The 134,695-nt window shown below is 36.0% G+C and overlaps 3 protein-coding genes and 2 long non-coding RNA genes across 16 annotated transcripts in view; 3 read left to right on the forward strand and 2 right to left on the reverse strand.

Moving 5' to 3' along the window:
- Nucleotides 1–21,690: 21,690 nt before the first annotated feature.
- LOC121415137 (structural maintenance of chromosomes protein 6-like) lies at nucleotides 21,691–64,729 on the forward strand. 10 transcript variants are annotated; one of them, XM_041608264.1, is made up of 25 exons: nucleotides 21,691–21,964; nucleotides 26,311–26,460; nucleotides 26,832–27,039; nucleotides 33,942–34,056; nucleotides 35,290–35,395; nucleotides 35,740–35,938; nucleotides 36,368–36,448; nucleotides 40,903–41,004; nucleotides 42,244–42,357; nucleotides 43,944–44,096; nucleotides 44,882–44,970; nucleotides 45,692–45,856; nucleotides 47,401–47,582; nucleotides 49,067–49,245; nucleotides 49,419–49,529; nucleotides 50,624–50,823; nucleotides 51,615–51,774; nucleotides 53,132–53,347; nucleotides 55,703–55,837; nucleotides 57,058–57,128; nucleotides 57,764–57,863; nucleotides 59,342–59,500; nucleotides 60,572–60,733; nucleotides 62,073–62,170; nucleotides 63,634–64,729. In XM_041608264.1, the coding sequence occupies exons 3-25, from the start codon at nucleotides 26,896–26,898 to the stop codon at nucleotides 63,728–63,730; spliced, it is 3,138 nt and encodes a 1,045-aa protein (XP_041464198.1). In that variant the 5' UTR covers nucleotides 21,691–21,964; nucleotides 26,311–26,460; nucleotides 26,832–26,895; the 3' UTR covers nucleotides 63,731–64,729. The 10 variants fall into 10 exon arrangements, with proteins under 10 accessions (XP_041464198.1, XP_041464199.1, XP_041464197.1 ...); XM_041608265.1 differs by having other exon boundaries at nucleotides 26,311–26,419; XM_041608263.1 differs by lacking the exon at nucleotides 26,311–26,460.
- A 4,624-nt stretch (nucleotides 64,730–69,353) lies between these two features.
- Nucleotides 69,354–120,010, forward strand: LOC121415139. Of its 2 annotated transcripts, XM_041608270.1 has the most exons (13): nucleotides 69,354–69,446; nucleotides 70,541–70,594; nucleotides 75,764–75,859; nucleotides 82,896–83,023; nucleotides 90,386–90,462; nucleotides 94,999–95,052; nucleotides 105,971–106,115; nucleotides 109,733–109,848; nucleotides 112,366–112,522; nucleotides 116,548–116,730; nucleotides 117,195–117,461; nucleotides 117,881–117,987; nucleotides 118,391–120,010. In XM_041608270.1, exons 1-13 carry the CDS (start codon nucleotides 69,409–69,411, stop codon nucleotides 118,415–118,417), a joined length of 1,449 nt encoding a protein of 482 aa, XP_041464204.1. In that variant the 5' UTR covers nucleotides 69,354–69,408; the 3' UTR covers nucleotides 118,418–120,010. The 2 variants fall into 2 exon arrangements, with proteins under 2 accessions (XP_041464204.1, XP_041464205.1); XM_041608271.1 differs by lacking the exons at nucleotides 69,354–69,446; nucleotides 70,541–70,594 and adding an exon at nucleotides 71,648–71,702.
- Nucleotides 85,539–87,777, forward strand: LOC121415140. The gene is made up of 2 exons (XR_005969957.1): nucleotides 85,539–87,040; nucleotides 87,639–87,777. It is a non-coding gene; the product is annotated as an uncharacterized LOC121415140 (long non-coding RNA).
- Nucleotides 87,067–90,284, reverse strand: LOC121415141. Its single transcript, XR_005969958.1, has 2 exons — nucleotides 89,449–90,284; nucleotides 87,067–87,782 (listed from the first exon to the last, which is right to left on the reverse strand). It is a non-coding gene; the product is annotated as an uncharacterized LOC121415141 (long non-coding RNA).
- Nucleotides 120,011–131,263: 11,253 nt separating the features above from the next.
- Nucleotides 131,264–134,695, reverse strand: part of LOC121415142 (poly(A) RNA polymerase GLD2-like) — a 16,547-nt gene continuing 13,115 nt past the window's right edge. For both annotated transcript variants that reach the window (XM_041608273.1, XM_041608274.1), the window contains exon 14: nucleotides 131,264–134,695. This exon is cut by the window's right edge and continues 576 nt beyond it. The gene's annotated coding sequence lies outside the window, so the exon portion shown is untranslated.

The following is a 134,695-nucleotide window of genomic DNA, read 5'->3' on the forward strand; positions in this document are numbered from 1 at the left end:
TTTTCAAGCCTTTGGCTAGGGACATTTTTGTCCTGATTGCGACCATAATTGCATGAAATTTAGCACGCTTATAACACAATGTTATATGAAGTACCTTCTTTCTTCCCGTTCTTCATTTTTAATCCTCGGAAGCCCAGTCGTGTTATTATTTTCTCTTTTTTTTCTTTTCCCTTTTCTTCATTTTCCAAATGAACTCTTGGCTCATTCCATTCTACCTTCATTTCCCGCTTTTGTTTGCTATTTTTTCATCTTTTAATTTATCTCCCTTTCTTAATAATCATGCTAATGTATTATTAGTAGGCCTATTTCGGAATAATTTTGTTCTTTCTCGAATGTTCTTCTTTCGTTACTTTTCCCACTTCCCTTCCGTTTTCCATTTTTAATGGGTTTTTTTATTCTTTACACCTTTTCCCTTTTCCTCCTTTCCTCTTTCCTTCCCTTTTCCCTTTCTTTATCCCTCCTCTCCCTTTTCCTCCATTTCCTATTTCCCGTTTTTTTAAATTTTCCCAGGTGAAATCCGCCAGGGGGCAGGCTGCCCCCCGCCTGTTACGCCACTGAATAGTAGCAACCTCTAGACCTGCATCTTTTTTGTCGATATGTCATAGAAAGTACGACCTTTTTCAATAGTTTTGCTTGTAATTATGCAGATCATTGTTTAATCACGTACTCTGCATGTTGTTTCTTTGTTAGTTTGTTTATGAAAAAGTTGCAGAAAAAAAATTCTGTTTGAATTATTTTATTTTGGTATGATTGGTAAAAAATGTTCCCGTATACATCACTTCTTCAATACGACAGCGTGGAAAATGAAGTAGGCATTTTTATTTATTCAACTTGATATTCAATGATTTTATTATTGTGTCAGATATTCGGTAAAATTTAGCAATAAACATTTTTAAAAAGTACAATAATTATGCTACAAAACAGTAAAAGATACAAGGTATTAAAATCTTTAGCCAGAATATAGTTACTTCAAGGTCAAGTCCACCTCAGAAAAATGTTGATTTGAATCAATAGAGAAAAATCAGACAAGCACAATGCTGAAAATTTCATCAAAATCGGATGTAAAATAAGAAAGTTATGACATTTCAAAGTTTCGCTTATTTTCAACAAAATAGTTATATGAACGAGCCAGTTACACCCAAATGAGAGAGTCGATGATGTCACTCACTCACTATTTCTTTTGTTTCTTATTGTTTGAATTATACAATATTTCAATTTTTACGAATTTGACGATTAGGACCTCCTTGCCTGAAGCACGAAATGTTAAAATAATGGAATTCCACATGTTCAGGGAGGAATGAAACTTCATTTCACATGACAATGGCGAGAAAATAAAAATATTTCATATTTCGTATAATAGAATACAAAAGAAATAGTGAGTGACTGATGTCATCAACTCTTTCATTTGGATGTAACTGGCTCGTTCATATAACTATTTTGTTGAAAATAAGCGAAACTTTAAAATGCCATAACTTTCTTATTTTACATCCGATTTTGATGAGATTTTCAGTGTTATGCTTGTTGAATTTTTCTCTTTTTATTCAAATCAAGTTTTTGTTGGGGTGGACTGGTCCTTTAAGTTTGATACAAATCACAGGAACATACATTAACTATTTTGATATGAGCGCACACACACCGTCCAGAGACGCTCATGGCGCTAGTCCAGCAATAGTTCCTTTGGATATACAAACAACGACAAATATAAACTTTTATAGGCCTTTAAGGCCTGGTCACACCGCCCGAGTGTTGTTGGAGCGGTCGTGGAGCGGTAGGGAAAGAGGGCCGAATTTTGCTCTCAAAATTGGGGAAAAAATCGAAAACAAACAAACAACAATCGAAATCGAAAATGGTAAACGGTAGCGAGCAGTGATGATTTTTTTTTATCTCCGCTCCACGACCCCTCCAACAACTCTCGGGCGGTGTGACCATGCCTTTACCAGCTTAATATCATCAGGCATGGCAAACCCCGGGAAAAGTCACCAAAAGGGAATTTTCAGTTAAATGGCGTTATCTATCTCTACTAGAAAGAATGCAGTACGCGTCCCACAATGTGTTCACAGTTTGTGCCACAGTGTTTTCCACAGTGTGTTCACAGTGTGGAACACAATGTAAAATTTGAGTATTTCACCAGTGTGAATCACATATTCTAGTCGCGGTTACGTGAACACCCTATATGAACAGTCCTACTGTCGAGGTGTCCACAGTGTGAAAATATCACACTGTTCAAATTGAGCAGTTTAACAGTGTGAATAATATTTCACATAGTCCACTGTGTTAATTACACACTGTGATAACACTATGTGACTTTATGTCCTTTCCATCAGGGATAAAGAGGAGACTCAAAATGATAAATAACTCAACTACCGTTGGATGTTACCAATCCTCATTATAAAGAGAATCTTACTACCAAAGAATGTTTCTTGAACAGAGTGACTGAAGCACATTTACCCTCACTTACGCGCTGTTCAACTGTGACGAATAGAGGACTGGAACTCCAAGTTTTCCAAGAAGCCATGGTCCATCAAAGCTCCAAGGTAGTCAAATTTCTTATTTTTCAATTTATTGGACTTCAAAATAAAGTAAATACGTTGGTTTTCAGGTAAAACAAATTGAAACATAATTCATAAATATGGGTCAAACAGGTCATTTATCTTTCTTTGATTCATCCATTCTTATAGTGCATAGAAAAAATAAACTCTTCACAGAATACTTGAAATTGAAATTTGACCCAAAATTCTGATCAAAACTATGTCCTTCAATTGAAATTCACGCGATACCATCCATTTTTGTACAAATATTTGTTTGTTTCAATACATGTTAATGCAATTCAATTAAATGTTATTATCTTCAAGCAGGAAATCTTTACTCAGAATTACATGACATTTTTAAAGATAGATAGATAGATAGATAGATAGATGGATGGATGGATGGATGGATAGATAAATGGATTTTATTAAAAACATCACGTCTAGTAGTACAAAACTGAATTGAACTTGAACACGAATTACAAATAAAGATTAACATCACATATTAATAAATATACAAGTAACATTTGAAATCAAAATCAAGAGGTCACTTTCGAGGTTGTTCGAGTACCCAGGCACCCAAGGTGTGGTAACTGAACCTAATATATGTGTGTGTATTTGAGTTTTGTCAGACGTGTATCAATCAGATATGATTATTTACGTCTGGGACCGACCTTTAACGTCACCATCCGAAAGACGTGACCAGGGCTCGAACCTCTGCATCAATTTGTAACTTCCCCAAAGCTTGGATTACAGGCGCACGCCACAACGCCCAGTTGTTCATCCAAAATGCAATTTTTTGTTGCTTTTTTAGTTCTTATTTTCTTATCTCAGATCTTTATTTTTATCATGTACAATGTAACTTATGTCTGTTTAAATGGTTGTATTTTATTATTTTGTTTCATGATTTATAATTTATTGTTATATGTTTTTCAACTTTTTATGTACGGACTTGCTGAAAAACAGCCTTGCGGCTGAAAGCAGGTTTTTTTTTTATCCCGTATCTAAATAATAATTAAAAAAAAAATAAAAAAAAAATTACCTCGAACATACCCCGACAATACTTTACATGAATTGTTCTCATCCAATCGTGCATGTAATAATGCAGAAATGAAGCATCTGTTTAACATAATAATACTATCAAAATTCTACAAAAATAACAAAAGCAACCTTAAACATCGATTATATAGCATTACTTGTACAAAATTATTTATGAACCCTAATTGCACATAAATATCTTTAAAACAGATTAAAAAGAAGCTTAAGAAGGTATTACACAAAAAAGAGATGTAGAAATGACCAGTCGTTAATCCTTAATACATTGGGTCAAGTTGCATTATATTAGTATTCACAGAATTACAGCATTTACTGTCATCATCGCGTTAGTATTATTATTACAATTCTTATTACTATTAAGATTATTGTTATCAATATTGTTAGTATTATTATAACTGTTATTATTATTAGTAATATTATCATTATTTAAGAAATTACAAGATTGTTGTCAAAATGAATAGATTCTATTCATTCAAATTATAAGATTATATGCTCAATTTAGAATCAAATTCATATTCTAAAAACACGACTCATTAGCTATGTTTAATTTTGCTGTGCACAGCAAAAACTGTGGTGTTAACCGATGTACATAGAGGACCACACCAGTTATTTTACACCGGTGTTAAATTGATGGTGTTCTTTTTACACCTATATGTGTTATTACAACACCTTTGGTTGTTACATTTACACTCTTTGATGATATGTTCAATCTCTAGGGCGTAATTTTAAGACTTCAGGGTGTGGTCCTCTAACACCAATTGGTGTCAGTTTTAACACCACAGTTTTTACAGTGTGCTTTTGGCTCGAGGTCGGAAATCATGTCCTTTGACAAAAAAAGATTCTGAACTGTAAGTAACCAATTCAAATTCGAATTAATGCCCTGATAGGAGGATCAATGGCCCTGGAAGCGGAGGTACGGTGGGTGCACAGCAAAAACTGTGGTGTTAACCGATGTGACCACACCAGTAAATTGGTGGTGCTAGTTTTACACCTATAGGTGTTATAACAACTGTTGTTACATTTACACTCTTCGGTGATATGTTCAATCTCTAGGGTGTAATTTTAACACATCAGGGTGTAGTCCTCTATTAACACCAATAGGTGTCAGTTTTAACACCACAGTTTTAACAGTGTGCCGAAGCAACCCCAAGATTTCCCCCTGGGAGTGCTGCGTGTAATATTTTCCATAGGCAGCACCCCCATGAATTTTGGTGCCAGGAATAATGGCAGAGGTAAAATTGCACAAGTCTAAATGGAAAAAAAATGGAGATGTCAAATTCAATGGTTGCAACAAGATTCAGCACCGATGAATTAGTCGCCGATACGAATTAAACATGCCCACATTTAATCAAGTGGATTTCAATACAGTGAAAATGTGCATAATGGTGAATACAAAATAATGTTCAAGTTTTATCATTGTTGACGGAAAACTGGAGTTTGAAAGAACTTTTCTTTTGAGTGTCACAGGGAATAATGATACATTATTCCCATTCGTTTATGTCTCACAAAAAGACATATAGGCCTAGGTCAAAAGGAGCACGGGATTAGAATACAGAGTCGATTGAATTCAGAGTGGTTTTCAGACATGTAGACGGAGGTAAAAAAAAAAGGTGGGGCAACCCGGGGGGCACTTCCATTAATAGGCGAGCGGCCAGAAGCCAAAAAATGGCTTGTTTCTTTACTAATTCCCCGGCTGTATCAAATCAAAATCATACCTCATTTTAAAGAAAATATTCAGAATTTTTAGGAATCGAGCATGAAATTTCTCGCATCTTACCAGTCAGTCCGCTACGGCACGAAAAAAAATCACTTGTGCATGGTTCCAAACCAACAAACTTCAAATTGACACTAATAGAATTCAGACATCTGTTTTGATTTTCAAGCCCAGAAAGAACAAAAAATTGAGAAAATACAATAATATTGTATACCTATCAATGATTTTGAAATTCAGAAAGTGCAATATACCCCCAATACCGGCCCCAATATACCACGGGCGTAAATCCGCGACGTCATGCTATTCAAGTTGGCCCGGGGGGGGGGGTGGAACAATAAATCATCCCCCCTGAACAGTAGCTGTGACTCAAGGAGTTACGCCAGTGCAACATAAAATATTCCTTGTGTCACAATTGACGATAGCATGAGTTGGAAACAACATTTGAATAATATTTCTATGAAGATCTCTCAAACTTACATTCATTCTTTTGGTGAAAACCTCTTTTTATTGTGTGTATGTGTTTTTTATTATTTATTTATTTATTGTTTGTCAAATTCTTCCTGACTTAATTTCCTTGTCTTGTCTAATTTTCTTACAAACCAGTACTCCCCCTGAAGAATAAAAAAAATCGTTCTCAGGGCCCTGATGAAACATATAGAGATATCTCTATGTGATGAAACGAAAGTACAGTATTTGGATATAGGTCCATGGATATACGTACTGTATATTAATTACTAGTACAAGGTTATAAAAAGAGCTAAAACAAAGGGAGCGTTTTGTTTCAGGTTGGGAGGAGAGATAATGTACGAAAGGTGACAAAATGATAGACAAAATTAATGGGAAAGACTAGAACAGTAAATCGTGAGAGCGGTAAAAAGGGGAAATTTTTGCATTTACAAAAATAATGGAAAAGTGTGTAGATCTGTGTTTAGTAGGTCCGTGGTTTAACACACAATGTTCAAAAAAAAGGAATCAAATCATTAATCAACGATTCAACATGATCGTGATACAGCTGCACCGATCTGAAGCTGCACTGATCTGCACTGATCTGAGCTTTATTTTCTGTGGAGTTATATGAATTCGGAATATACTATTCTTTCAGCAAAAGCGAAAGTCTCATAGATATTGATCCAACAAGTCAGTGTCATTATATTTGAAAACGATACTCTGAGAAGCTTACGAACCAACTCTTTCGATTCGGACAGCGGATTGGTAAGCCTGTCAGCGAAATTCAAAGGCACATTTACAGTAAACTAACCAGTATACTAAAACCCAATGCTAACAGTACTTCTAATAATATTCAAACTATCCAAACAGGGATAATGGAAACGGAAGAAACAGATATGTCTTCGGGAGAAGAAGCATATTACCAAGCCGCAATTGGTAATGTAATGATGACCCCGAGTAGTAATAGAAAACAAGGTATATTCCAATCTCATCTCAATAAAAGAAATGATAGAGAGAGTTCTACTGAAGTTGAGAGTGAAATGGAGTGGCGAAAAGTGGAAAGAAAAAAGAGAAAAGCAAGTACAAGAACTATAAATGAAGACGACAAAAGAGTTAGGAAAGGAAGTTTCGAAAACAAAGAAGGGTCGTTTTCAAATCGTAAAAAACGGAATATTAGACATGTCAGAAGTGAGAATAAATCTATGATTGTAGAAATAAGAGATGTTGGTCAGAATTCATGCATAATGACAAAATAAGCCCAGCAAAACTCATTAAAGAAATCAACTCAAAGTATGGAGAGGTGAGTAAATAAAAGAATAGATGGTGAATTATCACCAACCCCTTCTGTTCTACTAGTATTCAAAGGACCAAATCTTCCACACCATGTCTCCTTTCTATACCAAAAATATGTAGTTGATGAGTTTGTCCCTTCTGTAACAAGATGCCACAAATGCCAGCAATTTGGGCACATCCAAAAAATTGTAAGGGTCATTTAAGATGTGTAAGATGTGGTGAGGCCCACACTTTTGAAATGTGCCCCAATAAAGATCACCCAAAATGCTTCAGCGGCCTATCAAGGATGTACCTTTTATAAGGAAGCAAAATATTCAATATGTCAGCCTGCAAAATAATTTAACTTATGCTCAAGCAACAAAAATATACCATCAAGAAAAAAGAGAAGAAAATCACTCGAAAGATCGTGAATCATCAAACAAGAATATTATCAAACCCCCCAAAGGAAAGAAAATCCCAGATCAACAGAATATTTTGGAAGCTGAAGTAGATCAAATACCAATGGTAAAGAGGTCGACCATAAAAACGGCGACCATATCCACACAAACAGAAACGGCGGAAAAGTCTATACAGACAGGGGTGCAAGAATTCACTTCTAAAGAGATTAATCATAGGCCTAATGAAGCAGAAGAATCTGGGCCTGTAATTCCCGCATCCACAGAAAATGCTAGAGTCGACTTTTTGGCATTCATCACTTTTATAGTTAACAACCTTGACAAAGAAACTTCACATTCAAACAGAATTAGATTAGTGGTTGAGGCAGCCAAGCGATGCTTAGACATCAACGAGGTGTCTCCAGAGATGATCCATGATCGTCTTCAGTAATAAAGACAGCTCAAATACAATCAACACGCGGCCTTTAAATATTTTACAATGGAATGCCCAAAGCATGAATGCTCACGGCCCTGACTTTTACAAAGAACTAATAGAAAATGTAGAATTAAACTCCATCCCTGCCTTGATATGTTTACAAGAAACATGGTTTACTGATTTTAATATATTAGCAATTCCAGATTTCATCCCAGTAATAAAAAATAGAGGCCAAGGAGGAAGAGGAGGAATTGCAATATATGTGCATAAAACAGTTACTTTCAAAGAAATCAATTTCCCTCAAATCAAGGAATATCAAAGAATTGACATTTTCACTTATGACAAGGTCATTTCATTAATCAATTATTATAATCCTTGTCAAAAGATAGAATTACGAGATTTAGAAGATTTGATTAAAAATTGTTCAAAAAACATAATAATTACAGGTGATTTTAATTCACACAACCCTCTGTGGGGTAGCATAAAGCGAGATGGTAATGGTACAGTAGTTGAAAACTTTATAATAAAAAATGATTTAGTTGTATTGAACGATGGGACATCTACAAGAATGGACATCCATACAGGGACAAGGTCTTGCCTAGACTTGACAATTGCTTCGAAGGAAATCGCCAGTAAACTAAAATGGAACGTGCTAGGTAATTTCGGGAGTGATCACAATGTCATCAAGTGCTCACTGCACGAAATAGAATTTGTAGATGATAATATCAATCCTCATGAAAAGAATTGGTCCTTCAAGCACGTAAACTGGGAAATATATCGGGAAAGATTGAAGCATAAATTTAGTAAAATAAAGATATTACATTTTTCACATGATCTGAATATTCAAGATATGTACAATTTGATTTTGCAGATTATTAACGAAGTGGCAGAAGAAACCCTTCGCAAAGCAGGCAGAAATCGAAAAGCCAAAAACCCAGTTCCTTGGTGGACACTAGAATACCAAGAAGCAATCAAAGAAATAAATAAATATAGAAATCGATTAAATAGACATTTTAGAAAGGAGGACTTGGAAATGTACAGGAAAAAGAAAGCATATGCTCAAAAAATAAAGAGACGAACACAAAAGGAATACTGGTTAAATTATTGTCAGTCTTTGAGGAGAACATCCAACTTAGGCAAAGTATGGGATATGGTAAAAGGACTACGAAATGTTTCTGTCTCCAAACATATATTTCCCAATTTATTAACAGGAAACAATACACCAATAGCTAATGCTCAAGAAAAGGCAGAATTTTTGTTTTGTAGTGATCTTTATTATTCATTCAAAAATAAATTTCGTACATACATAATCAAGAAAATATAGAACAAGATAATAATTGCAGCAGTGCAATACACAAATTAAATAACAGTGTAATAAACATAACAGGCAAATTGTTTCAGAACAGAGACATAATCCTAACTCATATAAAATATAACATTTTAACAAGTTATGTATGCAGCTAAAGCAAGTAATAAAACAAAGACGAAACTACGCGAATTAAAAGAATGAATATATATATATATGAGGTTCTCCCATCCCATGAGCCCCCCCCCCCCCCCTTAGACCCCATGCTGAACACACCAACAACAAACTAACACACCAACAACAAACTAGTAGACAGGAATTAGAAATAAGGAAAAAAAAAGAGAAAAAAAAGGAACCATTAACAAAAGGAAAAAAAAAAACAAGCATAAGACAGGAACAATTAGGAAAAAAAAGACGAACCAATAACAGACAAGACAGAGGTCAGTTTACAGTGACAGTGATCGATCGATTCCATGCACGGGCAGACGAGGGGCACCCCTCCCTTCCCCATCCTTTTTATTTTGGTTAATGTTTAAAACCTTCAAATATTCCCATTTTTTATAGTGTCGCGTTAACGTATTACGCTCTAGTGCAATCTTCTTTTCTTCTTCTTTGCTAATAAGTAACTTTTCCTTTATCTCTTCAGGAGTTGGTGGTTTACCCTTCCCTCTCCCTTGATATATTAAGTATTTGATTAGCAAAATGATATGATTAAGTAATTGTATGTTTTCGGTTGTTTCCTCGAGACCAATATGGATTTCCATCCAGCTTAGTTTTTTGAGAATTGGAAGGCTAAACAACTTACTACTCCGTTCCCACAAACCCCCTACTTTTTCACATTCAAAAAATAAATGCTTATATGTTTCTTCGTATTTGCTACAGAAAGAACATTTGTCACTTGCTATAAAATGAAACCTGTGTAAGTGATGATTCAGAAAGATGATATTGTATAACATTTTAAATTGAAATTCTCTCAATTTGTTATCCAACGTACTAAATCTAGGACGATAAAATGTTTTCTCAATTTCTTTATTTGACAGATTATATGATAATGCTAAGTTATGAAAACTAACTGGTTGTTCAGCAATTTGTTTTATACACTCTCTATATAGATTTTTGGAAGTAACCGAGTCGAATTGAATTTTTTTCTCATGAAAGACAAATTCAATATTCAAGCCGTCCACTGAAGTATTCCTACCTAATCTGTCTTTCCATTCTCTGGGGGTATGTGCAAATATTTCTTGAATAACTGATACTTCCTCCTCTTCCAATCCCATACATCTGAAATAATTGTCCGGCTTAAGTGCCCCCTTAACATCTGTAATGTGATGGAATTTAAAGATATTTTTAAGAAATAGATTTTCATGAAAAAAAGTTTTTCCTTTATTCTGAATACACTTATTATTAAAGAAAATTTCATTTCTTTTACTATTTGTATCGTTTTTAATAAAAATATTCATATCAGACCAAATACATAACATTTCTCGGTAATATTTTGGTAATTTAACATCGACCATATCAGGGGAAAAATTGCAGTAAAATATCAAAATACCACCAAATGTTCTCAGGAGAAATTTAAAATATCTTTTCCATTTCGCTCTCTGGTCACCAGTAACTAACCTTTTAATCCACATCACTCTTTGTACCATTATAAATAGTTTGAAATTGAGCATTTTTAGCCCACCTTGACTGTAATCCAGATATAAAGTGTTTCTTTTTATTTTGTCTTTCCCCCGCCATAAAAAGTCAAAACATGTATCGTCAATTTCTTTGAAAACCCAGTCTGGAACTGGAGATAGGGAGCTCACATAAGTCAATTTGGAAAACGCATACGTTTTAAGCAAATGAATTTTTCCTATCAAAGTGAGATCTCGTTGTTTCCACCAATTTAATAACTTTTTAATTTTGCTCAAAATTTCTTTGAAATTCATTTCTTCCGCCACATCAGGATTGAGTGAAAAGTAAATACCCAGTATTTTCACAATATCAACTCTTTTACCGAATGGAAAGCTGTTCCCTGATGGAACAGGAGGCCCTAGAGGCAAAATGAAAGTTTTATTTTTATTAATTTTCAGTCCGGATATTTTCTTGAACTTCTCAAGGATTATGTCTAATCTATCTATAGAATCTAAATCTTGCACGAATAATGTCATGTCATCAGCATAAAGAACCTGCTTAATTTCTGTATCACCAAAGCAAATACCCCTTACTGAATTATCGTTTCGAATAGAGTGAGTTAAACACTCTATACACAATATAAAAAGATATGGGGACAGGGGGTCCCCCTGCCTTAGCCCCCGCTCAACATCGAAATAACCAGTTGATCTCCCTCCATTGAAAACGCAGCACAGTGTGTTAGTATAAATTACTTTGACCCAATTCCTAAACATCGTTCCAAAACCGAATGAACAAAGTGCCTTTTGAAGAAAAGCGTGTGAAATTGAATCGAAAGCCTTTTCAAAATCGATTGCTAATAAATAACCCGGTTTATTAAAATGTGAGGTATGAAATATCATGTCATTAATTAATCTTACTGCTTCACCAATATTTCTGTCATTTAAATACCCTACCTGGTCAACTGAAACAATGTTACTAAGAATCGCTTTTATTCTTTTAGAAAGTATCTTAGTGAGAATTTTATAATCTACATTGAGAAGTGAAATGGGTCTGTAATTGCTAATGACTGTAGGGTCTTTATCCCCCTTGTGTATTAGTGTAATTACTGCTTGCCTCTGAGAGGGCGATAATTCTTTATGTATCAAACTATCATTAAGCGCGTTAATAACCAAATCTCCTACAACATGCCAAAATGTAATGTAAAACTCGACGCTCAGTCCATCATTCCCCGGAGATTTATTAAGTTGCATTTCTTTTAAGATTTCAATACAATCACCTTGGTTTATTTTTCCTTCACAGTGATTACTCTGATTTTTTGTCAGTTTGGGTAGGCTATTGGGAAAAAACGTATTATCGTCGCATAATCCCGCCTCAGATTTAGCGTATAATGATGAATAAAACTTTCGAATTTCATTCAAAATATTAATTTCATCACTAATTGTAGTTTCATTCACCTTAAGTTTTTTAATTACGCATTTTTTCCCATTAGAATCTGTCAATTGTTTAAAATATGCGGTTTCCCTTTCCCCACTTTCAAACCACGGCGCTCGAGATCTGATTTTTATACCTTCATTAACATAAGTATAAATTGCTTTTACTTCATTTCTTTTCCTGGTTAACATGTCAATTGAATCATTATTTTTATTACTTGGTCTTTGTTGCAGTTCTTCTTCTAATTTTACAATTTCCTTTTCCAACTTTGTAATCTTTTCTCTTCTATCTTTTGCCTTTTTCTTTGAGTACTTCCTAGTAAAACTTCGGATTTCCATTTTAACATAATCCCATAAAATTCTGCTGTCTATAATTTCTGTTAATAACATCTGTTTCAAACGAATAATTTCCTCCTTCATACTTTTAACATATTCTTCGTCCTTACATAAACTGTTATTAAATTTCCAATAACCAGTCTTAATCGTTGGTTTGACCATATGATTAAAATTAATATTGAGTTCTATTGCTGAGTGATCAGGTGATAATGAAGGTATTATTTTACAATTCAACACTTTCTCTTCTAAAATATCTGAAACCACCCAGTAATCTAATCGACTTTGCATATACGGATTTCCTTGATGATAGGTATATTGTTTCTTGGCATCATTTTTAACACGCCATATATCTAAGGCCTTATAATCAATAAGAAAATGTTCAAACATTGAACTAAGTTTAGATTGCTTCTTGTTTACATTTTTTCCATCATAATCTAAATAAATATCCCTAACCATATTGAAGTCACCTCCTATAATAAAAGGTTTATTTTGGAACTCCTTTCTTCCTAAAATCTTAATAATAGAATCCAAAAACTCAAGTTGCTCGTGCTCTTTACTACTTACAGGGAAATAAACATTTCCCAATATTACTTCCTGATTTTGCAAAGATCCAATAATAAAAATGTATCTACCTCCTGTATCTATGATTGTATGTTTTATTGAGATATCAAGCCCTTTATCTACTAAAATCATAACGCCTTTACCGTGGTTTGTACCGTGACTAAAAATACAAAAGCCATCCCACATGGAACTCCAATTACTAACAACATCTTGAGTGCTAAAAGTTTCCTGGAGAAAAATAATATGGCCTTTTTTATCCTTACACCATTTAAATATATTTTGCCTCTTATGACGTTCTCGGATTCCCTTAACATTTAAGGATATGAAATTGCAGATTAAAGGATTAAACACAGGGGTATGGAAAAGATAATAGATCGTGGGATGAGAAGAGGAAGAGCGCTGCACCCATGCCTGCCCAGCCTACATGTAAATCTGATCATGATCAAAATGCCACTGCCAACTGACCCTGAAAGGAAAAAGGGAACGAAAAACAAAGTGCACATAAAACTAACATCAACAAGCAAGACGATTAAGGGGGATCTTCCTTTAAAGGAAGTGTCTAAAACGAAAACCCTCTTACATGTCTTAGACATCTTCATGATGTCTCGCCACCCCCTCTCCCTAACTTAAAGGTCAAGTCCACCCCAGAAAAATGTTGATTCTAATCAACAGAGAAAAATCAGACAAGTACAGCGCTGAAGACCCCACCCAAATCGGATGCAAAATAAGAAAGCTATGACACCTCAAAGTTTCGCCCATTTTTCAACAAAATAGTTATATGAACGAGCCAGCCACATCCAAATGAGAGAGCCGATGACGTCACCCACCCACCATCTCCCCCGTCATCTATTGCTCGAACTATACAATACCTCAATCTTTACGAATCCGACGACCAGGACCCCCCCCCCCCCGCCTGAAGCACAAAATGCCAAAACAATGGAAATCCACGCGCCCAGGGAGGAACGAAACCCCACCCCACACGACAATGACGTGAAAATCAAACCATTTCACATCTCAAACAACAAAAAACAAAAGAAATAGCGAGTGAGTGACACCACCGACCCTCCCACCCGGACGCAACTGGCTCGCCCATACAACTACATAAGCAAAACTCTAAAATGTCACAACCCTCCCACCCCACACCCGACCCTGATGAAATCTCCAGCGCCGTGCCCGCTGAACCTCTCTCTTCTTTATCCAAATCAAGTCTTTGTTGGGGTGGACCTGTCCCTTAAGATTGATTTTGAAGGTAAGTCAGTAATGAGCAAAGGAGAATAAAGAGAGAAAAAAAAACAATGTGGACTACAATCACTACATTATGCTGAGGAAATTGCCTCTCGACTATATTCATGCCCTAAATACCGGCGACCCACATACTATGAAATGGATTAAAAGTTCAATGTTTATCCAATTGATTTGCACCTTACATTCTTTTGAAAACCTTCTCCTTTAAGACCGAAAAGGATAATACAAAAGGACCACTATTGAAACCTTAAACCTTTTCGAAATTTGCATCAAGATACATTCACTCTAATTCATTTTGATTTTAAAAGAGTATATAAGATCCCACCAACGATTCAATTAAGATTTTCCAAACCATGATCAGTAAGGTTATGTAAACATGGTTACCTATTATCTAATCAAATATACCACCGAATCTCTAAGCAGACATTGCATTTATCTGTTTTAAAAGAAAAGGTGTGGGAAGAGAAAAGGAATCTTCGTATACTTGTTTCGAATAAATTAACACAAGCTTGACGAGATTCTCCCCCACCTCATTTGCATTATGTTTTTAACAATCTATTGAATACACGTGAGACGTGCTATAACCCTCTTTACAAGACTTATTATTGTGTTTTGTCTCTGAAATATTTGCTTTTCATTCCTTTTCATTCTAATGTCTATTAAAATACCAGTGGATTCACTAATTCCCATTACAATCGAGTTAATGTGGCCACCCGACCATATATCATTATTTCTTATAATTATAATACCCTGTCGGATTATATTGAACATGCTGAATCTTTCGTCTTAAACATTTACAAAGAATAAAGGAAATTGCAGTCGTTCTTAAATAACATTAACAAGAATAAACAGTCGTGTAAAAGAACATACCAGAGGACTATTGTTTGAACTATACGACGCCTTTAAAGTATTAGCGTCTTATTAACATTCTTTCCAGACGTCCAGTCCAAAATTCTAAAATCTGAATAATGTTTCTTTAAGTAAGCACAAGTTGAATTTTCCAAATCAACAGAATGGAATTTACACATTTCACCGTCACTCTGACTATTGGATCTTTCTTTAAAATATGCATCTCATTCGCACAACATATCTGGCAGAAAAGGAAAGAGGGGGAGGGAGAAGAAAGAAAGGAGTCATACTGTAGCACTTGACATTAACAATTATATACTCCAGCGATTCCTCCTTCCATTCCTCTCCCCACCCTATCAAAATATTTTCTACCAATTACGTTGATTACATAGAATAATCAAACCTATACTCTGTAGTTAAAAGAACAAGATTCCTCGAATTGTATCATCTCTTTTTCCTATGACCTTTAGAATTCATTCTTTTGAACTGGGTGTGTCCATATTCATTTGAAACGTGTAAATGTGATAAGGTCATTGCATTGATATCAAACTACATGGTATTAACATACACATAGGTTATTGCTGTATCAGAGGCGTTTTTTCAAATAAACAAAATATGCAAATGACCCGCAACCTCTTATCAACTACAATCTATAATTGACCTATAGTTTCTTTTATTTATCAACGAATATAGTGTTAGAATTCCACAAGTCTGTCTTTAATTGATGATAAATACCATGCAGTTCGATATCAATGACTATACGCTGCAATTAAAAAAGAACAAGATTCCTCTTGAGTTGTTTCATCTCTTTTTTTTTCCTATGACCTATAGAATTCATTCTTTTGAACTATAGATGTGTCCATATTATATGCTTCATTTGAAACATGTGAATGTGATGAGGTCATTGATATCAAACTACATGATATTAACATAAACATAGGTTATTGCTGTATCAGAGGCGTTTCTTCAAATAAATAACAAAATATGCGAATCACCCGCAACCTCTTATCAACTACAATCTATGATTGACCTAGTTTCTTTTGTTATTTATCAACGAATGTAGTATTAGAATTCCACAAATCTGTCTTTAATTGCTGATAAATACTATGCAGTTCGATATCAATGACTTTACGCTGCAAAAAAAAGAACAAGAACAAGATTCCTCTTGAGTTGTTTCATCTCTTTTTTTTTCTATGACCTGTGTCCATATATACGCTTCATTTGAAACATGTGAATGTGATGAGGTCATTGATATCAAACTACATTGTGTTAACATACATATAGGTTATTGCTGTATCAGAGGCGCTTCTTCAAAAAAAAAAAAAAAAAATAACAAGATATGCAAATCACCCGCAACCTTATCAACTATGATTCTATAATTGACCTAGTTTGTTTTGTTATTTATCAACGAATGTATTATTAGAATTACACAAATCTGTCTTTAATTGCTGATACCTTACATGCAGTTGAGTGTCAACATAAATGACATAAGTCATATTCCATCAAAGTAGATAATCTGAAACAGAATTAATATATTTCATATTTTACACAAAAGTGTCGTCTCTCGTATCAGGTATGACCTGATAAGCGGAAAGACCCCCACAAATTTTGGGAATGAGTTTTTCTTCATTTCCCTCCTTTATTTTTTACATGTACTTCCTATTACTTTTTCATTTTACTCAAAATCACGAGTCAATATTTTATAAAAGTATCAAAAATCGAAATCGTCATCAATGGCATTTTCCATTCCTCTCATACTTTATTCCCACTACACACGTATTATTACGATCAAATAAACTTTAGATGAAGGTTTTCTATTCATTATTTTTCAACCTTAACCTAGTTTGAAATAAACAACAAAATTCCAATCAGTTACAATCTGTCGTCTTAAAAAAAAAGAAGGAAAAAAAAAAACCTTTATAAATCAATAACCTTTCCTATGTGTGTGTGTTTAAAATATAAGCTTAAGCTTCAGTTTGTTTGTAGGTTTAAATGAAGAAAAGGGGCTTCATCCAGCTTGAATAACCTGCCTTACATGCATGTATGACCTAAACTGATCTATTAATGATTATGTATGAAACAAAATGGATCATATATTAAATATTTTCTTCAACTCTTTTTAAAGGCATGACTTGATGAAAAAAAAAAAAAACACCACACCACATATACACAGAGGAATGTGTCTCCATGCTAATAAATAAACTTCTTGAAAGTCATTACATCGACCAATATCGATCAAGAAATTTAAACTTCAAATTCTTCTTCTCTGTCCATTCTTGTCCTCTAAATATGTTCGTTATTTTTCCGAATAACGTACAAACAACAAAATTCCATCCGATGTGGTATGATCAACTATAACTGACATGAACTTCAATTTTCCTATCATTTCTATCTATTTACAAGAACCAAAGAATGTGTCAAAATTATCCTCCAGGCTGTTTCTTGTTGTATTAAAAAAAACTACTTCTTATTTATATATATGTATATTTACGATTCTTTGACGTTTTCTCCTCCTCCGGCTCCTCCTGCCAGATATCCCTCATGTGCAGCGCCGCCGCTTTCCATTCCTTCGATGCCGTCTTGATCTTCGGTCGGACCCTCGTCACTCCTTGCCCATATCTTTCTCGATGTAAACGGTGCACTGTCACCTGCTTTCCCTCGTTGTATTCCTCCATTCCGCTCCAACCTAACTCCTGCCTGATCCCGATGTATCTGCAGGGAGGCGTTATTCATTCCTGCTCCACTCTGTTTCCCCCATATTCCGATGAGCTCATCTTGGTTCTCCCGTGGGATCCATTTTCCAGCGACGAAGAGTTTAGTCGGCTCTGCCCGTGAGAAATAAGCAAGCTTCCCTGCGTTCCGTGCCGCTTTCAAGGCCGGTGCCTGCGCTTTCCTTTCATCTCGAATTCGTTTGGGTAGATCTGGTGCAATGTACATCTTACTCCCCTTTAACAATTTGGCATTCTTTTCTATCGCTAACTTGTCTTCAAATCTAAGGAACCTTGCTTTGATGGGGCGTGGTCTGTGTATAGCTTGCACCCGATGAACTCGTTGATATTCAATTTCTTTAACAAAATCTTCTCTCAATTTCAGTTTCTCGACGAGAAATCTGTTCAAAGTTTCCTTCGTATTCTCGTCACCCTCTCCACTTTCTGGGATTCCCAAAAAGACTAGGTTCTCTCGCGATATGTAAGCGGAAAGTCTATCAATTTCAGCTTCAAGTTTTTTCGCCTTCATATCACTTTGCTCTTGTAGATTCCTCAGTTTCGCTTTCAAATCATCCATTTCGTTTGCTTGAAAATTTAGCGATGCCACCAATTCCTCCATTCTATGTTCAAGTCTTGTATTCTGTACAGTTATTTGGCGTTCCAACGATGACAACCTTTCACTAATTTTTCCAAAATAGTCGTCAAGATATGACTTCATTTCCGATGACACGCCCAAGTTGGCATCAGGGCTGGACGGGGTAGACGGGGTAGCCGACGGCCTAGGCCGCTTAGCTCCGGATTGTCTCGTCGATGCGTGTTTGCTCATGCTGAATGCCCGACATATACCTATGTAGATTAAGGGAGAGGGTACGCGGCACGTCCTTACTCGTTGATGGTCATAGCTAACAGAATTGATTGCTAAGACTTTTAAAACGATCGACAATCGATTAGACAATGACGAGATTATTAGAAGAAATTCATTTGAAAATTCGATACGAAATATGATCGAAGAAAGCTACTCCTTTGAAACACCTCTGAATGATGAATTCACATATAATGAATTAACAAGCGCTGATGGTATCAAGTCAATTATGATTCAACACCTACCAAAAATAGCTCTTCAGTTTATTTTAATTTTAATAAACAGTATTTGGAATTCCTCAATTCTACCCACAGATTGGCATTATTCTACCCAGATCCCCGTACTTAAACCAGGTAAAGATCCAACGAACCCTTCTTCATATCGACCAATTTCCTTGACATCAACTCTCTCCAAACTGATGGAAAGAATGGTTAAAAATAGACTTGTATGGTTCATGGAGCGATGCAGTATTCTGACACCAACTCAGGCTGGATTTAGAAAAAATAGAAGTTCTTTAGATCAGCTCCTTAGATTAGAAACGGACATACAGAAAGGATTGGCCAACAAGGAGTATGTTCTAGTTATTTTCATTGACCTTGAAAAGGCATACGACCTTTTATGGAGAAAGGGAATAGTATTTAAATGTCATCAAGCTGGTATAAAAGGAAAAATGTTACAATGGATAAATTCATTTTTACAAGATCGATATTGCAAGGTAAAAGTTGATGGTCAGTTATCTTCACAATTTGTTCTAGAAAATGGAACGCCCCAAGGCAGTGTTATTAGTCCAATTTTGTTCAATTTAATGTTGAATGATCTAAAACTGAAAGAAAAATCTGTAAAAATCTCTATGTATGCCGATGATATTGCCATATGGTGTTCAGGCAGAAATCTTGACTTTTTACAAAAGAAAATGCAGAAAGCTTTAAAAGAAATTGAACAATGGTGCTCAACCTGGAGTATGATTATATCTCCTCAAAAGTCTGCTGTTATGATTTTTACCAATAGGCAGCAAATAGAGGTAAATATTAAGGTTAAAGATAAATCTATACCACAATACAAAGAATATAAGTTTCTTGGCATTTGGTTTGATGTGAAACTCACCTGGAAAAAGCACATCGATTATATAAAACTCAAATGTTCAAAAAGAATCAATTTGTTACGGTGTATAGCAGGAACGAGTTGGGGAAATAATAAAATGATTTTTTATATAATATACAAAGGTCTTATTAGATCCATATTAGACTACGGATGTAATATGACTCGGTCAGTCTTTCTCTAAAACAAGAATTAGATTCAATCCAATATCAGTCACTGAAAATAATAACTGGTGCAGTATATAACCCTGCCCTTGAAGCACTGCAGGTTGAATGTGGTGAAAGACCTTTACAACTAAGAAGAGAACTGTCTGTTGATAAATACATGTTTTATCTTTTAACAAATAGAGATACTCATCATCCTATACTTTAGAAATTATTGAACCTTCTTGGTATATTGATCAATTTACTTGGAAATCAGGTCGTGGACCCTTTGTAGTTAGAGCATGTAAGCCTAATGAAGAAATCCAAATTGAACAACTAAGCCAAAGAATATTACGTGAACCTTTTTGGTCATATGAAATGCCAAATATATCTTACTATATCCATAATGTTATCAACAAACAACGTAACTTAGTACAAGATATGAAAAACTGTGTCTTAGAAAGGACACATACAAGATGGAAAGGTTACTTAAAGATCTACACTGATGGATCAAAACAAGAGGACAGGAGAACCGGCTCTGCTTTTTATATACCAGAACTGGATATTAAAAGATACTATAGATTAAATTCTGTAAGTATAATGAGAGCCGAATTAACAGCAATGGTAATGGCACTTGATTGGCTAGGAGATAACAGAGGTATGTCCGTGGTAACTTTTACAGATTCATTGTCAGCTCTTCAAGCACTCGAAAGCAATCGAATTCAAAACAATATTATTGTTGATATCTTGTATAAAATCAAAGTTTTACAATCATCAGATATTTATGTCAATTTTGAATGGATACCGTCTCATTGCGGTATTCACGCGCGGGAACGAAGTAGCAGACCTCAAGCAAAAAAAGGAGCATCAAAAGAAGAAGTTGAATTACACATTCCATATATCAAAGAGGAATGGAAAAACCACATGTCTTTGATTTATAAAGAAATCTGGTAGGCACAATGGGTATCCTCATCTAAGGAAGACATTTATTTAGCATCCAACCCAACGTGGCAGAAACAAATAGTTATCAAGGTCTCATTCGGTTTGAAGAGACTATATGATTCACCGGCTAAGACTTGGAAAATGTAAATTGAATTATTATCAGTATAAATGTAATCAACATGAAAATGGTTTATGTTCCCATTGTCAGGTTCCTGAGACAATAGAACATTTTTTTTACTACATTGTAATAAATATGAAAGAGAAAGAAGATCGGAAGCCTGAATTTAAACAAGCCAATATCGGACCTAGCAACATTACTGGGAAGAAATGCAGACTATAAAGTCATCCTGAATTATGTGAAAAAAAACAAAGAGAATCGAATAAGAATATACCACTGATCTCTCTCCATCTCTCTCTCTCTCTTTTCCTTTTGTTCTGATGATTATATTTAGTGATTGTAATTCTTACAGACTTAAATTGAGCTTTGACCGAGCTTATAACAGTTTGCATACTATGAAGTACAAAAACGCACAGTTTAATGGTGGAGGTAACTAATCTTAATTATATTGCACCTCGCTATATGACAGGACAGACTAGTCTAACGCCGAGGACATTGAAGCGGGAATTAAGCACGACCTGGCGCAGATAATCTACCAGATTGAAGAGCGCCAACTCAACTCCAACACCAACCAACCATCAACCTCATCCATCCAAACAATCAATGCAATTACTAGTAGTGAGGCATGTCCCTTCCCCGGAAGCGTTACCACCTGGCCACCCCTTTCAAAAATGCATGGTTGCGACCGGGGGGATTCCCCTTTTTTATGCACGCACATGTATGCATGATGCTGATGCTGCACTAGCTGGCGGCGACGTCTGGCCTGGCGCGCCAAGATCATCAGTAACATCATCATCGCCGGCCCAACATGCCCAATGAGGCCTCATTCCAAATTCGAAGGAAAACTTTTTGTGTAAGTTAACCTCTTAAAAGCAAATGTGTTTGAGCAACAGCAGGCTTTCTGGTAAGTCGAAGAAACTGTTACTGTGCACTAACTTATAATGAAATTCGTTTTGAAGATTAAACCTTGCCAAACTTCCCAAATCTCGATCTCGTTGGTAAATTTCCTTTCCTACTGCCTGGTCCGACACTGTCGCTGACTGCTGCCGAGGCTGTCGCAGCGCAGCGTGTCCTGTCCTGGCTATAAAAGCCACACTCGGTGCACGCGCTATGCGGAGCTACCAAGTCTCACGCATTGTGCGTGAGACTCACGCATTCAGGGTCCGTCTCACGATCTCACGCATAGCACCGATTTTTCTCACGCATTGGAATCCGACAGAAAAAATAGAGAAAAAGTAGCATTATTCGCTAGATTATACGACTGGCCAGCCGCCTTCGCGTCTAGCCCGGCACTCGAGACGAATCGAGAGTGCAGTCAGCATGGTCAGAGCACAGCTAGTACGTGATACGATGAATCGCGAGCGTGCATCGCATGGTTTTGTAGTATGGATCGATATCATGATGAAGCCCATATCTCATGCGCGCGCGCCTTTTGGCAACGTACGAGTGTAAGTACTGGCGGCGCGCGCGCAGAGACGCCGAGTCATGAAAATCTCAAGCATAACATTTTTTTGAACTTGGCATCTCTGTAGTAACGCCGCTTGGATCCGCGGCATGCAGCAAGACTTTCACCTCCATTAAAATTTCTTAAAATACAAGGCCTAACCAGCTAACGTTAGGGGCAAGTCCACTCACACATTGTACATCGCGCGCGTTACGTATGGGACATTTCAGAGGCTTTAATGACCTGAAAAATAGTGTTTAATGACTCTGATTAGATTGAATACCCTCATGATGTTAGACATCTAGGAGAAGAATAATCATGCAAAAAATGGTGACATATGACCTCGACCTTGACCTTTTAGAGAGAAAAGATGTGCCGTTACGTATGGGACGCAGAAAAAGACAATTTTTCAAACTTTTTTTTCAAGTTGAGAATTCTCTGAAAGTATTTCATTTGACAACTTGTAACTTAGTGTGATAGAAGTCACAATACTATAGTATATCTAAGGCAAGTTTCATGTCATATGCCAAATACTTCTAATTACAGACTCTAATTAAACAAATTAATGACATGTTACGTATGGGACATTTTGTCCCCATAAAGAACGTACACAATTTTCCCTATAATTCAAATAATTGAAATAATTTAAAATAAAGAAATAACAAAAGAGTGTCATTCTTTTACAATGTTCTATTGAGACATATTTGAAATGACTGAAAAGGAAATTGGTCATTTCAACATTTTTTTTTCTTGCTTTTCATGGCTTCATGAATTTCTTATGTATTTCTATTGTTTTTTATTTTTTTCATATTTTTCAATTTTCACAATTTTTTTGCTTCAATAGTTTTCATTAATCAGTATTCATAACAAATTAGTCTTTAAAAACCAAAGAAAAGGTAAATAATCACTTTTTAGAGCACTCTTGAGAATTGTTTTTCCCCGGGGGGGCCACTTACATTGGCGAGTGGATACCATGCGCGACCAAAAAAACACGTAAAAAGGATGTCTTTTTCACGATAGGGCACGTTACGTACGTAACGTGATAAGGGTGTCAAAAACACAATAATAATGAAAAAAGGGTATCTATTTCACTAGGAAAATTACGTGTTTAGGGTCTAATTTGAGGAGATGATAAAACAAAATTAAAATGTTTTATAAAGGATATCCTTTTTGCCCCAGCACTACGTGTTTAGAGTCCGATTTGCGCGAGGTGTAAAAGGTGGGGTCGTACTAAACCAAATAAGGTAAAGCCGACGACCGAAGAACCCGTAACAATAAAACATTCCTGTACTTGTTTAGGGGTTCATTTCAGGGAAGTTTGCCAAGAGTATCGTTTTGTTTCCAATACTTGTTAAGGGTAGGGTTTCACATGCCAATACTTGTTAAGGGGTGTATTTTCAGAATATGGAAATTACGTGTTTAGGGTGCTTTTCGATACCTCCTGGTCGCGCATGGTATCCACTTGTGAATGGAAGTGGCCCCCCCGGGTGTTTTTTCCATTCACTTTGTACACAAATCTCCCAATTGACATTATGTGTACCGTAAGTAACGGTGTATTAACCGCACCCGTGTATTAACCGCACCCCCAACTTTGGACTAAAAAAAAAAAAAAAAAAATACTTCTCACATTTACATGCATATTTGAGGTACGAAGAAACAAAAACTAAGTTTAAGATTTCAAAGTTAAGTATCCAAAGAGATTACCGGTATGCGGAAATCTGCTGTTCTTGATCAATTCATCTACAAATGTTAGAAAGAAAGAACGGTCCCGCCAATATTGGCCACTTACACACTCACTCACAGTCACAGTGTACACACACACAGAACTGCCATTTCATTGCAAACTACATACAGTAGCAGTCATGCCAATACATCTTATCAAATTATGATCCGTGTCTTTCCCAGCGTAGGAGGAAGAAACATTCACATTTCTTGCATCACAACCTCACAATCACTTTCAGAAATTTGATGTTTTAGCATGAATTTTGGATACGGGATTACAGGAAAGTTCAAGAAACAAAGAAATTGACATTTTTTTCCAGTTGTTTTTTACGGCTTCGTGCCGTCTCTCTCGATCTCGTGCGTGGTTTACATGGTATCTTATGAAGAGCAAACAGGAAGGAAAAAAACGAGCTGGCGCGAAACGGAACTTTTAATAGCGCCAGCTTAAGTCGCACTAACCATTACAACGCAATCTCTAAGCTCACTCAACTCCCGCTCAGCGGTGACAAAATTTTACCGAGTATGCTTGGCGTCCCTTTTAACTTAGCCAGGGAACTTCACTACTTTGAATTGGCATTGAATTGAGAATAAAGTCAAAATTAGTGTCATGAAGGTGGGTGCGTTTGTTTTTGACAATATCTAATTAAGATCGTAATAATTGCTTCCCATTACCCGCGGCTCATACCCCTGTAAACGACATTGCCTGGGCGGCTACGCCCGGCCACTCGATGTGTTGTGAACTGGCAGACATCGTACATGTACGGGAGGGGTTACGGCGGGCCGGCTCAAACCCGTCACCGTGTATAAACCGCACCCCCGACTTTTGCTTCTATCCCGCCGAGAAAAAGGTGCGGTTAATACACCGTTACTTACGGTAAATGTCCCATACGTAACATGTTGTCCCATCCGTAACAATTTTTTAATTAACTCTTAATTAAAAGTAAACTCTATTTTTGAAACTTTTTGTGGTATAACATTTTCATACTTAATAAATAAGAACTTCCCAAAGATGCAACAATTCAAGTATTGTATTATGAGAAATAACTTAAAAAAAACATCCTCAATATGTGACGTATGGGACATTCCATCCTTGGACAAGACCTAATTTGCATAATTAATTAGATGACACCACTTTTTTTCCCTCAAAAGTAATAAGATGTTAGGGGGTCCATGTCCCACCTATGACTAAATCTCAGAAGTTTTGTTTTTATTTTCTATGAGTTTTTATGGTTGTCCCATACGTAACACCCATTTTAACAATTAAGCAAATTAGGTGCCCCAAATTAGCATAAATATGCATATTATCAAATTTTTCTTAATGAAATTTGAAAATTCAACACTTGGGCTTTCTTACCCCACCAAAGATAACTTCTTAAATTAAAGATGAAATTTTGCCTTCTGGGGTCTTAGATCTCAGGCCTATATTAAGGGAAAAGTTCACTCCACTGTGACAAGAGTTCCATATGCAACCCCCGCTGAAATCGAAAATAAAAACATGGAGAAGGTTCTAGAGTCGAGACTAGACCACTTAGCCAGGAGGCTTCTAGAGTAGAGAGTAAAAACATTACTAGTTACATATGCTTACTCTCAACAAAGCCACAGGGATTCAAATGCATTCATCTACACGTACCGACAAAAACCTCAAACTTTCGCCCCCGTGATTTCTACTTTCCTTGTAAAAGATCTAGCCCTAAATCATGTACATGGGATGCAACTTCATTTCCGACATTTCTACGATAATGATTTCATTTTTAAACAAGAATTCATTCAAAAAACAAAAGTTATGAAAAGACAGGAAAAACTTGCCACAGTTTTTACGTCGCCATCTTGATTTCATTGTCTTTCGCTTGGCAACAGCACGCAAATTGTGTGATTTTCTTGTGATGAATGATAGATCTACACCAAATTTTCATTGGTCGTGTTCTTCTCCTTCTTCTGATAAAGTACAGTCCACCGACTGGTGTATTGTCGTTGATGTTGATGTTGAATCAGCATCTAGTAAAAAGAGTCACCAGTCATTCATAGTCTCATAACTTACAAACAACTTCATTAAACACCTACCTGCACAAAATCTTTGTTTATAGGGTGTCCTAGTGACCTTCCCTGGAATCCTTACATGTTGAGGATGATTTTCTCGTGGATGCTGCCCACTCTTCAGCGGAAGTGACCCTATGACCAAGGTGTAGCCCTGAAGTAGGTTGATGGTCCCCGAGTCTGCGCACCTAACAATTTGAGTTAAGATTGAATGTGAATTTCTTTTTATTTCACAAAATCTTTCAAATAAAAAGATTCCTGAAATTATTATGATTAATTGTGCCAGATATCGTATACAAATTTGAAAGAAATATAGGATTTTCTTTGAAAAAATTTCGGGCAGTCATTTTCAGAATGAAAAAAAAATGGTACCCCGTGTCTGCGCACCCATTCACTGTGCACATGATTCAGGGATTTTGCTGAGAAAAGCTGCATTTTGAGGCAGTCACATGAAATGCCAAAAATCCATTATTTTTCCACCATTTTTAGTTGGATTTGTTAAATGAATATCTGTCTATTATTGCATTTGTAAAGTAAATTTAAGACCAGCTTTCTCTTTTTCACTCTTTAGACCTTATCAGCATAGTTTCTCCACAGGAACCCAAATCTTCATCAGCAACACTTACAGTGCAGTCATGCCCAAACACAAATCCAACTTGAAAGGAGGGCCGAAGCACAAGAGGGCCCACTTTCCATCCACCCAAAGTGACCTAGATGAAGAGATCAAGGAAGGGAAACCATCCAGCCAGTCTCAAAATACCAGTAATCAAATTGAACATGTACGTATTAGACAGCTGGCAGCCGTCTGTTTCGAGGAGTTTTTTACATGTAAAAAAAAAATTTCTCCTCGTACACAGACGGCTCGCTATCGTGCAGCCACCATTAGGGGACTTGCAATGCAAAATCCCCCCGTTGGGGCTCTTCAATTTTTGTCTTTAATGAATAAAATTTTGAAAATAAATGTGACCAAAGTGCAAATTAATATTCCCTCTTGGCATTAAGAGCCAAAAAAAAACGGAGAAAAATCAATTAAAGGGAACAAAAACAGTGACTTACCCCGGCTGTCGCGCAAATTCACTTCCCCGTTTTATCCAATCTTAAGTACATAAACATATGGCCATTGATTCCCATGTACAGATCGAGCTAGAACTTCGGTCTCTGTATTTGGTGAGTGAAGCCAACGGAGTTCAGCTCATGACGAAAATCTCGCGTTTGAGAGCTGTATACCCCATTTTTCCTTATCATCAAATCTCTTCTCCCAGTAATACAAATCCTATTGCCCTCAAGCATGAAATTTAAGTATAGAAACACCTGTTTCTTGACCTCGGTCCGAAGATAATTCACCCCAGCATCTACGGTCACAGCAGGGGGCCACACACGATGGATTGCAATGTGTGTAGTTCCGGCGAGCGCATGGAGTTCCATGTATACACGCGTTGATAGAAAGTTTTTTCTTCCTTTCTTTCTTTCTTTCCTTCCTTCCTTCCTTCCTTCCTTCTTTCTCTCTCTCTCTCTCTTCCTTCCTTCCTTCCTTCCTTTCTTTCTTTCTCTCTCTCTCTCTTCCTTCCTTTCTTTCTTTCTTTCTTTCTTCCTTCCTTTCTTTCTTTCTTTCTTTCTTTCTTCTTTCTCTCTGTCTGGCTGTCTAATTTTTTGTCTCACCTGCGAAGCAAAGTGAGACTATAGGCGCCGCTTTTCCGACGGCGACGGCGGCGGCGGCGGCGGCGTCAACATCAAATCTTAACCTGAGGTTAAGTTTTTGAAATGATGTCATAACTTATAAAGTATATGGACCTAGTTAATAAAACTTGGCCATAAGGTTAATCAAGTATTACTGAACATCCTATCAGAGTTTCACGTCACATGACCAAGGTCAAAGGTCATTTAGGGTCAATGAACTTTGGCCGAATTGGGGATATCTGTTGAATTCCCATCATAACTTTGAAAATATATGGACCTAGTTCATGAAACTTGGACATAAGGTTAATCAAGTATCACTGAACATCCTGCATGAGTTTCACGTCACATGACCAAGGTCAAAGGTCATTTAGGGTCAATGAACTTTGGCCGAATTGGGGATATCTGTTGAATTCCCATCATAACTTTGAAAGTTTATGGATCTGATTCATGAAACTTGGACATAATAGTAATCAAGTATCACAGAACATCCTGTGCGCGTTTCAGGTCTCATGATTAAGGTCAAAGGTCAATGAACTTTGGCCGAATCGGGGGTATCTGTTGAATTACCATCATAACTTTGAAAGTTTGTTGGTCTAGTTCATTAAACTTGGACATTAGAGTAATCAAGTATCACTGAACATCCTGTTCGAGTTTCAGGTCACATGATCAAGGTCAAAGGTCATGTAAGGTTAATGAACTTTGGCCATGTTGGGGTTTTTTGTTGAATAACCATCATATCTCTGTAAGTTTATTTGTCTAGTTCATAAAAAAGGGAAATAAGAGTAACCATGTATCACTGAACATCTTGTGCGAGTTAGAGTAGTATTCAAAGTGAGCACTGCTGCTATATTGAACCGCGTGATGCAGGTGAGACGGCCAGAGGCATTCCACTTGTTTCTTTCTAGACTTATTTTTCTTCATCCACCCCCTTTCTACACCTCTAAAGAACGTGCATTTGCCAATCATATCTGTAGTGAGGCCTATAAATGTCCTTTTCTCAAAGTTGAGGTGTAGGCCTATACATAGAACATTAAAATACAAAGACCAGCATTATGAATCATAATTTTTGGATAGCATTTCAATGTTCTATTCATATCTATTCAGAACGTTTTCTAATTCACATAGCAGGTGATCTTCTTTATCTTTATCTCCCATTATTGTTCTTATTTTGTAGGCCTATAGCCTGTGTATACGGTAAACCTCCCTCTGAAATACCTTTCTTGGTTTCATGTTTTCTTTCAGATTTGTTTCCACCCAGGCGCGCCGGAACACTTTCATTTTTTTTTTTTTTTGGGGGGGGGGCAAAATCCCGAAGGGGGCACAATATTTTTGAAAGCGTGAGATACGGAAGCGATCGAGCGGGAGAGGGTGTGGTTGAGGGTGTAAAAATTGAGTGTAAAAGTTGCGTTTCTAAGAGCATTCAAAAATAAATTTCTTGAGAATTAAACAGTCTTGGAGTTCTTTTTGCTCCTGTTTCCTCCCTTCTGACCCAGACTGGTGTTTCTTCATGATCAGGGTCGCAGTTCCAGCAAATTACGAGCCTTATTGCAAACTCTATTGTTTCAAACCAATGTAATATAGGCCTTTTAAAGACTTTAAGATGACAAACATGACCGTATGCATCCGGGGGCCGCCGATCGAGAGGGCAAAATTCACAAAATTCACCCAAAGTGTGCACGAAATCTTTCAATTTTATTCTAGAAAATGCAAAAGCTCCCCCATCACCATGGGCAGAAATCCCAGGGGGACAGGGGGGACGCGTCCCGAGTACCATTTTGGAAAGGGGGTACATAATATCAAATGTCCCCCTACTATTTGTGCTCTTTTATTATGGAAAAAATACATAATTTAAAATCGAAATTATACACATGTATCCTCGAATTTCGAAATATATATAAACAGATAGTTTTTGTTAAGAACTTGGTTAGGAAAAGAAAAGGCATACAGGCCCAACTATTCTCCAACTCTCATCTAGCCCTATATACCAGCCAAAGAGTGATGACATTGATGACATCGATGGCCATTGTCAATTTCATAACTAATAAAAATGATGAAAAAAGAAAATCGCCTCTGAATTTAGTGCATAGACGGTTAGACGAGAATGTTCCATACCCAGTAAAATAATACCTTTGTTAATCCGATTCACTTTCCCTTTATTCCAAATTTACTTGGAATATACTGAGAATATTTTCATTGTTTGCGTACTCAGTATAAAGAATAGTTTTCATGAGTTATGATTAATCCTTCACAATGAACTTTAACTATGCTTTATCCCCAAAATTTGTTTTTAAACACTCTATTAACGAGACTTATACTCCATTTTTACACAAAATTCCTGCCGTGGGAGGGGTCATCATAGGTAGATCAAGGGGCGAAGCGGCGGAAGGTGAGGCGAAAAATAAGAAGAAAGATAGGACCGGGAAGAAAGTTGCACACCTTATTCAAATCGTCTCCAGGGCCCTGTGTATAGGAATGCCATTCTTTTATTAGAGACTGATATAAGAAAAAAATGGACCCGGCTTCGGATCATCCATGGGCCACACACAACTGAACGGCTGCCATATACTGTATCAAGGGCCGGCAGAGTCTGCTGACGAGCGAGCCTACACCAACATGACCAAAGGCTCTCAGTGCAGAATAATGAGATCTGTCCTCAGGCTGAGGTCAAGCGAGGTCGCACGCGACAGAGATCAACTGACTTCACTAGCCGAGACCCCTATAACGACTACGAGAGACTGTTCTCGTCCTTATGTAAGGACAAGGTCAGTACGTGTTTCCTAGTTTGACCTCGGCGGCTGACTGGCACAAGAACATCACAAGTGAAAAGAGGCTCGTTATATACATGTAGGGCAGTTATGATTTGTATAGTTGTAACGACTGTTTTCGACTTTGCACCGTGGGGGAATGTAACTGTGACATTACCATCAGCCTAACTATCCTCCCCCTCTTTACTTTTAGCTCTCCATTGGCGTTTCCCCCCCCTTCTAGCTCTTTTTCTCTTTTCTCCCCCTTTCTCTCCTCGGGGCTGCGGTCGTTTTGACCACCTTGATCTGCCTATTATTATCTTTGCCTTCCCGACCTTATCTATAGTTTGGTACATGACGGAAGCATTGATTTTACGCTCCTTGGATTCACAATTTAGTTGAAAAAACCTCACATTTTTAATCACACGGTATTTCCCTTTCCTCTCTCTGTTCTGTTTTCTTTCCTTTCAATATTTCCGTATTTCTCTTTGAATTTTCCCTTCTCCCTATCCTTCGTACACATGCTCTGCTGGGGCCGGCTCGGAGACCTGCCTCTCCAGTCTGACTCTGAAGAAATTTTTGAAGTTGAACTTCGTCTTCGATTACTGAAACGATCTTTCCAACACTCCATCTTCCCTACTCATCAATCGCCTGAACTCGCTCTCCAACGATGAACATTTTGACTTACAAAAAAATTAGCACAACATATCTAAGTTAGACATTTAATGGTGGAAACTAAAAGTATAAACGACCCAAAACAAACGGTGGAATGGATGCAGCGCACATGGGCAGTTTACCGGAGAACCACGTATGGTGCAATAATACGTTTGCGATTAAAAAAATAGTTACAGGCATAGTTTGTATTTAAATTATGAATAAGACTTCGGGGTAAAAAAAATAATGATTTCATATTTTTGTGCATATCAGCAGCATGATTATTATACTTTGTATGTTGGTATGCCATTACTTCTATTTTTCGAACGTTAAGACTGTATCATTGCGCGAGTGAACCCATTTTCTTGCTGGACGGACAGAAACTATGCATGCATCGCGGTCCTTGCATGCGAAGCATACCGTAATTTTTATTCGCTTACTTTCCTTATTTCAAGGTCGATTTTCTTCGTTCGAAATTGAAAATGGACTAGTATTGGATGTCTGAATGTAATATGCCTTTGAAAACGTGATTAATATCGAATACAATAATTTCATTCCGAAGATCCTTCTACAGGCAGACAAGTCTTACGTAATAGCACAGCTGTTGTTTATCATTTCGTCCTTGGCTCAACGCTCATTTAGCTGGCCCGTGGTGGTGAAATCGAGACAAGGGGATTACCTGGCCAAGATGGGTTTATCGGGGTTGGAAAAGTTGTTTGAGATATCCCAAACGCAAATCGGGGTATGAGACCGCAGTTTGCAGTCCGAAGTGAGGTCGAGAATCAAACGGGAAATTTTCGTAATGTGAACAACCAACATAACAGAGACCAAAGCTGTTGGTCTATGTACGTATATACTGTATATGTATGTCGTGGCTGTTCTGATAACCACTTGTAATGGTTGATATAAAGTTGATTTGTTTGACCAACGAGTTCAAGCTGAAGTTGATTGTTGGCACCAAAAAAAAGAATATTGATTGTGAAATTATAATAAATGAAAAATTTGCGAGTGATAACGATTCACTCATTAACAAATAATTTCAGTATATATAACCATTGCTTTATCCACCAATACATGTGGTAATGCACTCTCATCACATTTAGCCAGTGCATTGGGTAGCATTAAAATTATGAATATATATATTATACAAATAGATCAGGCTTTGAAAAAGTATAGTGGGAATAATTTATCCAAGGTTTGGTCGGGCAATTACTATTTTTCCAGAGGAGCGAGGCCCGGAGGGAAATTGCTCGTCCAACCGAAGAAAGGTGTTTCAAAGGAAGCACCTGATATTTTTGTTTTACATCCTTTTGATACATTAACCCTAAAAAGACTGGGGGGGCTGATTCAGCACCCTCTCGACATTTTTCGCGATAAATCCGCCGCACGAAATTTTTTGACCGCATCACTCGCTGACTTTTTACTTTCCAGTCTCGCGCAACTTTTGAGACCAAAATTGTGACCCCTTGGTACGCGGTTTTAAAATTACGCAACATTTCGTAAGTGCATGCAGACCCAAAATTACTCAAAAACGTGAATTTGTGTACAAATCCAATGCAAATAGTGTTCTTAGCCAAAAATCATAAATGTATCATTATTTTTCCTTTTACTGCTTAAAATCAATTTTATCTTGTTTATGGTCAAAATAAAGTCCCCGACAATTTCCATTGAAAAAACAATAACAAACAAAAAGTCGAAAAATAAAGAAGTACATAAGAAATTTAGAAAACAATAGAATACATAAGAAAATAAATGTGATTTTGAAATTTTTATAAATCAATTTGATCAGATGCCTATGTAGAGTATGTGCAACAAAAATTAGCATTTCACTGGCATTATTTTATTAATTAGAGCAAACTTATGATTTCACGCATAAATTAGCATAACTAATGAGATATGAGATTTTTTGCAGAATTTGATGTTATAGTGCCATGGGTAACGCGTGTGCCAATTTTCGTCGCGATCGCGTGATCGACAGCCGAGATCCCCCCAGTCTTCTTAGGCATCGAAGTAGCCCAGTCTATTTAGGGTTGAAACTACGGATGAAGTTAAAGAGAAATTCCAGTAGTTGCAGTGAACACTGATTTCATGAGAAAGTCTGTAAAACAAGGCTTAATTGTCAGTATATCATCGAGGATCTAGATCTGGTACAGTTACATAAACTGAACTTTGTGAAATCTTGAAATCTACGCTGAAAAATGTTCACACTGAAGATCACCAACACAGATAGGCACACGTGGGACAGTGTATTAATATTGCTGGAATAAAGACCCGACGGAAGTGACCGAATCCGCGCTTATTTTGCTTATTTCTCAGCAATTACATAATTACTTCCAGAATCCTTTGGTACATATTTTTTATTCATACAAACAGACACTTCAGTGGTCATTGTATTAGATTCTGTCAAAAGTCATTTTGAGGTCGTTACCAAAACTGGAATTTATCTTTAATCTATGTGTAGTCTTGTAGATCAATACTCACTATGCTCCCAATAGTTTGTGCTAAGATGATGATTTTATGATACAGGGAACATGTAATCGATGCAACATTAACTGACTGTTTTGCACACAATTCAATGGCATTTTGGATTGTTTTATCCTTCTTAGATAGAAGCAGGGCTCGGAATCATCGAGAAAATATCACTACAGAACTTCATGTGCCACGAAAGGCTTGAGTGCAGCTTTGGTCCACATATGAACTTCGTAATTGGCTGCAATGGGAGTAAGTACATGTATAGTTGCTAGGGCAGAGTCAAGTAGGATATTTTTCTTTCTGGTTTTGAGTGGCATTTTACTGATCAATTGGTATACAGTGCTCCAAGTGCCAGGAATGGGAAAAATTAAAAGAAAGTAAGAATCATGGATTTTCATCAATGACTTCAAGGAATAATTTTGCTTTACAAATTTGAATAGCATTTTTGGTCATAAGAGAAAAGCTCTCAACTAACTAATCTACAGTCCTATGTAAATATATGAGAAATTGATTTGAATCAAAAGAGAAAAATCCAACAACCATAACACTGAAACTTTCATCAAAATTGGATGTAAAATAAGAAAGTTATGACATTTTAAACTTTCGCTTAATTTCACAAAACAGTTTTATGCACATCCTGGTTGGTATGCAAATGAGGAGACCGATAATGTCATCAACTCACTATTTCTTTTGTATTTTATTATATGAAATATTCTAATTTTATCCTCATTGTCAAGGGAAACAATGATTGATTCCTCCCTGAACATGTGGAATTAGCATTGTTTAATACGATATGGTTCAGTCAAGTTGGTCCTTATTGTCACTTATGTTAAACAAGGCAAAAGCAATTTTGTGTCTCGCCCACTTATGAAAATAACCAGAAATATCGTGATTTGCGAGGGTGGGCAAGAGAATTATATCGATACTTCATTGTGAAATGACTGGGATGGAATAACACTTGTCATAAGAGACTTGCACGTAAACTCTAATGTTGACCTGAAAATGACCTTTGACCTTACCATGTGACCTCTGACTCCAGCATAACATGCAGGTCCCCCAAGTCCATCTTCCACCCAAGTTTGATTGAAAAGCGACTTACGGTTGCAGAGTTAGGTGTCAGAAGAGAGTCTTGCATGTAAACTTTAACGTTGATCTGAAAATGACCTTTGACCTTACCAAGCATGTGGATACATGCACTACCTAATTCCTATATTATTTACTTGCTTGCTTGCTTGCTTACTTGCTTACTTGCTTACTTGCTTACTTGCTTACTTGCTTACTTACTTACTTACTTACTTACTTACTTACTTACTTACTTACTTACTTACTTACTTACTCACTCACTTACTCACTCACTCACTCACTTACTTACTTACTCACTCACTCACTCATTTACCTACCTACCTACCAACTTAATCACTTACATGCAATGTGGCTGTAAGGAATGTCCTTTATTGTGGTATTGTTCATTGCTTCCAACAGGTGGGAAGAGTGCGATGCTGATGGCCATAATTGTAGGCCTGGGTGGAAGACCCATCGTTCATGGCTGCGGGGTATCATTTCATCCCCTTGTCAAGGCGGGAAAGGAGTAAGTACCTAAATCTGATATGTTTGTGAAAAGTTCAGTTAAAGACACAAGATGTTTTACCAGTATTTTCACAAATGCAGACCTTATAAAGAAGTTACTCCACAGGGTAATCTACTTCATATCTCAGTAAAATTGGGAGCACTTTTTGTCATATCATGATGCTAAGTTGCTAACTAACATCAAGCCCAAAAGATCAAATGAAAATGAAAAGAAAATAATAAGACTGGATTTATGATCTAGCGATCATTGAATAGTATGAAACTTGTTTACTTCTGACATTCTGAATCTGATGGTGATAACTGCATCAAACCAATGGCTCCTTGTATACTTTGTTGATCTAACAGTGTTGCAGAAATATGCATCAAGTTACGAAATAGAGGAGATGATGCGTACAGGCCGGAAGTATACGGACCGTCCATTACAGTGATGACGAGAATACACAAATATGGCAATACCACCTACACGGTAATGCTTGCTGATGGTGAATTTGTATCAAGTAGTGACGAGGATGTGTCTGACATCGTGAAACATCTCAAAATACAGGTAAAGAATTTTCATTGGAGTTTATGGAGTGATTTCATTTATTCAGTTATTTCATAGAACCTCACATATTTCCTTCCAGTTATGTTTGCAGCGGGAACTCTTCAGGACTCTTAAATTTCTGTTTTACTTTTCGAATCTGGTGAGAATGAACTTCTAAGATGTAAATGTGTGAGTTGTTTCTCCTACTATAGATGCTCTCCAAAATCATTTTCAACAAGGCAAAAAAGAGTGAATTATTGAAACGGACAAAGACGGACTCACAATTATCTGAATTCATTAATCGTAAAGTAGTTTAGAAAAATGTACCTTTTCCTAGAGTTTTTTATTGTGCATGTCTGATCCTTTTCATTTTATTTTACGATGCTACTTTGTAAAATAATTTGTAATCAAGCAATCTTAATACATGTATTTTTTTTTATTTGTCCTCAGGTTGATAATCCTTTAACTTTCATGGATGAGGAGACCAGTAAAAAATTCTTGCTCAAGCAAAGTGCCAAAGACATGTACAAGGTATCATATTTCCTATTGTACAATGCCTACTTAGCTTGTACTTAAGCAAATGGGAGGCCGAGTGTCAGACATTTTGTACCATTGCACACGTACCATCCAAAATGCACTGTTGCACAGTCTTGACATCATGATATGTTTCAATTCATTGCACTTGGCAAAGACAGTTGCAATACGCGCAGAGATTACTGGCTAAATGCACATTGCTTTCCATAATTCTTTCTCATTTTCATAGGTAAACAGGAAAAATAGGGATTATTACCTATATAAGGTATTTTAGCAGATAAATAATAGTCATTTCGCTCACTACTTTCAATCCTTAAAAGAACCATGTTGCCCTCGTCTAAAGACTCGGGCCAATATACAAGTTGCGGGCGACGTATTTGTGTTCCCCTCAAGGCCAGTCAATATGATATAATCATCATCTATATAGAGTGTTCGAGCGATGCATTATAAAAGCGTATTTTGGTCTGCATCAATTACCTGTGCAGTATCAGAACGTATCCCTAAAAAAGGAACGAAATCCAACGAATATCCCATAGGCTCCTCCACTCCTGTGCAAACTTTGGTATTGAATATGAGAGCTTATTCAACAGTTTAGGGTGCGAATGCGTGAAATATACAATGCGTACATGTACAACAGTGAAAACATGATGTGTGCAGCATAGAGCACGAATACTTTTCATGACGTCATAATGAACTACATGCAAGTCTCATGTCAACAACCAAAATTGATCCTATGAAGTGATAAAGGCATAATAAGTGATATGACTTGTTAAATCAAATTTCTCCCTCTTTTTTTTGGGGGGGAGGGGGTGGGATAGATGATGATAATTATATTAGATGCTGTTATTTCATGAAATAATAGAAGTATTCCACTCGTTAGGGCCAATATTTGCCCAAACTCTTGGAATATTTCTTGTATTCCACTCTGAGCCATCCTATATAATATAATTATTTGTATTTTCTCTAAATTCCGAGGCATTGTACCACACAAATACCAAATATTGTTATACGTGCAATGGTGCAACATTTCGCATTCTGTGAATTTAAGTGACATTCTATAGCATCTTTCATTCACCTTACTCAATTGAAGAAATCTGCATAAACCATTGTTTCAAACCACTGATTCAGAACAAGTTGTAAATTCAGACCATGTAGGCCTGCCTCAGGCCTCGCCTGGCACAGCTGAGAATACAAATAGGTGATTCAATTGAATGTACACAATTTTATATTTATATTCTATTTCTGACAATTGTAAGTCCTGTGATACTTTTGTTTATAGCGCATGTGGGCAATTCCATGGAAAATGTTCACTTTAGAGAAAAAATGAAGTTTAAGATTTCACTTCAGCAGTCAAATTTTCTTAAAAAGTAATCTATGAAGTCTCAATTTCCAATAGAAAAATCGCAATATTGATAAAATTTAGTAGTTTTTTCCATCATCAAAAAAATAGAATAGTAAATTGCAAAATGTAAAAAATGTGGCTATTTTTAAACAATTCATCTTTCCTGTCTTTACTAAAAGCAAACAAGGTCCCAGAGGTCTCTTTTAACTTTTAAATAGTTGATTAATGTTTAAATCAACAGAAAATAATCGTTAAATTTTATGCCATTCATCAATTTTAGAGAAATCTGTCTTCAGATTTGTGTGATTTCTTTACCATTATCAGTGTCATGTCCGTTACGTTTTTCACTTAAAGTTTTCACAGCTTACAGGAAATTTGTCTAAAGGTACTGCAGATTCAGATTCTATGTTAGAATTAAACCCCCTACCATGTGTAGCAATCATTTTCCCTTACCACTTCTCATTTTCATAAAAATGGCGTAACGGACATGACAATTCGCGTAACGGACATGACGCCTTATATATGGCAAAAGGCAGCATTCACAAAAACAAAATATTAGGCTCAGTGTCACAGACTGAGGTCAGCCTCAATTGTTTGAGGATAGCTGAATGTAATATTTCCTAGAATCTGCATGTCAAGCTATTTTTAGAAGTTGGTGAATGATGAAAGTTCAGCTCTTGTTCTGGTAGATCTTTCTGAGAATTAACGGTATGCCACATAATATTAGGATAAGATGCAGCTTGATCTGGCAACATACTCAGATCACAATCTGCATCATTTGTGTTTGAACAAACATTTGATTATCTTAGGTTTTTGCACTGACAGTTTGGAGCATTATAAAACTCCAACTTGTGAATTCATGATCATTGGTGATATTACTTCAAAGTATCTGACTTTCATCAACCTCTATATGTACTTCTTCAGTGATGGCATGGGATCACATTTAAAAGCAAGTTTGTATTCAGATATCTGTGTTACATGATGTAGCTCTATGAATCCATGAATCTGCAGTGGCACTTTTTTGCAGTATCACAAAGCAAAGGGGCCGTGGAAAGAATGTGGCGCAATCAATAAATTATGTCATCATAGTAGTATTTTGGTCAGCCATAATCATGATTTGAATGATGTATCTTCAATTTTACACAAGCAGCGCGGACAATACAACAAAATTAGATACAGCCACATTTGTCAGCAAGCAAGATCGTACGATTTAGAACATCCAAGATTTGATGAAAGGATGATTATACTCAGGATGATAGTTATTTTGAATGAAAACAAAAAATCTCAGAAGCTATTTACAAACATTCTGATTACCTTTCAACTCATACATAATCGATAATGAAAAACCGGTTTCCAGGTACTGCTATTAAATTTTTATTAAAATACTTTAAAATACCATTTTTTGTAATCTTAAAACTGACATTAATACGAGTACATGTTCTTTATCATACAATACATTCCATAATATGTTCATCTTGGATTTATACAGGTCTGGTACATTTTGTTTCTTCTCACAAAAAATGAGATTTGGTCTGCTCAGTGTGCAGTAGTGGTATGATAAACATTGTATTCAATATAAAATTATCACTTAGGCTATAGCTATTAATTTAATGATACCTGCTAATAATATCTACATAATTTTCTTTAGAGTGTTAGTAAAGGTACTTTGCTGTTACATAATTACTTTCATTATTCATATTTCTTTCATTTTCAAACTAAGAAGTGCTGATGAAGTTCACTTCATAAGGGTGTCATGTCCGTTACGCTAGTATATTATCAAATATTAAGGCGTGAATAAAAAATAATCTTTTCTATCAACTTTTTCTCCTTTAATTAGGTGTGGTGGATGGTAGTAACTTGAAAATACTCATTAACTGTTGTTAACTGGTGTAAAATTAATTTTTCTAAATATTTTTTTGTTTTATAAATATTGTACAAAAAGACCCCCTCTCAAATTGCAAAATGATAGGAGATATTACAGATTACCAGTTATGATATGTCTCTCTAACCTCTAGCCTTAACATGTAAACAATTAGACTTGTACCATATCTTGTAATAAAATAATTATATTCGCTTACAAAAAGTGGACGAAACTGTCATGTCCGTTACGCTTCGTGTGTCATGTCCGTTATGCTACATTTTGAGCTAGGAATACAGAATGCACCGCAAAACTGTTGTTAAACACCATTTTATGGATAGAGCATGATCTTAAGATTAAATTAACATCAACGTCAGGTGCATGCAATCTAAGAATTCACAGGAATTTTGATAAGCAATAGGAGGTAAAAATGCTTCGTCCATTTCGTGTCATGTCCGTTACGCTCACGAAGAGTGCAATTTCTCCGCAACCGTTCAACGAAACGATTTGAAATTTTATGTGTACGTAACAGATACTTAAATGTGTCTGATAAGCTTAGTAACAATTATCAAAAGACTGCTAATTCTACTGTATAACTCTTTGAATTACAAAAAATTGTCTGAACGTCATGTCCGTTACGCTGGAATTGACCATATATAAATAACCATTATTATTATTTTTGCTAATACTATTATTAGTATTAGAAGTAGTATTATTATTATTATTAGTAGTAGTAGTAGTAGTAGTAGTAGTAGTAGTAGTAGTAGTAGTAGTAGTAGTAGTAGTAGTAGTAGTAGTAGTAGTAGTAGTAGTAGTAGTAGTAGTAGTAGTAGTAGTAGTAGTAGTAGTAGTAGTAGCAGTAGCAGTAGCAGTAGCAGTAGTAGTAGTAGTAGTAGTAGTAGCAGTAGCAGTAGCAGTAGCAGTAGCAGTAGTAGTAGTAGTAGTAGTAGTAGTAGTAGTAGTAGTAGTAGTAGTAGTAGTAGTAGTAGTAGTAGTAGTAGTAGTAGTAGTAGTAGTAGTAGTAGCAGTAGCAGTAGCAGTAGCAGTAGCAGTAGTAGTAGTAGTAGTAGTAGTAGCAGTAGCAGTAGCAGTAGCAGTAGTAGTAGTAGTAGTAGTAGTAGTAGTAGTAGCAGTAGCAGTAGCAGTAGTAGTAGTAGTAGTAGTAGTAGTATGTACATTTAAATGGTTTAAATGGTATTCAAAGAGTCAATCTCATTTATAATTATTATTTATTTTCTTCTCCCAACTCAGTTTTTTCTGAAGACAACACAGTTGGAGGAGACCTCCAGAGACGACCGTGAAATCAAGTTAAACAAGGAAACGATAGAAGACCTCGTGATTAAATTAAATGAAGTATGTCATATTCCATTGTTAGTTGGAGAAAACTTCTATCCTTGTTTTTTTTTCTGTCATCTTTGACCAGAAGATTGAATCTTCCGAATTGTTTCCCGCTGCCCATCTCATTTGGTGTAAAGTGTCCATGTTAGAACATCAAGCTCCCGTTATCAAAAGGAATGCTACTCATTCTCTTTCTCTTTTTTTCAGTACTTCGCCCATGTTGAATAAATATATATTCTTTTCATTTTCTCAATTTCACCTCAAAATTGACTTTCCCACTAGCCTTTCCAGATGAAGCACATGGTGATACACATGACTCTCTTATATATGATCTACTTCTGCAAACCTAAAAAGGTTATTTCTATCCTTCCAACATAATGTATATGTATATATAAATAGAGAAAGAGAGAGAGAGATAGAGAAGGGGAAGGTGCTGGCAAGGGAGAGATTTAAATATTAAAGCTTGTGTATAGTTTTGGTAAATCCACCAAAATGCACCTATCACTATTCCAATTTATTGCTAGCTAATATGAATGGATATGCCCTATAACAGTTATGATGCGGAGGATTTGAAATGAAAATGTGTTTTACAGGATAAATTTTGTGATTTTACATGGAAATTTAACTTGATCGGGTCACCCGATCAAATTAAAATATCTGTGTGTTTTTGTCTTTCAATTAAATCCTATTCCAAATCATGGAATGGGCTGAAACTTTCAAGATATGTTCTTTGTAACTTTTGGATATCTAATCACTAAATTTATAAGATAAGTGCTTGAATGCCTATTTTTTTAATTTAAAACAAGCATCGCTGATAGAGGGCGCTATATATCCAAGATTTGAATATTTGAAATTTTCTCAGAGAAGTGCAATTGGAAAAATATCTAACGGTCTCTACGCTTCAGTAAGACTGTCATATTAGATGATATTCGATTATCAATCACATTATTGACCCTTTACCAAAGCTATACACAGGCTTTAAAATGTTCTGTGTACCTGAACTTTGTATAAAATGTTCCTGCCTCAATTTTTTACCAATATTTCACACACACAAATGAAAATACAATATCTTTTTCAAAATGCACTCTTTTTCATTTCTCACTCTATTTTTATAACCTTTCTTTTTTACATTGTTTTTCTTTTGTACAAAAAATTGGGGAAAATGTATGCAAAAATGTAATCCTTAATGACACATCCTTTTTTATGCTGCCAAAATACCATTTCTTCTACCTTATCTTTTCACTTCATCAATAGAAATTACCTTTGCTAGAAAGGGAGCTCAGGAATTTAACACATCTTCAAGACCTAACTGAGAGAAAAGAGCCTCCCAACCAGTCACCTTTGGAACCTGGTGCAGAACCAGAAAGGGTGAGATGTCAAGACTGTGGGGAAAAAATTTGTTTTAAAGATAAATTCTAGTTTTGTGGTAATGATTTCAAAATGAGATCGTAAAGAATCCAATGATATGACCACCAAAGTGTCTGTATAAATAAAAAAATATGTGCCAAAGGATTGTGGAAGAAATTGTGTAATTGCTGAGAAATTAGCAAATAAGCACTTGATATGAGTCAAGCGTCGGGCCGACATTCAAAGCAATCATAATACACTGTCCCACGTGCGCTTGTCTGTGTTGGTGATCTTCAGTGTGAACATTTTTCAACGTAGATTTCAAGATTTCACAAAGTTCAGTTTATGTTACTACCAGATCTAGTTCCTCAATGACATAGTGACAGTTAAGCTTGGTTTCACACACTTTCTCGTGAAATCAGTGTTTACTGCAACTACTTTCATTTATCTTTAATGATTAGAGGATGCATAAAATGTATCAAAGCCCCAGGAAGACTCTCTTTATCTCGCCTGAACGAAGTTCGGCAGAGACCTACATGTAGTGATCACTTTTCCTGTTAGTCTATTGGTCTGGAGTCTGTTACAAAAATTTTAGTTTTCATTCTACTTGCTCACATTTCTTTGTTTCTGCATCAATTATGTTCATACTTGTTGCATATAAAATGTTGGTAATACCACATGTGAGCCCATGACAATGATGGGGTCAAAGGTCTTCTTGGGGGTCAAAAGGTCAAACGATATGAGGTCATGTCTATCCTTATTTTTTCAGGTTTTCGTTCAACTGGCACTCATTTCTTTATTTTTGCATCAGTTGTGTTTACACTTGGTACAGATACTGTAGCCCTTTGGTAATACCACATGTGTGTTCATGAGGATGATAAGGTCAGAGGTCAATTAGGGGTCAAAGATCATTTGATATTCTGTATCAAAAGCCCAGATCTCTTTTTTTCTATAAAGTAAAGCAAGGATGTCTTGTCAACTGTTCATCCCAGTAGATCTACAGTCATACTTGTATAGGTAATGCCTATGTAAATACGTAAAGAGAAGCAGAAAAAGTGGCCACGAAGGACAGGCGGTCTCTATAAAGAGGTTCCATAACATATTCTTTTCAAATAGGAGACAATTTTAGTGTCCACTGTCTAAAGACAAGTTTTCAATATAAAAGACAGATGGCCACTATTATTAAAGAGAGGTGTGAAAGTATTTTCATGTCAAGTCACATGTTTTAATTCTCCTGATTACCTCACTTTTAGAGATGTAATTTTATTTTGTCACCCCATCAGCAACTTTTATGTGTTTTGTGCCCCATTCCCTCCCCCCCCTTAGATTAAATTGTTATTGCGTATTGTTTTTAATGAGTACCACCTACCCTTCTTGAATTAAGAATTGTAATTGTCTGAGAAGTTGATCAACTTTAGTATGCGCCCCCTTTCCATATGAAATCTTTGATCCATTTCTGGTATGATTAGAGAAAACATGTATTCCTCCACCCCCCCCCCCCCCTCGCTACAGGATAGATTTAAGTACGCATCCCCTTTCCATATGAAATCTTTGATCCATTTCTGATTTAATTAGAGAAAACATGTCTTCTCCTCCTCCCCCGCCAGCTACAGGATAATGTTAAGAGAGTACAAGAAAGACGTGCCTTGATCCAGTGCCAAGGGGAAATATTGAGACAGAGGCTTGGTGATCTGTCCCCAAAACTGGACCAAGCTAATAACCATGTGGAGAAACTCAAGACAATTGTCAAGTCTTTAGAGGTATAGTATGTGTGTACATATGTGCTCGTAGGGTCGAATGACTTGATTCAACACCTTTTATTGGAGTTTGTAAAGGTGCACCTGTTTGACACATGCCGTTCCAAGTTCCATAGAGAGCTATTCATTTGTGTATTACTTTAATAAAGCTTCATAGAATCAAATCACAAAATAAGGTTTAATCACCAATAATTCTTTAATCAGTTAATAGGTGGATGTCATTTTATTACATCTGTGAATTCAAAGCCCAGCCACAATTATTCAGAGTAAGCAGGAATGAAGCAGAGCCAGGTGGAATGAAACATATAACAATTCAATAAATATTATAAGGGGTCAAATTCACGCAACTAGACTCAAGGCAAAATAAGCCACAATGGTGTCAGATTGAAAATTTGTGCTATATTCTTTGATATTCAAGGGGCATTCTAGAAATTCTGACTGCATTCCAAATGCATTCAAAATATTTGGGCCAACTTTTGTGGCCATCCCGAATGTTTTGATCGTTTTCAATACTTTCAAGATTCTTTGAAGTGGAAAGAATATTTGATGGTGTTCAGAGTACAGTTTTAAAGCATTCTAAGTATTCTTTCAAAATTTCAGCAGCATTCTGAACATATCGAAGGCATCGGTATAGAGCTAAATAGCAGAACAAAGTCTTGGCCAGCTGGTGGCTGAACAACGGTCATTTCAATCCAGCAGATTCTGTCTGATTCTGAATAAGTGTGACGGGGCATTTTTGTTTGGGTTGATCAACTCTCTATTGATTTTAGTTCGTTTGTATTTTTCAGATGGAGATCAAACTGGTCACTCCGCTCATCCGAGGTGAAGGATCTGATGAAAGTAACGTCTTGCCAAGAATTAGGGTTAAAAAAGAGAGGTAAGGGATTTAAAGTTCTTTTCTTTGAATCACAGATGTTGAATTTAAGGAGGAGGATGCACTTAATATTTCTTACTTGGATAGTACTGGGGGAGGGATACCAGACCTTTTGTCAGTGTGAGGTCAATCAAGCTATAGTTGAAAACTAAGAAAGCAGGGGGGGGTGTTGTCACAAAAATTTAAGTGTGACTTAGAGTTGCACTTCATGTCCAGTTGTGTGCCGTATGAAAAGCATCACCGCATTGCTCATATAAAGGGGATGCGCTGCTTCGTATTCATGAATCCGTAAGATTGACTAAGCATGACTTTTAGTCACATGACAGGTGTGTTGGCTCAGTTGGTAGAGTGTCCGTCTCACAACCGGGGGGTCGAGGGTTCAAACCCCGACCGCATCAGACCAAAGGACGTTAAAAGACGGGAGTTGCTGCTACCCTGTTTGGCGTTTAACGATTAAAGGGATAGAGCCTCGTTGATCTGGCGCTGCACAGTGGCTGCCGGGCCCACGACCAATTGGACAAAGCAAGTTTTCGGAGTATTTCATTTCATGTCTATTTCGAAAAATAAATTATGGGTTTTAAAAATTTTGGATTTGATTTAACTCACATGATCAGCCAAGATCTGGGGAGGGGGTATATGACACCCCACCCTCCCCCTCCTCCAATAGTAAAAGCTGGTCTGAAATAGCAGTTTGAATAGGATTGATTTCTTGTTTCATTCACAGGGACAGCGAACAGTTTGAAGAGGAGAGGGTCGATAGAGAAAGACGGATCACTGCATTGGTGGAAGAAAAGCGACATCTTGAAGCACAGATGCAGGATGCTGTTAAAGAAGTGGAGCGGTCTGCCAGTGCTGTTAACAGTGCTCAAAAACGCATCTATGGGCTCCAGTAAGATATTTGATGAACAAGTTCAGTTCATGTCCTTTGTAAACAAAGAGAAGCACTGTGAATTTTCCAGAAAACAATGAATGCTTGATTATGCATCATAGTTAGAAAATATTTTGAACAAACATGCATAATAGATGTTGACATTGCTGGCCATGCATAGTTGTGATTGATGGGATCAATCGCAACTCTTTGTAAGACAGGCCCCATTTCAATGATTTATTCAATTCAATTAAAAATCAATACCAATAAAAACCAAATACAAATTGATCATTCTTTGTATATATTTAGTAAATGAAGAGGGTTTGATAGTAGGAAATCATAATTTGCTTACAAATTTTCGGCATTACTCGTATTTGATCTTTAAGATCGGTATGCTCAATCTGACTCATGATTTTCATTACATATCGAGCATACCAATCTTAAACAAATAGGAGTAATGCCGAAAATTTGTAAACAAAATTTGTATATATTTATATGAATATATGAATCCATCTCACAAAAAAAAAAAAAGTATTAATTGAAATCACTAAGTTCCCATAAGCTATTTATCACCTTTAGCAAGTTGCCTGATAGAATTGAATGGTTCTTGTCCACAACAAGTGGCATACTCTATGCCTCCGCCCAACATTGGAGGTTGTCGGAGCCATTGTGTTTTAAGTTGTACGTCTGTCTTTCCATCGAAATACGTGTGGTAACTTACATGTAAGAACTGTTTGACATATCAACTTTGAGCTTGGCTCATGTGTGCATATGGGAGTTACAATGGGTGATTTCAAGTCTGGTGTTAGCCTTGGAGTTGGTGTTGAAATTTGGATTGCTTCCATTAGCTCCGAAACTTATTCAGAGTTTGTGAAACTGATCCAGATCACATTATTGACATCTCAACAACTAGTGTGACTTTTCAGGACCATCTTCATTTTATGTTTGGTGTTATAATCGGGTAAAAATTAAGTTTAACACCAACACCAAAAGGTCAATACTGAACTTGAAATAACCCATTGACCTCATTTGATTTGGGGGTCAAAGGTCAATGGTTACAGAGGTCATTATATGCACTGAATTATCTTGTTCTTGTAATAACTGAAAAGCCATTTACCTGATCAACTTCCAACATGGTCCATGTATGCGTATTGGTGGGACAAGTATCTGATTAGATTTTGGGGACATAAGGTCAAATGTGACAGATGTCATTATATATGCCTAAGAGTGTGTTTCTTGTGAAAACCATGAACTGTTTGAGCAATCTACTTCAAACTTGCATTATGTAAGACATATGATGAGGATGTTCTGATTTGATTTGTGGGTCACTAGGGTTAAAGGTCACAGGTTAATTTTAAAAAATGAGACTGTCTAATACATGTATGTATTCGTAGCCTGGAATGGTGGGGGCATAAATTTTGACCGCATGCAAAAGAGAACGCATCAGGTTTTCTTTAATATTATGGAATGAGGCATTTACCAAAATGGAGTCATCCCTGCTGTGGTGAAGACCTGTGAGCATGGAAGATTACCTTGGAAAATTTATCCGTTTGTTGCATCCATAGATTTGTAGAAGGTTATGTGCTGACGCAAGCCATACATGTAGCTAGCGGTGAGAGAAGATTGAAGAACCTTGAAGGAAGCCGGAAGAACAGATTGAAGCTGTATGGAGATTACATGCCGAACTTACTGGCTGAGATTGAGCGATCTGCTGCTCGCTTCCACCAGACACCCCTTGGCCCAGTGGGTAAGAATCCTTGTTGATGTAACTCTTATTCTCACATGGAGTGATGAAGAGTATATTTGTGTGTGTGTGTGTGTGTGTGTGTGCATTGGAAACAATAAAAAACAAATTAGATGTGTTCATAGCATTTTTCCTGTGTATACTTTAGTTGCTTTTCCTTGTGTTCAAATTTAGCTGTATTGTATTTCAAACTAACTTGCAAAATGAAATTATTGAAATGCCAATTTACAAGAAAAAGACAATCACCTGCTCAGAGATGGATTCAGAACTTGATTCTGAATTCCTTTTTTTTTAAATGATAACATTTGTACTTACAATACAGACCTTGGGATTTTTGTTGTTAATTACCATTTGTAATGATAAGGGAGAATAGAAACTCGTAGAAATATAACAAGCAGTCAAACATTTCAACAATATGCACGAGGTTTCTGTGGTTTGAAAGATGCTAGTTTTAGATGTGTATCATATCATATCATGTACAAGGAAATGGGACATAAATTGATTCAGTTCAGACAACACGTTCATCTTCAGAAGTTGCCATCAACTTAATGACATGGCGAGATACTTATTCACACCATGTGGACTTCATACATGTAGCCTTATTATGTTGACTTGGTGAGATATTTTGTCTTGCAAGATAAAATATATCACCATGGGGGTGATCACAAAGATTTAAGTATGACTTAGGTCACACTTAAATATCGGCTCGTACATGATATGCAACGTGCAATCTTATTGATCAATACACAGTAGTACGCATCCTCTTGGCATGATTTGACCAATGCTGTCATGCCTTTTATACTGCACGCAACTAGATATTTAAGTGTGACTCCAAGTCATACTTAAATCTTTGTAAAACACCTCCCATGTTATATAACTTTTTATAATTCAACTTGGCAAGATAATATATCTCGCCAAGTCAACATGCAAGTTTTTATAAGTCAGCAAAATAACGTATCTCACCATGTCAACATAATTAGGCTATAATAATTGCACATCACGACGTCCTAAGCGCTTTACAGATAAACATGTATTATCACACTGGTAATCGGATCCTTGCATGCCCGCATACAATGTACATGTATTATGCACCCTCTCCACTCCCTGAGGAGCATTCCAACAAGAGTTCCAAGGCTCAATTGCTAGGCATAGGCTTTGCATCCTACCTGGTACCCATTTAACTCCTGGGTGGAGAGTGGCAAATAATGTTGACATGGCAAGACAAAGTATCTCAAAATGTGACATAACTGGCAGGAAATAATTCCTCAAGAAGCTGTGCGCACCAGAATCGGTAGACTGTCTTAGCAGGAGTAATACAGGAGCACCTTAAGCACCTAGCAAGGTGGATACGTGCGCCATACAAATCCTATGTTATTATAATTATGTTATTAAGTTGACATGGCAAGACAAAGTATCTCGCCATGTTTTCAAGTCGATGGCAAAGAAAGTCACCGTATTCATCAGATTTTGTTCCAAATCTTTTTTAGGATCATTCTTGAAGCTGAAGGATGTCCGTTGGGCTCTTGGTGTGGAATCTTGCCTGAAACGATTGCTGTATTCATTCTGTTGTCATGACCAACATGATTTAAGTATTCTGAAAGACATCATGAATCGTGTCATCCCACAGAATGCTCCACATCCTTCAATCATCACATCTAAGTTTGAGGTAATCGCATTTCACGGAATTATTGAAAACTTTCCTTCACTGTAACAATAGTATTATATACTTGATATTCCTTGGTATCTCAAAGATTTAGAATGTTTAGTGAAGTATTTCTCAGACATGTAGTATTTGCTGGAATGATGTTACCCTTTTACCCAACCTTATTCACCTTACAGCCTCACACCTGTGATATCAGTCGAGCAAAGGTTCAGAGTAGGGACTTCCCCAGCTTTCTAGACATCGTTGATATCAGTCATCCTGTCATTTTCAACGCTCTCGTTGATCTGGTAATACTTACAGTATTTGTTCCATGTTCCAAAATCTGGGACTCCTCTATTGTATTTCTACTTCTCTGTGAACTTCATTATGATGACAATGATACAAAGTAGGTGGGTTAAGAGTGCCTCAGCTCAGCTGCCATCTTCCCCCGATGTCAAGTCCACCCTGAAAATTGTGATTTATAGAATTTTGCTTATTTGTCATAGAACAGTTATATGTACAACTCAGTGACATGCAAATGAGAGTCAATGATGTCCCTGACTCATTTATTTTGTTGTGGCACACTTTCACTTGTACGGATAGATGTCTCTCGTCAACCATTTCACCCCAAAAAATAAAGCTTACCAAGAAAAAACAACTCTGATTTCGATGCCACTTTAGCGTGTGGGTAGTGCTTGGTACAGGCGATGATGGAATGTGCATATTGTGGCCCACAGGTTTATATTCTCTGAAGATAGCAAACGTGATACGTAATAATCTCATTTGAATTGTGGCAAGTGACTAGGCACACTTAATTTTATAATTATATAAATCAAGATTAGGATTATGTCTTATTTAATGATTTAGTGAGTATGATTTCCTGATTGAGAAACCCTCTTAAAGTGTTAAATTCCAGTTAGTCATTACTTGCGAATAACCTTCAAAATCACTCCACAAAATTGTATTTGGGAAAAACGTCTTATGACCTGATGAAATGTATCAACGTGTGGAGCGTTGTGGCCCAGTGGATTAGTCTTCGGACTTTGAAACAGAGGGTTGTGGGTTCGAATCCCAGCCTTGGCGTAATTTACTTCAGCAAGAAATTTATCCACATTGAGCTGCACTCAACCCTGGTGAGGTGAATGGGTAGCCGGCATGATTATTTCCTTGAACGCATGAGCACTGAAAGGCAGCTCGAGCTAAGGCCGATGTAATAATCATAAAAACAATGTGCGTTGGAATAGAATGTTTCTAGATAGATGGCTCTATATTAATACCTATTATTATTATTATTATCCTGTAAAAGAATTATTGCATATTCAATCAAGGAACTGATCTGAAATATAAAGAGCAAGAAAAAAACTGGCATTACTCTTTTTGATTGGTTGATTGATGTCTACAGCGTGGTGTAGAGAGTATCTTGCTGATTGAGAAGAGCAAGGATGCCAGGGGTTATATGAGTCACCAGCTCCCTACATTCTGCAGAGAGGCTTTTACTATGGATGGCGATCAGGTGTTCATTAGGGCTAAACAACGGCTGTCCTACTATCCGTCTAAGCAAAGGAATGCAAGGGTTCTGAGAGACGCTGATGATGAGATAAGGTAAAACTTGCATATATCTACTTTATATGAATCTTCTTGCCAAATGGTTTTAGGATTTTTGTTTGTTTTACATTCATCGATATTGTATCCAAGACTTCTGGGTTTCTGAATACTGATTAGGTCGGGGTCATACTATCTATTGATATTATTTATTTTATTTATTTTCAGTTTTATTTAATCAGGGTGGCCTCATCTGTTTACAAAATGCTGTCCTTGAGGGCCCTGAGATAAAAAATCGATATGTACAATATTTACAAAGAATGAATGCAAAAATCAAAATGGCATACACTAAAAGTAAAATAACAGATATATAAGAAACATTAAAAATACAATCCAATAAAAGATCAAAATTGAATTTCAAGAAAAGGTGACTTCGATGTTAAGACAAAGGAAAAAGAAAAGGCAATTGGAAACTGATGAATACGATTTAACAGAATTTTATCTAATGTAGCTATCGTTTTCTGGAATACATTAAATTTTGTGATGTAGACAGGAATAAGCAATTTGTAGATGGATTTTGAAAAAAAAGAAATATATCCTCATTTTGCCCTAATTTTCAGAGAAATTAATCTCTTGATATGTCGTTATAGAGCTTATAGTAATCCTATTCCCAAATAGGAAATATTTTGGAGTCTTAGAAAAAGTTATTTCATGGGAAAAATATCCCTTTCATGTTATTTAAATGATATAATTATCATATTCTACTTTTAAATACTGGTAGTGCTATATAAATTAGAACAAAGTGCTTTACAGATATATTGTAATCTATGTTGTATACTTCAATAATGTAGCGAAACTAGGAGAGATCTGAATCAAAACCAAAGAGCATTGATTGAAATAATGCAGCAGGTTCAGGCACTAAGACAAGATGTGTCTGAAAATGAGAATCTGATGATGACGGCACAGCAACAGAGGATGAAGCTAGAGGATGAGATTGGCAAGATCAACAACGTGAGTAATGAAAATGGTGAAGACTTTGATAGTGGCAAGGACTATGTTGAGGATGATAGTGCTGGTGGTGGTGATGATGATGATGGTGATGATAATAATGATGGTGAGGGTGATAATGATAATCATGGTGGTGGTGACGATAGTGATGATGATGGTGGTGGTGGTGGCGGTGGTGTTGATGATGATGATGTTGATGATGATGATGATGATGGTGATAATGATGACGATGATGGTGGTGGTGGTGATGATGATGATGATGAGAATGATGGTGGCGGTGATAAAGAAAAAAAACGTAGAAGAGAGGATGATTTTGATGATGATGATGATGATGATGGTGATGATTGTAAAGATAAGATAAAGATGAAGGTGATGATGACCACACTGATGCCTTCAAGGGTGATGATAATTATAATAGTGTAGATTCATAGAGCTCACATGATGATAATCAGGGTTCCCAGCCCATCAAGGATATCAGGGGAAATTATTTTACTAAAATGCCGCAAATGAGGGGAAAATCAGAATTTTCATTAACCCTTAAGTCAAATCATGGAATTCAGTCAGACTCTGTTATATTTTGTTGCCTATCAAAACAACTTCCATTGAATGTCTGGTTATGGTGGTAATAATTAGTTTTACATTATTGTTTTTACACTGAAAATACATGTGAATCACTGCAACAGCTTAGAAAACAAGCAAAACTTGGAATGGGTTTGAATAATTATCAGGGAATTTTTTAACTTCCTCAGGGAAAAATCAGGGAATTAAGTTTTTTTGAAAAGCTGGAAACCCTGATCGTGAAGGGGATGGTGATGATGTCGATGATCATGATCTTGATGATTGTGATGATGATCATAGCACTAATGATGTTAATACATGTATGTCAGTAATCGGTACAGCTATATCATATCCTAACATCAACAGAACACATAGGCCCGAATTCACAAAGGTGGTTTTGAAAACCCACGGTTGAGTCCATGGTTTATGCAGATTTCCTGTATACATTACGCTGAATTTAGCGCGTATCAGGCGCGTGTTTAAAACATGTCCAATGCTGATGCGCGCTTTTGTCACAGTACGCCAAATTGACGCCTGTTACCATGGTTAGATACACTATTTTATTCATGAGTCCACTGTTTGAAGAGTGGACTCATGAATAAACACAGTGGACTCATGATAACCACGGCAGCAGGCGTCAGTTTGGCGCACTGTGACAAAAGCGCGCATCAGGAATGGACATTTTTCATATACGCGCTAAATTAAGCGTAATATATACAGGAAATCTGCATAAACCATGGACTCAGCCGTGGGTTTTCAAAACCACCTTTGTGAATTCGGGCCTAAATGTTTATCTTTCCAGCAAATAAACCAGTTGGAGGCAGAGGAAACCAATGTCGCTGACTTGGAAGAGGAGGTTCAGCAGATGGAGGCCAAAATCAACGAACGAAAGGAGAAACTGGAGAGTTTCTCCAAGAACTTCAAGGAAGGTCGAAGACAGCTGGCAGAAGCATCACAACAGTTCAAGGTGGTGGATGATCAGATCCAGGAACTGAGCTATCAAGTAGACCCTCTCAAGGTAACCACACAACCTGCAAATTTCAGAAGATTCTTTGGTTCTATACTGCCCAACTTTGGCAAAAGGAAGCAAGTGACGCATCAGTCAAATTTGAGTTATTGTTGTTTCGGAAACACCCAGGTTGCACGTTCAGGCAAAATTTGGGGGAGAAATGGAAAGATACTGAAGAAAATATGCTGTTGAAGTGCATCAACGCCTTTGTAAATGACGAACACACATTGCTCATTTACATCAAATGATACTTTTGTAACTTGCTTCCTTTTGCCAAAGTACGGCAGTATTGATACCTTCTTTCACAACTTAAGTAATACTGTATTAATACACATCATTAAAGGAAGTAGTAAAAGTAACACATATGAAAAACTTTGGAACAGTCCTAACTCAGTTTCAAAGGTAACAAGTGTGGATTGTTATTCAGTGCCCAGGCAAAATGATGCATATTATGCAGAGCACTTGTAAACCCACTTGCCTGCATACCTGTGGCAAGTGAAAACCACAGGAGGGCAAGCAAAGTTCAAAGTCACTTGCCCGATTAGGTAAGCAATGATTTTGAGTGCTGGATGTACACGTATGTTCAACATCTCACCTCAAAATTAAACACAAATTTAAGAAACATTTTTACACAAGGATATCATTAATGATAATAATAACGTTTAATTTACCCAGGGTAGCCACTTCAGTTAGGAAACTGCTCTACCAGCGGCCCCTGCATAGCATAATATGTTATTATTACGTTTTTTAAAATCTAATTGCTGAGCGCCTAGCAAGAAGGCAGAAGGTCCCATTTTTATGAGTCTTTGGTATGACTCGGCCAAGGATTGAACCCGCGACTTCCCGTTCTTGAGGCGGGCACTCTACCACTGAGCCACATTGCCCGGTCTCATTCTTGAGAAAGCATTACCAAACAGTTGAAATCAAGTCCTCAAGACTTCTGATAATAGCAAGTGTCTTTACTATGCAGACTCATTGTATTAGTTATAAGCCCCTAGATGATAAATTGATTATAATCCATATGGGAAGGCGGGGTAAGTTGAGCATAGGGGCAAGTTGAGCCACCAACCCCAGGCCAATAATGAATGAGTCAGACATTGTGGTGGTGTCATGTATTGATGACCCATAGCATAACCCCTAACCCCACCACATTGTTTCCAACTTTGAAACAAAAAGTAGTTTTTTAGAGGGAAAAATATGAATTTCAGCCAAAAAAGTAAAAAAGAGTGTGAAATAGATAAGTGCTTTATAAACACACACGTCTTTGAATATAATAAAGACATGATAACAATATTATTAGTCCAGGTATGGATCTTCATTCTTGTCATAGTCTTTTATATGATGAATGCATAATAAATGTGTGGATACAAAATTATCGCACTAAGTTCGGACTGGGGTAAGTTGAGCCAAATAGCATGGGGCAAGTTGAGCCATGGTAATTCCTATGGTAATGTATCTTAAAAAACAAACCATAAAAATAGATTGAAATGCAGGCTGAAAGGAGCAAATTTACATGACTGCTCTTTTCCTTTTACAGGATCAGGGCCGTCACCAGCTTTTTTCTAGGGGGGGTGCTTTTTATGAAAAAAAAACACAAAAACACAAAAAACAACGTATTAACTCAATTTCATACAGTTATATAGCCCGCCGGCCAGAATGGATATAGAAAGTACATACTGGTCAACATGCCTATTGTTCCTCAATGCAGTTTCGGTGTCTGTGTGTCTTTTTTTTAATTTTTTTTTTTAATTTTTAATTTTTTGGTTCTGAAGGGGGGTGCATTCGCACCCTCCGCACCCCCCCCCTGGCGACGGCCCTGAGGATGTTAGTATTTATAGAGAATTAGCAAGTGAAAAGAATTTAAACAAAAAAATGACATGCTGGTTCTCCCCCCATACATTTTGTACATATTTTTTGTGGCTCAACTTACCCCAGAAGGTGGCTCAAACTTACCCCATATATGGGGCAAGTTGAGCCATTTGACATCGGTTTTTTCAAAGGTCACGATGACTTTCAGTGTTGGGGTAGAAAGTTATATATAGGTGGAAAATATTTCAGAAGAATGAAATTTCAAGGCAAGGTACTTATTTCGACAAGATTATTAATCATATCAATTCTAACATGCAAAAAGCAAAAACTGTCACAACTTACCCCGCCTTCCCCTATGTACTTCTCCTTTTTTTTGTTTAATGTTTTTCAATGCCCTTTATGTGTGTGTCTTTAAGTTTAGCATTTCTGATCTTAAGAAGCATAACTGAATGAAAATCAAGGAAAAAAAATGATAAACTCTGATGATTGTTTTCTTTAGTGATTCCTCTCTGCTCTTAGTAATCTATATGTCATTTCAAAAATTGATTTCTGTAGGTCAAAATTGAGCCTAGCGATAAAGCATACCTAGATGAGGAATACCGTAAGCGCTACGCAGAAAAGAAGAAAGAACTCATGGAAGAACTTGCAGATCTCCAGAAAGAAGTTGATGAAACACAGTCAAAAATAGAGGTATGATAAACTTACATATGAATTATTTGTTGAAGAGCCGTGGGGTAATGGTTCTGGCTCCCGTGTTGTAATCAGGTGGTTGTGTCTTCAAATCCCACCATAGCGTAGCGTCCTTTGGCAAGATATCATGGAAGAACTTGCAGATCTCCAGAAAGAAGTTGATGAAACACAGTCAAAAACAGAGGTATGAAGAACTTACATATGAATTATTTGTAGAAGAGCCGTAGGGTAGTGGTTCTGGCTCTCCTGTTGTAATCAGGTAGTCATGTCTTAAAATCCCACCATAGCGTAGCGTCCTTTGGCAAGATGTCATGGAAAAGCTTGCAGATCTCCAGAAAGAAGTTGATGATACACAGTCAAAAATAGAGGTATGATAAACTTACATATGAATTATTTGTAGAAGAGCCGTGGGGTAGTGGTTCTGGCTCCCGTGTTGTAATCAGGTGGTTGTGTCTTCAAATCCCACCATAGCCTAGCGTCCTTTGGCAAGATGTCATGGAAAAGCTTGCAGATCTCCAGAAAGAAGTTGATGAAACACAGTCAAAAATAGAGGTATGATGAACTTACATATGAATTATTTGTAGAAGAGCAGTGGGGTAGTGGTTCTGGCTCTCGTGTTGTAATCAGGTGGTTGTGTCTTCAAATCCCACCATAGCCTAGCGTCCATTGGCAAGATGTCATTCCACACTTTGTTACTCTTGACCCAGGTGCTGTTAATTGGTACTTGGTAGGATATGACGTCATTGGGTAATTTCAAGTCCGGTGTTGGCCTTGGTGTTAGTGTTGGAATTTGGATTGCTTCCCCTAGCTCCAAAACCTATTCTGAGTTAGTAAAACTGATCCAGATCACATTATTGACATCTCAACAACCAATGAGTGACTTTTCAGGACCATCTTCATTCTATGTTTGGTGTTAAACTCATGTAAAAATTAACCTAACACCAACACAAAAAGGTCAACACTGAACTTTAAATCACCCATTGTAGCTTGTTCAGAAATGTGTACATCACATTGGCGACTGGATGGAATACTCCCCAGGGAGTGGGGGATTTGATATGCATACATTGTAATTTGTCACCGAAACGCCTGTCTAAGATTTTACAGAATGTGACTTGAGTCTTTGGTAATATTTGGGCCCTGTGTTGAATCATATTTAGAATGCATAAATCTAGTGACTTTTTAGATTAATTACAGGGTATTTTACTACTTGTGATATTCAGGAAACTATGTCAAAAGTTAGGCAGCTGACAGGACATCAAGACAACACTGCATTGGACAATGATGGAGACATGTGAGTTAATGTATTTGTATAATGATTCATACCTGAAGAAATAGAAGAAAAAGATGAAGGAGGAGTAGGGGGAGGGGGAGGTACAACATGTAGTTGAGGTCATTGAAGGTAAAAATTATGATGGATGTCAATAGTATTGGTTTTAGCTTGTTAATCAAGTTTGAATGTTTCTGTTGCTTGTTTTTCAATTCTAATAAGAGGAGCAAAGTAACCATTACTGTGTATGGTCTCTCATTGACTGTTTTACAAACGATTAGATTTGAAATCTACCTATTGATTTTAGATACCTCTTAATGATAAAATGAATAAATAAAGCTATAATTTTATTTGTATGGAAAAGAATTTATTTGTAAAGAAGAAACTAGAATTTTTTTGAGAGGGGAAGTACTTGTTTTGCTTATCAGTAACATGATTATTGCGGTATGAATGCATGAATTGGTGTGTTCTCATTCAATTGGGCCAACATCACATGACTTCACCTTCCGGAATGCTGCATTATGGGTTAGGAACTGGGCCAGATTTGACTACTTGAAGACTTGAGATGGTGCTATATTAAGAAGCTTTCTATTGAATCTCCATCACTTCCTAGTTTATAAGAAATGTTTGTTATATTTTTCATTCTTTTCTGATCACAGACAAGAAGTCCCAGAAGATGCCATCGAACAAGGTGATGGACCACAAATGATGTTTGCATCCATCCAGAAGCAAATAAAAGGATTGACGAAAACTGTGGAGGTAATTGGCAATAGTGCAGTTGAAACAGTTATCTCGGACCCATTTGGTGCAATTGTCTAAAAGGGGTTAGCCTGAGTCTGATTTCTTAAAAACTTGATATTTAACTTTATAATGATAATAATACGCAGCATTTATATAGTGCTTAATACAAATGTTTCTAAGTGCTGCATACGATTACCCAGGCTTTAGCAGAGCTATCCTGATCAGACGCTCGGGCATTCAAGGAATTCCTACCTGGTACCCATTTACTACTCCTGAATGGAGAGTGGCAAATGGAGATAAACACCTTGCCAAAGAATGCAAGTGCTGTGGTGAGATTTGAACCCCGGGCCTTGTGGTTCAAAGTCCAGAGACTTATCCACTGAGCCACAACACCTCTATTTTATTATTATAGCATGGACCTACAGAGAGATGGACATTCATCTAACATGTGACTGTCATTGTTATTTGAATAACATTCTCTTCGTATTTTTCTACTTTGATCCTATGATGGTTACTGTCAATTAGGCCATGGTTCAAAGAAAGCAGTCCGCGAGTAGACATTGATATTGCACAAATTGTATGCACAGAAGATAATTAATCAATTAACCCTAGGAAGACTCGGGGGGGGGCCTGATTCAGTTTGGATGGTCCTTTTAGGATACATGGTGTACCATGAAACCTACTACGACAAGAACACACTTGTCGAAACGATAATTTTGGGCGATCCTTTTCAGGACCGACACTTGCCCAAGAAAGATACATGGTGAACCATGAAACCTACTACGACAAGAACACACATGTCGAAACGACAAGTTTGGGCGATCCTTTTCAGGACTGACACTTGCCCAAGAAAGATACATGGTGTACCATGAAACCTACTACGACAAGAACACACATGTCGAAACATCAAGTTTAGGCGATCCTTTTCAGGACCGACACTTGCCCAAGAAAGATACATGGTGTACCATGAAACCTACTACGACAAGAACACACTTGTCGAAACGTCAAGTTTAGGCGATCCTTTTCAGGACCGACACTTGCCCAAGAAAGATACATGGTGAACCATGAAACCTACTACGACAAGAACACACTTGTCGAAACGTCAAGTTTGGGCGATCCTTTTCAGGACCGACACTTGCCCAAGAAAGATACATGGTGAACCATGAAACCTACTACGACAAGAACACACATGTCGAAACGTCAAGTTTGGGCGATCCTTTTCAGGACCGACACTTGCCCAAGAAAGATACATGGTGTACCATGAAACCTACTACGACAAGAACACACATGTCGAAACGTCAAGTTTAGGCGATCCTTTTCAGGACCGACACTTGCCCAAGAAAGATACATGGTGTACCATGAAACCTACTACAACAAGAACACACTTGTCGAAACGTCATGTTTGGGCAATCCTTTTCAGGACCGACACTTGCCCAAGAAAGATACATGGTGTACTGTGAAACCTACTACACTATATTTCTGTGCTTTTATTTCAGAATGTGAACAAATTGATTGATCGATGTGATATGGCCAAGAAAGACACGCGTCATTATATAGCACAGAGGACCAAGTACTACTTCATAACAATGATGTCCGCTCTTGGCTATTTGGGTCGTCTCAAGTTTGATCATCCTAAAGAAGAACTGGTTATCTCCGTAAGTTTTCATTGTGTAGAAGAACAAAACATATGACAGTTTTGACAATAGTGTTTAATATGCGTAACAGCCTGATGTATAATACCTACATGGAAGATACTACTGTAGTTGTTTTTTAATGATAATGATGATAATAAAAGCTGGATTTAAATAGCGCTTTTTGCCCGAGGATGAAAAGCACTGTAATTATTACCCCAGCATTAGCTCTATAGCTAATAAACCAGCTTTTCAACTGAGCTCAGGGCATTCAAGGAACTTTTCCATGCCATCTACCCATTCACCTCACCGTGTTCAAGTGCAGCACGGTGTGGATAAATTTCTTGCTGAAGGAAAGCATGTCATGGCTAGGATTTGAACCCAAGACTCTCTGTTTTAGAGGCGAGAGTCAGAACCACATGACCACGACATCCCCATTTTGCAGTTCATACTGGGTAGTTCCATAAAAGAATTTGTCTCTCTTTCCAGTTCACACGAGGATTTGTAAAATCTCTGTCTTGACATAGCTTGAGCAGGCCTTGGGGGTGCATATGCAATACTGTGGTCTAAAGAGGGAAGGGATGCCGCGAAGTCAGACATAAGGGCCGTCTGCACTATCCCGAGTTTTCAAATTAGTGCGCTATTTCTGATCCGGCAAATTATACCGATCTGAACCATCTCAAGATTATTTGCAATGGAGATGCAATTATCGCGCTAGTTCGTAGGATTAATCTTGAGATTGCAATCCCAAGTCAACTTTGGATTATTTGCAAAATAGTGCGCTACTTTACGAATTATCGTAGGTGCAGACGCACTGGGGATTATTTATTCATTATTTTTCAGACCATAATGCATCGATGCCTCGCTCGAGCAGGAATTGCTCTTGCGCTGGTGGGGACGGGGTTTCTTGAATCTGGAGATTAATCGCGAAGAGGGCCGACCGGACTACAATATTGAGATTGAACAAACTCAGGATGGTGCAGCACCGCCTATAGTCTCGGCATAGCATACCCCAAACGAAATAGACTGATTTTTCCGTCTACATTATCACATGATGACAAGAACTCAGTTTGTCTTTGATACGTTTTCTTACAGGTTGAATCGGAACAGATGGGAAACGTGAAGGATGTTTCCGTCAAGAACATAAAGAGTTTGTCCAGAGGCGAGAGATTGCTCTCCACATTGACTCTTATCCTTGCTCTTGGGGCATCTGTGGAATCACCTATCAGAGTCCTTGATGGCTTTGATAATCTCATGGTAAGTTTCAACAAAGTCTGCTCTTTGCATCACCAACCTCTCTCATTTTGGATATTACAGTGTACCTGTACATCATCATTTATTGCTTTGTCTGTCTATAAAGAAAAATTATTATTCTATTTTCCTAATTGTTTAAATTATTTAATCATGGTAAGTTTCAACAAAGTCTGCTCCTTGCATCACCAACCTCTCTCATTTTGGATATCACAGTGTACCTGTACATCATCATTTATTGCTTTGTCTGTCTATAAAGAAAAATTATTATTCTATTTTCCTAATTGTTTAAATTATTTAATCATGGTAAGTTTCAACAAAGTCTGCTCCTTGCATCACCAACCTCTCTCATTTTGGATATTACAGTGTACCTGTACATCATCATTTATTGCTTTATCTTTCGCTATCCCAAAATTAATATTCTATTTTCCTAATTGTTTAAATTATTCAATCTCTCTAACTTAAATTTTGTTTATCTATGTAGCACTTGGAAATAATTTATATAAAGCACTGTGTGAGTAATGTGTTATAGACTATAGAAATTGTCCACATTACACTACTAGCACAGATCAATTTAGAAAGGGCATCTTGTCTATCCAGAGTTCATTTGTGTTGGGTTTTAAGGCGACCGCACACCTTACGATTGGTCTGCGACCCGATTTTGGAATAAAACCTAGTAGAATTTGATGCTAATATTGAGACATGGAATATCTTACTGTGTAATGTTCGAAATCATCGTATGAATACCTATTTTTGAATCTGTGACTATGCTATCATCTTTTTTGGAATAAAAGCAAATTCAATATCTATTAATGACGTCATAGCAGTCGTATGATTGCCTATGATTTGAAAGTAATTTTGCATTTACTCCAAAAGGCTTGCAATCTTTCAAAATGGTTATATTAGTATTCAATTAATTTTAATCTCAAATAAAATGATATGTTCCATTCACATTTTCAGAAAATGAGCAAAATTTCATTTATTCCAAAATCGGATCGCGAACAGTCGTGAGGTGGCCTTTAGCCTTATGAAAACACTTGTTGAATACCAGTTAATCATCCATTTTATAATCATATCGTATGTTTTATTTTCTGATCTTCTCTTTCTATTTCTTCTCAATTTTCTTCAGCTCCTAAGTCGTCTTTCTCTCTTTCATATACTTCTTTTTTTTTCTTTGTCTAAAACTTTCCTTTTCACTTTCTTGTCATCTTTTTCTTCCCCCCCCCATAAAAAGATTGTTTCCTTCACTCTCCCAATTTCTTCTTTCTCTCTCTCCTCACTTTTTGGCTTGTCTCTCCCATATGAACTTGTGATTTATTTGTTTCTTTCCTTGCTTTTTTTGTAGGATATGGTGAACAGGAAGATCTTCATTGACCTGCTGCTTCAGCACGTCAGAGAAGAAGCAGCGCGCCAGTTTATTATATTTACTCCAGTAGACGTTGGGTGAGATACAATATTCAAAGACTTTGTTGCCCAAATTTACAAAGGTGATCTTTAAAACCATTGCTTGAACCCATGGTTCATGCAGATTTCCTGTATGAATTGCGCTTATTTGCTGCGTACGGTGTATATATCAATGTTGATGCGCGCTTTTGTCACAGTGCATGAAATCGATGCCTGTTGCCATGGTTAAGTACACTATTTCATTCATGAGTCCACTATTTGAAGAGTGGACTCGCTTCGCTAATTCAAAAGAGTGGACTCCTGAATAAAATAGGGTGGATAATCAGGTCAACAGGCGTCAATTTCGCTCACTTGTGACAAAAACATGTATCAACATTGACATTTTTTTAAGAAGCAAAATTTATACAGCAAATCTGCATTAACCATGGGTTAACTGATGGTCTTAAAAACCACCTTTGTGAATACAGTTTGGGCCAATCTGATTTTTAACCAAACAGAAGAATACATTGTGGACTTTTGGGGTGTGTATTATATCACTTGTGCTTTCAGAGCACTATTTCTCCAACTGCCTCATGGTTAGATAAACATTTCCAAATGTCTTTTTCTACTTAAAGGATTAGGATTTGGTTCCTTTAAGGTCAAGTCCACCCCAGAAAATGTTGATTTTAATAAACAGAGAAAAATCAAACAAACAAAACACTGAAAATTTCATCAGAATCAGATGTAAAATTAAAAAAGTTATGGCATTTTTAAGTTTCACTTATTATTTTACAAAACAGTGATATGCACAACTCAGTGACATGCAAATGAGTCAGTCGATGATGTCCATCACTCACTTTCTTTTGTTTTTTATTGTTTGAATTATACAATATTTCATATTGTACACATTTGACAACAAGGACCACCATGACTGAACCATGTAGTATTAAACAATGCTAATTCCATCTACAACTTCATGTTCAGGGAGGAATTAATCGTTTCCCTTGACAATGAAGAGAAAATTAGAATATTTCATGTAATGAAATACAAAAGAAATAGTGAGTGCATGACGTCATCAGTTTCCTCATTTGCATACCGACCAGGATGTGCATATAACTGTTTTGTGAAATTGAGCAAAACTTTCTTATTTTACATCCAATTTCGATGCAATTTTAAATGTTATGCTTGTTGGATTTTTCTCTTTTTGTTGGTGTGGACTTGTCCTTTACTTGCGTACCTACTGTAATCAAGCCAAACCTTCAATTGTTTTAATATCTTTCATTTAGATGAATTTTCAGTACTACAAAAATTTTTTTCTGTTATTCATATTCAACTTAACCGTTGCTGCAGTAGACTTTCATGCCTATAATGCTGTCTCCAGCACTTTAGGAATGATTTCAGTGTGACTTTACTCTTTGTTGAAAACCCCAAGAACTTAGTGGGGTTTTATGTATGGGGGTATTATTGTGGGGGGGGGGTCATGATTGAATTTTGACAAACTATCCCTTTGTATTTCATATTAGGGTCATCCCAAGTGAGTTTGTCCACATAACCAGACTTGAAGGCCCAGGGATGAATTCAGGACACATCAAAGAAGAACAAATGGAAGAGCAAGACTAGCAGAAACTGGTTCTGACAAAAAGGAACAGCTTGTAGACCCGTGACAACATTCCTTGTTGAACTATGACAACAAGTTAAACTGGACAGAAGGAAAAACTTCACTGTTCATTCCTAAAACAGTGATGACAAGTGAAATGGACAGAAAGGAATGACTTGTATACATAAGACAACATTCCTCTTTAAACTGCCATGACAAGCTAGTTTGGACAGGAGGAATGACTTCATGTAGATCTGTGCCAGCATTCCTCCTTGAACTGTTGCAATTAGCTAGTTTGGTCAGAAAGAAAGCCTTCTTGTAGTTGTAGATCTATGACAACTTTACTCCGTCATTTTTGACAAGATGCTTCACATGAAAAAGTTTGTGGCATTTCTTTGTACTAATAGGTGTGTGTGAAGATATCCAACTCAATCCTGCCAGTGTTCCACTTTGTTAAACTATTTCAGAAACTTTTATTATGTATCTTTTTTTTCATTGTTATACATGTATGTAAGATTTGTGGCTTAATAAGAGTGAGGTCTGAATGTACCAGCATTCCTCCTTGAACTATTACAACTAGCTAGTTCTGTCAAAAAAAAAGCCTTCTTGTAGATCTGTGACAAGAAGCTTCACAGAAAATAAAGTTTGTGGCATTACTTTGTACTAATGGCTGTGAGTGAAGATATCCAACTCAATCCTGCCAGTATTCAGCTTTGTTAAACTATTTCAGAAACTTTGATTATGTATCTTCTTTTTTATTGTTATATGTAAGATTTGTGGCTTAATAAGAGTGAGGTCTGAATGTGCCAACATTCCTCCTTGAACTATTACAACTAGCTAGTTTTGTCAGAAAGAAATTCTTCTTGTAGATCTGTGACAACTTGACTCCTTCATCTGTGACAAGATGCTTCACAGAAAAAAAGTTTGTGGCATTATTTTGTACTAATGGGTGTGTGTGAAGATATCCAACTCAATCCTGCCAGTGTTCCACTTTGTTAAACTATTTCAGAAACTTTGATTATGTATCTTCTTCTTTTTTATTGTTATATGTAAGATTTGTGGCTTAATAAGAGTGAGGTCTGAATGTACCATCATTCCTCCTTGAACTATTACAACTAGCTAGTTTGGACAGAAAGAAAGCCTTCTTGTAGATCTGTGACAACTGTACTCCATCATCTTTGACAAGATGCTTCACAGAAAAAAGTTTTTGGCATTACCTTGTACTAATGGGTGTGTGTGAAGATATCCAATGCAATCCTGCCAGTATTCAACTTTTTAAAACTATTTCAGAAACTTTGGTTATGTTTCTTCTTTATTCATTGTTATATGTAAGATTTGTGGCTTAATAAGAGTGAGATCTGAATGTACCAGCATTCCTCCTTGAACTACTACAACTAGCTAGTTCTGTCAGAAAAAAAGCCTTCTTGTAGATCTGTGACAAGGAGCTTCACAGAAAATAAAGTTTGTGGCATTACTTTGTACTAATGGCTGTGAGTGAAGATATCCAACTCAATCCTGCCAGTATTCAGCGTTTTAAAACTATTTCAGACACTTTGATTATGTATCTTCTTTTTTATTGTTATATGTAAGATTTGTGGCTTAATACGAGTGAGGTCTGAATGTGCCAGCATTCCTCCTTGAACTGTTACAACTAGCTAGTTTTGTCAGAAAGATATATCATATGTTACAAGTGCCTATGATGATGCTGGTTCTTACTTTGAAAATTCAAACCTGTCGGGGCAGAGAGCGGCTATAGTACATGTCAACCAGGGCCCCCATCTTACAAAGAACACTATGGAAATCCATCAATGTCATGATTTTTTCTACAGGAAATATGCAAAATGTCCTTTGTAAAGAAAGGAGAACACCCTGAACCGTCAAGAAGTCAATGAGTTTATGGATATACATTCATATCTAGAAAAAAAACTTGAGCAAACATGCATTTTGTATGTTGACTTTGCTGGCTTTCCATAGTTGCGATGGATCGGATCAATCGCAACTCTTTGTAAGACGGAGCCCAGTGCTAGTATTCGGTTCAGTGTTTGGATTGGTCGAAACATTTCTTTTGCTGATAAATACAGAAAAACACTTACTGAAAAGCATTGTGATGTCTCATTGTTGTTGGCAAATAATGTGCCATAAATGCAAAAGTACTCTATTGATCCTGTGCAACTCAGGATGGCTGCTTATAAAGATGTTTTACCTGCCAGTGAGATTTCCTGATTATTTGCCTGAAGTGTGCTCAAAATGGTAAAATACTTGACAAAATTCATGAATTGAATGCCAAAATCAACAAAGTCAAATATCTAAGGAAAGTATTAATATTTTGCGACTTAAGCTGTGAATTAAGTACCTGTCTGGTTCCCTGATTTCAGGTTGATAAGTTGTCTGTCAATCTTGTTGAATGTGCTTTACATCAAAGAAATATTTGATAAAGCATTAGTCAGTGAAGTTCACTGATAACTGTTATGAAGAAATGTTAGCATCTGCATGTAAGTGGAAGATGTATGTTTTTTTTTAATAAAAACGATCTGATTAGTTTGGGGTGTCAAGGTTAGAGATCAAGCTCACAGATTTTGTTGAATCCGATGATAACCATGAGATAAACAATATGATCAGATTAATTTGACGGTTTTCACGATATCATAAGTAATACGTTTCAGTTCTGACAATGGCAGAGGCATAAATTCGGAATCACTGCAGTTGTGAATCCATGTAGTTAAATTGCATTGTCACATACAGAATCCGATACAACTATGAAAAGTTGTTTCCGTCATTATCTGAGATATAAAAAGACTTATATCTTCTCTTATTGTATCAATGAAAGACCAAAATCATTACACATCAAACTCACAATCAAATCCTTGACAGTAGATATTACACCCTGTGCAACTATGCAACTCACTTGGCAGCTCTTCATTATTTGGATTTTTTTTTATTCCTCAGATCTGTGTTTTTTCAGCAGATAAAACAATGTACTTCATACAATATGTTTGTATTAAAAGGTGTTGCTGTTTTTTAATCAGTAGGATGGTGGATTTTTTTTTTCTGGAGAGTATTGGAGCTTAAAAGTCAAATGGAGAGGGGGTAGACATGACGCCCTAGACTGGAGTGGAACAGAGAGAGTGAGAAGCGTGGATGGAGAATGGGAGAGGAGGCATCTAAAGGGGGAGAGAAAATGGGAGGAGAGAGTTATGGGGGAGAGGCAGAGACGGTTGGAGGGAGAGGAAGGCATGAGATGGTGGGGGAGAAGGGAGGGAGAGAGTGTGAAATGATGGGGGTAAAGAAGAGAGTGAAATACAATTAAGGAGAGAGAGGAAACCGTATAGCCAAGGGGAGATGAAAGAGTGAGAGAAAAGTTAAGGGGTACAGAGGAGGAGTGAGAGGTGGTTGGAGGGGGTGGGGGTAGCGGATGGTTTGAGGGGAGATGGAAGAGTGAGAGAAAGTGAAGTGGAGCATAGGGAGTGAGAGATGGTTGGAGAAGAAAGGAAGGAGGGGGTGAGAGATTGTGGGAGGAGCACAGGAGAGATAGTAGAAATGAAAGAAAGTGAAGAGGAGCATAGGGAGTGAGAGATGGTTGGAGGGGGAAAGGGGAGATGAAAAAATGAGAGAAAGTGAAGGGGAGCCAGAGGGAGTGATGGTTGGGGGAGGGTGTGAGAGATAGGGGGAGATAAGAGAGTAAGTGAAGTGGTGCAGAGGGGGGGGGTGAGAGATGGTTAGAGGTGGGGATGGTTTGAGGGGAGGTACTAGGGGGGAGATGAAAGAGCGAGAGAAGGGGAGCATAGGGAGTGACAGATGGTTGGAGAAGAAAGGGGGAGCTGGTGAGAGATGGTTAGAGGAGATATAGGGGAGATGAGAGAAAGGGTGCGGGGGGTGAGAAATGGAGGAGAAAGGAATGAGAGATGGTTTGATGAGAGAAAGGAGGATGAAGGAATGTGAGAAAGTGAAGGGGGCATAGGGAGTGAGGGATGGTCAGGGGTGAGAAATACGAAGAGGTGGGAGAAAGTGAAGGGAGAGATGGTTTGAGGATAAAGGGGGATAGAGTGAGAGGCGGAGGGGAGATGAGAGATGGTTGGAGAGATCGGGGGATGGAAGAATGAGAGAAAGTGAAGTGGTGCAGGGGGTGAGAGATGGTTAGAGGAGAAAGTGACGAGGTGAGAGATGGTTGGAGGAGAAAGGAAGGGGTTAGAGCGGGTGAGAGACGGAGGAGAGATAGTAGAAATGATCGAGAGAAAGTTAGTGGGAGCAGAGGGGATCAGAGACGGTTGGAGGAAATGGAGGTATTTTAAAACAAAATGAATATATCATGTTTGCTTAAAAGTATGATCGTCTTTCTCACAAGAATCTTTTCATTTTTAGCAGAAATCCTATCATTCGCGCCTCTGATAAATCATTTCTTATTCATTATAGTTGTAAAATGTTACAAATGGCAATGGGGCACGGCCATCTACAGAAGACATTAAAGTCTCATTCAAGACGGAGAAAATACAATTACTCAGCTCGGCACAAGAACTTGGAGAAATTTGCCGATATTATATATATTCTTAAAGTGTTACTAGCTGTGGTATAGTATACTTACTATAAGCATTCTAAATTAGTACGCCTATTAAGTTCATGACACATTGACAAAAGATTTACTAGTTAGTAAGCGTACTAAAGTTAGTAACGGTTAATACCGGCCATAGTTTGCAGGAAAAAACAAATCGCAGTATTAAAGTAAGTCAAACCATTTGTTTTCCTTCACACGGGAAGTGCCGGGGGATGTTACTCTTGTGAACTTATGCCCTCGATTTTTTAAAATCGATGTAAGGACAATGAAACTGTATGAATAATGTCAATTCATACTGATCTATTCATTCAAACATGCCGAACTTCTGCTAAATACTGTATTGTATTACTTTTCACTAAACAACTTCACCATTCGTTTACAGTCTTCTGTTATTGATAAAGGTTGACTCGGGAGTCCTTTCGAAATGATGTTGAAACTATTTCATTTTATTCTCTTTTTTGAATTCCGTAATAAAAACAGCTTCAATAAAAAAGGTGTTCTTTTCACTCAAAACTTTGCTCAATTGAGCATACATCAATCATTTAGTTATCATCATCAATAAATATTGTAATAGAAGTATTTTAACCCGAGGGCTGATATAGAAGCATCGTGCTTGACTGGAGAAGTCAGAGTCGCTTGGTCTAAGCACAGACAAAGGGAATGATACGGTTGTATGATTCGGCTAGGTCATGGCAATGCTAGGCTGAACATCGGGGTCGAACATCGAACAGTCAATGGATGCTCACGATCTCATAATTATTACTATACACTGCTAGACTATTCATCACACTGATATCTTCAAAAAGCGAAGAGGGAATATTATTTTATATTACCCCTATTTCAGTCAATAACGGAATGGATGCTATTATGCAGGCTTTTGATAGACAAAGGTCAAATAAGGGCATGACTATAGCGTGGTGCACAGCAGACGCAATTAACTCTTCATTTCCTCTTTGAATAAGACAAAACTTTTTAGGGCCTCTTCGATCAGTTCTGACTTTGACCGGGAAAGGCGGTGATGGAAAAAAAAAGTTTTGTCCTTGGTGTGAACTTTAGTTGTTTATAAATAGTAACTCTTATTTAGGGGAACAACACATCATTGCTTCTTATCCGGAGTTCATTTGACACATAACAGAGAAAACATCCACCACTATGGCAAGCCTGTGGAGGAAATGTCCCTTTTTCAAAAGGTACGTCATTTTTATCATTCATTTCTTCTTTTAAAAGTATTATGTCTTCTTTTTTTAGTTCATCGGCGTGTACGTTAGACAGTTTATTTTCTATATAAGTTACCTTTTTTTATATCGTTACCTTAATAGGTCAAAGCCAGCACTGTTTAGTGCTTTCCATTTCTGTTCTATTTCAGTTTATTGTGAAGACGCATTTTTGTTGGATAAATATCATATTTCCATTTTCTGTTTAAAAAGTAAGCTTATCAAAATGTAAGTAAGAAGGCAGCTTTTTTAATGAATGAACCGAAAGCAGTGTGAAAGTGTCTCGAGTTATACATGTATGGTTGAAAAACATTAATGCGATGCGCTTACCAAAAAAGGGGAATTCATGAAAATTTTGTATCACAGCCCCCCCCCCCACCCCCATGACCCTTGTGACTTTTGAAAAGTAACTTTCTCGATTTTCATGTGCTCATTTGCTCACTCCTATATGACTTGACGAGGAAATACATTTTACCCTGAGAAGTGAGACAAAAAATGAAAACAATCCTGTCAAATTATATTGCCTTATGTACATGATATGTTTGGCTAAAACTTATTTTGTTTTATTTCATCCAATCAGTTGATTGGAAGACTCTGTTTCGTTATCAGTAATAAAATGCAGAGAGTTGCGCCATGAAAGGCTAATGGCTTTTTGCCACTTCTCACATCCCATTAATTTTTTTATTAATAAAAAAATAATGGGATGATGTATTTTGTTATTTTGTCTAACTTTTACGATTGTTATTGTTGATTTATTGATCTATTCTTGGAATCGTTTGATTCACTGGCGGATCCAAGGGGGGGGGGGCACAGCCGATACGTGCCCCCCCCCTTTGAAAGGCACAATTAAAATTATTGAAAAATCTTCGATCCGCCCTTGATTTGATTTGCGATGTATCGTGCCTCCCCCTTTTTAATTTTTTATGTACAAAATGCCCCCCCCCCCTTGGAAAATCCTGGATCCGTCCCTGATTTATATCAACATAGAATAGGATATCTACATGAAGTTGGTGTGTTATATATACCTTCAACTACTTTTTTATTTAAATCATATCTTTTTCTTCTCTCAGGATCTATAGACCTAACTGCTTACGTGTGATAAGAGAGACTAAGGAGAAATATAAGTAAGTAACATATATATTGTTTTGAGAAAAAGAATATGATAATTACTGATGTAATATTTTGTTATCAAAAGGACCCCCAAAATGTTTCGTATCTCTTGTTATAACATTGGATTTGAACTTCAATTGAAGTGGAATATTCGGCCTATATGTGATTTCAAATAAATACCTTATACTGTTCACTTTTTTTTTCTTTCCTTCTTTCTTTCTTTCTTTCTTTCTTTCAATGCATTCATTAGCTAGTCCCGGGGGGGGGGGGGCCACTAACATTGACGAGTGGATACCATGCGCGACCAAAAAAACACGTAAAAAGGATGTCTTTTTCACGATAGGGCACGTTACGTACGTAACGTGATAAGGGTGTCAAAAACACAAAAATAATGAAAAAAGGGTATCTATTTCGCTAGGAAAATTACGTGTTTAGGGTCGAATTTGCGGGGATGATAAAACAAAATTAAAATGTTTTATAAAGGATGTCCTTTTTGCCCCAACACTTCGTGTTTAGAGTCCGATTTGTACGAGGTGTTGAAGCTGGGTTCTTACTACACCAAATAAGGTAAAGCCGACGACCGAATTACCCATAACAATAAAACATTTCTGTACTTGTTTAGGGGTTCATTTCAGGGAATATTTGCCAAGAGTATCGTTTTGTTTCCAATACTTGTTAAGGGTAGGGTTTCACACGCCAATACTTGTTAAGGGGTGCATTTTCAGAATATGGAAATTACGTGTTTAGGGTGCTTTTCGAGACCCCATGGTCGCGCATGGTATCCACTCGTGAATGGAAGTGGCCCCCCCGGGTAGCTAGTCCATTCATCTGTTAACTTATGTTGGTCAGTAGGCATTTCTAAACTTAGTTGTTAATATTGATGTCGTATTTCAAAGGTTTAAGGTTGGATGGTGATGGACTGGGGGTGTAGAGATGAATAAAAAAAAATAATGCACCTCGGGGGGGGGGGTTGTCCATCGGGGTGCCCATTCCCGATGTACAGCGCGCGCGCTGCACACGGCCGGCCGGCCGGCCGCACGTACGTACGTACGCGTATGGCTCGTGCGCGCTCACATAGTAATGCAAGTAAAATGGTGCGAGAGAGATGGCCACGACCGAAGAGTAAGACCGTTTTTTAAGTTAATTTATTGATTTTTTGGTAATCGATTTGTTTTCCATATTTAGCTACTAATGAGGAATATATATGAATAATAAGTTTAGTGTGTTGCATGTGACATTCACTGTTTTATTTACAGTTGTTTTTGACGATTAAACTCGCCCCGAAAATTTAGGAGTTGTATTAGCGGTTTGTCGACCCTTCATCAACGGGAAATTAGCCCGTGAGTTCATGCCTGCGCCTGCTCGACGGGGTGTGTGGATGCTTTCATTTACCAATGAATACCACTCCAGTTTAGTGGCAGTTCTTTTGTTGTGTGTCTGTCTTTGTTATCAATATTGATTGTAGCGTCTTTGTTATTTGATAGTGATACTTTCCAACACGGTTCGAATGTGCATTTTCATTAGCAAATTCCCAGATCTAGGCCTTCCCACTTTTTGATCATAATTTATGAATCTTGACAAGTTAAACTCGAGTCAAGACATGATGACATTTTTGTGCTCTTTAAGTTTAACTTAAAGACTTTATTACTATCTTAATATTTTATTAACAATCACTTATCTTGTAAAGTACCTTAATTATTTTAAGGCTAGACACTCTTATCCTTTCTTTTATCTCCTCGATTCGTTAGTCCAATGCTTTCTTATCCCAATTTCATATCCTGATCAGTTTTATCATGTTATGTTTTTTACATGTATCGTTATGATATATCAAGTGATTATATCCTGAAAATGTTTTCGATATTAATTCCATTCTACTTTGGACTTCTAACTACCCACCCCTTATTTTTTTTCCAAACTCCAGTTACACCAGATCTGCTTAATCAAATATATTTTAATTTCCAATTTCTATTGCAAGTTTATTTAAAATGCCCCTTTCATTACTGTTCCGCATCGAGGTGTTGAATTTTTACTATGTTATATTTTACCAATTTTGCAGTGGTATTTTTTTCTAATGCATCTCAAGACTGCAATATTTTGGCACCCTTTTCAGTACTCCCTATTAAATTGCAATATTTTGTGTAAGACTGTTCATATAGTTTATGTCATGGGAGCGGCATGTGTGGGGGCTCATGTTTTCGGGCAACAGTGATGTATTTCGCTTTTGTGCCCTCTGACCCACATGCCGTTCCCGCATTTCTTTGCCTGTTAATGTACTGTAAATTTTTATTCTAATGTATTGTGTATGTGCTTTTATATTGGTCAAATATATAATAATGATAATAGCTGGACTTATGGCTTTTTACTAGGCCTCTTGTCATCAAGACAATTGACAGTCTTTGAGTTTGATTTGTGCCAGGCATTGTCGTTCAAAATTGATGAATGACATGTCTCGACTCTAAATTTGCAACCCTAAATGGCGTAACCCATGAGAAAAGCCACCCTGTTATGTGTTGTTATCAGGGAAAAGCCCCTAATTCGATACCCTAAGTGGCGTAAACTATCAAAATCGATCAATTTGATACCATACTGATTACTGATGTGAAATTGATGTTACATGTGCAACAGTTAATAAATTCCCTGTATTTTTCAAAAGTTATTGCAAGTAAGGCCAGCACAATTTACCCTTAATGATACCTCTCTAATACCCTTTTTACACAGGCTAAAATTTCCTTAACCCTGTACTATAGGTGGGGCTAAATTGCCATTTAGCCCAACCTATAGTACAGGGTTAAGCTTAGCCCACTTTCTTTTTACACAACATTTTTGCAAAGTGGGCTAACCCCACCTTTAGTACAGGATTATTTGGCCCTGCAAAAAAGCAGGGTTATCCCAGCAATGGCGGTGCTAAGAGCGATAGTACGGGGTTAAGATCGCTAGTGTAAAACGAAAGTGGGCTAAGCTTAACCCCGTACTATAGGTGGGGCTAAATGGCAATTTAACCCCACCTACAGTACGGGTTTAAGGAAATTTTAGCGTGTGTAAAAAGTGTACGAGTGAAGTACTTGTACTACGAATGATCGACAAAAACCACTAGTCCGGGGTTAGCGAGTTTCGTGTGTGAAAAGCAAGCATTCCTTATCCGGGGTTAGCAATACAATTTGGCATGTGTGAAAAGGAAAAAAAGTAGTACGGGGTTAGCGATAGTCCGGGGCTAAGAAAATCCTGTGTAAAGGGTATTGGCCACTTTGAGCCATCTTTTAGCCTAAATCCATGAATGCAAGTGAATGGTCCTGAAATGCAACCTTTTTTGCCAAAGACGTTGCGATGCCTGAGTGCCTGAAACGGGATCCTTTTCGACACTTTCTGGATGCGGGTGCGTAGCAGGTCATGTGGAGAGTGACCCCTCCGGGACTCTTGTTATACAACAGTCCACAATTTAAAAGTATGGTGTGATTATTGTGACTACTAGATTAGGGGCCCGTTGCAGAAAGAGTTGCAATCAAACGCAACTCTAAAAATCACATGCAACTTAATTTTTAGCCAATCAGCAGCGAGCATTTTGGACTTGCAATATATTTTTGACTTGTGTTTAAACGCAACTAATTTTTTTTACGACAGACCCCAGATCTACCAACCAGCTTTTAATTATCGAATATATATGCATCTGGAACAATCAGAGGTCCCAAAGCAAAGAGTAAATAGGCCAAAATTTAAAGAAAATTCAGGGAAGAGTTCCTTATTCTACCAGCCAAAGGGTTGGGGACTAGGGTCAGGCCTCAGGGTGGCTGTAGTGTTGCCTGTTTTTCCGAAAATAGCAAAATATTGTAAAAAATAATTGATCAGTGATTTTGCATAATTTGCAGACTTTCCTACAGAAAGTGACCAAAACATTTTGCATGTGGTGCGATCGAAATCTGATATCGGTAGAAAGAAAATAGATTGTATATCTTTAAATTTGTTGCCAGTAATTTATATTAGTGGGTGCTTGATGAAATTCAAGAAAATATTGATGGTGTTTGGATAGTGAATTTATTAATCCACCATACTCCTACTATCAGGGAATTATAAAATTCATCCACGACATCTCTCTTACTAGTTCTCATTGATTTCCTAATGTGATCTTCATCAGCAATAACTACTTGATGGACGGAAACATGCTGCATTTTTATATCGATATTAAAAGCAGACTTTTTAGAAGAAGATGAGAAAAAGAACACTTATTATTGCCGTAGATGTATTATTACATGTAACTGATTGATTATGTTATTGTGAGTAAATTTAGATGGTGATGAAGAGGAGTTATTTTTCTTGCGGAATGCTTGTATGGCATGAAATAAATCTCTATCCCTGGCTCTATAGCCAATCACTGGCGATAATGTAAGAATACTTTGTGTCCCATCAAACCAACATACATACACACCTGTACCAATGATCTACCACAAATACGATGCAGCCTAACGATATAGATAAAGTTTAGGCTCACTACGTAATAACTTTCATTGTGGTACATGCTATACATGTATACCGCACAATGCTGTACAGGTAGATCAGTGCAGATCTGAAGACCCCACGCTTCACTCTACCCATGCAGTTCCGTAGACCTTGTTTTTTTACTCTGCCAGGTAGTTCCCATAGTTTCCTAGACCCATACTTCATACCCTGTCAGTTCCTGAGACCCCTATTCATGATTTGTGAAGCACTTTTTAGTTAAGAAATAATATTGAGAGCCCCGCCCCCCTGCTTATGCACAATTTCAAATTTGTGTCTGTTTTTAGAAGATGAAATCTATGGTTTATAGTTTTCTTTATTTCATGTGCACCCAGGCCTTCGTAAGAATTTTTGTTTTCTGTTTTTGAATTCAGTCATCAAAGGCCACGACCATGGATGCACCGATGATTGACTTTGATGTCCATGTCATTGGCCTTATGGCATAGGAGAATTGCTTGCCCCTTTTTAATATTCCCATTTCTGCTGTTAGTTATATAAATGTGCCTTTATATGGAAAAGTAGCCTTGCTCTATTAAAGGCCTGTCAGTGGAAAATGTATGTATGATCTTCTTTTACAATATACATTAATGCAGTTGAAATGAAAAAGTTCATCCATCATTTCTTTTCCTCATTTCCACAAACTGAATAGCATTTTTTTTAATGAAGTTAATATGATATTTACTTTTTGTTCCTAGATCCAAGGACTCGCCTCTTCGGAGCCTGAGTAGCTTTAAGTCAGAGATCCCTGGCGGAGATGGACTCGGAGCCATGGATCCAAAACACTCTAAATCGTAAGTCATATCGTACTTGAATAATCTGATTCTTATATCTCTTTGTGTAGAGGCAAGCAAATTGTTCTGTATCACCATTATCAGAGCTTGGTGAATTCTCTGACCCAAAATATTGTGTTGTGACTCAAAGGGTAACTTAAATGCACTGTACCACAGTGAGAATTCAAGATTTATGTTCATATGCGATTACCGTGTCCGTGACTATGGTGGAGTTTTCAGGTTACATACCGGTACTAAAAATTGAGCAGAATATTAGAAAAGTCATTAATAGCGAAATGTACTGTTAAAGAGTATCGGTAGTAGTAAAACTTTATCCAACAAACCACACATCTGACATGGCATCGTAAAAAGCTGATTGTATGGAGTTTACATTGATGAAAATGTTTCATATTTCAATTTGGTAGTATAAGGGTGTAGAAGCATTTCAAGTAAGTACAAGTAATAGCTTTTTACATGTATGTCTGCAACAACTGTTGGTGAAAAGTCTATATGAATTTAACTTCTGGCAAATCAAAGTCAGTTAAAATATTACGTGTGGAGAAGGAGAAAAAAAGAGAGTATATTGATCTAAAAAATCAGAGTTGGAAAATGAAACCTAAGAGTTATGAATAGTTATGTATTCTTTGAATTAAAAATAGAAACCAATGGCAGCTGGCTTGAGAGATTGCCTGTCTACAAGGCAAAGAGTTGAGTGTAGGCCTGGGAGGGGACACCCATGGGTGTCCCACATGTATACATGTGGTTTGGTAGGCTTCTTACTAACCATATTTGTGTAAACTTTGAAGCAACCTTATATGTACTCTGTGTGTGAGATTGCAATTGACAAAAAAAATTAGATGGGCATAGATGTATGTGTTTTGATCTAAACCTTCCTTCAAAATGCCTGTTATATCTGACATTTTAATGCACCCTTCTGACCTCCTGAAAAATTAAGCAAAAGGACTGTTGGAATTTAACCATTTTTCTCAGGCCATTCAGAAAGCAGTGGAATCTGTGTTAGCATGAGTTATAATTTTTTACATGTAGCTATTTGGATGTGAATTAAATAAGATATGAATGATGTGTGGTTGTAATTGGCAAAGCAAATTGTTTTGCAGGTCTTACTATTAAAGAGCTTAAACTTTCTTGTTACCTCAAGCCCTATATCCAGCCTAATCTATCCATGATTTTAAATGGATTATTGGTGATGATATTAGGATTAGGTGTACAGCACAAGGCAACACTTACAGTTTGAAATGGGGAAACTGTTTACTTTTATACACTGCGGCCTCCGCGGCTACTAATCTAGATAATTAATAGCCTTTGATAGATGTCCTTATATATTTTCTGACTGGTCACTTGGCCAGCTTTCAAATAAACCGTTTGACTATTCTGATGTACATCGAGTATGTCTTGGCCTTGTATTGAAACATGTACTGTAGACTACTAGACTTTGACAATTAAAAGAGGAAAGGAAAAGAATCAAAGATAGGTTCAAATGTTTTTTTCTCATTTAATTCATTGCTTACTTTGATTATTTATCTCTTTTGTTTATTTAAATTACATCAAAGAGTATTTCCTGTGGGAATGTTTTTCTTATTCTGAACAGAGACTGAACACTTCAGAGCAAGTTTAGCTTTATACAAAGTACACAACAGAAAAATCAAAGAATAAGATCAACAAAAGTTTGAGAATACATGTAATTGTACAAGCAATAAGAGAGTAATATGGGCATTTGAAAGATCATCCCCATGGCAATGACTGTGTCCAAGGTTTGTGAGCATGCATACATGGTCGCATGTACTCGCATGTCATAAGGTGGTCCAATTTCGCGAAGAGGGTAAAAATTGTCAAAATTTATATTTTTTTGATATGTTATAGCTATTACCATTCTCTAAATAATGAAAAAGTTTTAAGTCTCAAATACCTTTATTTTTCCCTAAAATGACCAATTAACAGCTAATTATTACATACCGGTAGACGTAAATGTAAATGTGAAGTTTGAAATGCGTTTTTCTCAAATTGGACCTGCTTCACATATGGTGTCAAAAGTTAATGCAAGATTGGATCACCCTAGTATTTTACAGTTATAATCTTGAAACATCAATAATTAAATCTGTACCAAAAATTGAATAATTATCTATTATTGTATGCATATTAATTATACTAATTAATTAACGGGATTTAATTTCACATTTTTGCCCCCAAAATACCTGTCACTGTAATTATATGCTTGGCAAAATGACAACATCATGGGTAGAAATGTTTGTTGCAATGATACAAAACATTTGCACTAAAAATTAAGATTACAAATTAGATAATTAACCAGATTTCTCCAGTTTACTAATTGATTAGGTTGCAGATCAGAGCTGACATACACATGTATTTCATTGCTGCATATTTTCAAAATTATCAATTTTCTTTGACATTTAGTTGTTCCCTGCTTTAAAACACCCTGCTTTAAAACACCCAGAAATATGAGGATAATAGTTATATTACATATTATAGTAAGTTGTTAATTAAGTTTAATTAATATTCTATCATTCCCCGCATCCACCGGCTCAGCCACCCCTGTTACTTCAAACTTAATGTGCTATAGTTTTTGTTCCTGATATTGTATTGATCTAATTCAAAGTAATATATTTAGCCTATACATGTAGTTCTAGCTTTAAAATGAGATGTTAATAAATTTGGTCAAGATGCTGTGATGTAGCAACAATTTATCCATGGCACCGTGTGGAAAATTGTTCATACGCCACCCTTTTTGCATACCCAACTTATGAAATGCAACCACATGTATATTTACACATAGAACTACAACTCGCCCATTTGTACATGTACACTGAAATATACCCCATGACTTCTATTTTTAATATTACATGTATTCTAATAATAATAATTCAAACTCTTTATATATTCATGATACATGTACATGTACCTTGTTTCCCTTGGAAAAAATCACATGAGTGGTGTTTCACAAAGATTTAAGTCCTTTTGCATTATCTGACAAATGTGGTCATGTCTTTTATACCATGCGCAACTAGGCATTTAAGTGCAACTCTAAAGTCTAGATTTTTGTGAAACACACCCCCAGATCTATTGATAGACCTGATTTTTTTTTTTTTTTTAGAAGTGCGACATCAGAATTTTAGGTCAAATTGCAAATGGGAGGATGCCCAGATGTCAGTGGTCTTAGTTTCCATGGTTATTTAATTTTTATTCATTTTTTCTCAAATATTTTAATATTGAGTTATTTCTTTGCTTTTTCTGTTTTCACTGTAATTTGTAAACTAACTTCATTTTTTTAGGTTTTTTTCTTCATAAAGTACACTGTAATTTTTCTTCCTTTATTTTATCCCTAGTAGAGAATTAATGAAAAATAAACCATATTTGAATATTAGTTGATTACAACATGAAATGAATTCATTTTGAAGAAGGTAAAATGCAATTCCACCTTCATTACCAGTATAATGCTGATGAGCCATATTTAGAATGTTTAAAGTTGATGAAAGTTTAAACCTTCTAATTACATGTAGGCTAAAAAAGTACATGATTAATTAGATAATCAATTATTTGGTCACCTGTGCATACAGTCTATGAAAGGTAACTGGTTCATATAAATACCAGATTATCATAGGCCAGCTTTCATCCAGGGAACATTTTATTTTACAACTTCATGTGCATGTTCTAGCAGCATTTGTAGTGTATGCACGAAACACATTTATGTGGTCTGTACATTATTTCTCATAACTGATACCATCTGAATTTTTATTTCAGGGGAGATAAAATTCAAGGTTCTTTCTTACATGTACATATTTGTCAGCATGTTGTTATAAAAGTATCATACATGTTCTGTACATTATTTATCCATGCATTTTACTGTAAAGCAGAAAAGTAGTTCTGGATGACCAAGCAAGGGTGTTTTTTATTCTGATCAATGGTATGACCCAATTTTGCTTGACCCCCAAGGACCCCGAGGTGTTCAAACTTATCAAAGGCATTCATGCAGAGGATTGATTCATACTGTATTACGTAGCTTTTTTTAAGAAGAAAAAGCAATTTAATGAAAAACGAGGAAACACCAAAATTTCAAGTTTCCTTGAGCATGTTGCATAAAACTTTTGTGCATTAATATAAAATGCATTTAAAAATTCTAGCAAATAAGTGCCAGAATTGTTCTTTTATGGAACAGGCTCCTGAACATTTCTGGGAGTTGATTCCAATGGCAATCCAGGTACTATTTAATACATGTATTAAAGTGGCAGACCCACAACCCGCATTCATTATAAAATGAAGTGTCCATTCTGGAAATTAGTTTGTTTTGATAGAGGAACAAGAAAGTGACATATGCTTAATACCTCTATCAAGAAAATTTACCCATTTTAATTACAAGAACTCATTCAAGCCTTACAATACCTGATAATGCATACCCACCTGTCTAGAACAGATAAACTTTTTTTGCATCACCCTGAAAGTTTAACTGCAAATGCCCCCACAAACTTGGATGAATTCCAGTAAAAGTTCTTGTAATTTTGACATTCCAGTTTGTCATTTTCGTTCAGAAATATATGATGATTTCTGTGCAGGCAGGTGTGAATGTGCTGATTTTGAGCAAATTCTGATAAAATAATTGTCCATGATTCCTGAAATTGGATGAAAAATGCAAGCAAGAAGGTAGCCTGTGCCATGGAATGCAAAATGTACATGTACATCTTTTTATCTTCATAGGCATAGGCATAATAGGATTTTTTTTTGTTTTTAGGTACATGTAATGAACAAAGACAGTTTTCTTCCATTTTCACTTGAAATTTATTTCATTATAAATATAAATGGAACTGTTGATTGGGTACTATATTTGAGTACTAATGTTAAAAGTTTATAAATTTGAAAAAAAAGAAAAATCCAACAAGCAAAACACTGAAAATTTCATCAAAATTGGATGTAAAATATTATGAAAGTTACGACATTTTTAAGTTTTGCTTAATTTCACATAACAGTTACATGTATATGCACATCCTGGTTGGTGTGCAAATTGTCAGACTGATGACGTCACTCACTCGCTATTTCTTTTGTATTTTATTATATGAAATATTCTAATTTTCTCCTTAATATCAAGTGTAACAATGATTAACTCCTCCCTAAACATGTTGAATTTGAATTGTTTAATACATGTACTATATGGTTCAGTCAAGTTGATCCTATTGTCAACAATGTCAAATCTGTAAAAATGGAAATATCGTATATAATTCAAACAATAAAAAACAAAAGAAATATTGAGTGATCGACATCATCGACCTTCATTTGCATATCGCTGAGTTGTGCATTTAACTATTTTGTGAAAAAAAGAGAAACTTAAAGTCATAACTTATTTTACATCCGATTTCAATGAAATTTGTAGCATTATGTTTGTTTTCATTTTCTCTATCGATTCAAATCAACAATTTTCTGGGGTGGACTTGACCTTGAAGGAAAATATTATTTTATTTACATATAGGGATAGAGTTGTGCTCAAAAGGTAATCCCACCAAAAGATGCACTCCTTCATGCTGAGTGTTTTTTCAGCAATCCCAGAGAAACTTTATCACATGACTTCACAATTAAATATTAAAAAAAAGAAAAAAAAAATGGCAGAACTTGATTACTTTAAATATGTTCATTTTCTGGTGGGGTTCGCAAAACTTGTTACAACCAGTCCTTGAGCATTTTGTATGCTGTGATGCTTTTAAGGTGAAGGTGAAGGTTTCCAAGATGTAACCAGGATGTGCCTTGATCTTGGGGAAAGGTTGTAGCACAAAATCACATCCAGATGCAATGATGTCTCTTGAGAATGGGAAAGAGTTTTCTTACAGATACAGTAGCTCCTTGGCTGAATTTAGATGTGGAATCTGTATGCATATACTGGACTGGTACATTTAAAGGTCAAGTCCACCCCAGGAAAATGTTGACTTGAATAAATAGAGAAAAATCAAACAAGCATTATGCTGAAAATTAGAACATCAAAATCGGATGAAAAATAAAAGTTATGACATTTTAAAGTTTCACCTATTTTTCACAAAATAGTGATAATGCACAACAAGGTGAGTCAGTCGATGATGTCCATCACTCACTATTTCTTTTGTTTTTTATTGTATGAATTATACAATATTTCATTTTTTACAGATTTGACTATAAGGACCAACTTGACTGAACCATATAGTATTCAATGCTAATTCCACATGGTCATGGAGGAATTGATGGTTGCATCACTTGACAATGAGGAGAAATTAAGAATATTTCATATAATAAAATACAAAAGAAATAGTGAGTGGATGACGTCATAGTCTCCTCATTTGCATACCAGCCAGGATGTGCATATAACTGTTTTGTGAAATTAAGTGAAACTTTAAAATGTCATAACTTTCTTATTTTACATCCGATTCTGATGAAATTTTCAGCGTTATGCTTGTTGGATTTTTCTCTTTTTTTTCTAATCAACTTTTTGTTGGGGTGGACTTGTCCTTGTATAGGGATAATGGAGTGCAAAGAGGGTTACACAAAGAAAGTTTCATAGCACTTTACATATTATAGGTAGAGTTAATAAAATTTTGTAGTCTTCCTCACACAATGTACATGAACCTGTAGACAGATTGAATACCATGTGTAGTTTAGTTCTTGCTTCAAGTTACACTATTAAAAAAGCTTTGGATTCTCTTTGGGTTTGTTGTCTATTCTTGGGGGGGGGGGGGTCACTGTATAGTGCTTGAAAGTCATACAGAAAGAAAGAAAAATAAAGCTGAAAAAAACTAAAAAAAAAAAAAAAAAAAAACCAAGCCTTTTTTTTTGCAGTAGATAAAGAGCGTCATATATTGTATATAGTGATGGTGATGGGCTGATGGTGTGTTTTTTTCCCTGATCGCTATCTAACGAAATCATAAAATGAAATGAATGTTTTGAATTATAAAAAAAGAATTTTGAGAAATTACCCTACAAGATTTTTTTTCTTTTCCTCTGTGATTTTTAGTCATACATAGTACAGGTGTATTGTATATTTATATTACCAATTTTTTTTTTTTTTCAGATTCCATCAGTACTTAGACATGGTTGTCAATGGAGCCGTGTTCCTCTTCATCGTAGTTCTTCTTGTCTTGGTGATATGTTTCCTGGTTGCCGTCGAACTCTTGATTGCTTTCAGTGTCATTATGGACGGTAGGTGTCTAATGCTCACCATCTCTCCCCGTTATCATCGTAGAACAAAGCCCTGTAGAGCTCTAATTAATTTCAGTCGCAGCATGCACACCTGCAAATCTTTCCCCATGATTAAAGCAATGTCTACAGTATCACTACACACCGTAATCCCATTTACATGTATATGAAATCATGATGGTGTATGCACTGGTACAATGTGCACTTGCCATGAAATAAAAAAAATCATTATTCAAAAGACCTGTTTATGCTGGACCTGGGGAAAAGAAGCCATATGCATGTGATGTAGTCTGTAGTCAAAGACCCTTGGTTTTCACGAATTTCATAGTACATAATGCAGAGTCTGAATTGGTGAGACTAGATTCACTACGTACTGCAGCAGGCCCTACTATTTGACACAGACATGTAGTTTTTGGAGTCTAGTCTTCACTCTAGCCCTGTTTAATAGTGGTTGAAGCGTCAAATATGAGTCTGGGCCTGCAGACTACATGGGGGTGTTTTTTTAATTTGGGGAATGGATAAGGATTGATCAAATGAAAAACCCTTTCTCTTTTGTCACCCACTCACTCAGTGGGCAGTGTGTGTGGGTGCAGTGGCTTGTGAAACTGCATTATAAACATGATAACAAAGGCTTTTATGTACATGTATGCACCTGCTTATGATCGTACATGTGTACATAGAGGCAACATAATACTTACATACTGTACATGTACATTGCCAATTCATATTATGCATGGATAATTGTTAACTGGACATATCATTGTCAGTTATCATGAGTCTCAATTCAGGCAAATTTCTTCCTTTAATAATTTTATGCTAAATTGCTTTTTCTGATCTACTGATTTTTACTCACAGAAGAGTTCAGTCCCAAGTCATACAATGTATAGGCCTATATATTGTATTTTTTGCATTGAATTTTATCGTTTGTTGCATCACATATTATGTTTGTGGGGAGGGGGGATGGAGAATTAATCATAATATTGTGAATTAATGACAAAGGCATATTAATCATTTGGTTTGTTTCTACTGTATGTACATGTTTGTTGCACAACACTACATGTACATGTGGGTACAGTATCAAATTTCTGATGCGACATAATTCCACCCCCACGTCAAACACTGACAAAGCAGGCAGTTTTGGGACAAAGGGATGATTGAATCGAAGAAAAAAAATATCCAGAGATTAGAATCGGCAATGAAAAAGGAGTGTGAGGATACAGAGGGATTTGAGATCCGAAAGCTGTGTCATCTTGTAAATAACATGCAGCAAATGTTTGTGTTTTGGGCTTGTTTTCGATTGCCAGTGATATTTTGAAGGTTTTTATTATTGATACAGTTGTTGACCCCCCAAAATTTAATTTTTCAATTTCTTATCCTGATTCTTTCAGGAACTGCATATCAATGAAATAGATAACATACAACTACATGTACATGTACATCATAGATAACATAAAACTACATGTACATGTACATCATATAGCGATACCAAGGGTATTCACTTTAATAATTTGCATCAGTTACTCTTTCACTCTCACAGTGCATTGGCCGATATTTTTCATTTGTTGTTGATAGGTTTACATGTATCTCCCCCCCCCCTTGTTTCTCAAAAGATAATGAAAACAAACATGAAAATGTTGTGATTTTTAATTAATTGTGACTTCCATGATAATTTCCACACATTAAAGCCAAAGTGATCAAATCTTGAAAAAAATGTTCTATTGATATTAATTAATCTTTTGATAATAATTGGGTGTGTTCACCTCCCACTTCCAAATAGTTTCAAAGTCTACCATTCTGGAAACATGATCTAGAGAATCAGTGGCATTCCTGAAATGTTTATGACAACGTGATTGCTTTATGATTCATGGTTATACTATTTACATGATGATAAGACAATAATACAGACATCATGTTAAAAATGTTAATAAGTGCTGGATATTATTATCCATACTTTTGCACGGCTTTCGGCGTTTCAAGGAATAAAAAGTAAATCTCTGTAAACAGTTTGTTTATTAAAGAGAAATTCCAGTAGTTGCAGTAAACACTGATTTCATAAGAAAGTCTGTAAAACAAGGCTTAATTGTCAGAATATCATCGAGGATCTAGATCTGGTACAGTTACATTTACATTAACTGAACTTTGTGAAATATTGAAATCTACGCTGAAAAATGTTCACACCGAAGATCCCCAACACAGATAAGCGCACGTGGGACAATGTATAATTATTGCTTAGAGCGTCGGGCCCGACGCTCTACCCGAATCCTGTGCTTATATGCTGATTTCTCAGCAATTACACAATATCTTCCAGAATCCTTTGGCACATGCGTTTTATTTATACAAACAGACACTATGGTGGTCATTTCATTGGATTCTGTACGAACTCATTTTGATATCGTTACCAAAACTAGCATTTACCTTTAAAGTGTAATTGTTCCTGCTTCCTTTGCCTGTCCTCCTTTACAGTTCATTGCTATTTTTTTGTGGGTTCCTCTTCCTCTCTTTATACATGGGTCATTCCATGGGGTTGGGGCAAAAATTGTGACATCAGGGTCAAAAAATAGAAATGTAATAAATGAAATGTTTTATTTCTTATATGTTTCATGGGACAATCCTTCAACTAAATCCACTTACAGGCATTTGATACCACCCTGCATATTGGAGTAAACTGAGAAACAAGATTTGACAAAATACCACCGTTACATGGACATCATTTATCATCCTTGCTAAGACTATGCTCTCCCACTGTCAAAATAAAGGGGTTGATCTCCATTACTCTTGATAAATATGTTGCTAACTACATTGTTAGCCACTTTATTCCACACTTTCCAACATGGCATATATATTTTGATAGATTTAGCATCAATAAATGGAACTTGATGCTCTGTGTGTATACCAGTGCCATGTTCTGTGTCATTCTTTTTTCTCACCAGTCTAGAAAATTGAATTTATGATGGCATGTAGAACTAAATAGTTGAGAGAAGTCATGCCTCAACAGAATGGAATATTCTCTTTGGAAAAACTCAATTACTCTTTCTGGCCTAACCTTCTATTTTTGGTGTTACCACCGTTACATGGACATCATGTCTCAGTAACAGAGGTATACTTTGAAGCATTGTTAAGTTAAGGTCCATTAATGGCCATTACACACCAAATTCCACTTTGTGCCTTAGAATATTTGCACAAGATCAATTGATTATACTAAAGAAAAACATTTTTCATGTCAAATTCTTTGCAAATAAAAGCAAATTAAATTAGAGTTTAAACAAGGAAAAATGTACAAAATTATGAACAAATTATATTTAAAATCATACTACGGTAATCCTCAAGTTTCCACTTCCGTCTATCTCTGGAAACATTTATGTTTCTGTCTAAAGGGGAATAAATGAAACAGTGCTATCTTATGATCTCCAAATCTTTTTACTTTAAAATATCTCCTTCAAGATATTACTTTCAAATGTACATACCACCGTTACATGGACATCATGTCTCAGTAACAGAGGTATACTTTGAAGCATTGTTAAGTTAAGGTCCATTAATGGCCAATACACACCAAATCCACTTTATGCCTTAGAATATTTGCACAAGATCAATTGATTATACTAAAGAAAAACATTTTTCATGTCAAATTCTTTGCAAATAAAAGCAATTTAAATTAGAGTTTAAACAAGGAAAAATGTACAAAATTATTGATAAATTGTATTTAAAATAATACTACGGTAATCCTCAAGGTTCCACTTCCGTCTATCTCTTGAAACATATGTTTCTGTCTAAAGGGAAAAAACAAGAGTGCTAGCTTATGATCTCCAAATCTTTTATTACTTTAAAATATCTCCTTCAAGATATCACTTTCAAATGTACATACCACCGTTACATGGACATCATGTCCTTGTAATGGTCATATTGAATAGTATGACTTGACATTCTACCTATCAACACACTAAATGCGAGTTAACTCATCTTACTCAAGTGTAGAAATACAACATCTACAGGCAAGCTTCTGAAATGCATATCAATGAACAGGTAAATTTTTTTTATTCATACATGTACATGTACACGATTATAATTTTGATACCTTTGATACAATACTCGGGTGAAAAAGATGTAGGGAAAAGGTACTAGTTTAGTTCTTCTAAGCTATGGTTTTTCAAGACAAAACAAGACAAAGTTGGCATGCAATTCATGGACAATGCATTAATACCTTACACATATAACTTGTTCAATTTGTTTACTCTAATTTGTTTTACCTCAGTTACATGGTAATGTAGTTCTAAGTGACTTTAATTAAAATATAATCATGTCATCACTGGAATAGATGCATTGGATAAAACATTAAGTTCCAGCATGCCAAAAGGACAATTGTAAAGTACTTAGTGGACAAATTGAATAAAAAAACTTACACCTGTTGTTTGAACATAGAGTTGTGAATGAGAGAGTAAAATGTACTATTTCTACTAAGCTATTCTAATAAATGTTCAAGTATAAAACTGCAAAGTACAATCTTTTCCTTTAGTTAAAAACTATATGGTAAACTTCTTACTGGCAAATGTAAAAAATGTATTACACTGTACACTAAACCTGACTATTAGAAATAACATGCAATATTTCTCTCTGCATTCAGGTTACAAGTTTATGAACTTCAAGAAGATCGGTGACCCAATGGATAGAGGTAGAATTGTGCCTCGCCATCAGGCCAGGAGTACAGGTCACCAGATTGACACTTCATGTACTGAAGATATACATTTTAACCTTCAACAGAGGCTACCTGTAGTTATTTGAGAAAAATAGTATTTGGAAGTTTGACTATTTTTTTTACACAATTCAAATTATTACATTTTAATCAACAAAACTTGCTGGATTGTTTCCACGATATTTTATATTATATGAAATCATTTACTCATGTACATGTCTTGACATTTTCTCATTAAAGTAAGGGGGGGTGGATTACTAGGGCAATGACAAGGAATCTGATCTGTTCTTGCAAAATACACAAGAACCCTCACTTTGTATTTTTTCATAGCAAATAGAATTCATCATTTCATAGTTCATAAATTAAATATAAAGTTATGTTTTATAAAAGGATTTTTGTATTTGCTTTTGTGTTCTACTTTGTTTTGACAATACAATTACTTGCCCATTACCTGTACCTTTTCATAAATTATCTTTACTTCAATTTCGTTTCTCAATGGATGAATTTAATCTAATTTTATTCTGCATTATAATCAAGGGTGGTTCTTGACAATTCCATTTAGTTCTGTATGACCATCCTATTTAATTTTCATCTCTGAAGTTTAATTGTTCAAGCAATCACATAATATATTCATGTTTTATTGGAATTAAATGAATTAATGGAATTCAAATCTGGAATTTACCTTTTGATACAGCAAATAAACTCTTGTGAAACAAACTTGATTGTGTCACATTTTCTTTTGTTCACTTGTACATGTTTTTAAAATGTCGTAATATTGCAATAAAGAAAAATCACATTGAAAACAATCACACAGGCTTTTGCTTTCTGATAAAACAAATACCCACCCCTCTCCTAACAATTGAATAAATAGAAATTAAAATACGATTGAAAAAGTCCCTAACAATTGAATATATAGAAATAAAAAAAATACAATTGAAAAAACGGAGAAAGAAATGAGGGAAAAAGAATAAGTGCTGAAAAGTATACCAACATTCAACAAGATGAAAAGTTTTGGGAAGGTTAGGCCTACAGCTAAGAATTACTAGTAATTGAATTATTCCCATGCTTCATCATACACAAAGCACATCTACTATGTGTAGGGGGGTAGTAACAGAAAAATTATTTTGCCCCCCCTCCTTTCGGGCTGGGATCAGCTGACGAGCAGAAAAAAAAAATACTTTTTTTTTGTGGGGGGGGGGGGGTCTGCCTCCCCCGTGGCGCTGCCACTGGTTCTAAATTCTCATTTTTTTTTGCAAATTCAAATTTGATCCTCAGGTCTTTGATACCCATATTTCCTAGAATCAGTAGGAGCCAATTTAAACAAGGAGAAATTTTGTACCAAATTGAGATGTCATCGTGATCGTCATGATCACCAGTGAAAGAGCTGTTTCTGAGTATCCATTGGCCTATTGAATCAACATATTTCGGTGTAAAAAATCAACTAAATTACGATTGAATCATGTCAGCTACCATTCAAAACATGTTTGAACGGAATCACAGTAATAAAAACATTTTCTTTGGAACCATTCAGCAAATCTGGAAACAAACACGGCGATGTCTTAATTTACATATTTTACTTACACAAGAAGCTACATGTGGGACCGAAGTGAAAGATAATGGAAAATTAGCGAGATTTTTCAAACTTAAAAACACTTTCTGCATGGTAATATAGTTCCACATTTTAAAGATAAGGTTTAACTAATTTCAAAATACGAGTATCGGGATAAATCTCCGTACTTACGTTGCTTTGAAAGGGAAAACATCGTGGAGATCCAATCCACCGTTTCACGGACATCGCAGGAAGATTCCCAACTGCGATGCTTCAAAACGCCCGACATCGTGGCTGTTCATGTGCATGTGGATCGCGGCTAACATCCCGTCCGTCTGATACAACGACGGTCTCTTCTCCGGTGTCTCCTTCTTACATACGCGATGAAATGTGATCCACCGTTACAAATTTGACCCGGACATCGCCCAAAACATCGGCGACACTCGATTAATTTAAATGACATTATCATAGGTTTTCAAAGCTAATCTTTTGATGAAAAGTTGCTTACTGCCTGCCCTTTATTTCTGACACATAACTTTGGAAAAAATGATATCTGACTTTTAGTTATTTACCACTTTACCGCCGTTACAGAAAAAAATAAACGCGGACATCGCATGTAACGGTGGTATGCCGAGTTGTAGGAATGATTTATGATATGAAGCCTCTTTTCATTTGCTATCCCATTACTGTTTTGTTATTAAACAAATGTTGCTTTATCAATTTTGGCCATTTGAATTTGACTAAGTTTATCTTTTGATTAGATATCTTCAACTGAAAATGACCATTTTGGATGTCACACTTGGTACCCCAAAAAAGAGTCTGGACATCATCATTTAAAGTCTCACCATCAATAATTCTTGCAGTTCAACATTTTTATTTCTGCATCAAGTAATTGCTTACATAACTGCCTTCCAACAAAACCACATTGCAACATCAAAACACCAAACACATTTTCAGGATAAAGCTAACAATTCATAAGGAACACAAAAAAGTGCTGTTGCCCCAACCCCGTGGAATGACCCACATGTAATAATGTCATTATTTTCAATGAAATATCATATTTTCAAGTGTCTGATAGAAAATCAATGCCTCAGTAATCCTTGGATTTTTATCATCTTTTTTTTTCCAGGGAGTGTAAAGAAAGAATCCACATTGAGAGCCCTGTCTGCAACCACTTTAGCCATTCTTGCCTTGTTTGTCATTGAGGTACGTGTCTTGTTGACAATATTAAAGGGGAAGTTCCCCCTAATGATAAAAGACAAAATCATTGGTGAACATTTGATGAAAATCCATCAAAGATGTTAAAAGTTGTCAGAATTTTCAGTTTTTGATTTGTGATGTCATATGATGTGAGCGGCTTCCCATGTTTTAGGATTAAAAAAATCAATATGTAATTTTCTAAATAATATTGAAAATTTGGTTTATTGTACTTTCAGTAATAAATAGACAAAATATTTCATACCCGCTCCCGAAAGAAGAAATTTTTTAGTCCTCATGAGCCATTGAAAAATGAAAATTATGCATTTCATATTTAAAAAATATATGGTGTGGCTGCTTAAAATTATGTGAAGTCACAAATCAAAAACTTCTAAAGTTAAGTTCTAAATTCTAATGTCTTTCTTTGTAATCTTTACTGGATTTTCCTCATACCTTCACCATTTTTTAAAACTATTTTTTCTGGTATTTTTGCAACAAACTTTTCATCAAGTGAACTTCCCCTTTTTATATTAAAAGGGGAAGTAATTTGTACTCATCATGAATACAGGCCTACCAACTACTCCTTGTTTCCAGGAGTTACCCCGTTCTTAAGATTGTTTGTCAACCAAAAAGAGGAGCACTCCATTTTTCCAGTCATTTAATACCCTTTTCATAAACCCATCCTCCAATTAGCCGCCTAAGAGTAATTAATGTGGATAATTCAATAAAAATTGCGTTCACAAACTCTGAAAATAATCCGCACTATTTTTACGAGCGCCTGTCCTGAATAATCGTCATGACAACTGGACACGCCCCCTCCGATGCGGTGGTGTTGGAAAAGGGTGACCTTGTGACCACACCATGGCAATTATCCGCATTATTTGGAAATGCGTTCATAAAGTCAAAATCTGGTTCCGATGCTGCTATTATGCGGATAATAGCAGCATCAAAATAATGCGGATAACTCTGGTCCTCCTCCGATTTTACGACCAAATTATGCTGCTATTAGCCGCAAAATTGGGTTTATGAAAGGGGTATAAGATAAAACATATATCAGCCCATATTTGTATTTGTGTGGTGGCGTATGGGTGTAATAGTTTTTCAACACTTGTAATTTTTCAATGTTTAAAAAAAAACAAACATTAATTAAAAAAAGATGAGGGAGACACACCTGACATCCAGAAGAAAAATTTGCGCTGCACGATTAAGACTCCTTTTTTTTTCTCCAAAGTTAGCAGGCCTGTGGCTGTGAATATGATGAGTACAAATATTTTTAGAAGACGGTATGAAATGATGTATCTGATGATGTATTGACCGCAGAAATAAAATCGCTTTTAATATTTTTTGCGAAAATGGCATTTTGGGGAATTTATACACATCACACGACATATGGAGAAGCCACTCCTCAGTGACGTCACAAAATCAAAATAAATATTTTTAAAAATTCATGTAAACGCTCATTATTCTCTGACAGAGTTGTATGAAACCTTTTATCTCCAAGTTTTTTTTCTGCTGCTTTTATTAAAACCAACTTATCAGGGTGAATCCCCCTTTGTTAAAGGGGTCTGTTTTAACCATGTACACACAGACTGTGCATGTACATCTAGATGCTCATATCTCTCCAATCTATTCTTTGAATTTTAGCTAAGTTAATATTCTCCAGTTGTGAATCATTTCCGTCCTAGGCTTTTTAAGAATATGAGGAATGTTAATTATTATTCATTCATTTGTTTTGTTTGATTATTCCAATTCCTAATTTTTTTCTCCATTTTTCTTTGTATTTTCTCTCATGCATGATGTTAATTGGATGCCAATGATGTCTATTTTTATGGACATGTAATGGAAACCAGCCTGTATATGTAGTTAGAGTGGATATACCAGTAGATAATTATTATGCAAAAGAAGCATGCATCATCAAATTTTGTTTACCTTAGTATTAGAGCAACAGAGCCTGTGGAGGGGAGGAAAAAATCATAGTAAGATCACTTTTTATCGTTGTAACTGATAAATATTTTGCATTCAAAAGGGAAGCACAATAACAGTTTGGTGTATGACCTTTATATTATTATACAGTATTCTAACATTGATCATGTTTGCACAATGTTGCAGATTCTTGTCTAAGAACATGAGTAAACAGTATTCTTAACCAACAAATAACACCCAAAACCGGCTCACGTGTCTTGGCGTTTGTTGAGTTTGATGGATGGTGAATGTGGTGAATGTACAAGTTCATGAACTTTTTAGACTAAATTTCGGTGACTGGATTTAGATCTTGTTATGAATAAACAGGCAGTGTTGATGAATTGGGGTCAGATTGAGTACATCTTCGATTGTGAATATATTTACAGTAGGTGGTTTCAGACCGCCTCGAAGTTCGCCAGTTCCAGGTATTCTCTGATCGGGAAATTTACCCCGATCAGAAAATTCCAGGTATTTTGGTAATGTGAAAGCAAACTACGTGTAATTTCCCTGAAAGAAAATACCCGCTAAATAGTAGGTACTTGGCGAAATTACGAGAACTTTCGTGGGGATTTTTCCAAGGTCGCAGGTATTTTGGCAATGTGAAAGCAAATTACGGGACTTTTAAGCCCAGCGTGTCGTTGGGCGCGTCGGTGTGGGTGGCTGCTGGGCTAGTGATTTTGAATCTCGCGCCTTGCCTGCTTATCAGACCATACTGCGCATGCTCGTAACTTCGGGAACTTATCCCGAACGATGTGTTACGGGGCGGTGTGAAAGCACGAATAATTAACGGGTATTTTTTAGCCTTAAAAAGTTCTCGTAATTTAACGGGGATTCTTGTGATCGAGGCGGTTTGAAACCACCTACTATTTATTTCATAGATGGATACAACAGTTGATTGTGAGAAATTGAAAGAGGTGTATTGGCTGGTTTTCCATTCCTCGATTTCTTTGATATTTTCTCTATTGACCTACATTTGACGACTCTGTCCTACATGTACAATGGCAAAAAAGAAAAAAATAATACTATGAATACCACCAGCCAAATCTAAGTTTGAGTTTATTTGTTAGTTTGTTTTGCCTCTGGATGAGTTTTCTGTATGAACAGAGCACTCATCCTCCTTCACTATAAAGAGATGAGTCGGGCTGGAGATGATGTTGGATTGACGTCACATATGTACATTTTAATACCCTTTCAAAGGAAATGTCACTTAAAAATCATCAGTTCCATCCTTGTAGAGCAGCATGTATGTTTTAGACTGTCTGTCTGGTCTATTGTGCTTGCAATGCACATGTGCAACCCACTCCTCCCCCCTTCCTTCCCCCCCCCCCCTTCCTTCCCCATCACACACTTCTTCTGAGGGGGAAAAGTTGAATAAATTGAATGTCTAATTGGAGGATGCTTGCAAATTGAAAGAATTGTTGAAAAGAAGATCTATATCAAGAAAACTTCATTTTGTATTTATAGACATTATCTAATTCACATTGTGAATTAACTAGAGGCAATATATATATATATATCTTTTTTTTTACCAAAGTCCAAGGGCCCGTAACACAAAACTTAGCAATGATCGTAAAACATATTTTTACAATTGATTATTCCATAGACTACAATGTACAATCAATCGTAAAGATTAAGCGTACGATCAATCGCTGAGAATTGTGTTACAGGCCCCGGTATTACAAATCCATCATAGCCAATTCATTTTTGCTTTATGGAATATAAAAAAACATCAGAGTTTACATTGTACATGTAGAACAGGTGAAATCTGCCCTTGCACAAGATGATTGATAACTCTGAGTCTCTGACACAACCAAAATGGATTTTACATTTTCGTACGAGCTATAATAATTCACCAACAAACGGCGTACCCTCGAAAATTTGCCTCAAATTTGAATTGTAAATGAGTACGTTAATAATGTAAAAAATTTCTTTCAATTCTCAGTTATTGATAAAATCTCAACTATGGAGATAAAAATCTAACCTTGATGAGATAAGATCTAATCATCTGAAACCCTTTGATAAATGAATTGTTTCATGAACTTTCAAAGACACTCTGTTATGTTTGTCCCTGTAAAACTCTGACTTTATATGCATCACGTTCTCTTTTGTTAATGTTTTTGGTAATCTGACCTCGAGTCTGTTGCCTTGACATTGTAGTATTTATTATCATTGCTTTTGTGATTTGGTAGAAATTGGCAAAATTTTGAAGATGTTGAACATGTATTTTGTTTGTGCAGAACTTTGGATGGATGATTGAAAACAGGAATTAACCCAGCTGAAATGGATCATTTTTTTCACCCCTGTGGTGTATTTTTTACAATTTTTTTAGACTACATTTTCACATTAGTGCTAGTACTGTTAATTTTTTTATGATGCAGTACATGATTTTGAATATGTGGGACCAACCCAACATAATAATAATAATTAGCATTGACCACAAGTTTTTCACATTTAATATTTTTAGGTCAAATGAATGTCAAAAGAAAAAAATTGTGCATTACAAATACCATTTGGAGAATATTTTTTTATTCTGAGAGAGATGACTCACCAAAGTATTATTTTGTCCTTGATTTATCTTTTCAGGTCACAATAAGAGTATTCAGTCTAGGAGCCTTCATTAAAAAACAGAAAATAGAGGTAAGCATTGAAAAAAAAACATGTTTAGGCCTATGGTGTATGACTGTGTGTGTTTGTTTAAAAGAAGTGCATTTGTGTCGCAGAGCTGGCTACCATTGCGTTTTTGCTGTAATTGTGAGTTTTGCAACCAAAATTAGGGTATTTACGTTTTTTCTTCATAAAAAAATAAGATGTAAACATTGTATCCTATTGAGATAAATTTTCCCTACATGTCCCTATTTCATAAACGTGATCAAATTTAGGTAATTTGATGTAATTTCGGGTAATGTGACCAAATGTCAAACGAACCTCAGAGCTCAAGACAGATAAAATAGTTTGCATATCCACACTCTATAGGACAGACATCTACATGTATATCACACATTAAAACCCATTGTCAATGTCATATAAAACAACTGCAAAAAAAACCCCAGTATGGTCTAGTATGGTCTTCTTTTCATATAGATGACTGTTTTTCTAGATAGTTTGACAGTGTTTGTCATTCCTCATCCTGCCAAGTAAAATTTGATGAAACAACAGTACTGGTGTCTGCATCCACTAACCATATCCTGCTTTATGTGGCACTGGCAGAGTTGTGGGTTTTTAAAAATAGTCATGTTTTTTCTGCGTCAAATATTCTCATGTCACAAATACACCTGTTTTCCTTCGTGTGTGAAATGAACACCATGGCAGGAAGTGCAATGTTCTTTCAAGTGTACGTACCTCAAAGAAAAATAAAAAGTATTTGGTTAAAATGCAATCTCGTATGAATGAATGAATCGGTAGATATTACGTCAGTGAATGATCAAAGTATAAAGGATGGATAGATAAATGATAAAAAAATAATTATATTTGGATGAATGAATAGACAACCGAGTTAAATGAGTGAAGAGATGTTATTAATCAATGAATGGAAATTAGTTTGAGTAAAAACACATTTCACCTCAATAGTAGACAACTAAGAAATACATTATTTATGCAAATTCAAAAGGTTCATCAGTATCTTCATGTAGATTAATGGATATACAATCAATAAATCATGGTAAATGAAAGCATAATAATTTTTTTCCCCAAGAGTGGATAATAAAATTAATCAAACATCAATTTAAGTGAAGAAATGCATTGACAATATATGAGTTTCATGGCCTCTTTCTGTTACATAATGAAAGAATCTAGAATAAAGAGAGTTAGAAAAAATGGTACTAGACATGTAGCCTATGTACATGTACATGTAGCCAAGACCAATTTGGAGTCCATGGGCCAATTTTACAAAATGATCTTTGCAAGACCCTCTTTCATGTGGCTAATTTATTGTGATGCACCATATGAGATGCCTTTTTCATTACTTACCCACCAACATATTTCATTCATCTGTCAAAATGAACCAAATCATTGTTTATAAATGATGTGAAATTTTGTGTCATTATATGAAAAAATCTTTGAAGTGGGCTAATAGGCAATTAATCATTTTAATTTTCAGTGAGCCTCTAGGAATTTTTTTTTTTCGAGGGCTAAATTTCACAACTTACTGTCTATAAAATCCTCAACATTGGGTAAGCTAGAATAGTGAGAAGAATAAGGATTCCAGTGCTCTTTTGAGCATTTCGAGAGGGGGGGGGTGGAGGGGGCTAAATTGCCCCAGTCCCTGGTCCTTGTGTAATTTTTACCCTGCTCTTCATATAAATGCATAACATTGCGATCAGTCCGTGGACTATTTCCTTTAATAATATACAGTACTCTGTAGACTGTAGGTCTACATGCATGTAATATACTTGATTACCAGGCAGTGGTGATTGGCATGATGATTGGGCTATTTTAAGGAGGCCTGGGCTTGGAATGTAAACAGAGAATACAATAGATGCAGAGGATGTGATTAGAAAACAATAGGCAAAAACATGAAGGAGAACAAAAGAACCCTGTGGGTAAGGAATTCCAAGGCAATGAAAGGAATGTGTGGTCATTTCATAAAGAGAGAGTTGGATGGTACACACTGTCTTTGATACAGGAAATTCACAACAACAACAAAATCAAAGGAATTAAAAAGAAAAAGAGGTGAATGTTTCCATGCACCATACAAGATGTAGGATGGATGGTTGAGCATGCATGGGGGGCGGGGTGGAACTACATGTAGCAGAAGAAGGGGCACAAATTTGTTTTGCTTGCCAGTGTCAAAACTCCTCTGCCTCAGCAGGAGGTTGCACACCCCCCCCCCCTTATGTACGCCCTTGGTAAAGTCCATAGTCAACCTTTTTTTCAAGCGAATGTTAGCCCAACTTGAAGCTTTTTTCAGACCAGGTTATGCAGAATTATTTTTCTGGTTTTGCATCGCAAGTAGTTCCACTTTTTTTTCTGAAAAATTGCAACACAAAATGTCATTTATTTTGTTGAATTTTGATCGACACTTGTACTGTACAGAACTTCAAAGCTTTTCTTTTTTTTTTTACCCAAAGTGCAGAGTTGCTAATTTTCCGGATTTTTCCGGAATTCCGGATTTTTTCCTTTGCTGAAAAATATTCCGGAAAAAAAATTGATTGTCAAAGTGAAATCCGTAAAAATTTCCCCTCCAAATCTTGTCACGGAGTTCGCTACGGAGAGCGCAATTTCAATTTTGGATGGCCAATTTGCGTAGACGGAAAATTATTAGCGTTGTGCGCAGCATGAAGTTTAGCTGGTACTGTACTTGCACGGTACGCGCGAGCAATACATTGTAGCAGTTGCAAACGCCGCCCTATACCCTGCAGGGATACGGGTGTCAGCGCTATCCCAGTCGGGCGATTGCCCGGTAGAACCGCTCGAAGCACGGCCCGGTGTGGCTGCAATTGCCTGCTGCTGCGTGAGTGATTGGTTGTCTGCCGCGGGATTTCAGCTGAAAACCTATTTGCTACCATGAAATATGTGTTCTCTGGTGCGTATTCATCAATTCATATGTGTGAACTATCCATCATTTTGATAGAAATTGTGATTTATGGATTTTCAATAGTATAGGATTGTCTTGTTGATGAGTACAGTGAGTGAAAAAGGGCACCCCAGCTGCTACACACACCCGTCCCGAGTCGCACCCATTGGCCGCAGCATATTAACCCGCAGCAGGTTAACCCGTACCGTAATGAGTACGGGTTACATGATTTTTTTTTTGAGCACCTTTCTTGCCTATGATATGAAGTTTATTATGTCATTAATTATTTGTTATGTACTACTGTAGATTAATGATTTCAGCCCTCTAAAGAATAAGAAAACGTTTCAGCTTCAGGGGGCTTCGCCCTTGACCCCGCCAGGGGCCCTGGGCGGGCCCCTGGACCCCCGGCCTGGGTTTTCAGGATTTTTTTGAGCTATCAGTTAGCATCTCTGTAAAGTGGTAATTATATTGGGGAAGCAAAATTTTTCCGTGTTATATCATAATCTTATAAAGGTTGAATTTCTTCCATAAACAGATTTTTGTGGTCTCAAAATATTTGACTTGGACAAATACCTAGACAATGTACATTGTACAGTGTAGGCCTGCATGTATGTGTATAGAAAAAGATACGAAGAGAATATAATCAAAATAAAATGGAAAACAGGAAAATACTCAACAAAAGATGACAAGTCATTGCCGAGCTTTCTTTTCTGAGATGTTTATTTCCTGGTCAATAACCTTTGATGGTTTGATCATTTGATCTCATTCAACACAATTTTACTATGATGTAGATGATACACATTCAGTACTGTCCACTTGTATTACAAAAAAGAAGCATGCCGATTGCTGGAATTGATGATGCACACACAAAATTTGCTTGGACATCTATTGTATTTCATGTTAACAGTGATCAATAACGATGTTGATTTTTTCCAGAGATCAGATTAATAGATCATACTGAAAACAATATTTCTGATACTCTGTCTTTGTTTTCTTGTTTTCATTTTGCCGGCTATTGCAATACTCTACATATAAATATTGATATGAGAATTCCATTTCCATGGTCTCCAGCAGAGAAAAGAATTACATTGGAGCTCAGGACAATTTTGCCCCCAAAGTGCTCAAAAGATCACTGGAAACTAAAAAAGGAGCACTGGAAAATCCCCATTCATGGCAATGTTGGAGCTTATCCAATGATGCAGATTTAGGTAGTAATTTGTGAAAAAAAGAGCCCCCGAAAAAAAATTGCCTAAAATGAAAACACAAACTTTGCTTTAATAGATAAGTACTGTACATGTATTTCATGTTCTAATTGAAGTGATTAATTGCAATGTTGATTCCAAAGATTAAAATCCAAATTAATCATACTGTGTGATATTCCTGGAACTGGGTCTTTACATTTTATGTATGAGAATTCCATTTCCATCCCACACAGAGAAAGTACAGTAATTACATGGGGGGGGGGGGGCCTGGGCTGATTTTGCCCCCCCCCCCCCCCCCGCAATACTCAGAAGAGCCCTGAAATACCCCTTCACTGGAGTGTTTAAAGCTTATCCAATTTTTTTTTACAGATTTAGGAAGTACATGTAGGTTTAGAAATTCAGCCCCAAAGATAAATTTGAGAAAATAAAAATATTTGCCTGGTCACAAGGACTCCATTATTCCATGGAAACTGTGATTGTTCTGAATTTCAACTTTATGTTATCCATCTAGCATATGATGAACATCATCTATTTTCAAATTTAAAAATAGAAACACCAAGCAGTATTAAATAATTCAAGATTATCCAAACAACTATGGGACAATCCTGCTGATATTTTCTAATGCATGGTTTTGAAATCCATCATCTTGTTTTACGAAACAACTGAAGTGTCGGCTCACATTGTCTGGAGGGAGAATCATCATTCTACAGAATATGTTTACTTCAGCACACCCCCCAAGTTCAAATGAAGGTGAATTCAAATCTGTTTTTCCTTTCAAGCAAGGATATCGAAAAGTTCCTCGAAATCAAGTGTTTTTTTTTCTCAACTGTACACTGTGACGGATGTGCGTATGTTACATTATCTGATTAGCGTTAACGGATGACTTTGTAAACTTGTTCTTTTCTCCCTTCTGTAGCTAATGACAATCGATGTTTTCCTCCTGGATATTGTGGGATGAAATTGTTTATTCAACAGAGGGTGCGTTCAAGCTCACTAGCCATATTCAAACCAACTCGATCATCAGGGGGAGGGGGGGTGATTTTGAATTGCGTACATTGTCCGCTGCTTGGACCACATTGCACGCGCTCATAATGCAACTCGGAGAACTTTAACCCTTAAATAGTCTGGTCCAGGCTGGTGTGAATGTGAAAAAAAAACTTTTATATTTTGGGTCTGAATATTTTATATGAAAATATATTTTTCTCCTCACTGTAAAGTGAAACAATAATAATACTGGGTATTTAGAGGTGCTAAAAACAAACAAAAAACAAGGAGTAATTCCTGACTGAACATGTGGAATGAGCATTGTTAAATACTATATTATTCAGTCAAGTTGGTCCTTATTGTCAAGTCTAAAAAAAACCCAAACTATTGTAAAATTCAAACAATAAAAAACAAATGAAATAATGAGTGAGGGACATCATCGACTGTCTCATTTGAGTTGTGCATCCCACTGTTTTGCGAAAAATAAGCAAAATTTAAAAATGTCATAACTTACATCCGATTTTGTTGAAATTTTCAGCATTTTGCTAATTTGATTTTTCTCTTTTCATTCAAATCAACATTTTTGTGGGGTGGACTTGACCTTTAATATGAAATTGTGATTCTGATATTTTTCCTTACGTTAGACCATGGATTTCATAGTTATAGTTGGCTTACTTGCAAATTTCGTCGAATGCTCTCCTACAATAATCCTGTATAAATGCTTGTGGATGTTTGCGCCGCACAGGATGGTGGGTAATTTGCACATTAATAATTCTTTTAAAGAGTCTCTCTCGTGGGATTGTGATGAAAATGCCTCCCTGATCAAGATCTGGCGAAGATAATGAGCCGGATTCTAGTGCTCATTACAATACTTCCTGAGAGACATTGTAAACAAATAAAAGAGAGGTTTTTAGAGAAGTCTGTAATACTTATTTTCAGCAAGTGAAAGCTTTAAAGCTTTTTTATGATTGCAGGGAGGGAATAGCATACATGGATTAGAGTGTGTGGAATATGCGGTATTTGCTTTCTTGTTTTTTCCAGAAAAATTGATTCTCTTGTATCCATTTCTTTTATCTTTTTATGTGATAGAGATGATGGAGGGAATGACGATGATGATGATGATATTGATGATGATGATAATGATGATATTTATGATGATGATGGTGATGATATTGATGATGATGATATTGATGATGATGATGATGATGATGATATTGATGATGATGATGATGATGATATCGATGATGATGATGATGATGATGACAATTTTGCCCATTCTAAAGTAATTGCTGCTTACTTTGTTAACCTTACTGGACAATACGCTCCTCACATTGGGTATAAAAATACAGCCCAAAATTGGTTGGACACATGCCCTCCTGCTGGTTAAAATTTTACCCAATATTTTTTACAGTGTAAACAGTGGTGATGGTTATTTACATGATGAAGAAAAAGATCATTTTTCCAAGAAAGGGATTAAAACCCAGATCCCAATTGGCATTCAACTAATCTTTGCCAATTGAAGAAAGAATTGCAATCAAAATCAAAATGCAACTCTGAAAATCTGAAAATCAAATGCAACCCGTAACCAATCAGAAGTCTTTTTAGGAACTTTATTTTAAATAATCTGCAACTGTTTTTGGTACTGGCCATTTGTTGCATAATGCAAAACTATATAGTAAGATATATCGGAAGTCAAATATGATCAGTCAATCAGCGCAATACATGTCATATAGCTTCCATTTTTGTTTCAGTACCATGGTTCTGTCTGTACGCATACATTAATGTGTACATACATGTACAATAAAGTCACATTCGAAATCATTTTATACTGGCCCACCATGCACAAGCTGATATTTACCCATTGCTGTTCGAATAAACATTGCATGCTGATTCAAGGCAAGCAAGCACCAATCTACATATGATTGCCAATTGCAACGAAAGCAATTATAAATAAAAGCAGTGGGGATTGAGCATTACATGATGTGCATGGAAGACTGCGTCTTTAATAGTGCTTGGGGAATAATCAGAAAATATGGCCTCTACATGTAAGTCTCTTCTTGTGGAAAGCCAACAAAATATATGGAAAACCTTTGTAATGATCATAAAAATTGCATAATTTTTATGCATGTAGATCTATGCATTCCTGCATCAGTGAGGCCAACAACTGAAATGCAGATATCTATCGTAAATCCTTTGCTAATCACTCAAACTGTCTGCCAACCAGTGCATTACCTGTCACCATGACTACATAATGGAATAACAATGATATCTCCTGATGCTAACTAGACAAGAATGCTTAGGTGTATTCAAGCAGCAAATGGATAGTTTATGCTAATTACTGAACAATGAGGTGGGTGATTATAAAGTGCATTCCTTCCAGATTTAATGGGGCCATATTGTAGCAAATAGAATAAGTAATTGTCTATTTTTATTCATTTCATATTTTCCTCTTGCCAGGGTCAAATAAATAGTTTTGAATTATTCAAACCACTTTCAGTGCCTTGGGATCAGTATCAAATCTAATATTTATGAGAAAGCCTATTTACACAAGTACATAGCAAAGGGAGTGGTTGTTAAATGTATTCCAACTTTGCATATATACTTTAGCCCACTCATGACAAATTGGTCCACAAGTAGCCTTAAATTGATGCTGATCTATGGGGGAAATACATATAGGCTTATGTATATTGAATGAATAAAAAAATGAAAATAATTTGCACAATATGTCCAAGTCCCACTTGGATTTGTGTTTCGAACTTGTAGATTGGCATCTTTCAATGGCTGTGATGTGAGCCTGTACTTGTACATGTCGGTGCCGCTTTTCAGATGGCTGCAGTAACTTTTAAACTTAAAGTTTTTGAAAAATTTCATCGTAACTTTAAAAGCTTGTGGATGTAATTCATGAAACTTGGACAAAAGAATAATCAAGTATCACTGATTGTTTTGTACAAGCTTCAGGCAAGGTTAAGTTTTTGAAATGTCATCAAAACTTTAAGCTTGTGGTTCTAATTCATGAAACTTGTACATAAGATTAATCAAGTATCACTGATCATCTTGTACAAGTTTCAGGCCTCGTGACCAAGGTCAAAGGTTATTGAGATTTAATGAACTTTGACTATGTTGGGGGTATTCTTTTGAAATATCACTTTGAAAGTTTATGGATCTAGCTCATTAAACTTAGTCATAAGGGTAATCAAGTATCACTGATCGCTGTGCATGAATTTTAGGTCACATGATTAATACGGGTCAATGAACTTTGAATAGTTTGTATGTTGGACAGTTGGGGGTATCAACATTGAAATCTTTTTAAAAAACCAAGTGTATGGACTTCATATAAAATGATCATTTTTTGTTTCCATTAAATGTAACTGTTTTTCATCTTGCAAAATGTTCATTCTGCCTCTGAAAAAAATCATTCAAAATAACACATCCATGCAGTCTGCAGAAATAGATGTAAACAATCAGCCAGCCTATTGTGGTATGAACACTGCCTTTTTAACTAGCTTTAAAGTCACTCATGACGTATGTACACTTTATGCTTGTTGATAACCTTGCATATCATACAAAGCCTAGAGGCTAAAGCGATCAAATCTTTGAAATCTATTTACTTTGTCCTTTCTTCATTGGTGACACTTGTATTTAATTCAGAGTCAGACTTTCAAAATGTGCTATATATACAGACATGTACATGTAGTCTGATAAAAGAAAAAAATAAACACAAAGACAGAATACAAACAAAGGCAAAACTAACATAGTGCACTTAATTGTTGTGATGAGAATCAATGCAAGGCCTGATGGGTTCCTTATACACAAACTTTCATATTTTTTGGACACTTTATAATGATTTCTCAGTAATGTGGTACACACAATTTATGTTCTGTTTGTTTTATTATTGATATGCTCAGTATTAAATGCTGCTTTACTGTAGAATTGGTCTATTGGTCTGAAAACATGTATCAAGAAGTTGATTTCTGGTTTGGGACAGTTTGGTTACATTTCCTGTCTTGTATGAACATCAAATTATTGTATTAGTAGTTTTTTTAATTATTATTATTGACTAGTGTTTAATAGCCATAGCATAGGTATAAACTTACTTCATTTTCACTGAGTCCAAGCACATCTATTCCACTATGGCCATCTTTCCAACTAGATTCGATGCATTTCAGAAGGGTTTTGATCCAAATTGAGCCAGATTTGTCTTTTTGTTATGTTGAAAATTCTGAGAGAATTCACAAAAAATTAGTTCTTTTTTCAATGTGTGTACAGTTTGTTGAACCTTTTTGTGAAATCTACCTGGAAATCAAATATGTTTTTTTTTTGTTCTCTGAAGTCAAGAAGAGTCAATTTACTATTTTAACCCTCTTGTTAAACCAAATTCTAATTTATTAATAAGGTATATAGACAGGATGTTTTAATAGTCAATGCTCTTCAGATGTAAATAGAGCAGTTTACTTCACTTGGAGACGATATTTGTGATAGATTTTTATTCAATCTTGGGATACCCTTCTATTTCCTGTTTTCCCCCATATTTGTGTTCTTCTGGAAGTTCAGTATGGGTATATATAACCGATTGGCCGTCAGTTTTTCTTCTAACGCACTTTATTACGTTTTCCTGTGACAGTTTACGGTTGTCCACTTGCGTGAACAAATCAAGCTGTTGCCCCTGGAAAGAAAACGGCAGAAATATAGCTGTTAATTGACTGTGGAGAGATTTGGGCGTGAAGTTAGGAAATCATCATTAATTAATGAATTATGCCTCGGTCAAAATGCCAGCATGAATTTCATTTTTAGCACATTCACGTACCGCGCATCTGATAAGCAGTCAAAATGCCACATGTAGAAACATTTGGTTATACTATGTTAATTCTATGGAAATACAGTTTAGAAAAAAAAGATGTAGAATACACATGATAAAGGAAACGTACTGTACATGCAAATGTGTTATCTTGATAGAGTTTATAAAATGTAGCATTTAGGGATAAAATTACATGGGGGCTCTGGGCGGTTTACCCCCCGAAATGCTTAAAAGAGCCCAAAAAATTCCACATTAATAATGCTTTAATATTGAATGTAGCAGATTTAGGCAATCATTTGTGAAAAGTAGCCCCAAAATATAAGAAATTCATTTTTTTGCCTGATGGTATTTATTTGTGAAAATCTATATAGCGTTGGTTTTCTTATTCAAAAAAGAAAGAGTTCAGACAAATAAATGCTCACCAAAAAAATGTTTTGGTACTGTACATGACTGGTTACGAGTTCTTGCTGCTGCATGGTTAAGGTTTGCTAAATTGTTTCATCATATTTCTGAGTCAAATTAATGCAATAAATGACAAAATCTGCCAAGTAAATAACTTTTGTCTTTATTTGCTTACTTTTTTGCTGAATTTGAATAGCAAAGTGAATTTTGAAATATTTGTTTTTCTTCAGATGTTTGACATCTTCATACATGTAGTCACCATAACATTCAGCGTAGACCTGTATCTTAACATTCTTATAGCATATCCTGAATTTATCATTGTTTTTCATGTTTTTCTTCAGATGTTCGACATCTTTATAGTCACCATAACATTCATCTTAGACATGTAAATGTATCTTAAAATTCTTATCACATATCCTGAATTGTATTTGTTTTTCATGTGTTTTTTCTTCAGATGTTTGACATCTTGATATCACCATAACATTTATTTTAGACCTGTATCTTGAAATTCTTATAACATATCCTGAATGTGTTTTTTATGTTTTTTTTCCTTCAGATGTTTGACATCTTCATATCACAATAGCATTCATCTTAGACCTGTATCTTAAATTTTTTTATAAATATCCTGAATTGTATTTGTTTTCCATGTTTTTTTCTCAGATGTTTGACATCTTCATAGTCACCATAACATTCATTGTAGACCTAGTCTTACTAGCCAGTAACATCGAAGACGACAACCCCGGAACGAGAGCCATTACATTATTAATTTCATTCAGGTTTTGGAGACTATGTGGCATCTACCATAGTAAGTTTAATGTACAATTAATGATTCATAAATAAATGTTGTGGACAATTTAAGGGGGGGGGGGGGGTGAACTGTGTGGTCTCTCATTGACCTTGTGTCATAAATACATGTACATAGTCTTGAAATATTAATTTTCAGATAGCTACTAATACTACAGAGAATAAAGTGAGAGCTATAATTGTATTTGTATAGAGAAACTAAAATGTTTTGAGAGGAAAAGTAACTGTTTTGCTACTTGGTAATAAGATTATTGCTTTTTAAAGGTATTCTATTGAGTAGTTAATTAGCGTTTTATCATTCGAGTAGGTCTATATTGCTAGACAACACTAGCATTATGGGTAGGGAAACCTGCCAGGTATGAGTAGTTGAAGACTTGAGATGGCGCTATTGGTTCGTACCTGCTTTAAACAAGAGATGAATAAAAAAAAATCTATGTAAAAAAGAAACATCCTTATCCTAAATTTTTTAAAATATTTTGATGGATTCCACTTCATCATAGAATCTATGATAATAATTATAATACATATATATTTCATATTTTATATATAGAGTATGATATATAATATTGATAATTTTTGTAAGTACATATTCAAAGTTTTTATTGAAGAAGAAATGTTAACAAGTATCAGAAGGTAAAGTAGAACTATAATAATAATTTCAAAAAGCATGCATGCAAAGAAAAAAACGTATATAATGCCTATATAAAGTAACAAATTATGAAAACCAGGTCGGATGTTTACATGTAAACATTGGAGTTAGGATTGAACGTCCATTTCATAATGAAAATTATGAGCATTACGTAGTAGAATACAAAATATTTTGATATATTCATAGCAACTGTATCTACCGAACAGGAAGGTGTTACAGTGGTTAAACTAGGTAACTATTTTTGTGTTCACAGCAATCAAAGAATTCCTTCCTGGTTATTTCAGGTTTTAAAGGTTAATATATTCACTTGGGAGGGGCTATTTTTTATATTTTGAAGATTTTTTTATTGTTCATAATGATATACCAGGTACTAAAAAGTGGCTTGGCTAAATAGATTGCAAATATGAAGGGAAAATTAAGTGGAAAAGTTGAGAAAATTCTAGAATTTACACTGCAGATATATTGCATGTATCGTTGAACTATATTCCAATATCGTTACATTACACATTTTTTTGGTGAAAAATAGACAATGTTAATTTACTCAATTGTGTTTTTTATCTTTAATATGATACTCATAATTCAAGTTTAAAGATTCTTCTTTTGGTGCATTTTTTTAAAGAATTTGATATTTTTCAATATAGGGAAGGATACACATGGCATGTAAACGGACAGTGTATACTCTACCATTAAAAACCTGTCCAGGGGCCTGTAACACAAAGAGTAGCGATCAATCGTACACTTGATATTCATGATTGATTGTACATTGTAGTCAATGCTATCGATCATAGAAAAATGTTCTATGATCATTGCTAAGCTTTGCGTTACAGGGCCCCTGATTAAAAACATGCATCAACATTAGGTGGTTTCAGACCGCCTCGAAGTTCGCCAGTTCCAGGTATTCTCTGATCGGGAAATTTACCCCGATCAGAAAATACCAGGTATTTTGGTAATGTGAAAGCAAACTACGAGTAATTTCCCCGAAAGAAAATACCCGCTAAATAGTAGGTACTTGGCGAAATTACGAGAACTTCTGTGGGGATTTTTCCAAGGTCGCACGTATTTTGGCAATGTGAAAGTAAATTACGGGAACTTTTAGCCCAGCGTGTCGTTGGGCGCGGCGGCGTGGGTGGCTGCTGGGCTAGTGATTTTGAATCTCCCGCCTTGCCTGCTTATCAGACCATACTGCGCATGCTCGTAACTTCGGGAACTTATCCCGAAGGATGTGTTTTGGGGTGGTGTGAATGCAGGAATAATTAACGGGTATTTTTTAGCCTTAAAAAGTTCTCGTAATTTAACGGGGATTCTTGTGATCGAGGCGGTTTGAAACCACCTAGTATAGTATCACGATTAAAGAAAAACCACAAATCATAGTTTAGATTTGCAGTGAACTGGAATGAAACCACATTGCCAACCACAAAATGATTAGGATAACATTGATAAAAACCTTGCTCTTTTTCTCAACATGCAATAGCGAGGGGTTCATGGCCCTGTATACATATCGGCATAAAGTTTTGTTTTAATGAATTGATGTATTTGATCTTTCCATTCCACTGTTTACTGAAAGAGTCTGTGTTTGATCAAACAATTGATTGATTAGTTCATTAGTAGGTAATTTGCATGTACGTGGTAACCCTTAAAGCACTGAAGTACATTGAAGAGGCATATTGTGTTTCTAAAACCCATTGATACTGCAAGGAGAGTTTGATTAAAGTATACCTGCATTTATGAAACATATGGGAATAAGGAAACTCGGTAGATAGAAAATAATAATAATATGGAAATTCAGATATCTTGCCAATTTCAAATGTTGAGTTTGTAATACATGATATACTTGAAATTAAGTACAGGGGTATTCTACATTTAGACAGTTTTATTTTTTACATTGTTCAAACTAAATGTTGTTGTTTTTTCTACAATTGAGATCTTATACTTTCTTAGGGAGAATTCTTCTTTTTGCATTTATAGTGCAAAGTATTAACTTCATGCGTGAGATATATGTAAGATAAGTTAAGTTACTTTTTGTATAGTTCATCACTTGTAGAAACCAGGGGAAAGATTACACAGGGGCTGGGGGCAATTTAGCCCCCAAAATTTTCAAGAGAGCCCAGAAAACTAAAAAAGGAGCCCTGAAAATCCCCATTCATTGTAATATTAAAGCTTTTCCAATTTTGGTGATTTTAGGTAGCAAGTTGTGAAAAGTAGCCCCCGAAAATAATATTTTTTTCCTTGGTACAAACTAAAGGATTTTGGAAGGGGTATTATTTTGATGAATACTTGTGATAACAAACATACACGCAATAAATCTCATAGCCATTTTGTAATTACAATTTGTAAATGAGCATATGAAGGTACGTAATTGGCCATGCTGAAATAGTGCACTTTGGCACTGAGATGACCGAGATCATTCATATTTTTTATTTCATAATTTGTGTGTTATCTGATTAAATGAATAAAAACGAAGAGTTCGTCATGTTTGGTATTTGGCAATGGGTCTTTGCCCATTAGTTTCAAGTAGACAATGTAATAGAAGCTTTTCCAATTTTAAATTAACATAACCTACAATTTGTGTCACCTGCTCTGTGGTTACTTTTTGTTTCTTTCTTTTTATTTATTTATTTTTTTTAAAACAAGTTCACACTTAGCTAATACCAATAATACATTTCCATTTATTTGAAAGCAGGATAAAAAAAGCATTGTAGATTAAATGCCTTGCTCAAGGGCATAAGTGCCGCGGCCAGGATTGAACTCCAGATTTTCCATGCGCCAGGCGCCTTGGACCAGGCGTCTTGGACCACTCGGCCACGGCACCAATTATTGTAATTGAAGATTGCAATTACATGTAATCGAATATAGGTAGTTTGTGTTGCACTTCATCAAATATCTGCGAGGAAGACTTTAATTCTGACGATAGACATATTATTTAGAGTCCTTAAAGTTATGCTTAATTGTGTTTTTTTTCTACCAAACAGCGGGGGTGTCGAAGGCGAGAGAGGAGGCATCAACTGAATTACAGATGGAGAAATATGCTAGGAATCAGGCTGAAATACAAGCTGACGCATTACAAGCACAGTGTGATCAACAATTAGTAAGTTTATTTTTTAAAAACACAGAGGGAGGGAATGTACATATATGTGTATATTTTACAGTATACACATGTACATGTAGGTGTACAACCTTGCCCCTCCCCCTTCCTCTCTTCTCTTGGCCCCCTTCCCTTCTCTATCTCCTCCCCTCCCCATCTCTCTCCCCTTTTCTCTCCCCTTCCCTTCCCCCTTCCCTTCCCCTTCCCTTCCCCCTTCCCTTCCCCTTCCCTTCCCCCTTCCCTTCCCCTTCCCTTCCCCCTTCCCTTCCCCTTCCCTTCCCCCTTCCCTTCCATTACTCTCTCCCATTCCCCTCCCTCCTAGGACACTGGTACATGTACTTTATCCTTGAGCCAGTGTAATCTATGCTGCATTGAACACTGAAATATCATTTTTTTTTATATGTTTACAGCTGTGGTCCCAATTTAATTTTTTTTTGGAGTCCTTTGGTCACTTTAAAAAAAAATCCTCATAATTCATTACAAACCAACCCTGAAATACATACAGTGTAGCTTGAGGTGTAAAAAAAATCAAACCCAAAACAAACTATATTATATCCACAGAGGAAGAGAAATAAAAGAGACTGACAGACAGGGGGGGGGGGGGGGTTGTGGGGCTGAGAGAGCGAGATATAGATGGATATACGGGGAGGAAGATAATAACATACATGAGGAGAGCTAGATAAAGGTAAAAGTTAATAGCAGAGAGAGGAGGAAAAGTGCAGGCATAACAACAATCTCATTAATTGGTTTGTGGTAGAAAATATCAAACCCACAATTAATCATGCAGATCATGAAGATGGCAAAGTGAATAGAATGAAAACTTGCAATGATAGTATTATCAACTGGATGTTGGAACCATGCAATTTTAATATGTGTATGAACATTTGACAATAGGCATTCAAATATATTGTTATTTCCATGTAGAAATTGAATTGCTGAAGATATCAAGCTTTTGAGTGAACAAATAAAATTGTAATAATCACAGCATTTATTATGTGCCATCTCCCTTATGAACTATTCTGAGGCACAGTGGGAGAAAAAAAAGGAAAATGACCAGGCACATTGTATAGTAGACTGTGCTAAAATTGATCTTCTATAAGTAACGAAAAGAAATTGCCTCACTTGAAGCATTATTTCAGACCAAAATATGCGATCATATGTTGTTTACATCTTCTAAGTCACATTTCGCTTATTAAAAGGTCAGGGGGCGGGCAGTCAAATATATTGCTGTACACATGCATGACCAAAAACCGTGTTTAAAGGGGTGTTTTTTCATTGAGGGTGTCTAAAACACTGATTTTTGTCTCACCTGCGAAGCAAAGTGAGACTATAGGCGCCGCTTTTCCGACGGCGGCGGCGGCGTCAACATCAAATCTTAACCTGAGGTTAAGTTTTTGAAATGACGTCATAACTTAGAAAGTATCTGGACCTAGTTAATGTTTCATGTCACATGACCAAGGTCAAAGGTCATTTAGGGTCAATGAACTTTGGCCGAATTGGGGATATCTGTTGAATTCCCATCATAACTTTGAAAGTTTATGGATCTGATTCATGAAACTTGGACATAATAGTAATCAAGCATCACTGAACATTTTGTGCAAGTTTCAGGTCTCATGATAAAGGTCAAAGGTCATTTAGGGTCAATGAACTTTGGCCGAATCGGGGGTATCTGTTGAATTACCATCATAACTTTGAAAGTTTATTGGTCTAGTTCATTAAACTTGGACATTAGAGTAATCAAGTATCACTGAACATCCTGTTTGAGTTTCAGGTCACATGACCAAGGTCAAAGGTCAATGAACTTTGGCCGAATTGGGTGTATCTGTTGAATTACCATCATAACTTTGAAAGTTTATGGATCTGATTCATGAAACTTGTACATAAGAGTAATCAAGTATCACTGAACATCCTGTTCGAGTTTCAGGTCACATGATCAAGGTCAAAGGTCATGTAAGGTCAATGAACTTTGGCCATGTTGGGTTTTTTTTTTTTTGTTGAATAACCATCATATCTCTGTAAGTTTATTGGTCTAGTTCATAAAAAGTGGACATAAGAGTAACCATGTATCACTGAACATCTTGTGCGAGTTAGAGTAGTATTCAAAGTCAGCACTGCTGCTATATTGAACCACGTGATGCAGGTGAGACGGCCAGAGGCATTCCACTTGTTTTTTTTTTAAAGACTGGTCAGTGATCAACCGTATTTAGGTTACTTTTTTCACAGCTTTTTTTTTTAAGACTAGCCAAACGTGTTTAGCATATGTTTTTTCCCCAAGGTTTTTCCCCGGGGCTTTTTCCTCCTCGTTTCTGAAAAGTGTTCGGGCCCGGGACAAAACTTGTTTAGGGGTCATACTCTGGCGACAACTTGTTAAAGGGGCCAAAATGTGTAAATGAAAAGCAAGTGAAAAAATTGTTGTTTTGGGGGTTATTTTGCACACAGAGAAAAACTGAGTGATTATCTCGCACATTATCTGCATTACTCATTCTCATTTTGGCATTCTCCACCTTCCTCCCTTCGCAGAAAGAGATAGCTCACCTCAGGGATTATATGAGACAACACAGTCTGGATCCCGACTCGCCCAAGTTGGGGTTTCCCCCAGACTACAGGCATCGCTTCACGATAGCAGTGGACTTTGATAAGGCAGATACCATCAGGGTCAACGATAGAGTTAATTCTGGTAAGACGCATCATGTTATCTACAAGTGTCATTCGGTATGGGGAGCGTTTACACCTCTGACGAGGTGTGATTGGATACATCTGTGATCTACATGTATCAGTTCTTATATGGGTAGTGTTCACACTCGGCTTTTTCTGGCGCGGTGTGACGGGATACATCACGATCTGCATTTATCATTCCATTTGTTGAGCGTTCACACTCTGCTTTTTGTGACATGGTGTGACAGGGATGCATCATGATGTACATGTATTTGGGGAGCATTTGCACTTGACTATTTCTGACCTGGTTTGTCTATAGATACATTATGTTATGGTCATGTTTTTGTCCATATGGGGAGAGTTCACACTTGGCTTGTTCTGACATGGCATGATCAGAGGGCCCAGTTGAATAAAAAACAACTATTCTGGTATATTTGCTATCCATTGGATTGGCTGCTAAGCATTAGTCTGCAGGTACAGACCCTGATTGAAACATTGATCAACAAGTGTGTCTTCAAGCAAAGACTAGCACATACATGTACAAAACTTCTTGAGCGAGAGGGCCTTCAGTACACAAGGCATTAGTAGGCTGAAATTCAGACCCTTAATTTGAGTGAAGGGTTTGCGCAGCAGACTAGGTATAAAGCATTGTTACTATCATTGGAATTACAATTTAACGGTTAATTTGCCATTACAATACATTTTTTTTATACAATGAGCCTAAACGTTTTATCAATGCTTAGCAACATTTTGTTTTCAAAGGCTGAGGATTTAATGCAACATCAGACTACTACTAGCATCACTTGGGTACACAAAGCTGTGAATCAATCAAATTATAAAGTTTGGCATTTTTTTCATTATATTTCTAACAATAATATACAGACATTAAAATCAACTAATCAGCTAGTAACTTTTATCACAATGAATATTATATCCTTTGAATAATCATGTTGTAATATTTTATACATATTTATGTAATATTTTATATGTACATGTATTTATGTTTATTTCCATATTAAAGTCATAATACTGTGTGAACAACACATTTGTTATATTTTAGTGGACCAATATTAAAATTGAATTTGAAATTTGAAAGTAGGATGATATGAACCCAAACTTTTTATAATGACGTTTAAATTGTTCATTAGTGAAGCTGGAATGATAGGAATTTAATTGGAATTCTAGCAGTTGAATTAATCCTTGCACTTTTTACAATGAGGATTATGTTGGTTCATCAATAATACTATAACGATTTGATTCACCATGTCTGAACACACTACATGTATGAAATGTTGCAACTCTTTGTTAGGCCATGTATGAACAAGCCTTGAGGATAATGTTCACCGGTATCTTGGTTAACCACAATGTACGTGGGGAAAATCTGTGGTTAGCAATGATAATTGAATTGTACTGTTGGTGTGTGAAGGGGCTGTGTATTTTGGAGCAATTTGTGTTTCTTGTGCAGTCTTTTTTAAAATAGTTTACTTTTATATTGAAATTCACATTAATTTCTGGCTCGTTAATGAAATGCAGGATAACAGAAATAGCTTCACAGTGAAATGCATCTTCAATTTTTACTTTCCTTTATTTTGAATAAATTTTCCCCTTTTGTGAAAGTATTGATGTACATGTAAGCTATTTGTAGATTTACTATTTCAGTGTATTCAGTATTTTTGTCTTGCTTGAGTGCAGATAATTTTTTCTGCAGATTTTTTTTCCTGTATTTGTTTTTCAATTGAGTTCTATTTATTTCTTCAAATTTGTCTTTTCATTCATTAAGAAATAAATCTTTACATCTCATTTTTAGGCTAGAACTTTCAAGGATTTCAGAAATCCATACACCCATATCAAATTTATCGAAATCAGTATCTTTTTCAGTGTAGATAAATTGATCTTCATATTAATTTTGTTTCATCAATAACTTATAGGAAAAAAATAATAAAAATCAATTGAGGTTTTTAATATAAACATTTTGCTATCTGTTTTTATAGTGGTTTTCAGGGGGGTTCATAGCTTTTTTAAAAAAGAGATATACCTATGTCAATTAATTGGTATGTGATTAGAATAATTATTGAAAAAATAGCTAAGTGAAAGATTTGTTTCTTTGAGACTGCAAATTACATTTTCATGTATGCACCAGCAATATGGAGACACTTAAAGATAAACAAAAGATTATTCTTGGTTTTTGGTATCTAGGCAGCATAGTATTATCACTAAAAAATCTTTGTTAATTATTAACTCAATCTGGAAATAAGTTGACCATGTTATATATTGGTCTTGCCAATTGAATTATACTTTGACCAATCAAGAGACAACAGTATTAATTGGAATCATATAAAGAGTTAAAACTATTGTCCTATACCCTAGAATGTAACCCAAATAGAGGTAGAAAGTAAATTGGGCAATATTTAGTTGGATGATTAATATAGGAAGCTGTCTGCATGGAAAGGTTATGCACAAAATATTATGGGAAAATAGTTGAAGGATTGCAATTTTATCACCTAAAATTGATAGTTTTAGGTGATACATGTAAGTGGGTTGAAATTAAAAAGAAAAAAGTGTTCATAATCTGAATTATGTAATAATCTGAGAAGTAATAGAACATGCACAAATAAACTGGGCTTAATCAACTTTTTAAAAGGCTTTAATAGTTAACCCTCTTACCATTCAACCCCCAGGTTGAAAGTAAAGGGGGTACATCAGTTTTAAATTACCTTTTTGAGAGTGATTTAATGTTTAAACATGAAAATAAGAATTAGGTGCTAATTACAATGATAACCAGGGCTCTGTCTTTCAAAGAGTTGTGATTGATTGATCCAATCAACCACAACTATGGAAAGCCAGCAATGACATCATCTAAAATGCATGTTTGTTCATAATGCTTTCTAGATCAAGATTCAAGATAATTTATTGTCATGCATAAAATACACAAAATTCGCTTTCGGGCATAAAGTTACAAACATGAATACAATAAACAATGGCATAAATAATACATTTAGCAAACAATCATAACTGTTAAAATATGTATTGCACAACTGAAGAAAAGAGAGAGAAGGTAAGGGGGAGAATGAGATCATAGAGGATAGAAGAGAAAAAATAGAAGATAAGAAAAGAAGAGAAGTCAGAGAGAAATAGGACAATGCAATTGTGCAACCTACCTGCACAGTAACAGTCACACATCTCAATACCCGTGTACCCGTCCTATCAGAGAACGATTATCTAATGATGATGTGTCATGATGTGTATTAATACTTTCGTCATTTTCTTGACAATTCAGTATGCTCTTCTTTGTTTACAAAAAGGACATTGTGTAAATTTCCTGTAGGAAAAATCATGACACTGATGGATTTCCAAATACATGTAGTTGACGTTGATTGGATCAATCGCAATTCCTTGTAAAACAGGACCCAGATAATGTCTTATAAAGAATAATTATATTATGTTGGGTGGCTCTTAATGGAATACCAGAAATATTCCAAGAGTTTGGGCAAATATTCCAGGAATCGCAGATGAGTGGAATATTGGCCCTAACGAGTGGAATATTTCTGGTATTCGATGAAATAAAGCCATCCAATATAATTGTTATCATCTATCCCACCTCTAGCAATCAAAAAGGGAGAGAAATTTGATTGAACAAGTCATATCCACTTATCACATCATGGCATCATCACTTCATAAGATCAAATTTGGTCGTTGACATGCGACTTGCATGTAGTTCATTATGACATATTTGAGTGTCGTTGTGCTCTTACGCTGCTCATCGCATTGCTTTCATTGTTGTACGCGTTGTATATTTCATGCAATCGCGCCCACGCCCTGAACTGTTGAATAAGCTCTTATGTTCAATAGCAAATTTTGTACAGGAGCCTATGGGATATTCGTCGGATTTCGGTCCTTTATAGGGATACGCTCTGATACTGCACAGGCAATTGATGCAGACCAAAATATGCATTTTTAATGCATCGCTAGAAAACTCTATATAGATGATAATGGCCTTTATTGATTGTATTTCATTATACTCTACCACTGCCACTGTTGCCTCTTCAGAATCCTCGTTAGCCAGTGCAATAGCCAATCTAGAGTCGTCAACGAAGGTAGAAACATCGGGGAGAAGAGAGGTTGGAAGAGGGGAAGGAGGAAGTGGAATAAGAAGAGGTCAGAGGTCGGATAATAATCCATCATCGTCCACATCGACGCCGACGGTCAGACCTAGCCAGCTCAATAATTTAAGTAAGCAACGAAACTTTTGATGAAGGAAATGTATGTCTGAAATAGTGCTGGACTTTGTTAAAATACGATATTTAATGCCCAGGTTTTGACATGGTTACTTTATAATGCACAAATATGCATATATGGGACTGTGTGATTATTTATGTTCCTCTGATGTGCCAAACATACAAGATTTATAGGAAATAACGTTTTAACTTGAAATCATGCAAATGGAAGTTTGTTATTTTTGTATTAAATCGAACAGATTTTAAAGAACTATGAAAATATACTTTCCATGTGATTACCACACAGAGAAGCAGTCTTTTGTGTGTGTTTTTTTTGTCCAGTACTGCAATCATAGATACATCTGTATGGCTACTGTACATTGAAATTGAATTTGAACAATGTTGAAGAAATGATAGATTGAAGTGTGATAAAGAAAAAAAGCAATCTTGAAATGCAACTCCACTCTGAAATTCACACAGGTGCAACTCCCACCACGGGCCGGTCGTCAAGAGAGGGGCGTGGCAATCCCAACTATGAGATAGAGGTTGGTGAAGAAGCCAAAGAGAGGGAAGGAGAGAGAAGAGGAGATGCTGATGTTACCACGGAAACCGGAGCGCTGGAAGGCATCACTAACCTTGGGTTTGAAGATGACCATTCGGCAAATGGTGATATGGTGGAAGTTGGCGAAGGAGACGGGGCGATACCGGAAGTACCACCCGAAGGACCATCGCCATCAACAAATAACAGTGAGTTTACCTGGGTCCTGTAACACAAAAGGTTAGCGATTGATTGTACGCTTGATTTTCACGATTGATTGTACATTGTAGTCAATGAAATCAGTCGTAGAAAAAATGTTCTACGATAAATCGCTAACATTTTTGTTACTGGGCCCAGATCCAATTTTTTGATTTTTTTTTTAATATGTAGCTACTAATTGGATTGATTCATCCAAGATGTTGAAAGGTTAAAAAAGCATTTTTTAGCAATTTATATCTAGTAGATGTCAGAACTTTCAAATCTTCCCTTTTTATCAAGAAGACTGAAAATTTGATGATTTTTGTCACAGATATGGGTGTTATAGTCTCGAACACCAAAACTTACAACATCACATTAAAAATTTCAGTCAAGTGATAAGTTGGTAACATTAGGTGATGTTTGTTTACAGATGCAGATGATGAAGCCCAACTCAGATTAGAATTGGACGAGATTAGGAGACTGTCAGATGCAGCGCTCATGGAAGAATTTGGATCATCGTCGGTGACGCAAGACATTGTAAGTTACCTTCTGGGCAATTTCTATGAAATAATCAACATTTTTATACAACCTTCATGTTTCTCTACTCTTACCCCCATTTCATTAACTGCACAAGCCATGTTTATTTGAAGGCACTACAACTTTTTTTTTTATTTGAACCAGAAAACAGAATTTTTTTCAGGAAGGCTGCTTGTAAAGGAGGTGGATGTACATGTTTTAGGGAGTTTCCCTAAATGTTTTAGGGAGTACTGGTAGTACTTATTATTATTATTTATTTAACCAAATCATTTATGACAAATCATTTCACACTCTTTTACATCAAATCATCAGTTGCGACCTTCGGCATAGAATTCTACCTAACCCTTTTCCCGATAGTACAGCACCCTCTGATTAATGTCTTTTCCTGCATATTTCTCCTCAGAACGGAGTCCCAACAACCTCTCTATGAGAGCCCTGGTATGTTCAGTCACCCCTGCTCGTCAAAGGTGGTGAAACGGATCAATCTACTCTCAGACCCGCAGTTGGGAGTTCCAATGCGTAATCATTGAATCAGTATTGACGGTCAACTGAATAAGGGCACTCATCAAAGTCAGAGGACTGTGGGTAAACAGCAAACCCCCGAATCGCTTATGCCTACCTTCCGACCGAATGAAGTTGCAACTTTGAAAGATTACTGGGTATCATGGTGGAAGATGTATTACTTATCAAGATAATCTGTTGTAGTCATGTTTAAGGGGTGCAGTGGAGCCGCGTCATCAATTCCTCTGAGCTATCTTCTGATGAACGTATTGGAGTTAAAATATGGTTCTTGGATCAACATAGGATGATCACGAAAACCATATGGAGTCTTAGAGAACCAAGGTCTGCTCTGGTATACTAGTATTTATAATAAATCTGTCTGGTGTACTAGTTCTGCAAGGTCGTAGCTTGAATAGATCAACAGCCATCGATGGTCACGCTGTCATTGCCCCTATGACAGTTTATCATGCCCTTTGAAAGAAGGATAAATTCACAGCCGAGAAGGGTTGTGCTTCATGAAAATACTTGTGGGATGCTTCATCTGACAGTGTAGTTTTCATCTAAGAGTTACCAGAGGAAACAACTGTGCTTCTTATGCAATCAAAATCAGACCGACAACTTGATTGACAGTAAACGTTGTTAAAATGCTCTCTAGATCACCATGTTGAAGGCACAGAGTCAGGTTACTGGATCAATTGGAGTTTTGGAGCTCCATAAAGGCGTACTGTGGTATTTTATCCATAAATCTCTACTAGGTAACTTACATGTAGCTGGTCCCAGCTGTGGTATTAATTGGTGGTTTGGACGATTTTGTTCGATCACTCCAATGAGTATCTGCCAAGAATTTTTCTCAAAGCTCTTTACCAGTATCCTATTTCATGAGTGCTTCTCGTTCCAGTGCTTACGGCTGGAATTTACAGTGGAACCTGATTCAAAAAGATTTCTGTAAGGAGATGCAATCAATCTTATGACTGATCTTAGCTGTAGGTCTATCCTAAACCATGTATTAATGGGTTTGCAATCAATCGTAATATTGGTTGTGTATCTTGATGTGTCAGGGCACTAACAGAGCATGAGTATGATCAGTGGCGGACTGTGACCCGGAGGAGACAATGATTGGAGGGGCACTGTATTGTTTGTGAACAATGTTGTGCCCCTCAAATGCTTTGTCTCCTCCGGGTCATGGTCCGCCACTGAATATGATCCGAAAGACACCCAAAGAGTAAGGATCCATTGTATTCAATGTGCTTATATGTTTTCTATGATCAAATGTAAGATAATAATGTTGATATAGATGTGTGTTGTATAACTGCTGGTCAGGACTTGGTAAGGATTGGATATCGGTTGGCCAATCACCTCATCCATTCCCACCGCAGGCAATATCTTAGGCCTGTAAAGACAGTAATTAGCTAATACTTCCTAAAAACCTATTACAGATAGATACACTCTTTTTTTCTATGGCCTGTATTCTGAAATTCAATTTAACTCCAGCCATAGCTGAAATTATGGAAAGCCAAAAATGTCAAAATTTTGTTAACATTGACTCGTATTTTGAAGTCTGGTTTAACTTAAACTCAGGTTTAAAGTTGTGGTTTAAGTATGGATAGCCAATTGTTACATAAATCACTAAGAGTAGAGATATCATATTCCAGCTCATTTGGCTCTCAAATCATTCATAATTGTATAGGAAATATAAATAGATTCACCATTGAAGAATCAGGAAAGAGCACAGTAAATATAAGAAACACACACAACGTAATAAAAATTTGGACACTTTTGGCTTCCCATAATTTTAGCACAGTAATAGACCATGGTCTAAGTTAAACCTGACTTCAGAATACGGGCCACTTGTGTCTCTTCTGTTAACTACGCATTTTCATCATGCTATAATGGCAAAGAAAACTGATTCAGTATTTAGTCATGGACAGTTATACTCGAGTATTAGATGGGCTGATTAATCGAACCTGTATTGTTAAAGATTTGTGTCACAATTGGCTATCCATAGTTAAACCACAACATAAAACCAGAGTTTGAATCAAATCCGAGTTCAGAATACAGGGGGCCGTTTCATAAAGCTGTTCTTAAGTTAAGAGCGACTGTTAGAAGGACTGGTGATCCTTGTGGTAAACGATATTCACCATTAAATGTTCATTGGTGATTATTTAGCGCGTAAGAAAGGATCACCAGTCGATCTTAAAGTTGCTCTTAACTTACGAACAGCTTTATTAAACACCCACCTGGCCTGAAAGTCTGTTGCAATGGTAATCCAGGGTTTTCATGACATAAAGCTTAGTGATTGATCGTAGGCTGGTTTTTACAATTGATTTCATAATATGTGCAATCTAATCAACTCAATCAATCGCTTAGCTTTTTGATACAAGTGCTGTTATCGGTAAGAAAATTCTCTGTTGATATATCTGTAAAAATATTTTACCGATTTCGGCAACTATGGACAAAAGAACATTTTATCAATAGGCCGTTTCGAGGTAAAATTGAATGCACCACTGCAGTAGACAAGGCCGAATCCCGTCCATGTCAGTGCCATAGCTTAAGGCTGGCTTGGGCGACGCCAACATAGCATAACCGGCAACGCAGATTGTGCACTGTCAGTGTCAGTCCAACTTTTTACTTTTATTTTTTATATCACGTGCGTTTTGTCATTTAAGCATGAGTCTAATGGAGTGTTGCAAGAGAATTGCGATCAATTGCAAGTCAATTTTGGGTCCCCAAATCAATCATATGTCTTGCAATTAATTCCAAATTTGCATTTGATTGCCGATCTGCTTCTTGAAACGGTGAGTGTAATCTGATTTGCTACGGTTAAAATCGATCTATCAATTGTAAAATTGCGACCGAATATTTGCAATTGATTGCAGATATTTTCTTGAAACACCTCAGTCAAACTTAACTCTTTGTGAAACCCTTCCCCCAGTATTCTAACCCATGACAAGAGAGGAGTTAGCCAATCAAAGGTATTCATTTTTTTTTACTCAGAAGTATGATCAAGTATTCACAAATATTCCACTGATTTATATGTGAAATGTATTCTTACATGTATGTATGAAGTTGAGTTTTCGTCTTCTTTTCATTAGTGCGGAACCTATCAAAGCAATATTTATCATTGTGTTTTTGTTTTGCTTTCAACTATAATAATGTCGTTTCCTTTGAAGGATTATGCCTGACAGACTGTCACTCATGGTAGACTTCAGCCGCTGAAAGACAAGGCATTAAATGTTTGTTAGTTTATGCTGGGGGTGGTTATTATATAAATCTTTACTCTAAACATTTTTAGAATTCATTGGGTAATTAAAAGATGTTGAGTATTTTGTTATTTTATAAAATAAAAAGCATTTAAAAGTATTCTCAACAACTGTACTTGAAATAATCCATATTAATTAGGAGTGTTGTACTTTGAATTTGAGTGGTCTTTTATTGTATTCATTATTATGATAGATGTTTTATATTGTTTAGGCTATACCTTGATTATGACATTTTTGTTGATTTTTCGTTTAATAATCTATGCTATAATTTAGCATCTTATGGTGTGCAGGTTTGTGAAAGCTATAAATATCTTTATCAACTAGTATCTATGTGCAATTACTATTTATGCCATATAATTGTAGTGAACATTTTCATGGAATTCTATTGCTGTTTATGAAAATATTGTCCTTTTTTTCAGTCGTGTCTGGAGGCAAGTTTTTATAATTATTTTTTTTTACTAACAGTCCCAAATATGTGGAATACGATAAGATTTGTTGTGTGGATGCTGTATAAACATTGCTGACATTTTTTATTGGTGGAAATGTGGATATCATGTGAGGGTTATGTATGATCATCTATGCTTTAGCGAAGTTGTCTTCAGAGTTTTCTTTTTTACGTTAACAACGATTTCATAAGCATCACCATCTTCGAAACATCCCAATTTTATTAATGTATACTTTAAGGTCTGACAAGCAGAAAGACGAAACGCGCCACTTGAAAGCATTTCTCAAATCTCACTTGCATACCGTAATTACTGTAGATACTGTTACAAAACATGGACTTCATAATCGGCGTTCTCGCCAGAAAAAAATTCACCCATGTCGGGGACTTGTGCTGCCACTCCTGGGGGGTGGGTGCGGGGTTCACCCCTCCCATGCGGAGCGCGGAAGCGACGGCCTTTTCATCAAATAGAGACGCTAAGGAAGCCCCATTGTGGCGTATTTTTAAGCCCACACAAATGCACATAAATGCACAGATACTTGCCGTTCAGTCCAAAGAAAGAGAAGTGCAGCTTTCCAGCTTATGAATTGTAAATATTTTCGAGAAAAAAAAAAGAGTCGGGCCCTGGTCGGACCAGACATGAGAAGTCAAAGGGCTTTGTCGTGTTTCTAGATTTAGGCTGGATCTGCAAAACATGTCCGCCGCTCCGTCGATCGTCTATATAGCGCGCGCGTATCGTGCATGCACCTAGTTAGCGATCTGTGCATACATGTACGGTACAGTATACAAAATGCGCATCCAACGAGCGTCGGCGCTAGCTAGGGCCCTGCACTGATTTTCATTTGCAAGTGGTCTTAAGTTGGTGGGACTTCGGCGCAACCCGATAAATGAAGTTGATATCACTAAGAGGAGTTCATGGAGTGTATTATTTTTTCTGAATATTTCCATTTAATTTTTCCACGCATGTCGCTGAAATTTTACGCATGGTTCCACTTGGTCTCCATTTCCGCACGCATGGTGTTTGAACCATGCGTATTATACACTGGCGAGAACGCTGTTCATAATACACATTTTGAGTAGTGAATAGATTCAAGTAGAAAATAGTTCAGTATCTGGTTTTCAAATTTACCTTAGATTTTTTTTCATTCCAGGCCTTCTGCTTGTCAACTGTTGGGTTTTACTCTTTATTCTGCCTTTTTAGCAGTCATGAATGTACATGACTGAGTAGTTATGTGCATGTAGTCACTGAAATTATAAATAATACGATAATAACATCTCATTATTAAAACCCTTTTTAATATTCAGACATGGTGTAATAAACGTCAGCAATCTTATATCTATGTTCAAAAATTGTAAGGCAATTAAACCCACTTTTGTAAAAATGATAATAGTAATAATAATATCTCCATTTATAATGCGCAATTACTTTATTCATACCTTGTACTGCACTTGATATGCTTTGTATCATATAACATTGTATTACCCCGGCTGTAGATCAAATTTAATTCATAAATCGATTTTCAAGTAAAGGAGACTTTTGTCCAAAGACAAATTTATAAATCGATTTTTCTATTAGTCTAAAGAGGGTTGTGAGTTTGAATCTTATCTGTACAATTTTTTTCCTCCAGCAAGGTTTATATCCATATTGTGCCGCCCTTAACCCAGGTGAGCGGAATGGCTACACGTCAGGTTTATTTTCTTGAATGCACTGAGCGCTGGAAGGCAGCTCGAGCTAAAGCTGGGGTAATGATAATAGTATACCTCAGACTACATAATCTGTATATGAAAGGCACTACATTGTATATAAACTATTGTTAATACACCATATTCAGCACAAAAGCTGATTGGTCTATGGTTTTCTGTAATCGGGCAGTTAACAATGTCCCCAGTCTCCTCTGAAGTTCTCTATTTGCCATTGTTATACAACATCGCACGTCGTGGTCTATTGGTTCTGACTCTCGCCTTTAAAACAGAGGGTCGTGGGTTCGAATCCTAGCCATGGCGTGTTTTCCTTCAGCAAGAAATTTATCCACATTGTGCTGCACTCAACCAAGGTGAGGTGAATGGGTACCCGGCAGGATTATTTCCTTGAATGCACTTAGCGCCGGTGATAGCAGCTCGAGCTAAAGCCGGGGTAATAATAGCAGCGCTTTGTATCCTCTGGCAAAAAGTGCCTTTATAAATCCAGCTATTATTATTACTATTACATGAAATATTGCTGAACTTTGCGTGACATGTCTGATGTTAAAAGCCTCTTTCATTGCTGACAGTCAAATGAATTTCATTGATCAGTGTTTTAATTGAGAAACTTTAAAATGCAGTTGCCCTGTGGCTTTCAAATCCACTCTTTACCCCTGTCTATATCTCTATTTTGTGTTTTCTCTCTGTTTTTATCATTCTCTGTTTAATCCCCCTCCACTTCTCTGTGCAGCATTCCATTCATGTTATCATGAATATTTTACATAGAAATGTTTTATAAGATATATATAAATATTTTTTACTTTATAACAGAAATTATATGGACAAATGTGATGAGATTTGACTTTTGATGTGTATATATCGGTGTGGCTCAAGAAAAACAACATATATCTATTCTGTTAATTTGTCTGTTTTTACTCGTGTTAATCGTGGGAATTTTGTGCAACTTTGTAGTGCACTAATTCCAGAAACTGCTGTGTGGTGCTGTAATTACGTAGTGATTGTAGGTGCTGATTTACTTATTAATCTTTTTTTTTAATGATCAGGGGTTGTTTCGTAGGCCTGTTCATGCATTGTATTAGCATACAACGATTTGCTGCTAAAATCCTTAATGATGTGTACCATTTACTGCCAAAATTACCCTTAAAAGAATTAGTGTGCATTTCAAGGCTTCAGCTAACCACCCCTGTCCTAACCAAATCTGAGTACCCGAGCTTGTTTATCCTTTGATTCGTGACACAAAATGACTTTTTATCAACTTTTTACAAAGGAGTATTAGTTGAACCAGCTAATTTGAGCCTCCATTAACCATCCTTTTTTTAGATATACACAAGGAGGGCAGTAAAAGTCAAGACCAAACTAAATTATTTTTGGGTTTACAAAGGGACAGAGGAAGTATATTTTTATAAAGTTTTATATGTATGAAAATATTGCTTGTCCAAATATTTACTCCAGGATTTTCTGATCAGTGGATTGGCTTAAATTGCTTCAATTCTTCAATTTAAAGTGAATTTTCAGAGTCTGGATCTGAAATTTCTATTTAAAAAAAAACTTTTTTTGGTCTTATTTTTCAAATCAGGCAATATGAAGAAGTGGGGGAATCATTGATGGGAATTTCATTTTTTTCCAGCAAATGGATCTTTTTTTTTCAGAATCTCCATTAACCTTTCATTTGTCTAAAAGTGAACTGATGTCAAGGCCATATCCAAGTTATGTTTTCTATAACATGGTTTTAAATTGTAAAACATTGTTCGTATTTGTATATGTTGTATGATGCCAAATAGTTTTTGTTGTAGTTAATTTTTGTATGTTTCGTAGTGTGTCTTGTCCGTGTTTCTCTCCACACGAAGTGTGTATCAAGCCGTCTTTCCTGACTAGATATTCAGTGTTCGTATTCAGCGTCGATTGTCGTATTCATGTTTTTGCTGTTCTGTCCGTTTTGTGAAAAATATAAGATTTAATGATTTATTTTCAAATGATTTAGTCATTTTGTCTTTTGCGAAATAAATCTTGGTTTTGAAAATTCGGTACTGAAAAAAGTGAAATAATTTCTTTGCGGTACTGTTTTTATTAGATAATTAAACATCAATTATCAAAAGAGATTGGTTTCAAATGAGATGGTGACCAACGACAATTCAGTTAATAAGAGAGAAAAAAATCATTCATATGCTTTTCAAGTTACTACTAAATTTAGTATTTTTTCCTGTGTGATTTAAACATATAATTACTAATAGTCTCATCTGAATTTTTTGGACATTGTTTAAGGTTGATCACTGAAGCGTAACAGTGCAGCCTGTATTAAGAACTCTGATATGATTTAAACATTGTTTTAAGCTTTAACAATGGAAAGCCCAAACTGTTGGGACTTGTTGCTTTTGCTGTACTATTTAATACATGTACTTCTACATTCAGAATTTGTAGTTTAATGGTAAAAGAACACCTTCACCTCTCCTTCCTAGATGTGTTTTCTTAATCATCATATTATACCAATCACAACCTGTTGTGACTAGGTCAAAGTTTATTAAACCAGTTGAAACTGGTTATCTATGTACCTTTATTTACACTAGACTTCAGCAATCATGGTTTCATGGTAAAGCACAATCTTATCCCTAGACAATTTTGGTGTATCAGGATACCGATCCAAACCAGCTGTGGCCGGTGGAAAGCAGTTGAAACTGGTCATTTATGTACCTTTGATGTACCAGACTTGTGCATTCATGGCATAACGGCAGAAGAAAACTATTGCTTTTCTCATTCATAGACTGTGATTATGTATGGAGTATCAGAAAAAATGTTAGGTTTAGATACACACCATCCACAAGAATCACAAGGGTGGGATTCACTTACAACTGAAATTCATTTTAAATCAGATAAAATCAAGTTACAAGACTGACTCGCGCCTTCAAGATAATTTTTTTTTTGCCATCAGTGAATCAACCCCTTCCCCCTTAACTACGTCAGATTTTCATGTACTGTATTTAATACAAAAGACTGTCAAAAATGTAAACATTTGACTATTATCTTTGAACTCAGAAGTTTGTATTTTTTGTCTTATTTCAAAAAGAGACATGAAATTAATTGGAAAAAAGATGTTTATTCCAGTATTACTATATAAGTAAAGTATGAGGTGTTTCCCTGCATATCCTATAATATTTTTTTCTTAACCTGTTTATACACAGAAACATATTTGAGAGTCTAAGTCGGAAATGATTTATTTCTTTACTTCAGCTTTTTTACAATATTTCTTCAAGATATTGTTTCTTTCATTTTCTCCAAATTAACCTATTTTTTGGATTTCAGAGTTTCCTTTTATAAACAATTATAGAACTTGGTAGTAGGTCAGTTAACTTGTGCATGGTGTTGTACAGATTAAAAACATCTCATACTGCATATTCTAAAGATGTCCTTGTGGATGAGCACTAATTATTTATGAGCTAATTTTTTTCTCAGAACATTGACCAGCTTTGCAGTAATAGATGGCAACAGTAACTTAAAGCTTTAAAGTGGAAAAAAAATTAAAAAGTACTTAGAATTTTGGTTGTGAGGCATGTGCTCCAGCAGTGACGTCTCCGCAGTTGATTTCCAACAACTATCGCGATTCCGACTTTTGTTGCGATATATCTGTTATTTCAGTAACTACTAGTAACCTAAAGAACAGAACCCTACAGCCTCTTTCAGAAATGTGCAGTGGGGCAAAGGTCAGTCACATTTTTCACAGAGTTTTGATTTCTGAACTGGTGAGATGAATCGCCTCAATAGACGTATCTCGCAAAGTCATCGGTTGTCAAAATTATTAATCCAGTGGATCAAGGTTTCCAGAGATTTAAGTGTGACTTAAAAAAGTCACACTTAAATACCCAGTTGTTGTGCATTTAAAAATATATCTACATGGTCAAGTAATGCTCAGCGGATACATGCTGTTGCGCAACTACATGTATAAGATTTTGTGTAAATTATCATGTGCATATCGAGCCACTTAAAGTACGACTGTAAGTCGCACTTAACTCTTAATGAAGCACCCCCCCCCCCCCCCCCCTAGCGGTATTAATGTCATGGTTAATTTAATAAACTGTTCAGTCAGAATGTGGCGTATAAGCTTACAGGTTTGAGGAAAACAAGGACCAACTACTGCTGGAGCAAACATGTCATCAGGGGCCCGTAACACAAAGCTTAGCAATCAGCATAAATTTTTTAAGATTGATTGCAGGTACTGAATATAATGTACATTAATCGTGAAAATAAAGCGTATCATTAATCACTAAACCATTGTGTTACAGGGTCCAGGACTCGGTGTGACAAAGAGTTGTAATTGATTCGATTCAAACTAAAATTGCAATTGAACTAAATGGAGATAAGGGTGTAGGATTAATCAAAAGTCGAATCTATCACAACTCTTTGTGAAACTGGGCCCTAGAAAAATCCTGTTATTTTTTTAATTAAAGTTGTTAAGTGTACATTATCACTGTTTGACAGAGGATGTCAAAATTAAAAATGACAATTATGTACATGTAACTTTGTGTTTTCATTTTGAAATTTGTTCCTCTTTTTTAAATTGAAGTTTCAAATAAATGGAAATGTAAATATGATCAACAATCGGTAGACGCTAGTCGGTGATCGTGTTCATGCTTGTTAATGCCTAAGAATTCTGAAGAAGGGGGGATACAAGATATAGGGAGTAGAAAGAGGAGAGAGAGGGGAGAGTAGAGTGAGATTAGAATGTACAAAGTACAGATGTTGCCAAAGGACATCAAAATTCACCAAGGTGGATTAAAAGTTTTGTGCTTTTAATAAAAAGAATACTCTTAAGAAAAGTCAACGCATACTTACGGTAGAGAGAGCTGAATTCATAGTTGCTATACTGTAGATAAACTACAGCTTGTTCAAATGAACCTGTTATATATTACTGTTGAGCCATCGTTTAAATAAAAGTCAGTGCTCATAAACTAAATACAACATCCTAATGTAATTTTCCCTTTTGCAAAAATATTTGGTATTTTTGTTTATTTAGTATATTTGGCAATTTTTTTTCCTTCTCTCGAATAAACTGGGTTCCAAAAGAAATTGATCAAAATTTACAAGGGCACTGCACAAATTCAACTCTGTAAAATTGAACAATATTTTTACACAGGCAAGAAAAATATGAAACATACCAATTCTTATAAAAACAAACACTTTCTTCAACTTCATAACTGTAAATATATAATTTTATTAACAAAAAAATCAAAATCACCATGAATCAGCACATTTCTCCTTGACACTCATGTGGCAATATCTCACACAAAAATTGAAATAAAAAGCAAAAGATGCAGAATTCCTGATAATATCTTGGAACATATAAAAAAAACACAACGTAGAGCGACAAACAATTCCACTCTCTATTTGCTAGACAGCATATGAACATTATACTGGGCTGCATCAATACATAGACATTGTACACAAATGTAGTAAAATACAAAACTGACACCTGACAGTACATTGCTTCTTGATAGACTTCTTTTGTTGTATCATCTAAAACAAAAGAATGTTAAACTTGTCACATCAACATTCATATTCATTCCTTATATATTTGATAAAATCACTACTACCACTATTTCTTTACCGTTGACTTAGTCATTGGTCCATCAAATTAAAACACACGATATTGTCAAAACTCTTTGATTGGCTATATTTTGTTCAAGCCAATTTCCTCCTGAGACGTATTACAATATCTCAGTACATAAGCAGAAACCAATAAATTGCACAATGGCCTTTAGCATATATATTCCTCACTTTGCAAACTTGACGAAGTTCACCCTGATGTCAAATGGTCATAACAAAAACCAAAATAGATATCAACACATGCTTCACAAAATTAATCAAAGAATATCAAGTTTTGTTTTTTATTTTTATCAGTTATCTCCCACATGTCATGCACTTGAATTCCACAAAGCGCCAACTTTATCAGGATATTGAAATTCAATTGGAAAATCGAACACATTTTTCCGTACACACTTCCATGAAAAAAATACATATCAATCAACATGAGCCAATGAAAAATGGCAATTTATAACATTCATAAATACAGGATCTGCTATCTATAAGTCACGCAATAAAAAACTTTGAAAATTTTTGTTTTTTATTTGATGGATTTTCGCAAAACCGTCGTTGATATGCGTCTCTCCTTATTGGCGATTTACTGATTTTGATTGAAAAAATAAATAAAAAACGACATCAGGATGGACTTCTGCTTGAAACTTATATCCCACTTCTGGCGACAATCATAAAATTAATTCAAACAAATTCAACAAAATGATCACCAAGTGTTGGTTAATAAATAAAAAAAGTATTATGCCAAATAATTTCTAGTAAAAAAAAATTTCGATTTTGCAAGTAAGCACAAAAAGCATGGCATTAGTTGGATACGCATCTTTTTCCAAGCAATAACAATACATGGGCCCACGCATGTTTGTTTGTGTTGGGGACTATCTCGGTTTCAGAGCAATATTTCATTATGGTAATTCACATTTGCTTAGTTAAAGCCAGAACTACTAGATATACATCTACAATGGATAACCTTTTAATAAAGACATTCTCTGCATATCAACGCTTCTGGCGACTACTTGATTTTTATAGCTCTGAAACCCCAAAAATATATATTACCTATTTACGTGCTTTGCATCTTTTTGTAATATTTCAGAACACAAGTATCATAAGAACTAAATGAGAGTAGAGAGCAGGAGAGAGAGAGAAAGAAAAAAAAAATGTTTCATGAATTCAAACACACTCTACAGATCAAGATGCCATTTAAGTTTGGAAGAATTGTGACATAACCATACAGGAAAAGCGCATGTTATGTGTTATGCGCTATACAATTCAGCTATTCTTCCCATATATGATATGTAACATGCCTAGAAATTACCTTTCACTCCTCCAATTGGGAATCAAAATTATTAGTTTTTATAAGAAAGAAATGAATGAATATAGCACAAATCTTCCCATGTAAGGCCCCCACTCAACGATCTACATTGGCTTCCAGTACGTCAGCGAATCAAATTCAGAATAATGCTCCTAACATATAACATACTACATGACATGGCCCCCACCTATCTCAGTGAACTCCTTAAATTAAAATCACCCACCCAGTCTTACAGGCTTCGTAGTTCCCATGACACAATGCTCCTCAGTCTCCCAACATGTAAAACAAAGATCACACTAGGTGACCGTGCCTTTATCAGTGCTGCACCCAAACTCTGGAATAGTCTCCCTTCCTCAATAAGAAATGCATCCTCTGTCAACTTATTTAAAACCAAACTGAAATCCCACCTCTTTAAAGATAGTTTTTAATAAAGAAGTCACTTTTTCATGTTTTTGGTTATGTATTTTGTAGTAATAATTAATCTTTTCTTATTTTTCTTCGATTAATTTAGCGAACTAAATTTTTGCGTATCCTGTTAATAATTGTTTTTCTGCTTATCTGTTATGTATTGTAATGCGCAGTTGAGTATATCCAAATAGAAATTGCGCAATATAAATTTACAATTATTATTATTATTATTAAATCCAAATCAACAACTAGAGAGATAATAATTTGCATTTTAAATAGCAAACTCATTATTTTTTACAAAACAGTGCGGGATCATTATGGCCTAGCTGGAAATTCTGGTATCAGGATCAACCTAATGCTATGTTTAGAGATATCATAATACATGTAATCAAACTGCTTTGATTAAGGCACTGGAGATGTATAAGGTTTTAAGTACCTTATTTTCTAAATCGTATCTAATTTTGTGATTGGTCACATTCAGGATAAGAGAAAGTGCAAGAGGGTCTCCTCAAGGAGACAGTGTCCCTCTATGGGTGAAAATCAGAACCTGAGAGCATAACAGGCAAAACATTTTTTTTTTCATATTCAGGGGCTTTTTATCACAACTTACTGCCTAAATCTGTAAAATTGGATAAGACAAAATTTTGCAATGAATGGTAATATTCCAAGGATCCTTTTAGAGATTCCAGGGCGCTTTTGAGCAATTTGGGGGAGAAATCATCCCGACTCCCCATATACATGTGTTATTTTTCCCTGGAACATAACCCACTTCAAGAAAAAATCTATTTCATTCTAAATACACACTTTTCAATAAGTTATCTGAGGTACGGGGCCTGATGGGTTAAAACTCCACATGGAGTAAATGAGAATTGCCAAGTTTGGGTCCTCTTTCATAAATACTTGATATTATATCTAAAAAAAAACACAATTTTTACAACAAATTTACCATCAGCCAATCCAGTGAGTAGCTTCAAACTGTTAATAATAATTTGTTATCATTATAACAAGTTTTATGAAACAGGCCCCTAATTCAATGGTTTTAAATCTTTCTTTTTTTTCTTCATCAGTAAGAATTCTTTGATCTTGCCATTTCAATTTACAATATTTTTAGTCAGCGGCCACATAGTAGACTTTAGAAAGTTAACAATCTCCTAGGTCGATTCAGATCTGTATGAATTCCATCAAATGGTTATACCCTAGTGTGTTTAATACACCCTGAAACCTTATATAAGTCAAATTTTATGTACATGCATATTATTAAGTCAAAGTCAAACTATTCATTAAGGCCCTACATGAAAAACCACTCCTTTGATGCCCCCCCCCCTCCTCTCGTTCCTTCCCCAAAAGAAATTAAAACACCCCCCCACAAAAAAAATTAAGAGGAAGATTTTGTGTTTCAGCTATTTGTTGATGAAACTAAAGCAACAATTGCCTATTGCCTATAAAACATTGGATCACATCGTCACATTAGACACCGTAGTTGACTTAATCATGTTACATGCGACCACAAATTCAAATGTCACTAACAATGCTCATGCACGATGTTAACGAGATGTAGTACAACCTTAATTTCCAAGACGTATACATGAAACATCGCACTTCCTTCTATAATCTGATTTGTATCTGCGCATAAATAATACCGGTATATAGTATAATCTAAAGCACTGATAACTAACCAAACCGAATGGATATTATACATAACCTGAACTAAACAAAATTTCTGACAGATTATTATTACTGATAAAGTCATTCAAAGGGTATATCAATGCAGTATTAAGTCTCCAAAATATTCATGAAAATAATATCATCTAAAAATCTTTAATGTATACACAATACTCACTGTATACAGTAGCTTGATCGGAAAATGGAGAAAACTGGCAAAAAGATTAAGAGGGAATTCTGAAATTAATCTTCCCAAATATGATGGAATAGAATTTTACAAATGTTTGGAATGTAACTTAAGTAGCTATATGTATACAATATAAAATCATCAATTTCATTAAGGGTTATGACTTTATTAGTCTTAGAAACGACTCTTGTTTGTTCAAGATATCATAACTTTATACAATATCAGGTGTGTTCGTTTCTCAATTTCTTTCTCTCTTTGTTTTTATTATTCTTTACTTTGGCTTAGTAACACAAATCTCCCCTTAGCAGTGGAAATGTACACATACAAGATCCAATTCAATATCTACATTACATGCAGTAGAATATCAATAAATAAAAACAAAACTACAAGAGGGAATAGTGATCAGCGATTTACTCCCAAATTCCTGTATCATAAAAACATCCCATTTAGAAAATTCCATGAGAAATACCACAAAGCACTACACTATTAAACACAATAGTAGCTTTTACATAACATTTGAATAACTCTATGGAGAAGCAGACAATGTAATAATAATAATCCGCTTTTATATAGCGCTTAATCCATCGGAACGACGTTTCTAAGCGCTTTACAGATATATTTATGTATTTATCACCATTTATCACCATGTACTTTCGGGTGGACGACAACACAGATAGAGATTGACCCATCTCAAGTTGTTTTGTATAAATCATTCTCACATCAACACACCAAGTACGAGGTAAGTTCTATACATTGAACCTGATGATTGCATTCTTTGGTAAAATACGATATCGCCCCCTGTTTCACATGACAAAATTTCAATTCGAACGAATCCTGATCAACACATTTGATTGACTCATACTGAATTGTTCCTGAATAAGAATACTGGATACTGATGTTTGGCAAGTTATGTGAAACAGGGTCCAATGTGGTTAAGTATTATGCGAGATATACAATTCCAACTCCTGTTTCACAAAATTAAAGTTTAATTACACACCAATCCTGATATCAACACATTTGACTGACCGATACTGAATTGTCACTGGATAATGATATAGGATACTGATGTTTGGCAAGTTATGTGAAACAGGGTCCAATGTGGTGGAGTATTATGCGAGATATACAATTCCAACCCCTGTTTCACAAAACTGAAGTTCAATTGCGGACCAATCCTGATATCAACACATTTGACTGACCGATACTGAATTGTCACTAAATAATAATGACCATATAGAAAATTGATGTTAAACAAGTTATGTGAAACAGGGTCCAATATGGTAAAGTACAAGTGTGATAGACAGGATCTGCCATGAATCTTGAACTGTGCCCTGGGTCCTGCTTCAAAAATTGGTTATCAACGACAAAGTGCAAACACCAATCAAAAGCTACTGAAACTGTACACTTTTGATTGATTGAGAGCAAACTAGCATTGTTATTGAAAACAAAGTTTATGAAACATGGTCCCTGGACAAAAATGAAAGACAAATAGCTAGTTCACATAGAACATTGATTTCAAAGCATACAATGATGTAGTAGTTAACCACATCACATTGGAACAAACCATTCACAAGGAATTAATCTTGGTATTTGCAGCAAAGATTTGCACAAGGTCGGGAGTTGGAAATGTCCTTTGGAAGGAAAGGGTCTGAAGACAT

The sequence above is a fragment of the Lytechinus variegatus genome, chromosome 5 (assembly GCF_018143015.1).
Source record: "Lytechinus variegatus isolate NC3 chromosome 5, Lvar_3.0, whole genome shotgun sequence".
NCBI classification, from domain to species: Eukaryota; Metazoa; Echinodermata; class Echinoidea; order Temnopleuroida; family Toxopneustidae; genus Lytechinus; species Lytechinus variegatus.

Excerpts from the sequence above, each read along its gene's own strand:
- LOC121415137 (XM_041608260.1), top strand. The coding sequence starts at position 21,876 with ATGAGGCCTCATTCCAAATTCGAAGGAAAACTTTTTGT. Across the intron at positions 36,449-40,902 it reads GTGCCAAAGACATGTACAAG|TTTTTTCTGAAGACAACACA; the intron begins GTATCATATTTC and ends CTCCCAACTCAG. Across the intron at positions 49,246-49,418 it reads TCATCACATCTAAGTTTGAG|CCTCACACCTGTGATATCAG; the intron begins GTAATCGCATTT and ends TTCACCTTACAG.
- LOC121415139 (XM_041608270.1), top strand. The coding sequence starts at position 69,409 with ATGGCAAGCCTGTGGAGGAAATGTCCCTTTTTCAAAAG. Across the intron at positions 70,595-75,763 it reads GAGACTAAGGAGAAATATAA|ATCCAAGGACTCGCCTCTTC; the intron begins GTAAGTAACATA and ends TTTTGTTCCTAG. Across the intron at positions 109,849-112,365 it reads CACAGTGTGATCAACAATTA|AAAGAGATAGCTCACCTCAG; the intron begins GTAAGTTTATTT and ends CTCCCTTCGCAG.